Source organism: Crinia signifera, chromosome 8 (genome assembly GCF_055691185.1).
Source record: "Crinia signifera chromosome 8, ASM5569118v1, whole genome shotgun sequence".
NCBI lineage: Eukaryota > Metazoa > Chordata > Amphibia > Anura > Myobatrachidae > Crinia > Crinia signifera.
This window is the reverse complement of record NC_139224.1, coordinates 23,657,602-23,782,645: the sequence shown is the minus strand read 5'-3', so window position 1 is coordinate 23,782,645 and position 125,044 is coordinate 23,657,602. Positions and strand designations below refer to the sequence as shown.

The following is a 125,044-nucleotide window of genomic DNA, read 5'->3' as shown; positions in this document are numbered from 1 at the left end:
CCCAAACTGCAGGAGGCATCCTGAAATAACAGCAATCTCGCTGTCTACATTTAGTGTCCAGCAGAGGCAGAACTCTGGGAGGCAATGGAGTCATCTGCCGCTGGGCTCCTGCTCCCAAGGGGCACCTCTCCTCTCCTGCAAATTTGAATCAGTTAAATGAAACCCATTTATATCACTTCTGTGGCTGACTCCCCCTCCCAGCAGGACCATAGAAGTCACAGTTTCTTTATTTTTAAACATAATTTACATAACATACATACATACATACATACATACATATATATTTACTGTATGTAAGGTGCAGTGTGTGTGTGTGTGCCGGGGGGGGGCACCAATATTTAGCTTGCCTCTAGGCAACTGGGACGAACTTATGCCACTGGCAGGGCCGGCGCTACCCACTCAGCAGCTCCTGCAAAGCAGGGAGGTGCCATGCTGAAAAGGCGCTGTCTCCCTCCCTGCTCTGCTAAAGCTGCCTCAGCCCTCACTGTCACTGCCTCCTGCACGCCGCCCGCAGCACCTGTCCGGCAGTATAAAGAGCTGCTCCCTGCACCGCGCACACACTGTCCTTCTACGACCTGCCCCCTCTTCCGCACGGACACTTGCGCTGAGGCATGTAGCGCTGTCTATGAATACCTGGATGACATGTCATGTCTGGATCTGCCCACTACCCATTGCTCCCTGCGCCTGTCAGCTGTCAATCAAATGACGAACAATCAGCAGCGCCGCCTCCCCTTCCTTCCCTCTTCTCAGTGTGCTGTGCCAGTGCCACTGCCAGGCCTCAATACTCCGCCACCTCTATCTCCTCCCCTCTTCTTCCATCTCCTCCTTCTCTCCCCTCCTTTCCCCCTCAGTCACAAGAGGGGTGTAATGGCGTCCTCAGCCATTATATTAATTTAGACACTTTTTAAATAATGGGGTGGGTTATGTGGCTAAAGGTGGCCATACATGTTGCAATAGCAGCGTGTGATACGATGTGCACTCCTGCGGGCATCGCACAGTACAAAAAGTATGTGCTGCACCTGGGCACCTTTAGAACCTGCAACATTTTGCGGACACAGCACTGAGATGGTGTATGCATACATGTACATGCACCCGAGATCCTCCATAGCATCGCATGTTACATATGCTCCCACAATCGGGCTGCAGCTTGTTGCAATGGCAATGTGAAAGGGCGGAAAATGTATGGTTTGCAGGAGGGCGCCGGACACCCTAGCACCGGCCCTGGCCACTGGTGTCCAGCAATCTCACTGATTCACCTAAAACACATTGTGAAGCATGATATGTATGCAGCTGATATATACATTTAAATGGGATCATCAGTGCCATTTCCCTGCATTGGGTATAAGGCCCAATGATCCCTATGGGTACGGGCATTTTAAATAAGGTTTCTTGCGGCCACTTATATGACACAACTTGTAATACACAATACAAGCCCTGTATCGGTGTCTTTTCTTTACAGTAGGTCTTACTAAGTGCTCATGTACATGTGGATGTAAGTCATTATATGACGCTCCTCCCAGATGTAGTAGGACACGCCCACTGCGCTTCTAGGTGTCACCTTCACAATCTCTCTGACCCCTGACATACTTTTTTTAAAAGTGAGCAAGCATAGCCTAAAAAGTGCTGAATAATGCCAAAAGCATGAGGCAATAGCCAAAAACTTTACGTTGTAACTATTTAAACATTGACTGACGTCTTCTGCAATGTACTTTGATTTTGAGCTGTGACTGTTTTTACTTTGAGCTGTGACACTTTTTAGTGCCCAAATTCTCCACCTCACCCCCAGTCCCTATCTGCTCCTCCAGCCTTCACAGCTCCCTCTCTCCGTATCCAGCGAGTTTAAAACAGATCAGTGTCCCTGTAAAAATTGCTTTCACTTCTGTTATGACAACTTTTTTATTACACAAAGGAGTAATTTGGTCCATCTAGTGGCCTCTAGTGGTCATTGGCGGTACTTCACCTTACTGAGGTGAAGAGTAGTTAGCCTTTTATATATATATAGTTACACGGCTGCAACTTGTACGCATGTTCCCGTGAGGAAGAATGTGGTGCTAAGGGTGTGGATTTTAGGTACCTAGCAGCAATGTAATGTAACCCTAGGACAGACAATTCCTCCTGTATCATCTCACATGTAATTGGCAGGGCAATGAAACAGACCAGTTCCTTACATTTTCTTTCCTTTTATTATCAGGTCAAACCAAAAAAATTCAAAAACATTAATTGTAAACAGGTATTTTTTTTTTTATAACATGAACCTCCACCCGCTCGCCATGGCCCTCTTCACCCCAACCCAACTCTGCACCCCAAACCCTTCCCCAAACAAACTAATGTCTGACATCGTTCTCTGGTATAAGCAGTAATCTCTCCTGGGCGGGACACTCTTTACATCTTTCTTCATGATACACCGCCATTTACTGAGGTAAATCTATATCTGTCTATAAGTAGGACTAATGGTAACATCTCTGCACAGCAAAACCATTATTATTAGTATCCTTTTCATTGCTACATTGAGATACAAAAGTAAATATCACTTTAAGTTGGTCATGGAACAGTGCCACCTGGTGGCCAAACTGTCAATACAGAGGATAAAAAAAGCATCAGTGTTAGATTTATGACCTTGGGCCTTATTCTGATTGACTCGCAACCCTGCGAAATTTGCAGCCTTGCAAGTCCATCAGACTCCACCCTCCGCCTGCATCGGGTGATATCAGCTGCCCGCCCCCCGCATGTCCGTCACGGCCTCATTACCACGCCCATGGAACGCTGGGCGTTCCCATATGGTAATAAGGCAGCCCAGCGCCCTCCGCCCTTCACCACCTCCGCACGCCGCATAGGGTACGTGCACCCGGCGAACCAAAATTCCGCCGTAGGTGCACGCACCCTATGTCTGCACATGCGTAGAAACGCGAATGCAGGAGGATCGAAGCAATTAGAATAACCGCCCTTGTCCTTTCATATACTGATCATATACAGCCACAGTCCACAGACGTAAACATTAGATAAGAAAAGGTATAATTGCTGAATTATATGCCCATAAATATATTATTTACAATGCTACCCACTGGAAGTCACTAGTAACACACAAACAAAAAATAACACACAATTTCTATACATCTCTATCGCAGCTGCTATGGTTGGTACTGGGTCTCACCCAGCGAGGCGCCAGTACCTTGGAGGCTAATAGGGAGCACTTGCACCAGGCAACATGCCAGCAGGGAGCCTGGATTAAGCTTTAGGAAATTCTTACTGTAGATCTAATTTAAAACAAAAAAGACCACTATGAAGATAGCAGCGATCCCACCTTCCATTCTGGCCGATGCAGACATGTACAGTAGGGTCTGATTCGAAGCCTTTCGCAATGGCGATGCCCCTGGAGATGAACACTTTTTGCCACTGCGTGTGCACGAGAATCCCCTAAAACGGGATGTGCGTAAAATACCAGTACAGTCGGAATCTCGACAGTGGGATACTGATGGTCAGAATGCTGACACATCTCAGTGGTAAATAGTAGTACCAGGGTTGAGGTTGGCAGTTGGCACCAGGTGGAGGGTTAGGGCTAGGCTGCGGTGATTGGGTAGGTTAGCATTATGCTCTGTGTGTCGGGGGGGGGGGGGGGGGGGGAGACTTAGGCTGTGAGGGGGCTACATAAGGTTTTGGGTGTATCAGGGGGTTTGAGAAAGTCTGTGGGGGTGTGGGAGGGGTGGGGTTAGGATTAGGCTACAGAGGTGGGCAGTTAGGGCTAGGTTGCATGAAAAAGTAGGAAGCTGTGGGAGGAGGCGGTTAGAGTTAGGCTGTGGTGGTTAGGGTTAGGGGCCGTGGTAGGGGGACATTAGGGTTAGGCTGTAGTAGGAGGAGCTTTGAGTTAATCTTCAGGGATGTGGGAGGGGTGGGGTCAGGATTAGGCTGCGGGAGGGGCAGTTAGTGTAAGGCTGCAGGTGGAAATGGGTAGAGTTAGCTGTGGGAGGGAGAGATTAGGGTTAGGTTGTGAGGGTGGCCAGTTAGACTGCAGGAGGAGATGGGTAGAGTTATCTGTGGGAGGGAGGAGTTAGGGTTAGGATGTGGGGGTGTGGCAGTTAGGGTTAGGCTGTGGGAGGGGGACATTAGGGTTAGGCTGCAGTAGGGGAAGGTGAGGGTTACACTGGAGGAGGGGTGGGTTATGGTTAGGATTAGGGGTAGGAGTAGGGTAAAAATACTGGGAAGTGTCGGGATTCTGTCTGCCAGGATCCCGCTGTTAGTCTTCTGACTGTCGGGTTCTCAACTATATTTCATACCCAACCAACTTACAACTCTTAAGGAGTATGCCTGCATTACACGGAGTGTACACACAGGGGCACTGTTGCGATTGAGAAACACAGTATCAGAAATGTACTAGAAATGTGCCGGGAATTTCCAGGTGGGTGACTTCAGATGCACAAAAATGAGTAAGGTGAGTGAGTGTAGCAGGTGTGTCGCTGAAGGGTCTGCATACACAGGTGCTTACTCACTCACTCTGGCAGTCAAACTAAGAATCTGCACCTGTTGCAGAGCTGCTTCGAGATCTGATGGCGCAACTGATGGTGCATTTACAGACAGACCAAGCGATATTAGAAAATCTGGTCCTGCACAGTCTGATGCATGCTTGTGCGTCATGGTATGGTCTGATACCAGCATTAGCATACAGTCACAGACGTGACCGCAACAAAATATGCTACAGCAGTTGTAACCCAGATTAAGACCCTTGGCCCTGTAATGTGGCTCAGATTTGTTTCTTTCACCACTCAATAGAATGAACTATTTGGGTCTAGAACTATGCAATCATTAACTTCACATGTTGTATATCCGTTTAAGAGATTTTACAAAGAAAGATGATTTCTATATTAGTAGTAAAGTCTCATGTATCAATCTCCATAAACGTAATGCAGACTCTGCGTCTAGGCGCAAAATTCCCGACACTCTTCTCCCCACATCGCAAATGCTTTTTTGATCGATTCTGGGCTGACATCGTTGAAAATTTCTGGAAGATATAAAATACAGAGTTAGGGTGGAGAACGCAACATTCCATCTTCTAAGCTAGTGGTGGCCAATCCGGTCCTCGAGATCTACCAACAGTCCACGTCTGTCACAGCTGTAGTCATTACCAACTGTCACATCCCCCAGATCACCTAGCTGGTGCACAGCTGTAGCCAATACTAACTGTCACATTCCCCAGATCACCTAGCTGGTGCACAGCTGTAGCCAATACTGACTGTCACATTCCCCAGATCCCCTAGCTGGTGCACAGCTGTAGCCAATACTAACTGTCACATTCCCCAGATCACCTAGCTGGTGCACAGCTGTAGCCATTACTAACTGTCACATTCCCCAGATCACCTAGCTTGAACACAGCTGTAGCCAATACTAACTGTCACATTCCCCAGATCACCTAGCTGGTGCAAAGCTGTAGTCATTACTAACTGTCAAACTTCCCAGATCACCTAGCTGGTGCACAGATGTAGTCATTACTAACTGTCACATTCCCCAGATCACCTAGCTGGTGCACAGCTGTAGTCATTACTAACGGTCACATTTTCAAACCTGCTACATTCCTACTATAGATCCACAGGTTGTCTGAAATACAGTAACTGGTGGTAGATCTCAAAGACAGGTTTGGCTAACACCCTTTTAAGTGGTCATACATCGATATTGGATTGTCTAATAATCTATATAAAATTTGTAGCAGTCTCCTCTTTTCAGTATTTCAGCACACCGTACCTGCGGTTCCAAGCCCGGTGGGGAGAGGCAAGCGCATTTTGCCACCGCTGTGTTTAAGCCGTTCCCCCAATGCTTTCTTTATCAGCTGGAGAGTACAGTCTTGGTGCCAGACGGGGAGTTCTAAGGTTCTCATGCACTGCAGCGTCCGATTTTTCTCTTCCTCTGTGACCAGTCCTCTTTCATATGATACATATGTCATAAAGGCCATGTCAATGTTCACTGCCTCTCCATGCATAAGTGCCGGCAAAACTTTCTGTAATGTAAAATGCGACAACTTTGTTACTGAGTTCATTCAATAGGAATTGAATAATCTATCTATCTATCTATCTATCTATCTATCTGGTTTTAGGTTATCCGTACTGGTGATGTCATGGAAGATCCTTGTGAATTACGTCTTCTAAGAATTTTTTGAATTTACTTACCATTCTCCGAATTCTCTTTACTACTCTTATCAGTATTAACTCCTGTCTCCTATTAGCATGAATGTGGTGGTTCCGGGGACACAATCCCTGTGGTTCTATTACTTGTGAAGGAAATGTGTTCATTCTTAAAAAATAGATTTCCCCTTTGCCTTAATACTGAGTGTAGCATTATAACATTGCATCCTACGTACCATTTCGAGCTCGGGGCTTATAACATGACCATAGTCAACCAATCGGTCAAGGTTATCCTCCCACAGGTTTGGAGCAAGTTCCTCCAGCATGGTTTGGATAGCCAGTCTTGTGGTTGTCAGGGCGGCATCGCCGTGCCCGGATAGGCCATTTCTTGATTGAAACTTTGTATCTAAAAGATACTTTCCATGACTTTCCAAAACTTCAAACAGCCCTTTGTGCTTCATTAAAGCCATCTGAAAGATAAAATATTTTCATATTATTTGCATGGTGTTTTAACCCATGCAGTTGAGGGTGGGGCTGAATAATGTAATGCAATGGCTCATTCTGTAAGGGTGGGGCTGTCTAATGTAATGTAATGGCTCATTCTGTAAGGTTGGGGTTGACTAATGGAATGTCATGGCTCATTCTGTAAGGGTGGGGCTGTCTAATGTACTGTTATAGCTCATTCTGTAAGGGTGGGTCTGTCTAATGTAATGTAATTGTTCATTCTGTAAGGGTGGGGCTGCCTAATGTAATGGCTCATTCTGTAAGGTTGGGACTGTCTAATGTAATGTAATGGCTTATTCTGTAAGGTTGGAATGGACTAATGGAATGGAATGGCTCATTTTGTAAGGCTTGTGTTGTCTACTGTAATGTAATGGCTCATTCTGTTAGGATGGAACTGTCTAATGTAATGTAATTGCTCATTCTGTAGGGTTGAGACTGTCTAATGTAATGTATTGGCTCATTCTGTAAGGTTTGGACTGTCTAATGTAATGTAAAGTCTTATGTTGTTGAGGTGGCTCCCCATGGGTGTCGGTTGAGTGATCGACAGTTGGGATCCCGACAGTCATTTCTCTGACATCGGAATCCCAACTGTCAGTAGCCCGATAGTCGGTATCCTGATTTACACAGGCTATTATCCGTCTTGGGTGTCCACGACCCCCATAGAGGGAAAATAGAATAGGTGGCAAGTGCAACTCTCCACCGAGTCCGCAAGAGGCTTGAATGCTCTCGGCCCCTCTGTCAGTCTTATTTCTCAATTTCAAACTGTCTGTTCCTTCCTGACGTTCCTTTATAATCAACTGTAGCGCTGATTTCCTGCTCAGAAAGTCCTCAGGTCGTTGCTAGCAGAGCATTAAGGAGGGGAAACAGCACCTAGCTTCTAAAATCTATTATTGCAATCAAAATTATAAAAATTATTCCAACACATGGAAAAAAAAGATCTTAAATGAAGCTAATGAAAATAAATAGGTAAAATAAACAAAAAACCTTAATTACCACTAATGACCAACCGGGAGTCCAAAACCCTTCTGTGAAACTTGTACATAAATTAAGCAATGTAGTTTGTAGACCATAACTAAGACCATGGATATATACCATTACAGTACCTATTACAGTCTACGATCTTGTGTTTGTCTAATTTAAATTTGGAATCTACCCTTTAAAATATAATGCTTACTCTTGGGATAGATCTCAATGGCTGTATTTGGAGAAGAGGTTATATCTACTGAAATTGGGTTGAGTTGGGACATACCCTTTAACAAATTATAGTAACAGCGCTTCTTATCTATTTATGGCATTACCTTTAAAATTTCTCCAAGACCATTGGAAATCTGACGGCGTGGAATAGTCTGTATAAATGACCTGTCCAGAAATGTGGCCGTTGGCGGAGTGTAGCTTCCCAGCTTGTTTTTACAATTGCAAAAATTTACTCCATTCTTTGCTCCCACACTTGCATCCACGTAAGACAGGAGGGTTGTGGGGACGCGGATGTAGGGGGTACGGCGTCTGTAAAGAGAGGCAGCTAGACCGACAATGTCCAAACAAACTCCCCCTCCGATTGCTATGATCGGCTCCGTACGTCTGTCAAGGCCAAACTTGTGGACTTCCTCCAGTATATTCAGGACCAGCTGCATTGACTTGGTTTCCTCAGTGGTTTCAAGTGCAAGGATCTTATAAATGACCTGATTGGCCTCAAAATATTTTCTGACTTTAGAACCGTATAGTTTTTCAACTGTCATGTCCATCACAACAAAGCGCTTTTGGGTCTTCTTCTGGTAAATTTCCAACTCTTGGGGATCAGAAACATGGCCGTATAAAAGGGTCATGTTATTGGGCTCTAGAAGATTCTGACTTTCAACCACTTTGTAGCAGAAGTAAATTGGCGTTTTAATGGTCCATGAAACACCGGACTCTGAAACATTTTCAGTTCTGTTTAAGAAAACATATAAGACTATATGTTATACTGACATTTTACCTTGTTGGTTTTTATAACACAATAAACTGCATTACAAAAAATAACTTTATAATATAGAGCTTATTTTAATAGATTGAATGTTGGTAAGGTTGCGAGAAGAGACACTCACCACCCTTCTGATATTAGGAATTACCAGTCAGGCATATCCTTGGGCATTCACTAGGGTCCTGAGACTCTTTCCACTGATTGGTTAGATAGGTAGATTATCTGTTAGGATTGTTGAAGAGGGGCAGAAAAAAACCCATATGGAGTGGCCATGTTTCCTTTTATCTGTCTGGATCAATGGAATGAATGTCAGATGGAAAGGGCCCACACAGGTAGTATCAAGCGGTGACCAGCAGAAATCAGGTACACCTGTGCCACCTCCATCATGCACAATGGCTCGCACTGCAGCAACAGAGATGGGCCAGACCAGGAGAGAAGAACCCTACAGCACCAGCACAGACTTTGTATAGTGGGGTGGTGGTGAACTTGGCTTATGACTCGTAATCTATTATAAACATCATATCCTGAAACCATGGAGTGCAGATTGGATTGTTATTAGTGGACATTTGCAGCAACCATCATAGATGTGGACATTCTGTGGGTAACATATCTCCTTTTATATAGCACTTTGAGCCTAATGAAGGAAAGCGTCCAAAGGGCAGAACCTGGTCCGCAACCATGATGCTATTTAAGAAACTGAGCTTTAACATAAAAGTGCAGTCCAACAATGAGAATGGGTGTAGACCTCTCCAGTGGCAGAACTACTGAAAGAGCAGACTATGTGGCTACTTGGGTTATATTGTCCATCCGCTAAGGAGATCCTTGCTCTACACTTCTAAACCTGGTTCTTGGGCTGATGCATACAAAATGACGCTCCATTTGGTCTTCAGAGCTAAAGCCCAAAAGTGGTGCTCAGAAGAGTAGAGTAGAGTAGAGTAGAATGGGTGCTCACAGAGCAGATCACCAGGCTCCCACTTAAATTATGCCATGGGCATGGCAACTGAGAGTTAGATTCTTCCAGCCTTGTAAACACTAGGCCTGAGTAAAACTAGATATTGCTGACAATATGTCTATTAGGCCTACTTGGTCTACAATCTGAAGGAGGCCTTCCTGACTAAGGTCGTCATGTGCCCTACACACCTTGAACATGCCTACACTCGAGTTACTGGAGGGCAGGAGCACTGTTCAATGTTCTTTGGGGGCAGGGTAATCATGATGTGCTTCCTTGGAATTGTGTTATCTCAACCACTAGTCCCACCCATTTCACAGGGTTATAGAGTTTGACCAGCTCTGCCTGAAGTACACGTGGTTCTACATGTTCTAGGAGAGTTGGCAGTATGAATTTTCTGTTTTTGACTCTGGGGTCTATTCACAAAGCCTTGGGGAGAGATAAAGTTGACGGAGATAAAGTACCAAGCAGCTTGGTTGTTTTTTCAAACACAGCCTGTAACATGGCAGTTAGGACCTTGTATGCTGGTACTTTATCTCCAAACACTTTATCTCTCCCCAAAGCTGAGTACATAGGGAGATATTTTCCACCTGGCCACCGCTAGATGGTGCCCAATGGGGCAAATCACACATTATATCCTGCACCATTTCTTGAATACTTACCTTTCATGAGTCCTGTATTAGGTGTCAGCAACGTTGCACAATTCACCTGCAAAATGGTGCCGCAGCCATTTTCCCAGTGTAAGTGCAGTAGGAAAGTCACTTGGAAAATGGCCGCCTCCCCAATGGTAAAATGGCAGTGGCATCACTGGGAGGGTGCAGAGAGTGCGGGCCCATTGAGGAGTGACACTACAGGGCTGACTCTTGCTCTGTAACAGTAGTTGGGGGCTGCACTGCAACATTGGGTGCAGAATCCAGTTATTCTTCCTGTGTAGGAGCCGGAACTGCAGCCAAGGTACCTCTGCTCCGAATGCATCTCCCGGACCCTTGCAGTAATGAAACCTAGGGACCGGGCTGTGAGGCCACACCCTAAACCTGTGAACCTACACCATTTTTTCTGGTGCAGGGTAAATATGCCCAGGTGTCCTAACAGGTAGGGACGGTTCTGGTGCTAGGGTCTCCTAGGGACTCTAGTGCTAAGCAGCTACAGTGCAGCTGACCAGAGAGGAGGGGGTCCAGCTGGAAACTCTCTATGGGAAACCTCTCCACTTTATCTCTCTCAAAAGTTTGAAACATCTCCCCCATGGTTAGAAGAGGTTAATAAAGAAGATGATGAACTGGGGTTATCTGAGAGGTTAATGGTGGAGTGAAATTTATGACGAATGAGGAGTTGAATGAATTCTTGAGGATATGGCATAATGGTCATAAGCAAACGCAGAAGGGGGGGGGGGGGGGGTTCTGGTTGCCTGGAAACCCCCCTCCTCTTAGATTATTGCAACAATACAGTAGCTACCACATCATGCAGTGTAAGGGACAGAGCAGAACTGCTGCACATGCCCAGTGTACCAGCTTCTTCTACCACATTTACTGTATGTGTGGATCTGAGCCCTCAAACAGAACAATGGACCAGAGAGCAGCTGCCAGGAGGAAGAGACAGGAGCCTTACCATGAAGTGGGAGTGAGAAAGTGCAGTATTTGTTCTATTATGTTTATGTATTTAATTATTATATGTTTAACCTTTTCCTGACCACTAATGTTATTTATATGTTTGAAACAGCCTATACTATGGACCATCTGTACTGTTAAATATCAATACTGTATTCCATACAGTATCCAATGTATAAAAAGACCAATTTTTAGGGCTGTTACCGCTCCCCCGGACTCCCGGACTTACTCCAATGCGCTGCAGAGTGGGAGATTTTGGATTACATTTGGAAACCCTCCTTTAAAAATCCTACCTGTGCCACTAATGGTGATTGATTTATGGTGGAAAATGAAGGGTTAAAAGATGTATGTGCACCTTTCAAACATTTAAAACATGGTTACTTACACATTAATAAAATAAACGAGTCACGTTTTTTTCTTCAGGTATAGGAAGAACTGTAATTGTTCTGCTCCCCAATTCCCAACCCACCGGACGTCATTCTGTGTAGTGCGTCTACAGGGGAAGACGTGACGCATTGATCTGTGTGTAGGAAGAGCGCCCCTCACAGTGGGATGCTCCCACATAGACTGAATTCAGGGACTGGTTCAGATTTCCTGGCCTCTGCAGCATGATCTAACCAGACTTTCGGGATAGCCTGAGGGTTACTAGACATCTGAAGCACACGCAGATGATCAATGATGAATCCGAGGACGCAGCTGCGCATAACAGAAACCGTCAATCGACTTCTTAAAACTCCTGCGGATATTGCATATTTTAGCGCAGCCGCCGCTGCGCGCAAAGACAGCGGCTGCGCTAACTACATCCATCTCTGGGCCATTGCCGCACCCCAAGAAGGCGATCTGGAACTTGTAGTTCTACAACAAGCTCTTATTTTTAGCTGTGAGGCTTTTCTGAAACTAGTTTGAGCCAGACTAAGCCTTCATTTGCAGAGAGCTGTTGTAAACAAGTTAAATGTTTTTTTCGTTTTTGCAATATATGAAACTTTTACCCCATACAGTACATACAGTATATAGGAACATAGACGTTAACCGTCAGACACAATAATGCACTGTGCACCAGTGACTTAGGTCACTATACTTCTGCTAGTGAATGACTGGTGAGATCACTATAAGCAGCCCCATGGGGTATGAAGTACAGTACTTACAGTTTGGCCTGGGACACAATCACCTGGTCTTCTTGCCATGGTGGGCAGATGCCTTTGTCGCTTTCAACGCAACACCAAGTATCCTTTACTTGCATGAGCTGGTATTCTTTCTGTCCGTTCCGACTAGCTGGGGTGCCACCTTTAGTGGCACCTCTGACTGGGGTGACTGGGTAAAATTCGCCCGCTGGCATCTCTGCAGACTCTGTTTTGATATGTTTTTCTTCTGTTTTGATATCTATGATCCCCTACTAGGAAAATATGATCCGTCTTGCACAAAAGGACATGTTTTATAGTTTTGGGCAGCCAGTAGATACAGGAGGGATGGACCCAGACAAAGCATCAACGTGATTTTATAAAACCTGCGTTGTATAACCTCAGAAATGCCTGTACAGTATGTCAGGGGGCGGGGTGTTGGAACCTAGTGATTGTAATCAGAGTGACAGGTTGGGAAAGGCCTGTTGACATAATTGCTTATTTAACACGATGTTCTCGTGTGACAGAAGGTGGCTTCTGAGTTATACAATATGCATTACTTAAAAGTTAATTAAAATTTTTTGGAACACTCGTAAGTAGTAGAAAAAAAAACCTAGCTACCTTATATACAGTAAGTAGCAGTATATATTTTAAAAAGAGTAAAAAGATTACCCTATAAATTTCGTGTTTTACTCTCAGCATAGATTAGCAGAGTTTTAAGGAGGAGTAGTCCTGAGCGCAGATTCCTCCGCCCGGGATCCGCTCTCCTCTCTTGCGGCAGCCGCGTAGCACAGTGCTATAGGGTCTGGGCTATAGAGGGGTCAGACTCTAAAGGTGCCCATACACTGCTGCGATGTGTCGCAGCAGTGTACGGACACCCGATGCCCTACAATTTGTTGTAATGGATCGCATGCATCCCTGCTTCCCGCCAGTCTCGCCAGGAGCGAGGTCCCAGGATGGGTGGTCGGACGGCCAGCAGGTTCGACCACCTGCTCGGGTCCGATGCACACGGGACCGTGCATCGGACCCGACGGCATGTCAGGGACAGCCGATTTGGTCAGATTTAATGGACTGATTCTTTGAAATCGACCGAAATCGGACCAAATCGGCTCAGTGTATGGGGGGCCTTTACGTCCATGTGCAGATCTCCACTGCGCCATTTTTCCCAGCAACTTCCGCAGAGCTGCCAACGTCATCAGACCCCGGGGTGGGGGAGGAGTATTTAAAAAAGAGGGCCTTATTCAGATCTGCTTGCTAGGCAGCGTATATTAGCTGCCTAGCAAGTGGATAAATGGCACCCCCATGCCCGCCCCCCCCTACCCTCTCACTGTGAAGTGAACCCCCCAGCAAATGTGTGAAACTCGAAGAAGGCGTTCGCTCTGGGGGTTTGCACATGCGCAAATCCCTAACATCAAACAGGGGAGCGAATTCAGCTTGCAGCGGGCGGGTCTGAATCACCTTGAGTTGTATTTTTTATTTCCCTTTAAGTCTAATTAAATATACAATACGCAAGCATTCGATCGCTGTATGCATCCATATTGGTAGTGGTTTCCCACCATCGATGTGAAGCTTAACTGAATAGTTTAGTTTTTCTTTTTTCATCAAGGGCCCAGCACACGGAGCATAGGTCCACCCCCAACACCCGTGAAGCCACGCCCCTTATTTTGATTGGCCCACAGGCCAATCTTTCAAAGCAAATGGATGACCACTGATATGTAAAAACATTGATGGTCCATCGATCTATTGCATTCTTATACCCCATCGGTGGCCAGTTGCACTTTTGCCATCAATGGCAACCACGATGACCATCAGGTGTACTTAAGGGTTTAGCAGCAGTTATTAATCACTAGGTGATTCATCGCGCCCTACGGGCGCTCTTCACACCGTCGTAAGGGGCTGCGCCCCCTTAATTTGTGAACATATGTATTGTGAGAAATATGGTTAGAATTGTATGAAAGATGGCCTGTATTGCAACTTGAGTTATAGGTGAAATGTGTTAAATAGAGAGCATATGATGTGGAAGGGGGGTGTATTGTTTTGTTTAATTAAAAAGCGGTTACAGAGTAAGATGTACATTGATAGTGTGGATGTTACAGTGACATTTGTGGGTGTGGGGGGGCTGTGTGTGCATGTTGTTTAGGTGTGTGTGTGCAATAGTATAGTAGGGTGTTTCTGAGTCAGCGGCTCCCCACTGGCGGAGGTCACAACACAGGAAAACAGGAGGCTGGGTAGTGATAGGGGTGTGTGGGCATAAGGGGGACTAAAGAGGAGGGTGGGAGATACTGTGCAGCTTCTGCCAGTGGGTGAGGGTCCAGCGTGGCAGTACAGGAGTACAGGATGGTGGCCCTTAGTCAGTGTCTCCTCCTACTGGGTGGGAGTTCGGGTTCATGAGAGCAGGAGGCTGGGCTATGAGGCATGATAGGGGCATGTGGGCAAAACAGCGTCAGCGACTCCCCAGTGGTGGAAGTTACGGTTCAGGAGAGCAGGAAGCTGGGTAGTGATAGGGGTGTGTGAGTATACGGGGGACTAAAGAAGGGCTTAGGGGTGCCGTGAATTGCGGGAGGGGCGCGGGGGGTGCCGTGAATCAAGGGAGGGAGGGGGCGCAGGTGTCGGCGAATCGCGGGAGAGGGCGGGGGTCCGCAAAGCGTGGGAGGGGCGTGAATTGCGCGAGGGGGGGTTGCGAATCGCGGGAGGGGGGTGTGCGGGGGGTCCGTGAATTGCGGGCAGGGGGGGGCACGGGGCGCGATGAATCACCTAGTTGGTTATATATTCTTGTAGAAGGATGGTAGGATGTTGCTGTCATTCAGAATGCATTTACATAAACAGTAATAGTAGCAGTAAAAGGTCTGACTTAAAACACCTACAGTAAAACAGAACAGGTGTTATATATTATACAAAGAATTGGTTGATGGTTGACGTGCACATAGTTCATAGTTGTCACTGAAAAAAAATTGCTACAAGAAAAAATCAACACAGAAAGTTCAACACATGTAAATGTTGACATAAGTGTGGCACTTCATCGGTGTCCATGTCAACACATGAGAATGAATATGAAAACATAAAAAAAAAAATCTTTAAAAACTCATGTCAACCTTTTTCATTGTCGACCATAGCCGTGCCAGTGTTTTGCATGTGCCATTTAATCCTGGGGTTGCTGTGAATCACGCGCGGGGGTGGGGGGGGGATGGAGGAGGTGAGGGGTGTCCGCGAATCACGGGAGGAGGGGTCGTGGGTGGATGCCGTGAATTACGGGAGGGGGGGTCGCGGGGGGGGTGTGGGTGCCGCGAATCGTGGGATGGGGGGGCGCGGGGGGTTGCAGTGAATCGCGGGAGGGTGGGTCGCAGGGGCGGGGGGTTGCCGCAATGACAGGAGGGGGGGGGGGGTCAGGGGTGGGGGAATCGCGTTAGGGGGGGGTCGTGGGGGGCGGGGGGTTGGCGCGAATCGTGGGGGGGGGGGTCGTGGGGTGCCGCGAATTGCAGGAGGGGGTGTCACGGGGTGGGGCCGCGAAATGCGGGAGGGGGGTCGCGGGGGGTGCCGCGAATCGCCACAAGAAAAAATCAACACAGAAAGGTCAACAAATGTAAATGTTGACATAAGTGTGGCACTTCATTGGTGTCCATGTCGACACATGAGAATGAATATGAAAACATTGAAAAAGTGAAAAATAAATCTTGTCAACCTTTTTCATTGTCGACCATAGCCATGTCAGTGTTTTGCATGTGCCATTTAATCGTGGGGATGCCGTTAATGGGGGGGGGGGGGGAGGTGCATACCCAACATGACCCTCTCCAGGAGGGACACATTGCTCTGTTTCTGGACTTTCTTCTTAATTTATGGATTACCATCACCTGTGCTTAAACACCTTTCTTATCAATTACCCTGTTTAAAATGACAGGTGATGACAATCATAAATTAAGATGGAAGTCCACAAACAGAGCATTCTGTCCCTCCTGGAGAGGGTCATGTTGGGAGGTATGGAGGTGTGGGGCGCTCGCCTGGTGTGTCTGGTGAGTAGCTGTGTCTTTGCTGTGTAACATGGAGAGGCAGAGGGTGTCTGGCACTGTCTGTGGCCTCACTGGGCTGGTTCTCTGTCATGTGAGTCAGTCATGTGAGTCAGAGGCTCCACCCAGCGTTATAGCTCCAGACACACTTTGAGTGACAGATGTAGCCAAATATATAAGAGATTATCTTGTACATTTATCTCAGTGATTCACTGATTCATAGATGCTGCATTGAACCATGAAACCCCCTTTGACGGACCAATTTGTTTTTCAGCGATGGAGACAGCCTTGTCTCTGTCTTGGTACCAACCGCAGGATGCCTAAGATCAGAGTTATCTGGGCACTGCCTGAGCAGGTGTCAGCACTTACACGTCAGATGGCTTCCACCTGATGCAGAGTGCTGACAACTGAACCAGCAGTGGCCGTGCAGTGCGATGTGGTCGGTGGTCTGAGCCTCCACAGAGGGAGCGGGAGAGAAGGAGGTTCTGCACCGCATAGAGCCCATTACCTGGGTCACAGAGGATGTGCCCAGCCACTGTAGCAGCTAAGCCCAAAGGACAAAATGTATATTTATTAGTATACTATGTGTAAGTACATTATACAGAACTCAGGGGCAGATGTACGAAGCAGTGATAAGGGAGGAGAAGTGAGCCAGTGGAGAAGTGACCATGGCAACCAATCAGCACTGATGTAACATCTATAATTGGCATAACATAAAATTATACAGAGCAGCTGATTGGTTGCCCTGGGCCACCTCTCCTCTGGCTCACTTCTCTTCCCTTATCACTGCTGCATACATTTACCACTCAGGGTCTTCCAGCACCCAGAATATTTTCCACTTTATCAACAAAAGTTTGCAATAAGTGGGTCATCCGGCCAGGGGTCCCGAGTCCTTCCCACATCTCCAACAACTATCTCCAACCCAATGGAACATCTTCCAGCAGGCATGTCCAAACTGTGGCCCTCCAGCTGTTGTGAAACTACACGTACCAGCATGCCTTGCCATATTTTTAGCATTCCCTTAGAAAAAAATGTGGCAAGGCATGATGGGACTTGTAGTTTCACAACAACTGGAGGGTCATAGTTTGGACATGTCTGTTTACAGAATTGGTTTGAACAACCACATCACCTGAACTGAAAAATGGGCTTCCAGAACCAAGAGAATTAAGATTATTCATTAATTGCTCACATGGGGTTTATTTACTAAATTGGAGGTTCTATTGAAGAACCCCCCCCCCCCCCCCCCCCTTATAAATCATGTAAGAATGTTTCTGGGATATCAGTTGGTTGGGGTGGTAGAAGGTATAATATTTGACCTACGTCTCCACCTTTATAGTATGAACTGCTGGCTCCAAGAATGACACCAAGATTGCCAAGATTTCAAGTCTGTGCAGATCTTAGTGATGTAAGCGAAATAATTTAACCTCTAGGTATTTTATGTACATCAGATTCCAAGAAAGATTAAATGTTGCTTACAAATTATCCACCATAGCATTATCAGTGTAGCATTATGTGCATCTGATTAAGAGCAATGATTTCAAAGTTGGGTAGATGGCAACGCCAGAGGAACTGCGAGGTCAAGTTGGGAACACACAATAACAGCTAATTTAGTCACAGGCTTTTACTGTGCTGCACAGGTATAGGCCCCACAGTCCTCTACTGGTCCTCCTCTGCGTGTGTCAACATGATCGGCTTCCCTTTTTCTGTGACCACATAGCGCAGTTTATAAGCAACTAGTAAAAATCCCATCAAAATAACGGCTTCTGCAATATATGTTCACTTTGAGCTGTGACAGTTTTTACATACACTTTGAGCAGTGACAGTTTTTAGCCCACTAACTCTCCACCCACCCTCAATCCCTATCTGCTCCTACCTCCAATCTCTGTCTTCATAGCTCCCTCTTTCCATAAACAGCAAGTTTGATACAGATTATTATCCCTGCAAAAATTGCTTCCACTTTGTCATGACATATTTTAGCACGTAATGTAGCCCGTCGGGTGGCCTCTAGTGGCCGGTGACAGTATTTCACCTCATAGAGGTGAGGAGTAGTTAGCATTTTATATATAGATAGGCCAGTAAAGGAATTGTTAGTGATCTGAGGTTGATGTCTGCTTCAAGTCCAGCTCAGTTCACAAGCTGTCATCTGTCAACAGCATCATGCGCACTTGGCTGTCCAGCCTTCCTGGAAGACTTCTCCACCCATGTTTGCTTGTGGCTTGTTTGCTCCTCTCTGTCACCCTCTGTCTCTCTGTATCCTCTTTATTTTTATATATGTACATTTTTTTACCCATCTCAAACCCCCCATCATAATCGCATAATTATTATTTTTTATAGTATGGCACTTAGTGGGGTATTCAATCCGGGATCAATTCGGAACGTAATGACAGTCGAAATTCTGGGCCATTTTCGCTCCGCTCTACTACAAGTTGGAATTCAATGTTCAATGTTCCAGTGTCAGAAAGTGGGCGTGTCTGCGAAAACGGGTGCGACAATCCACAGCTGTTTCCTACAAAACAGATCTGATTTGTTTTAAAGTCGTAATCTGCCTTCAATACTGTCGGAAACAGCAGCATTGAATAGGCGGCGGACACTATTTCCGACAGGGGAATTGAATACCGCCCTTAACCCCTTCAGTGGTGGGGTTTTTTTTGGGAGCGCTCCCCACTGGGTAAGTTCTTTATGGGGAGCGCTCCCTTAAAAAAAAACACCACTGCCTCCCTGGGTCCGGGCAGCGCCGCTGAACTATCAATCAGCGGCTGCCCGGACCTGCGCACTCGCACCCTGTCCCTGACCCTGGCAGCTGGCTTGTCATAAGCCGGCGCCAGGGACTTCAATAGAAAAGGGGGGAGGAGCGGGGAGGAGGAGGCATGACGGAGGGGGAGGGAGCCGGGCAGCGCTAAAGCTGCTTAAGTTCAGTGATTGAACTCAGCCCGGCTCTAAACAGTGGCAATCCTGAGAATTTTGCGGGCTTGCCAGACTGGACACTGAGGTACAGCACGGAAAATTCTCGGGATTGCCATTGAAGGGGTTAAGGTGTGTACACACTAGATCATTGGATCCCAACCTCGGTCCTCAAGTACCCCCAACAGATCAAATTTTCCAGGTCACCCAACAGGGCACAGGTGCACTTATTACTCACTGACACAGGGCTGGATTATAATGGGGGCACAAGGGGTCAGTACGGTTGGCATGTATTTTTCAAAAGATATATATATATATTTTTTTTTACCTAAATGTTTCGTGCTTGGGAGTGGGGTAGTGCTGCAGCTTCACCTATCTGCCAATGTGACAATGATTAATGGTGCTGAGCATCAGGAGTGTGCAGTGCATTACTGAGAGTTGACTAAAGGCCCCCATACTCTAGCCGATTTTGGTCAGATTTCGGCCAGATCAGTCGGATCTGGCCGAAATCAGACCAAAGTTTTGATGTCCCCTCAGATCCGATGCGCGGTCCCGTGCGCATCAGATCTTCGTCAGGTGGTCGGACCTGCTGCACGTCCGACCACCCGACTTGGGACCTAGTGGGGCGGCGCGGCGGTGGAGGGAGCAGGGGGGGCTGGGGACGATGCGGGGGACACAGGCGGCATAGAGCCGGGCAGGGGGAGCCGGGAGCTGTCAGTACTGAACACTCAGCAATTGGCTGAGAGAGCGCTCAGCCAATCACAGGCTGCCCATTCATTGTATAGGCTTTTTTTTCTAGCACTGACAGCTCCCGGCTCCCTCTGCCCGGCTCTATGCTGCCTGTGTCCCCCGCAGCGTCCCCAGCCCCCCTGCTCCGACCAGCAGCCCTGCTCTGTAGCCCCTCCCCCCCCGGGTTTTTTACATGTGATAAATCGAGACGATTTATCACATGTAAAAAATGGCACATCAAGTGCCAATCTAATCAAGCTCCCCCGGGGAGCAGCCGGGGAAGCTCAGGGGGAAGTCGGGGGCGACTTGTCCTAAGGACAAGTCGCTCTAGTGTATGGGGGCCTTTAGTCCCATGACACTTTGCACCAGAGAGCAGAGGCTGAGACGTTTGTGCTGAGCTCTGATTGGTGGAGCTCATTACATGCTTGTCAGGTCCCATGGACAACAGCAGCGGCAGCCTAGTCATGGGAGGGTTTTTAATCAGAGGCAGCACTGGGGACTGTGAGGTCTCCTACAGAGTAAGGTGCAGAGGGACAAACACAGGCTTTTTATGTGGTATGTATGTATGTATATATGTATATATATATATATATATATATTTATATATCCCTGCAGTTACCCATTGACCAAGTTTATATTGCCTTTACTCTGTGTTTTCGGGCCCCCCGAAGGCTAAACCTGGCACTGCACTGACACATTTAAAAGATCCACAGCTGGAGCTAATTATTTGACTTGCAAATCTGTATGGAGACCTGGAAAACGTGAACCTTTGGGGGGTACTAGCGGACCAAGGTTGGGAACCACTAGATGATAAAAGTTAATGATTTGCATGCTAACGATTACATAACGATATTATCTAGTGTGTCTGTCTAGTGTGCACGCACACATTAATGACTTGTGAGTCATTAACGAAGTCTTCCATTGTCCTGCATGTACACACGAGATACAGTCGGATATCATTAATATCCACCCCCCACACACACAATATTACTTGTCGCTGCCGGCATTGGCAAATGTTGGTTCATACATCTTGAAGTGTTTACCCAGCTTTGGGCAATTAATAATCTATACTGCGTCATCTGTTTACATAATATATTAATGTGTCACCAGGTTATACAACATGCAGTAGCTCCGTTCCCAAACACCAGTTTACTGCTGTAAAATTATTAGCACCTCTAGTTACTGCATGAATTAATCCTCAGCACAAAGTATATGGCCTTACATGTGCAGCCCCTTATTTGTCCTCTCTGTGTATGTAATGCCTAGTGTATACAAAACACAAGGCTCATAAGGCACTCAGACACATTGTGATGTTGTTGGCTTATGTAACGCATCCAGTATTTTTACTTTCTATTGTTAGTTGCACAAAAAGGGCAAATTCCTTTGAACTTTCACATGCACCAATAGCGAGCAATAGGAAAGAGGAGGGGAGAGGCAGACAGCAGATAAGATATGTAATCTAAAATTGGGCAGGGCTTTCCATTGGCTTGTGTAACTCCCGGCTAGTAGTTACATAAACCAAATGAAGCTGACTCTGCAATTACACATGACTGAGCACTATATATATATATATTTAGGTAACACAGGGAGTCGGTGAGTTCAGTTCACTTTTCACAGTCACGTCCTCCCCTTTATCATCTACAACTAAAATACCTTTGAGGAACGTTTAAGTCATTTGCATTCTTTCTTTCAAAATTAAAGGTTTCTACTAGTCCGTGTGAGTTATTTAAGCAGGGAATCTCCATTTGGGGAGGAAGAACTGAGAGTTACTCTACCACTATGGAAAAATCTAAAGGTATGTACTTAGAAATGTTTTACACTGACATTGTACTTAGAAATGTTTTACACTGACAAGATTTCTAAACATACTGTACAACTGCATTGAAGAAGTAGAGCAGTGGTCAGGGAACTCGGTCCCCATTACCCCACGCAGGGCATGTTTTGCAGGTCTCCTCACAAAGTCAGAAGTGAAATAATTAACTCCACCTGCGGACCTTTTAAAATGTGTCTGTGAGTAATTAGTACACCTGTGCACCTGCTGGGTTACCAGCAAAACATGCACTGTGTGGGGTAATGAGGACCGAGTTCCCTGACCACTGAAGTAGAGGGTGTCTATCTAAGTAACACCAAATTATAAAAAAAATATTAAATGTCTGAGTTTTATGTCATTGATCTACTATATTACCATTAATTTATAATTATAATTTTTTTCATTATTATTATTATTAATAATATTATTATTATTTATTTGTATGGAGCCACAAGGGTTCAGCACAGCCTAGCAGAGTACATATACAAATCAGTAAAACAAGAAAACAATGATTTACAGCACAAGACAATATAGGACAAGTAGATGTTACTGTATATAAACAATCAGACTTTAATATTGTTGAAATTGAACTTATCCATATGATTTGTACAAAAAGATTTTTTTTGCAAAAATGAGCGATTTAGGTGTAAGAATACAAAGATTCATTGATAATTCTAGAAAGGATATTTGTAAACGTTCGTTAAAATATTTATTTAGGTGTTTTTCTTACATTGGAGGTCTTGTAATAACAGTGCATTTACTTCTGATGCATTTTGCCTTGAAAAACAGCAGCTAATCAGTGATGAGCTTTCATGTGGAGTGCAAGTTAGATATTAGTAGCAAGTGTATGATTGGTTGCTTAATTCAACTTTATTAAATGACCACTTTTGTTTTACAATCAAACACAAATTAATCTCGCAGGGAAGATACTGTAAGCTTCAATAGAGGGCGGTACAGTACTTGCTTTAAGCATTCAATGGTAATATACAGTACTGTACTTTGCTAATAAATATCTGTGCACAGCTAAAAAAAAAAAAATTATCTGGGATATTTACACATTTTTTTTCAGGATATGAGAGTTTTGAAAAAAAGACTCCATAGATCCACAAACAGTCCCTGGCATGTCCTGTTGCTTAAATGATGTAGTAGTGCTCCTCATAGTGACTATGGGGAGTCTGTATTATACAGACTCCCCATAGTCACTATGAGGAGCACTACTACATCACTATCAAATATTCTGAAGTGGACAAATAGATCATAGGATGTTTGCATCATTACCCCTGATAACAGAAGGCTCTGGTGAGCATGACAACCACACCCAAATCTTTCCAAAACCAAACCCACAATCATGCCAAGCCACACCCACACTCCCCATCAAGCCACGCCCTTTTAGGATCCCAGAAATGGGAGAGTGTGCAGTTTACAGACAGTGCTGGGTACACACTAGAATAACATGTTGTTGGACTGGTTTTACAACCAATTTTCCTTTAGTCCAGAACATATGCTATTGGGTGTATACACTTTGCGATCTCGCATACAGCCGAATGATATACAGTATCGTATTGTCTTGTTATAAACAGTACAGTGCATCGTTGCTTTTATACACACTACAATGATCACTGGCTAATTTTAGTAATGGTCTGTAGATTGACTGTGCTGTAAATTGGACCGACATATCCTCTGGTTGGCTGAAGACACCACCTGATCGGAACCAAGTTGCATAGTAGATCATCTGGTTGGCCGTGCAGTGCGGCTAACCAGAGAAGCCCATATAAGGGTCGTATGTGGGCTTCTCTGGTTAGCCGCACTGCACGGCCAACCAGACGATGATGGATGTCATTCCAATACGGCAAATTTTTCCCAGTATCGTTCAGGTGTACACCCAGCCTAACACAAATAAAGTAATGTACTAGTTCTGCAGATTTTATGGGTCTTAACCCTTTGAGTGCCAAGTGAATTTTGTCAAAATAGGTGTTAAAATTGGCAAGCAAACATTTTTATTCATTATAATGACCTGTAATGTTTACTTTATATAGGAAATATCATCTTTTATTACATAACATTTTTTATTTGAATTTATTTAACAAATGTGAGCGACGCCGGCATTGTTAGCGGATATTTTGAACAGAGTTGTTGGCGTCCAAAGAGTTACAGGCCCTTTTTTGTGCTGGCATCGCTATATGTAATGTGCGCGTACTCTAGAACAAGCAGATAATGTAACATTTGAATCTTTTCCTGCAGCGGCTTCCGTAGAACTTCTCTTAGATTATCTTTCAAAAATCACACATTTATGTAGCGGCGGCGGATTTCCTGAAGAGCTGCAGTGCTGCCTGGAAAGGGCCTCGTTTATAGCTCACGGGATGAAGCAGTGCGCAGTGACGGCAGACAGCGGAGCGCACTGCAGGTAATGTGACCTCATTGTATTCTATTACTACTGTGTAATGATAATGATGATTTTATAGGTATTAGTAGTCAAATGGAAATGTTTTGGGGGTGATGCTGAGCTGGGTGATATGCCACCCCCCAAAAAAGGATGAAGAACATAATAGGGGTTGTAACCTAAACCTTGGGGCCAGCCGGACACACTCAGTTTTTTGGGTACTCCTTTGCTCTCCCAGTAGTTAAGTGCTGGTCAGACATTGGACCATCTCCCATGTCTCTCCAGCCTCATCCTTGTCTGTGTCACTTCAGCACCATCCCCCTTCCCATGTCTCTTCAGACAATTGCTCATCTCCTTTGTGGTTTTTGAACCAGAGGCACAACATCATGGCGTCACATGTGCAGCACGGGGACAAAACAAACTTTACTACAGTATGCCAAGCTTCCTCTTTTACTGCCTGTTCCTGTGCCCTGCTAAATACAGAAGTGGCATAGACAAGGTGGGCACAAGAACTGGACTATTGAGATCCCTGATGGTCTGAGGGACCCCCAGAATCTCGAGCCTGGTTCAAGTGTCCCTCAGATGCACTAAGCTTTTTTTACACTGTAATATAAATATCAGTTTCAATTCAACACACCCAAACCTAACTCTTTCTATACATGTTACATCTGCCCCATCTGCAGTGCACATGGATTTGCCCATTTTAAGAACAAATTTGTACTGCGATCAGATCTGAATAAGGGCCAGTATATTCCGCACTATTTCTTGAATACTTACCTTTCATGAGTTGTGTATTAGGTGTCAGCAATGTTGCACAATTCACCTGCAAAATGGTGCTGTAGCCATTTTCCCAGTGCAAGTGCAATAGGAAAATCACTTGGAAAATGGCCGCCTCCCCTATGGCAAAATAGCCGTGGCACTGGGAGGGTGCAGAGAGTGTGGGCTCCACAGGGCTGACTCTTGCTCAGTAACTGGAGCTGGGGGCAATGCAAAGTTAGGTGCAGAATCCAGTTCCTCTTCCTGTATAGTAACCGGAACTGCAGCCAAGGTCCCTCCGGATGAATCTCATGGACCCCCGCAGTAATGAAACCTAGGGACCGGGCTGTGAGGCCACACCCTAATCCTGGCTGGTTGTTTATCACTCTCCGTTTTATCACTTTTGATGCTTAGTGCATCTGGCCCTTTAATTGAACTAAAAAACCAAACCTGTTATACAAGCAGGCAGTGGCGTAACTATACAGGGTGAAGGGAATGCAGCTGTTATGGCCCTGGAGGCTTTGGGCGGGCCACGAAGACAAGCCTACTGCACCCTTTTGAATTGTTAATTTTTTATGTATTTTTTTAATTGGTACTGCTGTGTGCCAGGTGCATTCTACTTATTGGGAAAAAGGAGTTTGCCGGGAGGCGGAGCCACCTTGAAGGTGCGCTTGGACCCGCTTCTTGAAGTGCGGCTTCAGCAGCGACGCCGGTGCTGCGTGGCTGATGGACGCGGACAAGGACTGTTTGTGCACAGTCCCAATGACAGTGACATCCCCTATCCCTTACCATCCGTCCATCCATCTGTCTGTCTGTCCATTCATGTACAGTATGCACCACATTGTGCTCTGTCTGTGCTGTATATGACTGTCTGTTCGTCTATGCCCACCCCTTGTCACCCTCGACCCATCGATGCACCCATGTGATGCTCTGCACCCATGTGGTGCTCTGTCTTTCCGTCTATGGGGTAATTATATGAAGCTTGGAGACGTTTTATCTATCCCCATAAACAGGGGTTAAAGTGAGGGGGGACGGGGTGGAACTGAGTACCACCACCTGTAAAGGTGAGGTGGAACATTTTAAACTCCACATTGGCCCTGCACAGTAATTCTCACAGAAAAGCATTCTAGTTTTCAGGGGATGCCAAAACCCTACCACTGGCCCTGTATCTGCCTAATGGGGAGAGGGGAGGGGGGTAAATAGGTGGCATAGAGAAATGAGTCCCCCCACCTCTGCATGACCACTTTAAGTCCTGCCCTTAAAGAACTTTTTATGTGCAAGGTGATAATGCTCCAGCCAATCAGCTCCAATATGTAAATTGCCAGTTAGAAGCTGATTGGCTGGTGGGATAGATACCACTTCTTCAACATACAGTACATTTACCCTTATGTTAACTTCCATCCACTTTTCCTTCCTCTATGAAATTAGGTGAACATGTCCATTACTTTTACTGTCATTCAGGGCCAGTGTAAGGCTTCTCAGCACCCTTGGCAAAACTTCAACCTACCCCCCCCTCCCTAAAAATGATATGGTCCTCCCAGCCCCCCAGGAAGGTGGACAAGTCCACTGCTTTCCCTGGAGGCCTTCTGCACCCTCCCCATTGCCACCCATAACAGAGTACCAGAAGGAGGGGGCAGCAGTGTAGGGAAGTATGTCTCAAGGGAAAGTATGGAGGTGAGGTCTTAGAGGTTCCACAGCCGCCACCTGCATTAAGTACAGCAAGGATCCTCATAGACATCCGTGATTTTTTTGATTTGCAGACTTGGTGGCGCCCCCCAGATCCCGGCACCCTAGGCAGATGCCTAAAGCTGCCTAATGGTAGAGCTGGCCCTATTGTCATTACCCTAACTGCAACCCCCTAGGGTTCTTATCCTTGGATAGTCATAAAGGGATAATAAAGGTACAAACAGTGGTATATATTGGTGAGATATACAGTATGCATGTGCCTTAATCAGATGCGATGAACAAAACACGCTTTAAGCAAATATATATAGTATATAAACAAGTCAATAATCCAAAAGGAAATAACAGGTCACACAGTATATACAGTACATTGGCCCTTATTCTGATCGGTGCGGATTTTTCCGCATGCGGTCGTACCGCCGATGGTTTTCGACTGCGCATGTGCAGAGGTCACTCTGCGCATGTGCAAGCGGTTTCGCCGTACGTATTCTTTAGACACCGCACAGGGGGCGGAGAGGGGCGTGAAGGGCTACTTAGCCTCATTACCCTATGCATACGCCCCGCGTTTCATGGGCGTTCCCATGCAAACGCAGGGCGTATGCATGGTAATGAAGCCGTGACGCATGTGTAGGGGGCGGGCATCTGACATCGCCGGATGTCAGCTGCCCGCCCCCATACATGATTTCATACGGACAAGTGTCCGTGTGGTCTAGGGTGGCGGGCGCTGGTGGAGCGTGCGGCCCTGCATTCGATGTTCGGCAACCATCGAATGCAGGGGCTGCTCCCAAGATGGAGGAGGCGTATCCCCGTCCACTTTCATGCGGACCGCCACATATCCGCGTACGGACGGAGGTGGCGATCCGTATGGAAGGCGGGGATTCGCCTGCACGGTCCTGGCCGCATATTTATGATCTGGCCGCACCGATCAGAATAAGGGCCATTGTGACCTAAAATGTATAGAACAAATCCACAAGGTTTGCTTGTCAGTCACAGTGTTTAGCCTGATAAACAGGCCCCATAGTAGCTAATTATATAGGATACACAGTCTGCATCGATTGCGCGGAAACATCACGCTTGCCCAGCACTGGAACAGACACTGTGTTCCGAGGAGGAGACTGATTTATATGCATCCTATGGTATATTTTATCATTTAACATATGCTTTTGGCAGGAATGACGCACACTTGTTAGAAGCGTACTGTAGCTCTAGAACACAGGAATTGGGGATTTATTTGATAGTTGTGCGGCAATATTGTCTTGAATGCTGCATATTGTACTCAGTGTGTTCAGTATACTGGCGCTGACACCCAAACTGCCGTCAGAAGACCGGTACCGGAACATCAAAGAGGTCAGGAATAACGGCATCTGGCATCCCAATTGGTGACTAAGGGCTAGATGCACTAAGCTTCAAAAGTGATAAAGTGGAGAGTGATAAACAACCAACCAATCAGCTCCTACCTGACATCTGTGACATGGCAGGTAGGAGCTGATTGGCTGGCTGTGTATCACTCTCCATTTTATCAATTTTGAAGCTTAGTGCATCTGGCCCTAAGTGCGGAGTGGTTGCAAGTGGGCAGGAAAAGGCAGGAAAAGGGCGGTTTAGGTTTAAGCACTTGGGGGGGGGGGGGGGGGACGTTGACTTATGGTTAGGCAGCAGGGATGGGAGGTTAGATTTAGGTATTAGTGGGGGACATTAGGTAAGGCTGCAGGGGAAAGGAGTACTGTAGTTAGGCTGGGGAGGTTAGGTTTAGGCTGCAGGGGTTAGGTACTAGTGGGGAGGCTTAGGTTAGGCTGCTACAAGGGAGAGTAATGCTGGGTAAACACCAGGATGACAAGGGTCCGATCCCATCAATATAGATCCAGTTCCGACCGATTGGATGTAGATTGTGTGGTGATTGGGCCCTTTTCTGTCCTGGTGTGGACCGACACCGATCCGATGCGCAGTCCCGTGGGTCGGTCGTTCTTCAGATCCTACCTGCTGCAGGTAGGATCTGAAGAATGACCATACGCCATCGGATCAGACCCGCTCACGGTGCACATCGTGAGCGGGTCGTGCCCCCCCGCATCATCGTGAGTGGGTCAGAAGAAACACTGACCACCCGCTCACAATGTGCATCGTGAGCGGGTCGTCCTGGTGTGTATCCCACATTAGTGTTAGGGAAGTAGATGGTTAGGACGCCTATGGAGCCCCTGTCGGGATTCTCCTTATCGGAATGCCGAGAATGGTCTTTTGACCGCTGCATCCTTACCACCGGGATAACGTATGTATTATTATTATCCTTTATTTATATGGCGCCACAAGGGTTCTGCAGCGTCTGACAATACATAGATGAGCAAAAAAATAACAAAAACAAGAAGATAGTGATTTACAGTACAAATGCAAATTAGGACAAGTACATGTTACTATAAGACAGTTGCAGCATCGGACACTGACGCTATTATAACTGGCAGAGATGTATTCTTAGAAAAGCACATGGGGAGAGAGGGCCCTGCTCGTTGGAGCTTACATTCTAATCCCCTTCCTTCCCCATCCTGCCTCTCCCTTCTGAAGGAGTTGCAACTAAATATGCAAGAAGCCGTCTCCTAGTGGGGGCACATTCTGTACCCCTATTGCCATAGCTTGGCATTACTTCTGGAAAGATTTAGGAGGAGATTTAGCAAAGCTTGGAGATATATAAAATGGGGAGAGGGAAAGAGAGCTAAAGTACCAAATACCAACCAGTACCAAATCAGCCAAATGCAGCTTGAAATATGGCAGTTGCAAGCTGATGGGTTGGTACTGGGGGAAATTTACTAAAGGAAATTTGTAAAAAATAGGTGTATTTGTATTTAGAAATACACTTATTTTTGACATTTACAATCCCGAAAATACGGCAATTCGTATTTGTATTGATAGCACATCAATACGAATACGAATTGCCGTATTTTCGGGATAGTAAATGTCAAAAATAAGTGTATTTCTAAATACAAATACACCTATTTTTTTACAAATTTCCTTTAGTAAATTTCCCCCTTTATCTCTCTCCACTTCATATCCGCTTTGATAAAGCTCCCCCTAAAAAATGGCTGACTGTCGCCTCTACGGTAATCTAGATAATCTTTCTCAGGAGCATACATTGCATATTGCATGGTCCCGATATATAATGACAGAAAATATTTATTCTTGTCTACTTCAGCAGCAGTGGGGGACCGATAACGACACCGAACACTACAGGTAAGTCTTCAGCGGATCAGCCCAGGGAAGACTAGGAAATTATGCAATTCTTTTTTTTTTTTTTTTTACAAATGTAGTTTTATTTATTCCTACAGTGACTCAAGTACATAAAATGCTTGTACAACTCACAAAGCCTAAAACGATCCTACAGCTGGCCAGTTCCTCCAGGGACAACATGAATGCTCTGCGTGACCTCCTTCCAGAAGATGGACAGATAGTGGTCTGTGTGTCCAGCTCTGAACAACAGGCTCCTTGTAAAGGCTCTTCGTGTGAGGATAAGATACGCAGGGAAGTCGGAATAACCGAGGACATACTGAAGGTACACTACAATTAATTTAGACCAAACCCTAAAATGTTGGTTAAATACTAAAATAGGCTGCCTCTCTTACATAATCCCCTGTTGGACAGGGGATGAAGACAACATAGAATACAGTTGTAAGATGGCGCCCCTTGTGGTGAACTTGTAATTAGATCAACAGAGCCTTAAGAGTTTACTTTTCTCAAAAGCATACAATAGAAGTCCATATATTTCAAATATTTATTAAATAGTCTCTCTCTCAAACATTGATAGTGGTATTCCAGACAATATTGATATTATTTCTGGTATTCAAACACTTGGAAATAGCAAACAGAAGAACCCAACGCGTTTTGTCCCTTCCCGGGACTTCATCAGGGGTTTGCAGTTGAAAAAAACTTTTTCTGGTGTATTATCACAGGGTAAGTGCAATCACAATGTGTTAGATACTGAATCTTCACATAAGCGGAGTACCTGGAGTGGAAAATGTTGAAGCTTAGTGCGTCTGGCCATAAGTGCGGAGCGGTTGCAGGTGGGCAGAAAAAGGGAGCTTTGAATATATAAGGTGGCCCTAATTCCGACAGAAACTCCGTACTTGTCCTATTCTTAGGATCAGTACTTAATCCTGTCTTAGATCGGCTATGGTCTTCTTTATGGCCTTATATGGTAAACTAAAGTCTTTTGCGTAATACAAGATTTGTAGACGTCAGTAGAGTATAATCATTCTTTCTCCAGTGCCATGCCTTTGCTTGGCTGAAGCTGTCTATGCAACGCCACAGTAGTATATGGATTTAGAGGCAATAAATCAGACCGAATTAACAGCCGTTAGGGATAAAATTGTAGGTGAACTGGTAAAATCTATACAGATCCAATAGGTTCAGATCCGATAGGTTCAGGAAGCCTTGTCTCCCTCTGGAGATATGCACATGTGTACAGCTCTGCAAGAATGTGCGGCAGGAAGAATGAGGGGTCTTATACTCTACTGACTTCTACAAATCTTGCCCATACCTTCCACACCTTGGAAAAAAAAACTATTCGGTTATGCTATGCCATTGATGGAGGGAAATCATCTGGTTCTTCCCCATCGATGACAAAAGTATTCAACATCGGGCATAAACCATTGATGGCTTCCCTACTTTATATAACAAGAACAGGTCCATGTGGGATTCTTTGTGATTAGCATGTGGCGATCTAACTACACCTATCATTGCAAGTACTGTCCTGCACCCCATAGAGCCTAGAAATGTCAGGGCCACTGTAACTGGCAGACCTGTGCGCAGATGGGCATTGTGGTGATGCTTGTAGGCCCATTGCTCCATTTTGAATATCATTAAATAACCTAATCTAAATTCTATCTATAACTAGATAGGTTCTGTTGCTTATCGTCCACTCGACTCAATAAGAAACACCCCAATTCCGCGGATGAGGCACCATGCTGAACCCATACAGTTACAGTTTGCATATCATTATTATTTATAAGGTGCCACAAGGGTTCCGCAGCGCCTAACAAAGGGAGTGATTAAACACCACTTATTAAGCAGTGGTCGTTCACTGCTTAGCGAGCCAGCCGCCCGACCAAATACCAAACCCCCTCCCCATTGCCGCCAGCATCGCCCGCAACCCCTCGGTAACATGTAAGGGGATGCAGTGGCAGATTATACACGGGGCAGTAGGGGCAGGGCAGATTATACAGCGGGGTCCATGCATAGCAGGGGAGTCAGCGGGGTCCCGGCGATGGATGGGAAATCAGCGGCGGGGTCCTTGAGGTAGATGGGAACTAGTAGCGTTACTAGTTCCCATCTGCCACAGGGACCCCGCCGCTGACTTCCCATCCACCACAGGGACCCCAGTGTTGCATGGACCCCGCCACCCAGATCCCCGCTCTGCCAGGTATCGGGTGAGGGGGGGACCTGTCTCCATCGGCATTGGCCCGCCTTTGTCCCAAAGGGAATGCCCATAAAACGCTGGGCAAGGCCCGTTCCCGCTGCTATACGCGTCTTTCCCTCCCCGCAACGAATGGCCGTTCATTGACAGGGTTTGCGCAGATATGCGCTTGTGCATATGCAAACCCCCCACCATCGGAACGGAGCCAAACTCCCCCCATTCAGAATGGTGTTGAATAACCCCCAAAAGTACATAAGTGAGCAAAACAAGAAAACAGTCTAGGTATAGATCAGTGAGCATGGAACTTAGGGGGTTATTTAGAGCTGAGCGATCTGAGTGGCCAATTATCGATCGACTGTGCAGGCGTAGAGATAGTACCACACATGTGCGAGGCCAAACAGCTATAAAATCCAGTGTAATTATTGATTGCCAGCCATTCACACCATTCGGTGTTTGTGGGTGTCACCCGGGCGTTTTCTGGGAGTGTCAGGGAAAACGCAGGCGCGGCCAGGCATTTTGAGGGAAGTCGTGTGACGTCAACTGCGGCCTTGCAGCCTGATTCTGTCACATAGGCGGAGTAGGTTCAGGGCTACGCACTGGGGAAATCATCAGATGGGGAGTGAGCTGCTTATGGAGTTGCAGCTAGTCGTTGCTCGGGGATAGTCTTGTACAGGGCGCGATTTCACTCTGACAGGGTGAAGACTATCTGATCACAGGGCTCTGCAAATTAGCGGAGCAACCATCAGGTCTGAATAACCCCCATAAACAAATTGCCACTTTAAAATGCTCAGAAGACATTAAGAGCCCTATTCAGACCTGTGCACAGGGCTGTGAATTCGCAGCCCTGTCAAAAGACCGTGCATGCACATGGTACACTGTGCGCGGAGTCCCCTTGCGAACAGACCATGCGAATGCTAGCTGCTCGCAAGGTGATTGACAGTGGCTGGGCATTTGGGGGCGTAATGCCAGAGTTTTCTGGGAGTGTCCTGGAAACCGCAGGCATTTCCCGGCCGGTGTATAGACTTATTCACTGCTGTGAGCAGGGTGCGGTAAGGGAGCTCGGCGGTGCGGCGCTTACCTGCTTGCTGTGCCCTGAATAGTCACACACGAAAGTGAGTTAATGAACCAACACTACAGGCATAAACAAGCACTTAATTTTGGGCCTTATTCTGGTTCATTCACTCGGATACGTGCACGCACCCTTGCAAATTACCCAAACCCCGCCTTGCGATTGGTTAGCCCGCACCACCCATTCAACACCGAATTTGTTCGTAAGGCTTGCGATCAGATGTTTTACATGAACACCCATTCGCTTGCCAGTGGGAACCTCCCCCATCATTCAATGGTCGCCGACCATCAAATGATGGCGAAGGCGCACGCATATGTAAGGGTGGCCCAGACCACTCGTACGTATGAGCGAAGAAATGCAGGGAATAGGATGGGCAGCTGTCCGCCCCCTGTACGTGCGTTACGACCGCATTACCATATGTACGCCCAGCATGTTCTTGGGAATGCCAATGAAATGCATATGCTAATGCCCCTGGCTAGCATCCCACGCCCCTCTCCACCCCCTGCTCACAAGGCTGGGAGCGTGTGCACTCGGCGACCAGACCTCTTGTTGAGTTTGCACGCACCCAGCGTATACACTTCCACTCCACTCATAAGTAATGTGATATTTCAATTTGAGATGAGGGGGTACTCATAAATGAAAAGCCTACGGGAGAGAGAAAAGTTTGGGACCCGCTGGTCTACTCTAGACAACTCTTTTGAACAGTGCATTTCTTGATGCACAAAAATGTCTCCTGTACAGTTTGCTCCTCTATCTCCTGCAGCAGAGGTAGCGCAGTATCTTCTGTACCCCCTTTTTTTTGCTCCTCTATCTCGTTTATGGGTTTTTTTTCCCCGAGAATGAAAAGCGTTAGATCTAGCACATTCCCAACAAAGTCAGAAAGGGCCTTCACAAAGTCAACAGCTCTGCATTCCGTGTTAAACTCCGGGATTAAATTATGCATGAAATTGTGATGTCTTCAGATTGCAGAATTGTTCCTTTTGATATGAAAGGTTAATTCAGAAAAAAAGGCCCAAATAGCTTCAGTTCGCTCTGAAAAGTTATTTTATTACCAAAAAACAAAAAACGAATCATTACTCTGCGCCATACTTTACTTCATTTGAAAAGGTATTTCAGGGAGATAGTGTCAGTAGCGCCTACTGTGTGAGCAGGGCATTAGGGGAACGTGTAGTGCTCTGCCTCAGCATTGCTTCAGATGTTGCCGACGCAGCACTACACGTTGCTGCAGGGAAATTCTTCATTATTAAAATGCCCGGTGTGCCGATCATGGAATCTGGATTTTTAAGTATGTTTAATATTAATGGCCCGGTAGTGGGAGAATCGGGACATTGCCACAATTTATCATTGATGTCTGAGCAGGGCAGCCGAGAGGAATGCCAAGTCCCAGTAACATTTTGGGGGTGTGGCCTACGTGTGGGAGGTGTGGCCAAAATGTTTAGAGGAGGGTGAAAGAAAACTAAAACTCTAATTTCAGATCAGCACACAGCTACAGCATGTGCTGTGCTGCTGACAGCAGGCTCAGCATAAGCTCACATGCTGTCAGTGAGATGCTCATGCTGAGCCTGCTGTCAGCACACCACATGCTGTAGTTGTGTGCTGCTGTTGCTGCCCGGGAAGGATGGAGCGGGAATAGAGGGGTCTGACCAGGCGGGGCCCCTCCAGCAAGCCTGGGCCCGGGTAATTAGTACCCCCCCCCCCCCTCGGCTGCCCTGTGTATGAGGACCATTAGATCTTGTCAACAAAACTAGTGATCCTTTTTAGGGCTTGTTCACTCATATACGGTAGGGGCCAGATGTATCAAGCTTCAAAAAGTGATAAAGTGGAGAGTGATGAACAACCAGCCAATCAGCTCCTACCTGTTTTTCAAACCCAGCCAGTAGCAGTTAGGAGCTGATTGGCTGGTTGTTTATCACTCTGCATTTTATCACTTTTTGTAGCTTGATAGATCTGGCCCTGTGTCTTCTACTCGACAGCGACAAGAAACTGCATCATTTCAGTCATTGGCTGCATTTCACCCATCACAAACACCCACCCACAGGCATCTTAGAAGAATAAATGGTATGCAGTCATCATGTTGACAGTCAGAATGTTGAAATGTTAAAAATGACGGCATACAACATTTTGACTCTGATATAATGCTGACATTTTCATTATTGGGGTCCGGCTGCAGTTAGGGCTAGATCAGGGTTTGGTTGCATTTAGGGCTAGATTAGGGTAAGGGTTGGGCTGCAGTTTGGTTTAGATCAGGGTTAGGTTGCAGTTGGAGTTAGATTAGAGTTACTGTAGGTTAAGGGCTAGGTTGCAGTTTGGGTTAGATCATGGGTAGGTTGCAGTTATGGTTAGATTGGGGTAGGGCTGCAGTTGGAGTTAGATTAGGGTTAGGTTGCAGTTAGAGTTAGTTAGAGTTAGGTTGCAGTTAGAGTTAGATTAAGTTTAGGGTAAGGGTTGGGCTTCAGTTAGGGTTAGATGAGGGTTAGAGTAAGGGTTGGGCTGCAGTTTGGGTTAGACCAGGGTTAGGTTGCAGTTAGTGTTTGATTAGGGTAAGGTTGCAGTTAGAGTTAGATTATGGCTAGGTTGCTGTTAGAGTTAGACTAGGGTTAGGGTTGGGCTGCAGTTTGGGTTAGATCAGGGTTGATTGCAGTTAGAGTTGGATTAGGGTAAGAGTTGGGCTGCAGTTTGGGTTAGATCAGCGTTAGGTTGCAGTTGGAGTAGGATTAGGGTTAGGTTGCAATTAGAGTTACTGTAGATTAGGGTTAGGATAAGGGCTAGGTTGCAGTTAGGGTCAGATTATGGTTAAGGTAAAAGTTGGGCTGCAGTTTGGGTTAGATCATGGTTAGGTTGCAGTTGGAGTTAGATTAGGGTTAGGTTGCAGTTAGATTTACAGTAGATTAGGGTTAGGATAAGGGTTAGGTTGCAGTTAGAGTTAGATTAGGGTTAGGTCAAGGGCTACCTTGCAGTTAGGGCTAGATTATGGTTAATGTAAGGGTTGGGCCGCAGTTTGGTTAGATTAGGGTAAGGTTGCAGTTAGGGTTAGATTAGTGTTAAAGGTTGGGCTGCAGTTTGGGATAGATCAGGGTTAAGTTACAGTTTGAGTTAGATTAGGGTAAGGATTATAGTTTGGGTTAGATCAGGGTTAGATTAAGGTTAGGGTTAGATTAAGGTTAGGGTAAGGCTTGGGCTTCAGTTAGGGTTAGATTAGGGTAAGGGTTAGGATGTCAAAATCTTAAACAGTTGCATCATTTGGGGAGTGCAGGAGGAGTTGAATGCATTCAGTTCCACCATCTGAGGTTGTGACACCAAAAGCAGGGCAGTGGGTAACCTACACAGTGCAGGGACTCTCCACAACATCTGGATGAGTGAAAATCGAGGGTATGCAGTGAGGTCACCCATCCTTCCACGTAACACCGCACCCCCTTTAAGCCTTGGAGGTGGGTGGAGATGGCCTAGTGGGGATGGAGGAGGTGGAGCAGCCGGAAAGGGATTATCTTCATCCCGAGACGCCATGGTAACCCAAGATGGTGGTTGCACTCAGGGCCGCCAAGAGGGGGGGGGGGGGGTGTGTGACCCTCCCATGCAGAAGTAGCACACACGTCTACAGCATGTGCTGTGCTGACAGCAGGCTCAGCATGAGCATCTCACTGATATCATGTGTGCTGCTGCTGAGGGGGTGACAACAATAACACCCCCCTCAACTTTAGAGTGTTATTTCACCCCTTACTTAACATTTCGGGGGTATGGCCTGGTCGCACTAGGTTCTGAGACCTATTCTGAATGTTGACATGCTGGCTGTATCCCATCTATAGGTATTCTTATATTTTGCATACACCACGCTCAGTTTGTAAAATTGCTGCCCATTTTAAGCATATGTAAATTTTATTCCATTGTATTATGCTTCCAGCGATGGCATCTTTATATCTCTAAATAAAAATAATTCTACAATATTTCCTATGAAGTATATTTAAAATGTACGTGTAATGAAGCTTTCGTCTTGCATCCAGGATGCGGTGTTTTCCCTCTGATTAGTCGTCTGTGCCAAAGTCCTTAACTAAAACCGCTCATCCGTCTCCAACAGGATAACGATGCAGAGCACATGAATCAATTGGAACGAATTGGAAGACTTTCTGCATTCAGTGTATATTAAATGATGGTGTCACTTTCCCTAATACCATTAGTTACATACCTTTTATACCCGTAATCATTCTTCCCATTAACGCTCTCTGGGGTATAAAATTGTCTCCTATTCTGTTGATCATGATTTGTCAGTTGAGATCAGTATCTACGCTGACGACAAGGGAACAGGCAAATCTCAGTATTTATCTCCTCATTCTATCTTCTTAAGGTGGCACTAACCACCCAGAAAGCACCGTCACGCCTGTGTTCCGATACACCATGATTATAAATGGCTCTCTTGTGCTGACCTATGTCATCGCTACAAAAGTAAATAAAGTAATTAAAAGTGTACGCACATTGCTGATAATAGTGAACTATAATAACATACAGGAAAGACAAAGTGTAAATATATATTTTTTTCTTCTTTGACACAAATAATGAAGCAGATAATGTTGTGTACGAGGCTAATGTAGCTTGTTTGTTAAGATTCTGGCTTTAAAACCATGTGATGCTCCCCCAGCGGTCACTACGCTAAATGACGGCCATTGCTGCCGTCCGGCTCAGCACCGCCGCCTGGATCTCCCCCCCTATGGCCGCCCGCCGCTAAAGACCCGCCGGCAGGGCCGCCGCCCGTCCTTCCTCCCCCCGCCGCACCTCCTTCAGCCCGCCGCCAGCCCAACCCCCCGCCTGTAAGTCCCCACGTATTAGCAGGGTGCCCGGCAATGGCTACGCTGACAACGCAGCCAAAGCTCCGTTATCAATGTAGCATAGCCGGGCGCCCGGCTAATACATAAGTACCCAGCCCCCCGGCAAGGGACCCTTCTTTGCTGCAGGTCCCTGCTCTATTGTTTAAAATGATTGGTCTAAAGCTCACAGCAACTTTGCATTTAAAGGTGAAGCAGTTAGCAACACACCTGCTTTAAAGCATCTAGGAGAACAGCTGACACAATCTATAATGAATAAGTTAAAACAAGGTGCATGAGAAAATGGTAACAATTTTGAGCAATAGAGTAGGGTCCCTTGACGGGGGCGGCAGGCTTAAATGCACTGTCTATGCATGAACTAAGGCCCTCATTCTGGTTGACTGGGTAAGCTGCGAAGCGCGCAGTTCACCGAGTCCCAGAGGGCCTACCCCGCCGCTCGCTGACTCGCCACCCCAGCATCACATGACAACCATGTGAGGGGATGTGTTAAGAAGACACGTCCACCCGCATGTCCCACTGGTGGAGAAATCATTTGATGGTCGCCAACGCAACGCAAATATAAGTCAGTGGAGACTGATTTTATCTGCGTCCTTCCGGCCGAAGACAGGGCGTCATGTGATGTCAGCTGTCCGCCCCCGGCTCCCATGACACACCGCCATTTCCATGAAGTACCTGTACATTCCCATGGGTGACCCCCCCCCCCACCGCACCACTCCGTGTGAACAGCTTGGCGACATTGTATATTGCCACTGCCATTCACACAGTGGACCTGCACATGCGCACAACAGACTGTGCTCATGCGCAGTCCCACCAATCATCGAAACGGGGATGAATTGAGCCCGTCCAAATGGACTAGAATGACTCCCTAAAACTCCACTGTTTATTATTGTTAGTTAATATAGTGAGTGCAGAGCCCCCGTGATTTCTCAGCGTTTTGGGTTTAATCACACCCTGTCTTCAGGATTTTTCTTTTTATGCCCTGATGACAGTTTTTGAGTAAACCCAAAATGTTGAAATTAATATATGTTGGTCTATCTATCTATCTATCTATCTATCTATCTATCTATCTATCTATCTATCTATCTATCTATCTATTGTTGAGCGAATACCCAAGTCCAAGCTGACTTTCTTTGGATGCTACGGTATGAGCGAGTTAATTACATTTTGCTCCAGTCATAAAGCTCCCGGCCATCATCTGACTGTGATATTTTATTAACCAGGTGAACACTCTCGGTCCTTTCCAATTACATGATTATGAGTCTGAAGTAATTATTTTCCCCGTTAATTAGCAACAATAAATAACCACTGCATCCCTGCTTCTCACCCCGGCGACCTTCTTTATCCTAAAGTTGACTTGGCTATTCCATAATTTAACGCCACTTTAGGCTAGCATGGGGGGGAGGGGGGGGACAATGTACGTTTTCCCTGAAGGAGATAGCTGTATTATTTTGTGCTTTGGTTCCGCTTGTAATCTATGCATTATAACAAGGCTGTTTCCATTTTCACACTTAATCAGGGTACATCTGTATTCCGCGTCTGTTTGTTGTCTCGTAGAAGTTAGCCGCTGCCGGCGAGCAATATGACATGGTGTTTATCGATGCTACAGCGAAGGATCCTATAAACTATTACAACCTGATTATGAGCAGCAATATGTTAAGGATGAACGGTGTGATTTGCGTACAGAATCTTCCGGCAAACGAGACAAGGAGCCAGAAGCACATCAATGATGAGATGGGATTTACGTCCAAGAAAATGACAGATGTAATTAATGCAGATGCCAGACTGGAGCAGGTTAGTGCTGTCAGCCAAGAACACAGAACGCTGCGCCTGTGTTGGTAGACGGCGTAATTGAACAAACAGAAGGAAATATTTAATTTTAACAATTCAGTTTAGAACGGATATTCAGCCTTTATTGCTTTTGGGTACTGAGAATATGGCAGGATATCCAATGTGAGGATTCAGCTCTGAAATCTCAGTGTTTTTGCTATTGTAATGAAATTTGCAATTATTTAGTTGTTTATTAGCAGGTTGGGACACGGTCACTAAGTGGCCCCAATGGGGTCGACATACATTAGGCTGACCACTGGTGGTCGACAGAGCTTATGTCGACACCTGAAATAGGCCGACACAGCTAAAATCGACAAGGTTGGAATGTTGACACAAGCATTCGGTCAACAATGGGAAGGTCGACAGTCAAAAGGTTGACATGAGTTTCTATGATCCAACTTGTGCCGGCGGGCGGTATTTACTACCCTAACATCTGTGTACCCAGAAGCCCCCACTGACAGAAGAGAGAAAGCAAGCAGGATATTTCAAAGCTCTGCCTCCTCATATCAATTTGCCTCAACCCACAGCCAATGTTATTTATGTAATTTTAGCAACGCCCAGTGGTGTACCTTGGTTTGGGGCGCCCCCCCTTCTAACGCCGCAGGCTTACCTGTCTGCGTCCCGGCTCCCCTCCTGGCTTCAATTAATAATTCTATGCAGACGGACCACGATAAAATGTCCGCCCCCATACCGCAGACAGTTTCAGAGAACTGTCTGCTTTATGGGGCGGCCATTTTATCGTGGTCCGTCTCCATAGAATTGATTGAAGCCAGGAGGGGAGCCGGGATGCGCAGACAGGTAAGCCTGCGGGGGATGGGGGGCGGGGGCATTACTATAGCACCGCAGCCCCCCGGCGCCCCAACATGCACAGCGCCCCCCTGCGACCGCCGGGGCTGCATTGCTATAGTTATGCCACTGGCAACGCCCATTCCCCATAGACTCGCGAATCATGGCAGTTTGCCTTTAGGAGGCAGAGTTTTGTTCCATGCCCTTATGATTTGAATACACTTTTGCTATTTTTTTGAGGCCACTTCCTGTCCTCATTTCTCTGCGGACAACCGTTGTATATCTATCTATCTATCTATCTATCTATCTATCTATTATTGTAAACTCCCCAGAAAGATCTTGCGTTTGCCCTTGATACAGAGAAGAGAAGTTAGTAGATTTACAATATGAAGGCGGGTAGTGCAGACAGAATGCTAGTGGGCGAGGTACATATATGCGGTAGGTGCTATAATGGTTGGAGGATGTCAGGGTGGCTCTAGCTTATTTTTTGCACCAAGATTTGGGATGGATTTACCTAAAGCTTCTAAAATGAAGAGGAAATGTAGAGGTATCACCCGGAACAGCCAATCAAAATCTAGCTGTCATTTATCCAGTACATTCTAGAAAATAATCGCTAGCTTCTCATTGGATGTTATGGTCAACTCTGGAATTTTAGTAAATCTACCTCTAATTATACATGAAAAACATGGCAGGGTGCTTCTATATCCTGTTCCTAACCCGTTGCCCCATTGCCCCAGAGAATTGTAGAAGAGGGGCTAGGTCAAGAGAAAAAATTAAATGAATGTCCTACGAATTAAAATATTTTGTTCAATATCTCAGCAGCTAAAAGCCTGATGGTCAGGACATTGACGGATGCATCCTATGTATTCAAATTCTGATGGATCGTGTTTAAGTATTTTAACCCTAACCTAACCCTTCCGCAGCTTAACCCTTATGCCCTCTCCTGCAGCCTAATCCCCTGCAGCCCAACCCTAACCCCCATAGCCTTAATAGCAACCAAACCCTAATCCCCCTAGTTCCTAAACGTAACCCCAGTATTTATCATTGGATCCATTGAGAGTCTCAATGAAGGGACACCGATGTAGATTGTCTGACTGCTGGGATTCTGGCTGCATCCCTATTAAATTGGCATTTAGGTTTACATGTACAGAAAGAATTTACCAATGCCAAGTTTGTCATAGACTGTACAGATGGAGCCGGCCTCATTCAGCGGGGGTCTGACGGTCGGATTGCCAACCGTCAGCCCCCGGAAGGAGACGCACGGATCTTCCTGTCGGTCCCCTCTGCCTCCCTGTCGCTGTCCGCCGGTCCCCATCGCCTTCCCGCACCCCCGTAACCCTGCCCATCTCCCTGAAGCGGAGACGGGCAGGGTTCCGTTCCCCGCCACTGGAAAACTGTGACGTGCATGCGTGTGAGACGCTCAGGCGTCCCAGTCAGATGGAACACCTCTCCATCGGCGATCGCCAGCGGGGACATTCTGGTTATCCCTGACGCTGGCTGAGAGGCGCTCCATCTGTACACTGGCAGGAACATGAAAAAAGTGTCTTTGTGCTACTGATGAAGATAAACCAATTGATCCCAAAGCTGGTCCTCGGGACACCCCAAGAGTTCAGGTTTTTAGGATATCCATTTTTAGACACAGGGGACTTCATTTGTTCCTCAGTTAGTTTTATTATACCATCTGTGCACAAGTAGGCGGGGCCCCGTTAAATGTAGCGGCATGGCCAATGTGGGGGAGAGGTGGCCAAGCTCTATTTAAAAAATTAATCTATCAAAAAATATACTTTATGCGCCATATATTGCACATTTTTTTTATATTTTATGCCAGACCACCAAACATGCCCAAAATCATGACATGTGGGTCTAAACTGACCATCAGAGATATCTAATAATAATTGTAATCCATTTGGATTTTCAATATTCCAAGAAGATTATAATTTGAGTAGGAACCGATTGTGTTCGTGGCTGGTCCTTATAATTACATTTGCTGGTGAGTTTTTCATAGTTGAGTTAATGATGATGATGATGTGTGTGCAAACAGTTATTTTTTTTGTTTGTCTTCCAAAGGTAGAATCGCCAATAGATTGGGGAGTGGTGATCGCAAAGCGAATATCTGTCTCTCATCTCTCCGAAACAACGGTAAGGTCACACTCAGATAGTCTAGAATAATGTTCCCTGGCTAAGAGAAACGTAGACTAGCAGTCACAGTAGTGTGAAAGGGGAAAATATATTATAATGATCTTCATCAAGCACGTCTGTGGAGTACTACAGTAGATGTAGTTCCTCCCAATGTCTATACTCATCGAATCACGGCATACTCTAGGGGCACACGAAGGCAGGATGTAGCTATATTATTAGGGACATTGCTCCCCTATACTATACTATACTATACGGGCACTATAGGGGCACATGAAGGCAGGATGTAGCTATATTATTAGGGACATTGCTCTCCTGTAGAGCGTGGCTACCCACCCATAGGAACTCACAATCACCACAACTCCTGCCATCTTTGCTTCCCATGCAGTGATGAAAGGCTTTCATACCCATCGTCCTTGTCAGACCGGGGCATAAAGAGCCCACCGGGGGGTATGTAACTGTTGTGGCCGATATGTATGAGGTGTGGCCAGCCACCAATCACTCATCCCTTTCCACCATCTATTAAAGAAACGTTACTTGTATACTATACAAGTGTGGGTGGTAGCCCACACTTGTATAGTGTGGAGAGCACAGCGAGCCACCGAGCCCGAAGCGCGGCAAGCCCCTCGCGGGCTTTTAGGTCTAGTGGCTTGCTGCGCTCGCCACACTATTTAAAATCAACTCCACGCGGACGTGGATAGTGGGGGTATGAAAAGGTCGGGAGGACGCGTAACGCATCCCCTTGCGGGGCTTTCTGCGCTCGCCACGCTTCGGATAGTGGATAGTGGGGGTGTGGTAGGGGTGTTTCAGGAACGCAATCACACCTGCCATATCATAATCTGAGCAATAGCTACTCAGAGACAGAAGTATCTCATTGCTGAAGCGTTGAGACGCTCCTGCGTCTCAAATAGATGGAGCGCCTCTCCGCCGGCACCAGAATGATCATCTCTCCGCCAGAAAGGGGATCATGCTGGCGCCGGTGGTGTGAGAGAGGCGCTGATTAGGCTTGCCAGGGACGCCGGGGACAGAGATGCCGTTCCCGGCAATAGTACGGTAGTTACTTGTGTAGTTTCATGGTGGCAGCCTATGCTGATAACGTAGCTTACGCTGCCGCCGTGAAACTACACAAGTAAGTCAGCCAGGGACGCTACTTCTGACTGAATACGCTAACTACGCTGGGCATGGGAACACTACGCTGATTCTGACAGGTATTCTACGCTGACGGTGTAAGCTGCCGCTGTGAAACTACACAAGTACCAGAGAAACAATGGGTTTATAGTATAGCATAGTCTGGAAGGGAGGGGAATGGACCCACAAGCAGTGGGGCCCACCAAAGATTTCTCCTGCCTACCTAGGGGTCGGTCTGGTAGGTATGTAAATCAGAAATTTTTTTAAAGCGGCAATCATTTACAAGGCAAAACCAGGTTGGTAAATGGTTGCCTCTGAGTAATCCCGAACCCCATAACACAGTGTTATCATCACTATGAGGCTCTGATTGGCTATTCTTATCAGCCAATGGTAGGGAGGTCATTTATGTATCACACACCACAAATCTCTCACTATGCTCGAATAAATGAATGGGAATATACCAATATGCAATATACTAAATCCCGTAACATTGCTAGCAAAACAAAATTAATTAAGTTATTGTGGTTTAAACAAATATTCTTATTATTTATGTACAATCCAGAAAGACATTTTGGCAGATAACGTGTTTGGGGGATATAAAGGACATTCTATAATTGACCGCTTGCGGTTGGATGACAAGGTCGCCTATGTGACAGGAGGAGGCCAGGGCATCGGAAGAGCATTTGCCCATGCTCTAGGAGAAGCTGGTGCCAAAGTCGCCATAATAGACATGGCGCTGGAAAGAGCCGAGGCGGTGTCACGGGAATTGCACATGAAAGGTATGTACTATCTTCTTCCGTGTGTAGTGGAGACAGGCATTTTTTAGGATGTTTCGAAGTGCTCCCAAATAATTCACCCCAAACCTGCAACATGACACAAGAAGAGCGCTCTTACCTAGTCTGCCAGTTACCACGCTAAGAAGACCTCATACTTCAGGCTGCCAATAAAATGCTTCCTATATTGTGTATAGGGGATGCAGTTGAAATCCCGGCGGTCGGAATCCCGGCGGTCAAAATCCCAACGCCGGAATCCCAACTGCCAATATCCCAACACTTTCTCCCTCCGTGGGTGTCCACGACCCCCATAGAGGGAGAATAAATTAGTGTACAGAGCGTAGCGAGGCACTGGGCCCGCTGCGTGGCGAGCGCAGCGAGCCTGCAAGGGGGGGCGGTCCACGTCCCCCCCTTGTCGGGATTTCAGCGGTCGGGATTCTGGCATCGGGATTTTGACCGACGGGATTCCGACCGCCGGGATTTCGTATCAATCCTGTGTATAGGTGACCCGGATATCAGCATCAGAACTTGGAGTGTAGAAATATATAAAGCTTCTATTGTAAGATTTACAATCAAGGCCCTCAAAAAGACATGTTCTGCTTTGGTCCAGCCAAGCCTCTGATTAATGCCCGCTAATAATTTCACAGTGGTTACAGCATTTAATATCTGCATAGTGAGGCAGGAAGCATGGAACACACCGGACAGGAAAAGGAAGTTTATTGGTTTTCAGAATGAACCAACTCATAGGTGCCGATTTTTGTTTTTGCTGGTGGGTGCTCAAGCTAAAAATAGTGGCTTCATGGGGTGGGTGTGGCCACAAAATAATACCAATTTATATTATGGAGCACAGTTGTCTCCAATATTCAAATTACGGCAACAGAGTTCCACATACATAAATGCCCCCACAGTGCAGGTACATAAATGCCCCCACAGTGCAGGTACATAAATGCCCCCACAGTGCAGGTACTCCATGGACAGAATACACTCTTCCCGGCATACTGTTTCCCAGGTGGCGGGTCCGGTGATGTGGGTGCTGCAGCCGCAAATTACCAAGTTAATATGGTGGCCCAGCAGCGGGACTCGGGCCCGTGGGTGCTCATCAATTTCCGTGGGTGCTCGGGCCCTTGAGCACCCACAGAATCGGCACCTATGAACCAACTCACTCTGGGCCAGATGTACTAAGCTCCAAAAGTCATAGGATGGAAAGTGATAAACAGCCAGCCAATCAGCTCCTACCTGCTATATCACAGACTGTGTTTGAAAAGTGTCAGGCAGGAGCTGATTGGTTGGTTGTTTATCACTCTGCTTTTTATCACTTTTGAAGCTTAGTGCATCCGGCCCTCTGTATTTCTCCCATACTTGCCAGCTTTAGAGTGTTCCCAAGGGATGGTCATTGATAGTTAGCAGTCATCAGTGGTTTGCTGGTGATGGTTTTGCAGCCAGTGGCCAAGGTGTAAGGTTTCTCTGCTGTTAATGGGGAGGTCTAATGGTGGAGTGGCAGTATCACACTACGCACACTTCACAGCATGTCACTATAGACCCGCCCCCCTTCTCTGATTTGCTGTGCCACTTTTCAGTTTTTTATCAATGGTTTCCATTAATGGAAAGTACATATTTGCCATCAATGAAGACCATCGATGGTTGACCCTTTGAAAGACAACTTTATTGGCCCATCTGGAAGAGTTCCCAGAATGGACATGGGGTGGGGCACTGTAAGGAGTGAAACCGGTACTTCTTCTCTTTGCATCACAGTGGTGGAATATCTATGTCTGCTCCATAACTGTCTGAGGGGGATATGCCACTGCAGCAAACACCCCCCACCCCACCACCACCACCACCTTCCCTCCAAATTCCTTTAGCTGTCATTATAAGAATGGGTATACATGTTTATGCAGATACATTATCACTATCAGATTGCTGTTGCTATTGCAATAAATTGGTGCTCAACTGGTATGTGGACATTTTGACATAGAGGTAACACATAGCTCAGTTTCTTTATAGATCGCTAAGCGATACAATAGTGAAAATGCAATCCAAATTCATTGAGTCGTTTTTGTGTGATGCCGGAACCAAGAGACAGACAGGCAAAAATTCAGACTTTTCCCCCCATCGTAATAGTTCATAAAAAGTTTCTAGAAGGTAAAATGTCTATGTACAGACACAGTTTTACTCTCTCTCTCTCTCTCTCTCTCTCTCTCTCTCTCTCTCTCTCTCTCTCTCTGAAGCTTTTCACAAACTTCAAAAATATGAATTGAATATTTTGCACTCAATACATTTTACAATTGTCATTAAACAATGTTTCTTATTTTAATAGTTGCTGATCTAAGCAACTTTCAGCAAAGCCCAGAGAGCCATTTGTGTGCTGAATACATGAGATGCGGCATCAAAATGGGATATTTTTAACAAATGCTGAGTAGGCCATCTAAAGGTTCTAGAAATAACCATTTGTAAAAAACATTTTGTTATTTTGGTGCAGCCTAACCCTAACCCTTCCTGCCCGCAGGCTAAGAATCCCCCCTCCCCCCCCCCCCACCGCCCACAGCCTAATTAAGCTACAGCCTAACCCTAATTTCCCCCTGATACTTAAGTTCTGTATGTCTACTGTTAGGATTCTGGCATTGGCATTCAGGGTGGTCTCAGGATTCTGGCACCATTCAATTGACTGGCGGCATCCTAAGCACCTGGATGCTAACTACTCCCCGAGAGACACATTTCGAAGGCAGGAACACTCTTACCAAGGTTTCTGAGACTTGTACACCATGTTGTTTGGAAGGCCGGTTTATATGAAATCTTAGACACGTACCTTATACTGCCCATTAATTCCTGGCAAAAGGGTACAGGAGGCTTCTTCCAAACTCTAGCACTCTGGTATTTAGCTGCACAAGAGATGTGCAGGACCAGTTTGTTGACCTGCCAAGGTATTTGGCAAACCGAGGAACACAAAAGCCGCAAGGCTGGAGAGGGAGGAGGATGAGAGGGTGCAAATAAGGTTACCAGCCCACTTTAAATTCCAATTATTCTATTTTTGTTGTGACACTGTCATTCAATTGAAGTGCTTGGCCATTCGTCCCTTACACAGTCTTCATTGGTCATTAGACAAATCTTATGTTTTGGCTATATATTATCTCGCTGATGAGGTCTTATCTACTGTTTCACATTTATTAGTTAGGTGTCACCTTTCTATATAATCTAAAATCCCCATGCCAATTGTAAAGTGAGCCTCCTACTTCTGAACACTATTAAGTTCCACGTCTTTCCTGTAGACAGGTGCAAATAAGAGTGGACCACATTTTTAAAAATGCAGCTAACAAGTGACCTTCAGTTCACAGGAATCCTATATTTTTATCACATACATTCAAATATTCAAGTTGCCTTTTTAGCTGCTGCCTGGCATTGAGTGCTATTCATATTACAGTCTACTAACATCCCTAAAATCTTTTTTTTTTATTTTTTTATTTAATTCCAGTAGATTGCAATTCATTATCTTTTTTTTAAAGCCATTTTCTGCCTTTTCTATTTTGTATCACTCTGTACTTCATCTATGGGTCAAAGTCCTGTGGTATAATAATAATAATAATAATAATAATAATAATAATAATAATAATAATTATAATGACAGTTATCATATGCAACTAGCTTTATCACTTACAGTGAGCTTTATCACTCCTTGATAAATTAACCCCTTTATTTGCTCGCAATTATGCAAACAGGCAAAAATGTATTAATGTATACACCCCCTCCTGTATCCTGTTTGGCCAATGCAATCTTCCCAGTGATATAACTTATACTTGCCTACTTATGATTTCACCTCTCCGGGAGAAGCCCGGAGAGGCAACACGTCAGGGGAGCGGGGCAAGGCTGACATCACTTGGCCCCGCTCCCCAATGCCGAAAACGCTGTGATTCGCAGGCCGCGGAGAGGGGGCAGGGCTTAAATGATGAGAAATGCCGCGATCGCATCATTTAAGCCCCACCCCCTCACCACGGACCCGCGATTTATGGTAATTAAACCAGCGGGCAAGGAGGGAGTGGGGGCTATCACTAGAAAGCAGGAGACTTGCCCACCTTCCCGGGAGGCCGGGAGAAGGACCCGGTTTTCGGGAGGCTCCCGGCCATTCCGGGAGCGTAGGCAAGCCTGATATAACCGCTTTCACTGTGTGGCACCGTTTTATCACTGGAGAGATGGCACTGCGGTAGGTAGAATTTAGGAATAAACTTAATTGCTGTGGCAGTGGTGACCTGCTGCGGGAGCATGGTGCCCGGACCCAAGGCGTTTAGTGTGCATCCTGCACCCTTTTAAAAATGCCTGTTGGGAACAGGGACCAGCTGGGGGTTGCATGCCCCATTCTACCTCTCTACGGGGAATATTTACTAAAATGGGAGTTCCATTCACATGGGATGTTGCTATGGGCAAACAATCTGAATCTACTTCTTATTTATTTAGAAGATAATAGAATCTGATTGGTTGCCTATACAACATCCCATGTGACATGGAACTCTCATCTTAGTAAATTTCTCCCTAAGTGTAGGGAATCGTAAGCATAATCTGCAGAGGTGACGACAATGGCAGTATAGCCCTCAGACAGTGTTCTCAGTTCGCGCAACATCTAGTTTTACCACCTCATCCCTTTAATTCTGGGCACATATTAATTACACAGGTTCTGTGGCTGGCCGACTTCAAAACTCCATTTCACTTGGTTTTAATCAGCCACAGAACCTGTGTAATTAATATGTGTACAGAATTAAATGGATGAGGTGGTAACCCTAGCAGCACCCAAGTCACACTGCGCATACGTCCTAATCTTTATCACTCTAAGATGCAGATCTAAATTGTGGTGAGATTCATTTTCATTGGGCATTGCCGGACGGTAGCAGGGAGTGGCTGGTCAGACGCGTGTGTGTTATAGGTTGTCACTACCAGCGGTTGTGGAACAAGACACAGTTGTGCTGACACAAAGGGATGTTCTGATGTCTATACGGCTGGTGTGGTCATTGATGTTATGACAGATGGCGTAAAGATGGTGCATCTTAGTAATATTACAGAACAGTGGGCATCTTACTCAGCTGAGAATCAGTTGTGGCATATCTGCGACCGATGCAGCCCTTTTTGTTCTAGGCCACAGGGACTCGCAAAAGCCGTTGGTGAGTGCAGCAATGCAAATACAGGCAGCTGCGGCATTTGCATCATTTCTTACGGTTGCTATGTATACATTTGCTGTGGTGGCATTAGCGTGTGTCTCTGACGCAGACTTTCTGTTGCAGATAATAGTTGGATTTCGCATTAATTGAGTTATAGTTGAAATAGTCTATGATGATCAAGTCATTGTGATATACGTATGGAGTATTTAGGTACCGTACACATAACCTTCAGAGGCACTCTTGTATTATATAGCTTTCTTTTGGACCTTCAACTTGGTGGGACTGCTATGCTATTACTGGTGCCTGTCCTTGACTTAAAGCTGAAATACTGCTTTCAAAAGATGAATATCTTGTAAAACTGTTTTGTACATATTTATATTACCTAGTTTGGGCTTTTAGCTGTATGTGAATGGATTTTTCTTAAAAAATTTCACAAAGCGGAACTTGAAATCCGCATTCTCTTTATTGAACACAAGGTGGCGCCAGATCACAACTAAATAATAGACTATTTCTTTTCCATTTTTTCCCGTTACTTGAAAATAAATATCAGCAAGTAAATATCACGTTTGTTTAAACATAAAGACAATTATACCGCACATATATATTTATACATTAATGTTAATTTCCTATTCTCATCCATTTTTCTAAACTTTTCAATTCACTTAATTTTATTCATTGAATTATTTTGCAGGCATAAAATCTGTTGCTATGGCAGCTGATATTAGCAAAGAAGAAGATGTAAAAAGAGTTGTGGACACGATTCTGGCTAATTGGGGGAGAATTGACATAGCATGTAATAATGCAGGAATTAATATGAATTCAGCAAGCGAAGCTACAACACTGGAAGAATGGGATAAAACGTTTAACGTGAACCTGCGTGGCCTGTTCATGTGCTGTCAGGTGCGTGGTGCACTACATCGTTTTTAAGATCTGCTGAGCTTATTAAGGATGGTTATATAATATCGCAGCGAGACCAAATTAAAATGTTTTACGAAATGTATCATTAAATATCTACTTATTTCAGGTTTTATTTTTCCATTGGTAGTAGAAATTATTTATATTTTCTTGACTGTGGCACAGTAAAGAACTAAAAGGTGTTACTAGTTGGTTAGCTAATTATGTATTAGGTTTAGTAAGTTGCGGGTCATTGATTACGAAATGCTGTACCTCCCACAAAGTTATGCACTCAGTGCAGTCATTGCCAGGAGAGGCTCCACCAAAGTACAAAAATTTAAATAGGGGAGCCGTACCAACTACCACCAACTGCCATTCCAAACTGACTCACTGGCAGTTGGTTTTCTCCCCTATTTGAATTGCTGCAGCCCATACTTGCCTACTTTTGTAAACTAGTATCAGGGAGATTTTAGTTGGTAGCTGAATTTTGCACAGTGCCCCATTGAGGGGGTGTGTCATGCTCCACCCAAAGGGCGTGTCTAGTTCCTATATGGAGAGATTGTGAAAAGAGCTTGTGAACCTGGCACCTAGAAGCGTGGGTGTGCACTGCAATATCTAAAAGAAGGAATCTTGTAAAATGACTTATATCCAAATATAGATGAGCCCCAAAGCAGTTACTAAGAGCTACTGTACTTGGTAAAGTGCTGGGAAATGGTGCTGACGATTCAATGTAAATGTATGTGGGTCTCATTCCTTTTTTCCCCAAAAAATGTAACAGTGTAATGTGGGCTGGGTGAAATGAGGGAGATTGGTAGACTAATGAGGGAGAGAGGGAAATTGCTGCTATTTCAGGGAGTCTCCAGCAGAATGCAGGAGGGGAGGTAACTATGATGTAATGGTGTAATGTGGGCTAGGTGACATGAGGGAGATTGCTAGACTAATGAGGGAGAGAGGGAGATTGCTGCTATGTCAGGGAGTCTCCTGCAGAATGCAGGAGGGGAGGTAACTATGATGTAACAGTGTAATGGGCTATGTGACATGAGGGAGATTGGTAGACTAATGAGGGAGAGATTGCTGCTATTCAGGGAGTCTCCTGCAGAATGCAGGAGGGGAGGTAACTATGATGTAATGGTGTAATGTGGGCTATGTGGCATGAGGGAGATTGCTAGGCTAATGAGGGAGAGATTGCTGATATTTCAGGGAGTCTCCAGCAGAATGCAGGAGGGGAGGTAACTATGATGTAATGGTGTAATGTGGGCTATGTGACATGAGGGAGATTGGTAGCCTAATGAGGGAGAGATTGCTGCTATTTCAGGGAGTCTCCTGCAGAATGCAGGAGGGTAGGCAACTATGCTGCAGCCCCACCTCTGGAGTTGCCAATGGTCATTACTAAGCCAGTCTGTGCTGTTAGGATGCTTATTTTCGGGGTTCATTAGTTCATACATCCAGCCTCAGTACAACAGGCAGTGCGAGATATCTGGTGCGAGTGAACCGCCAGATCCTGTGCAACTCTCTGCTAATGTGGTCAACATGCATCTTATACGCAACACACTAAGGCCCTTATTCTAGTTGATTCGGATGGATGCGTATTTCGGACAGGAACCGAGTGTTCTTAGCCCCACCTACCGTACGGATCGCTCTCGCCGTCCGAATGCGGTAAGACGCAGAGCGTACGGACCACGAGTGGATGTTTCATGTGAACACCTCCTCCATCTGTGGGAACCTCCCCCAGCCTCCGATGTTCGCCGACCATCAAATGATGGACCCTGAGCGGTCAGGCAGCACCGAGTGCTCCAGACCACTCGGACATTTTTCCGTATGAAAGCAGGGATATGGTTGGGCAGCTGACATCTGGCTGTGTCATATGTCCACCCCCCACACGTGCATCATGGCCTCATTACCATGTGTACGCAAACGTGGGACGCGGACACCTGTGAAGCCCGCGAGGGGACGAGTCTACCTGTAAAGGTATCCGCGGCCCCTCGCGGGGCTCGCTGCGCTCGCCACGCTTCGGGCTCGGTGGCTCGCTGCGCTCGCCACACTATTCTATTCTCACTCCACGCCCTAGTGGATAGTAGGGCATGAAAAGGTCGGAGGACGCGTAACGCCGCCCCTCGCGGGCTCGCTGCGCTCGCCACGCTTCGGGTTGGCGTGGATAGTGGGGTGGCGTTAAAAATTGGGGGGGACATTTAAGGGTTAATTGTGCCTATTTGGGCTCTGTGGCCCATTTAACATTGATTCCTATGGCCAAATCGGGTCCATTGAGGCATTTAACAGTAAAATCGCGGTCAATCAGCCTTTTTAACATTGTTCCCTATGGGAAAATCGCGGGCATCGCGGGCATCCCGATTTACCCGCGATGCCCGCGATGCCCGCGATTTTTACCCCCGACGCCCGCGATTTCAATCGCTGGCGCCCATCTAGGTAAAGAGTACCGAAAAATATGCCCAATGCTAGAAGATTCTCAGGCGACCTGACATGCTAAGAGGAACCGTTCAGCGTGACTGCTGCAGGATGTATAGGGGCACATCTGATGTCTCAGGGATGTACAATTTTTTAGTACCATGCTGATGGCATTGGATCTGTTTTGCAGTTGCCTAGCTGCATTACTCTGGGCAGGGGACCCTGGAATGCTAATCTGCAGGTGTTAGAATGGTGTTAGGTAGAGCATAGGATATTCACATACTCACAGGTCATTATAATATCATCCAACAGAACCAATAAATCCTCAACTGCGTAAAAAAATCCATGAAAAAATATATAACAACATATCAGACCTATATGAGGCTAAAAGAATATCTATTGGTTTGTTTTCTCAAAGCTTTCTGTATACAGCGTAATTGGCAGAAAGATGAATGGTTTGTAAAGTACTTTCAGTTAATGAATGCAGCGCTGATAACTGAACTCTTGAAGTATTATCTGGTTGGGTCCAGTTGGAAACAGTAACAGATCTGGAGTATTAATGGACTAATTCATTGGTTCTCTGATGCCAAGTAAATTAATATTTTAAATACCCTTTGAAGTGTGGCCTCTCAGTGCCATTGCCTAATCATTAATTAGGATTAACAAGTGAAACTGCTAATTAATTTGAAGATTTCTGTGTTTTTTTTTTACATTGATAAATATATGAAATTTGATTGGTTGAAAGAAAATTCTATGAGATTTGTTTTCATTTTTTTCCTCCGTTTCATATAAACTAAGGTGCCGTTTCCAGCTTTCGTTCCTTTTTTTTTTTTTTTGTAAGATAATTGATTTTAATTTTTTTTTATTTTGTAGGAGGGAATCATGTATTATTTTGTAATTCTTGTAACAAACCAACAAAAAGGGGTCACTGATCCTCTCTGTAATTCTCTTCGCAGGCTGCGGGCCGCGTAATGCTGAGTCAAGGATGCGGGAAGATAATTAACACGGCGTCTATGGCAAGTTTAATAGGTGAGTGATTAGAGTTGACAGTCGGGCTTTAGTATTCATAGTTTAATTAGTAATCATGCCATGTGATTTAATTAAGCATGTATTGGAAAGTAGTAATTCACTGACACTTTGTATCAGGTCAAAATATATATTAGCAAACAGTGATGGCTTCGGTAACCTGTCTGTGAGCGGCACACCTGCGCAGACTCGTGGAAAGATCTTATTAATATCGCCTCTTATTTACATAAATTAATACTTGCGGATTTGACAATCAAAATGTATTCATTTTGCTAAGTACTGTAGCTTTTAGAAGTCTTGGAGCCCTCATCAGAGGACTGTAATAGCATAAACAACACGCATGCATTCTAATCTACTGTGTGTTATTTGGTTAGAATCAAACACCTGTGACATCATCACAATAACGATGCAAGTGATGTCATTATGAATCTAACAAACCCCTTTATGAATGTTAGGGATATCACAGTTTGGGCGCAGTCAGGGCAGCCGAGGGGGGGGGGGGGGGTACTAATTACCCAGGCCCAGGCTTGCTGGAGGGGCCCCTCTGTCCCTCCCACAGCACACACTTCTACAGCATGTGCTCAGCCTGAGTGTCGCACTGACAGCGTCAGAGGTCATGCTGAGCCTGCTGTCAGCACAGCACATGCTGTATGTGTGTGCTGCTGCTGAGATCACAGTTTTTAGAGTTTTCTTTCACCCTCCTCTAAACATTTTGGGGGCGTGGTCTAAGTGCGGGAGGTGCCCACCCCCCACACTTAGGCGACACCCCCAAATTTTACTGGGACCCAGCATTCCTCTCGGCTGCCCTGTGCGCAGTATTTTATAACTCTACGTTACTTTTGTGATAACATTTAATTTGATAGAATATAGGTGTGGATCATTGGGTCGATAATAGTTATGTCAACAGTCAATAGGTAGAACCATGTCGTCGACATGCAAAAGATCGATAGGGCCCAATCTGGCCGATACTGTATATAAAGAACGATGTCGTTCACCGAGATACAGTATCGCATTGACTGTGCCGCACAGCCGATGGCAGATATATCTTAAGATATATCGGAGCATCTGGCTGTGCGTATGGGCATTCCGCTGACCACCTGTACACTTGATGCGTAGTAGGGGGGGGCCCTGTTGACGTCACAGCTGGGCAGGCAAATTCAAATGCCCGGCCAGATGGGTTTCCTGAAATCCACTATCAAGCAGTGGATCAGTAAGTGTGCAGACTTCCATTCCGTAGAACGGCAAAAGAGAAGCAGAACTTGAATATTTTTTTTTCAGTGAACGAACACACTTTGGGGCTGATTCAGTTCTGTTCATTGACTGTGCCGCACAGCCGAATTTGTCCCCCGTTCATCACATGACGTCAGCACACACCCAGAATTCGGTGATGTGTGGCCATAATAATGCTGCTTTCACATCGCAAAATGCAGGGTCGCATCGGGATTTTGAAACGACCCTGCATTTTGGGATGTTCATATCCCCTCAGCGAACCGGCATTATTGCTGGTTCGCTGACATCATCCGGGGGCGTGGTGGGGAGTCGGCGTGTCGGGGGGGGGGGGGGGGGGGGCAGAGAGGAGGCAGTGATTAGGGCTGGAGCAGCTCCAAGCATTGCCTCCTCCATAGTGTGAACGGGGGGGTCGACCCGTTTAACCCGTTCACACTGCACAGCAACACAGCAACGAACGGGTAAGAACCCTGCTTTTTTTACAGGTTCATATTGTGGTGTTGCTACCCGTTTGCAGGACCCTATAACCCCTTTCACATCGCAAGTGCCGGGTCAAACAGCAAAAAAACGGCTTGTTGCGATGTGAAAGGGGTATAAAAGTCGGACTTTTATTAGCGAACTGGTGTCTACCTGTTCACTAGGCTGCAAACATACAGTACGCAGCCTAGCGACCAGTCCCGAATCAGGCCCTTTGCTCACCTCTACCTGCGCTATATAAATCCTTACCGCTAGCTCATTATTTCCGAACACGTATTTCACAACTTATTTAACCTCTCAGTTCCGTAAGGTCATCAATTGTCATTTACACCCTTACAGACGCCCACGGCCCGCTCAATGACCGCTGGACCCACAAACCTGGCACTTTAAGCGAGAATAATATGCAATATTTGTCTAGTAACTTTCACTTCATTCCAGACTGTAACGCCAGTTGTTAAACCCCTTTATAGTTTGCCAACAGGTGCCTCGGCCGGTGCTGCTGTTTCAGCAGTGTCGTACGCGAGCCAATAAACCATTGTAACATATGGAGAAAAATCCCGACTGCTGAGCTAATCTGGAAGGCAGTTACTTTCTGGTGATCCGGGGCCCATGGAACAAAAATTGATCAATTACACAAATTAAGTAGAGCCCTTCAGGAATATATTTTATTGGTCTGGACATCTGCTTCAGCATTGTCCAAATCCAAAAATCAAACGGTACTGCGAGCTGCCAAGTTAGGCAAGAAAATCTAGTAGCAATAAAACTACAGCGCAAAACCACTAAGTTAATATTACATCCATCTGCTGAATGTTATATAAATACGCAGCCTTTTTTTATTTTTTATTTTCCTTGGGAATACCATTTATTTTTACAGTGCCCAGTATGACACTCGACAGCATTCTGTGCAGTTTATTACACAGCAACTATAAATGTTTCTTCAAAAAATGCATTTATAATTGTGTTACGAGTCCTTGGTTAAGTGTCGGTGCCACCTGTCCTGTTGATAATTGAAAACAGAATTTTATTCTTCCCCTTTTTTGGGGGGGGGGGGAGGGTTTAAATACTTGGGACAAAGATTGTAAAAAAAAAACGAGTCACGATTATAATATTTCGTTAAGCCCTTACCTAATGGCCTTATGATTTAAAGAGGGTTGCTTGTGAATTTATATGTGGAAATGATGAGGTATTTTAAAAGGTATTTAAAAAGGTAAATCGCACTTTAGGAATAATTAGAAGAAACACAATCAGCTATTGAGAATGAGCTGACCGGGTAGTTAAGGCCACAAAACATTGATCTTGAGAAACCTTCTTGTGGCCTTTTTTTGGTACTGAAATCTCATCTACGTAAATTGGCTGATTTATGGGACACATATTGCAGATCAATTTATGTAGCATTTATTTTACTCAAATTGGTGGTTAGGAATGGGCAAAACAACTCCGCACGTTTCACAGTGTTAGTATTTAGGGCCACAATTCAGGCGCCCTCACAGATCTCCAAACATCGCTACTCTGCGATGTCCGGGGATCTGCTTGAACATTAAAGTGCGATAGTTTAACTAGCGTCAGGGGGCAGTGTGGGGCGGCTACCGAGGGTTCGGGGGACAACGACCAAGTGTTTGTGGGAGCAGCCCGGACACCGCAGGTGTGTCCGAACCCCTCACGGGGAGAACCGTTGCATCCAGAAACATGGCTGACCTGCATCTGGCTTTGCAACTGGGCTGCACAGCCAGGGGGCAGCCGGTTCTGTACGAGCGCTTTGCTGTGTAGCTAAGTGCTCTTATTTTAGCGATGTGCCTGCAAACTTTTGCGGGCACATAAAAGGGCAGTATCAGGCTTGTGGGGCGGTCTTGCCCTTTGCTGGGCATCCACCAAGAAGAAGCCTTCGGGCAGGGGTGCACTACCCTCTGCTGGCAACCCAAACCCCCTCTGCACAACGGTCTAATGTCATGTGATTATTCAACAAATGAATCATATTCAATTGATAATTGGATTCAGTTATGGTGGGTACACACTGGACAACACATATCGTCTGTTCTGTCAAACGGGTGATATATCGTTTGCGGATCGGCGGGTGCGTACACACAAAATATCTGTGAGCGACGTCCTTTACATAGACGTATTTATTGGCCTTGCGGTACAGCCTATGATCGATATATTTGCAGATATATCAGTGAGACTCACTGTGTGTATGGGCGACTCACCAACCGCTTATACACTTGATGTAGGGACCCAATTTTGAATTGGGCGGGCAAATTGAAAGGCTTGCCCAGTTGTTATGGCAGTGCAGACACATCGAACGGCCGATCAATAAATATGTATGCTCACCAGAATTGGGTGCTTGGTCGGCAGATACTGTGTTCTGCAGACTGGTCAGGTCAATGTGCAGCCAGCCTTGGACTAGATACAATCAGGTCGGGTAGCTGCCCCGTTTAAACTAAACATCCCTAAGGTTGGCTAAAAAGTCACAACAAGCAGCACAGTATGCCACGACAACCCCCCCCCCCCCCCGCACTATGTGATCGGCACTGCAGCCCCGGTCAGCAGCCGCCACTAAGTCCTTGCCAGGGAACCTCAGAAAGAGCTTTCATTACCAAATGGGGAAAACTTGTAAACTTGGCCACCATTATGGGGGTACTGTCTGGAGAGAGTGGGGGGACCTGACTTTTGGCTCTTTCTGCCTATACTACCCTGCCCTGTGCCCCCGCTCCCTCCCCCACACCCACTTTCCCCTACAGCTGAGTGCCAGCTTAGTATGTGACCAGAAGCATATCGCCACAGTAGATACAGGTACTGTAGAAACCACCGCTGTGTATGATATGTACTGTACAGTATGCGGAGGAAGTTATGCCTGGGTGACATGTCCCTGTGTAATGTCCAAGACAAGAAAAACAGGTGTAAGATTTTGTAATGTAATAACAATTCCCACCAACGGAAACACATTCCTCCATGTTGCTATATACAGATGTTGTCATGCTCCTCTATCCGGTTTGCCCGCCATCCTGGCATCATTGTCAGGCCGTGAGAAATGTCCCGTTATGGCGCACTGAGGCGTTCTCTAGCAAAAGCACCTAATTACAATGCTTTCGCATGTCAAGATGTTAATAAAGACCAATTTCTTGACGTATACCGGGCGTTATATAATGGATCATTTGCTTGGTTGCCAGATCACGGCATCAGCAGAGCCTCGTACCCTGACCCTGGCCCTTTAAAAAAGAAAACAAAAAAAACCCCAACCTTTATACTGTATATCTTTTTCCCAGTAATTTTAATATTCACAAATTGAGTGCCGGGGCAATTGCGGATAAGTATTGTATCGCATGCTATTGTGTGGGTTTTTCTTGCACGCAGTCTTGTAAAAAGCCTTTTGGTCTTCAGTCTCTCTGTAAGAACGCCTTGCTCCTCTGGAGGCTTAAGACTTCATACTCTAAACCGTCTTTCACAATAACAATTTCTGTGATGGTTGAAACGAGCCCGGTGAAATACGGAATGAGTTTTCTGAGAGGAAGCTTACAAGGGAGCTCATGACCGTTCTGTGAATATGTTTAATAAAATGTGTGTTTAGAAGCTCACTGCCACAGGGAGAAGCTGGAAGGATGAATTTGCTATACAATCTTTCAACAACAAGAAAAAAGTCTTTTTGGCAAATCTTGTTACAAGAGCAGTAGATTATGGTCGTAGCGCGTCAAGTGCCAGGAGAGAACCGAGCACATGTTTAAGCAATAAATACAATAAAGGGACTAAAGCATCAAAAACGTCTTAATTGTGCCTAGCGCTGGGGAATGTATTTCAGCGGATAACAGCCACTGAATCAGGCTACGGTGGAATGTGCTCTATAAGATGGCTACAAATACGGGAAAAACTGCTGCCGCCGTTCTCACGAGCCCGGATAGATTGTAGGGCATAAGGCTAAAGGCTCTGGGGGCAATCAAGAAGTGTTGGGAGAAGAGGGAGACAAATTTGCGCATTGTTTTATGAGCATCCCCGTATAAACGCTGGCGTTCCCCTGCTGAGGCAGGTGTGTTGATGGCTGCTCGGACGGCTTACGTCATGCCACAGCGCACGCCCCGAATCCGGAGATTCTAGCGAACAGGTATGAATCAGGCCTCTAGGGCATCCAAAGACCTTCCAACAACTTATTAGGCTTTTTAAAAAAAAATCTGGAAGTTCCAAGCAGCTCTGGAATCTGTAGTGGTTATATGTGCCACTCCAGTGTAGGCCAAAGGTATGGAGCTCCAATAAAGGAAACCAGCGGAGACCAAAATAAGGCCCCAACGGTGCGGGTTGTGGACAATACACAGAAGGTGTGGCTATCACTTAATTGGAGCCAATCACCTCTCTTGTTATCATCACACCCATGTATGCCACATGCAGCAGGGTTTTGTTCGGATCAGTCATCTAGATATAAGGCAAAGTGGAGAAGGTGGTTAGGAGGCAGCTGTGCCAATTGTTGTATGTGGCATGTAGTGGTTGGGGTCCTGCGATCTTCTTGAAACTACATCATACCAATCTGACATGTCTGGCATATTTACTTGCACAGACGATTTCCAATGCCTACTTACCCTGTACAACCTTGGGGAGACATTCAGACCTTGGCCACAGTTGGCGACTATCCCTACTGTACAGTATGTAAATAATTTCTCTTTCCCCAGAACAGATTATTTGCGCGTTGGGGAAATAATGTTTTGTGTTGGTCACTGAGCCGCAGTACAACTGTTCCTTCTCTTGCAGTGCCTCATCCTCAGAAGCAGCTGGCGTATAACACCTCAAAGGCCGGAGTGGTGAAACTAACTCAAACTTTGGGAACAGAATGGATTGACAGAGGAGTGAGAGTCAACTGCATATCCCCGTAAGTGCATGCCAGTATGTCATCTGTTACCGACACCGGCAGAAACCGCCAATTAATATAACTGAATATGTTGAGATGATGCAACATGGGGTCAACATGAATCCTGTACCATTGTGGAGGCATGTCCAGGCCTGGCGGCAACATTCTACCGATACACATTTTAACGCTACCCCTGATTCACCTTTCCTGCAGCCTAAACCTAACTGTACCCATAACCAGCCTACCCGCTAACCTTTCCCCCTTCCCCTAGTATTAGTACTTACATACACTCACTGGCTGGTGAACCGCACTCTCCTTCATCTACCAGGTTGTATAACAGTGAGTACAGCTGTACAGTACTTGCTTTGTCTTCAAAAAAGTCACTCCAGATTTCTGGGCTATAGATTTCTGTTAAATTGTACTGGGCTGTTTGGCCCCAACAGGTCGGCCAGGCCCTGGTAAACTGGGGTGGGTGGGTGAGTTTGAATGTGTTCAGTTAATGATGGCGTGGCCCCCCCATGGGGTAAAAAACAAATGGAGAGAAATGACAGTCTGTTGCATCAGCTGTCTCCCTCCCCAGTGCAGCACACAGCACTGTGCAGCCCCATTTAGCAGACCCGGGCCAGGGTAAAATATACCCCCCCCCCCCCATCTTGACGCCACTGGTTTTACAGCATCTTCTGGTGTGAACATCCTAAAGCTTCCACTTTCCGTGGGAACATTCCCTTTTTTGGGGCCGTTCCCACGTCCCGCCCAGGGCCAGCAGTGTCCTGTGGCTGGGTGGGGTAGTTGGGAGTCCCTACTGCCACCCGCTGGGCAGCGGCAAAATGGGGCGAGTGATGCAGTTTGAAGGCCACGCCCCCTCACCGCGAGTCCACGCCATGTGCAAAAGTCTCTCTTCATCGTCATAGAAAGTTGGGATGTATATCCTAACATCCTGTACACATACTGTATATTAGCAACATGGATATAACACAACACGCAGCTTCGTACCTCCCAACTCTTTCAGATGGATGGATTTTAAAATAGACAGATATGACTAAAGGTGGCCATACACACGCAGATTTATCTGCAGATCTGTCTGGTTGGAACAAAAACATGGTTATGGATGAGAGCAAATGACAGTTGACCATGTGCATGGAAATGCTGGAAAACTGACAAACTGTCACTCATCCATAACCATGTTTTTGTTCCAACCAGCCAGATCTGAAGATAAATCTTACTAGTGTATGGGCACCTTTACATAACAGCAAATCTACACCCGCAGCTCTTGTGTTCTGTTCCTATTATAGTTGTCATAAACATTAGCAGCACCGTGACTTACACACTGTTGACAGAGGCAATATAATAATACAATTATCGCGCTCTAATTGGCTGTTTTTAGAAAGCTTGATAAGAAAACAGAGCTAATCTGCAGCAACATTCATTGCTGCCGCACGAACAGATATTTATTATTAATCCATTGTCATTGCCTTGTTGTGTGGGATCAAGGAAACACAATATAAATAGTTCCTGTTCCTCTAAACTTAGATAGATTAAAGCGATCGTGTGCCAATTCAAATCATGCTAATTGGTTTGTTTCAAGTCACAAATAAGCGGTCTCTGACATGTATAAATAAATCAGGTAACGATTCAGATGCCAATATTTGTTACCGACGGTTTAGTCTATGTACATAGGGTTAATATAAGGGATGAGAAGGGCTCTGGATTTCTGTAGTGAAGAATATGTAACTTTCAAAGTCAGACATTTACACCCGGCCAGTGTTCGAAGTAATTGATCACGCTTAATCAACCGTCACCGTTTACGGTCTGATAGTTCAAAGTAAAAGAACCTTTTCCATAGCAGACATGCTATATACTAGCTACAAAACTATCGATGGTGAAACATTTAAAAGAGATCTGTAAATATTTTAAAAGAAAATCCTCTCCTAATTGTATCGATCGACATCCACTTTAGTTCAGTTGGCTGATGCCTTGTGGCTGAAATACTGGATATCCAAAGCTGCCAACTGCAACTCATTGCAGTCACTGAATTGCTAGCTCAGTCGGGGAAACATTATGCAGTTTTGTTATTGACAGGGTAATAACGGAGATATATAATGATCCCTTGGTCATTGACTGATGGTTGCACCTTGGGTCCGATTCAGACCTCTTCGTACAGGTCCGAATTTGGCTGGCCCTGTCTTCGATGATGAGGGTTTGCGCATTGGCGCAAACCCATGCAGCAAACGCCTTCCGCAAATTTATCATTCGACAGTTGCTCGTTGCCTGATTGCCAGGCAGAGGGCCGTCCGGGTGGGAACCTTGTGTTTCATGGGCATGTCTCCCATAGAAATACTGAGCGGACCCCACCGAACACAGGCATGCCCCTGTCTGCTGGGGTAAGGGGGGTGGGGGGGTGGGTGTATGACATCACACAATGTCAGCGCCCACCCCCAATTCACAGAAGACTGTCGATTTCTGTGTGCGGGTGCATATGAGCGGATGTGTAAGAGTACGGGGATTTGAGTGAACGGGGTGGTAGTACGTTCGGTAGGGCGGCGTCAACCTGCTCACTATGCTGTGAATTTATGCAGTGTAGCGAGCAAGTGTGAATCGGGCCCTTCTTTGTTCCTATTGTTGGACAAACCTATGAATCTTGCACCGGTATAGAGCTAATGTACCCGTTATGTGTCTCCGTATTGCTCTTTAACGACACGGTATGTATCGCTAACGCATTTCGCCATGATGTTGGCTGGTTATTCACCTACTTAAAAATGCATTACGTTGCCTTTCTTACCCATCCAACAGGTGCTTATAATTTTGTAAGGTCTGTCCCATCTCCGACATCCACATTAGGTAAAAAGGTTTAATTGATACCAGTGTAGATTTTATATCATTAATTGGTGTGTTGCAGCTGTTCGCATAACCACCACCCCGACGAACGCCCGCCCCCTCCCGCCGCCGAATCTCCTCACTAACATCCAATGGGATGTGTACTTGAACACATCCCCTCGCATGCAGCCGAAGGGGAGATTAATCATTCGGTGGTCGCGGACCATCAAATTATTTTTCTACCCCTCGGAAATGAAAGTCAGTCAAAGTGGACTTTTATTTCTGCGGATGATAGCCGAATACAGGGTGGGCACTGATGTAATGCGATGTCAGCTGCCCTTCTTAAGGAAGCAACGCCATGCCTTTGTTCCTGCCCACCAAGCTGTTCACTCCTGGGCAGGGCCGGACTGGCCATCTGGCAAATGCCGATGGCCAAGTGGGCCGATTTGTACTTGCAAGGTGGAGGCTCCGCCTCCCAATCGGTGCACAGAGAGAACCGCTGGACTTGCGGCGGGTCCAGCTGCTCTATCTGTGCACCACTGAGGTCCAGGAGAGAGGGGGGCATTGCACACTGCTATTCCCCTCTCTCCTGCAAGCCGGGAGAGCCAGCGGGTGCATGTGTGCGCGCGCATGTGCGCGACAAAGGTCAAATGCCAGGGCCGATTCGGCAGCCCAGTCTGTCGCTGCTCCTGGGGTTTACACATGTACAAACCCCAAACATCAGGGAAGGGGCCAAATCGGCCCCTAAAAGTGAAAGGTTGTAGCGTTTTGGAGCTGTATCTACAATATAAAACATTTCGCTTGTAAAACTGTTCACCGGAACCAAACAATAAGGTACCATTGACTTTTAGATTCCAAAATGAATTCTCTCCTGAAATGATGATTAGCGAACAAAATAAATTCTCTCCGCTAGATAAATCCTGAGATATGAGTGAGAATCCTAATTACTAAATGTGCATCGCTCTCATTTTATTTTTTTTGTCTAGGAAAAGGTTTTCATTTTTTTTTTTTTTAATGAAATTCTGGTGTGGGAAATAAATCACTAATAGGCTGTTAGCGCACCATAGTCAATACTCCAGCACATTAGTATTTTGGCACTTGCTGTAGGTGATCTGGAAATAATTTAAATGAGTGTTGCCCGTGAAGATGCAAAATGGCACTTTTCCAAAGTCGAAAAAACACAACCAAGAAATGTCAGCACCGAGACAGCCTCTGAAGGGTTTTTGTGAAAGAACGTCAGACGTGTACACATACCAGAGCCTGTGATGCCGGCCCGGTGCTTTGTGCATATTACCGATTCCAGCCTTTGCAATGAACACTTTATTAAATACGCCTCCTGAGCTTACAGTCTATTTGCTGTTTTCAACGGTCTTTGTGACATTGCAACTTTTTCCCTAAAATGACATGATAAAGAAGATTAGCAGCCATTAGGGCAGAAGTGCTTGTCGACTTTGTACTGATCCGTTGAAATGATTTGCAGAGGAGGCCAAAAATCCTCACTGGCCTATTAAGTTCCAAATTGGTTTGCAAATGAAAATGAATGTAGATTTTACAGAATGACAATTGGGACAGTTCAAATTGATGGCGTGGCAAACTTCATCAGAGTCCAAAATTATAAAGGGGAGCAGTAGATTTTTTTGGCTTATGGAAAACAAGAGGTTGTCAGCTTTATATAGATAAATATTCAGGAGGTTCCATTCACAATACAGAATCTAAAGGATTACTAAAGGGTCATACACACGGGGAGATGTTGCTGAGCGATCTGCAAGGGGGCCAATGTTCTCCTGTGAGAACAATGACCCTGACTGGCGATCTGACTACATTTATCCTGTATTCAAGATATTAATCCCCATGGCGATAGCGATAAGCAGGGATGTGCATTGCTATTGCTATGGCCCCTACACACGGGCCCTTATTTAGATTAAAGATGTGCAGGTTCTGATTTACTCTGATTTACTCTGATTTCAAAGCAGGATCTTATTGGCTATCCCAAATCACATGACAGTTGTTGACAGTTGATAGCCAATAAGATCCTGCTTGTAAATCAAAGTAAATCAGAGCCTGCACATCTCTAATTCAGATGTGATCGCAGTACAAATTTGTTCTCAAAATGGGAAAAACCATGTGCACTGCAGATGGGGGTTCGGATCTGGAGTTAAAACACATACGATAAGGGTCAAAAGCGTGAGAAACAGGGCCATATCGTATGTGTATGGGTGTCTTTATTTTATTGACCATTTTAAATAATTTAAATAATTTTTAAAATCTTGTTTATACCACATTTATAGCTTTTATATATAGCAACAGCTATACCTTTAATCTAATAGCAATTATATTCATTACTGTACAAATGTCTAGTTCGCAAATGTTGGTGGTACAAATATTGCAAAGGAGGTTCTCACGTCAAAAAGGATTGAGAACTACTGATATTATTATTATTCTGGTTGACTCGCAAAGACAATGGCGGAAATTTATATCGTATTCGTATTCTTAAGACAAATGAATACGACTGCATACGGCTGTTTCAACCATATGCAAATTCGTGTTACGGAGGGTAATTTACAAAGCAGTCAAATACGACTGCTTTGTAAACCTCCAATGTTGTATTGATTCGTATTAGCGGCCGTATATAATACAAATTTGTATAGGCAGTCTGCGCGGATCAGTCAGATCCGTGCAGGCTGCAGTGTGTTAAATAAATAGAAAAATAAATAAATAAATAAAAAAAAACGGCGTGGCCACGTCCGTAAGAGCACCAGGCTGAAAGAGCCGGGGCTGGTAATAAAAAATCAGGAAACCTGGCAAATAGGGGTTCCCCGTTTTTTTAAAACCAGCCCCAGGTTTCAGGGCCGGGACTGGTTCCCAAAATACGGGGGACAATATGACTAGGGGTCCCCTGTATTTTAAGAACCAACCCCAGGCCCAACCAGCCAGCAGGGTAATGTCACAGCCGGAGGAAACTTATTATATAAGGTCCCGCGGCCAAAACATTCACCCTACCCACCAGTCAGCCTGGCCAGGGGCCCTGGGGGAGTGGGGACACCCCCCCCCCTACAGGACTTATCTGACCAGGCTGAAGCCTGGTGCTGTCCCCGGTGACCCTGGGCTGTGGTCACCGGGCTGATGGCTGTGTATAAAAAAAAGAATAAAATATTGTTTGATACTGTGGAACTATGAGTCCCAGCAAGCCTCCCCCGCATGCTGGGACTTGGAGAACCACATTAAAGGGCCCGCTGGCACTTGTAGTTCCACAGTATTAAAAACAGTAAAATAAACACACACACTGACACATGAAAAATAAAATTTTAATACATCCAAAGCCCTTTCATACTAATACTTACCTATCTTGAGCCCGTAGGTAGGTCCCTGGGTCCGAATACGAAAAATCTTATTTTTGGCATAGTAAATGCCAAAAATCCGAATATGCCCAATTTCATTTTTTGGTACTTGTTTCCTAGCACGGCCACAATCTTGTGGATCGTGTACCTTTAAGTTAAGGTACACGATCCACACGATGGACCCGATTTCCTTTGAAATCAGGTCCATTTTGCCGGCAAAGGTACAAAATCGGGGGCATCGCGTCGGTCGGGACCATTAACATTGGTCCCGACGCGACCGACGCGATGCCCCCGATTTCCCCATAGGCTTCAATGTTAAAATATTTTTTAACATTGAAATCGTGAGGATCGCATCGGTCTTGTGCCATTATAATGGCACAAGATGAGATGGACTTGATTAAGTCCATCTCACCTTTAAAAAAATGTGAAAAATGTGAAATGGGCCAATATGACCCATTTCACATTATAGATGTCCCCGTCGTCACCCCACGATAGACGCCAACCCGAAGCGTGGCGAGCGCAGCGAGCCTGCGAGGGGTGGCGGTGCGCGTCCTCCGACCTTTTCATTCCCCTACTATCCACGTCGGCGTGGAGTTGAGAATAGAATAGTGTGGCGAGCGCAGCGAGCCACCGAGTCCGAAGCGTGGCGAGCGGACGCGTATAACTTCACAGGTATACGCGTCCCCTCGCGGGGCTCGCTGCGCTTGCCACGCTTCGGGCTCCGTGGCTCGCTGCGCTCGCCACACTATTCTATTCTCAACTCCACGCCGACGTGGATAGTAGGGGAATGAAAAGGTCGGAGGACGCGCACCGCCGCCCCTCGCGGGCTCGCTGCGCTCGCCACGCTTCGGGTTGGCATCTATCGTGGGGTGGGGTTTATGTCGTTAAATTTGGGGGTCTAGGGAATATTTTACATTGAATCCAATGTAAAATCGGGTCCCAGGGACCCGATTTACATTTCATTCAATCAAAAATCGGGTCGAAAATCGGGTCGGTCGCGTCGATCGCATCGCATGCGACCAAATCGCATGCGATGCGATCGACCCGATTTTTCCGACACGACCACCCTGATGTAAATCGGGGTGGCCGTGCTAGGAAACAAGTACCCATTTTTTTTCCTATGAAAATACAATTTTTTTTCACGAATTCATCTTAGTAAATTTCCCCCAAATTCTTTTTCAAATGGACAAAACCATGTGCACTGCAGGTGGGGCAGATGTAACTTGTGCAGAGAGAGTTAGATTTGGGTGGGGTTTACTTCAAAATGAGATCTATATTGCAGTGTAAAAATAAAGCAGCCAGTATTTACCCTGCATAGAATCTAAATAACTCACCCAAATCTAATTCTCTCTGCACATGTTACATCTGCCCCCCCCCCCTGCAATGCACAGGGTTTTGTCTGTTTGAGAAGGAATTTGCCTTTATGAGTGAACCAGAATAAGGACCAGTGTGTGTACACCATTAAACAGTGTTCATTTGTTGTGTTTTTTTCTTTAGAGAAAATTTGCAATACAGTACAATACAGTAACAGGAATAGGATGCAATCAGGGCCGGATTAAAGGGGGGGACGGACAGGGGGTCAGTACCCCTAGGCCCCCCTCTATCTAGGGGCCCTCTGTGGTTGGCATTCCCCCCCCCAAAAAAAAAAAAACAGGTTCACCTATCTGCCAATGTGACAATGATTAATGGTGCTGAGCATCGGGAGCCAAGGCACACTGACTGCATAAATGTGCAGTGCATTACTGGGAGCTGACTAAGTCCCATGGGGCTTTGCACAAGAGGTCAGAGGCTGAGAGGCATGTGCTGAGCTCTGCTTGGTGGAGCTCATCATATGCTTCTCAGGCCCATGGAGGACAGCAGCAGCAGTGGCCTCGTCATAGGAGGGTTTATTAATTAGAGTAAGGTACATATATATATATATATATATATATGTGTGTGTGTGTGTGCATATATGTATTTATGTTTATGTTAAACCCCCCCCCCTGCAGTTACCCATTGACCCAGCTGCTTATACTGCCTTTACTCTGTGTTTTGACAGTGTAATATTCTCCCATGCAGTTTGCGGCCAGTAATGACAAGTGGGAGTGGGCCCCCCTGTCTAAAGTGACCCCAGGCCCCCAGAAGGATTAATCCGGCCCTGGATGCAATACTTATGTAGAAAATATTCTATTCATTTTTGTGTGGTTGTTTGTGTGGATGTTTCTAGACTGATAAAGGAGATCTGGAGTGTTGAGAAATAAACACTATGGACTATATAATAATAATAAATCAACTATAAAATGTAAATAATTTGTATTTGCAGGTAACATTTGCTGCGTAGCATTAAATTCCAGAGCACGGCTGAAACAGAATCAGCTGAAGATTGCCTTTATTACCTCTGATTCTGAGACGTGTATTATTTACAGGTGTTCTGATTGTGATCTCCTTAGCAACACTGATCAAGCAGTTTACCTGCATTAGTCCCCGGACAGTGTCAACACCACTTTAATATATAATATCCTCAAGACAAATCAGAGCATATTATCTAGTGTTGCTTGGCCAAAATGATGCATTATTCAGGGTTTATAAAGCAGCCACCAGCGTTAGCACTTCTGGATAGTTATGGAACTGGAGATGTTTTCCCAGCTTGTAAAACATTTCTGGCAGCAAAAAGGTTAAAGAAAGATGCTTCCACTGTACCGGCAACAGACGTTACCTTTTTTTTTAAGTATATTAAATCAACATTTATACCTATATAACCCATGCAGGATTTTTTCCCCTCTATTTATATTAATTAAAAACAGAATACCGTTCTCTACCCCTAAGGCTAATGTTACACAGGTGCTTTGTGCTCTTGTATAATGTTGCCTTATGAACTCGCCACTTACGTTATAAGCTGTACTTTTTCCCTGCATTTTGCAGACTTTAAGCCCCAAGCTCTTGTTACGAGAGCACTCATACTCTCAGATAAACGAGTGCGACTGGTCCGAACAGTGCACACCACAGTCCAGGAGTGTCAGTCATCATCTTGAGACCTCCTCCCAGCATGCCTCTGTCATTGTACCAAGGGCCTAGGGAGAGTACAATTATAGGGGGGCATAGGCCTGAGCATACTCGATTTCAAGCAATATTACATGTCTTGTAGAACTGCTCCACATCGAGTCAACAAAGAACTTCTAACTAATCTTTTATTTCACATTTTGTAGAAATTATTTACATCTCCAGTGGAGGGCTACCTATGCATGTTCTAGCAGGGGCAAACGCAGGATTTTCAGAAGGGGGTTTCCAGAGGGGCGGAGCAAAGCACGGAGATGGACACTTAGGTGACCCAGTATATGCCGGGTCAGTTAAAGTATTATAGATAGACCAAATGTATATAAATAATAATAATAATAAAAAAAATATATATATACATACAGGGGCGTCAACAGCAGTGTAGACCCCTGGGCATAGCAATGTATTGGAGCCCCTACCGATCCTCCAGCAGTAGGGGTGGGGGAAGTTTTGATGTCCCGCGGGTAGTTTTATCAACCGCTCAGCATGAAGGACCTGGATCAGTAATTTCCCCTAATTTTATTGGCAGAGTGTCTATAAGTACGTGCAGTGTGGTTGTCAGACCTCACACTTAGAAGATATAACCAAATGAAGGGTTTATTCAAGTGGCAGGCTTGTAGGTTACAACAGTACTTTAGTAGTTAACTTCAAGCGGTAATACAAACTGGTACATTGGGAACGACAGTCTCTGGTTGTTACTTAGCTGTAGCGTTTTGGCGCGTGCAGGGTCAATGACAGTTTGCTGGTTTACGCTGCGGTATCTCTCCCAGTCTCGCTGCTGCCAATGATGACTGATCTCCCTGTGCAAAAGGTCACGCTGGTAACGGGATTACAGCGGGGACTTGTTCCTATGCGCTCCGGTGCACGTGGAGCTACAAACAGCATGGACGGAGTCACATACGCTCTGAGGCACACACTACGCGGGGACTTCCTCACAGGAAAGGGAACGCTGCCAGCAGGGTCAGGGGTCTCTGCCCTGCTATTCGCTTAAGCGAGCTGTCACTCAGGGTGACGCCTAGCTGCGTTGGCTGCAAGGGGACAAGGCAGACTGTAAGCCTTACACTAAACAGTGTATGGAGACAGGCGCTGAGCGCTGCAATCTAACACTCCCCCTCGCTCAAGGCTGTCTTCGGCTACATAAAAGAACTTAATACAATTCTCTGTCCTTTTGTGATACCTGTAACCGAAAATATGGTTAGAGAGAAAAGACATTCAGAACATCAGAACTTCAAATCAACATTTTGAACTTAGACAAGTCCACAGTCCTTCACGAACTTAATAAGCAAGTTTGTCGACAGTCCTTTAGTAAGCATGTCAGCGACATTCTGTTCACTTGCAATGTATTCAACATCGATGGACTTGTTCTCCACTAGTTCTCTGATGAAGTGGTGTCTTATCGCGATGTGCTTCGACCTTCCATGGTGCTTGGTAGTACAGGAAAGATCTATTGCTCCCCTGTTGTCACATGCGATACTGATAGTCTCTTCTTCATAAAGTAGACCTAACTCACACAAAGTCTCTTTGATCCAGAGTGCTTCTTTTGATGTCTCTGTAAGAGCCATGTATTCGGCCTCAGTTGTTGAGAGAGCAACTGTTGGTTGTTTTCTACTCGCCCAACTAACTGCTGCTCCGGCCAGTGTGAACAGGTAACCGGTGTGGGAACGACGATCATCTTCATCTGCTCCCCAGTCGGCATCGCAGAAGACTTTCAAATTTGAATTGCTTGTCTTGGCGAATTTTAACTTCAAAGAACTTGTACCTTTTAGGTATCTCAGAATCCTCTTCACCGCAATCCAGTGTTGTCTTCCAGGATTTATTGCAAATTGGCTCACCCGACTGACTGCATGAGTGATGTCTGGACGGGTTCCAATACTTGCATACATAAGACTTCCAACCACGTTCTTGTAAGGAACATCTTGCATTTCCTCTGCTTCTTCTTGTGTGGTTGGTGACATACCTTTTGTAATCTTGATGCTTTTGTCAATTGGTGTATTCACTGACTTGGAGTCTGCCATCCCATACTTCAAGATTGTTGCCTCGATGTACATTTGTTGGTCGACTGTGACTGTTCCCTTTTGCAAGTTTTGAACAATTCTCATGCCCAACAGATGATTGGCTGGACCTAAGTCTTTCAACTTGAATCTCTGTTTCAGTTGATCTCTTACACTTGTGATGTGATCTTCGTGACCTGCTATAAGTATATCATCCACATAGACTGCTATGATGAACAACTTTTCTCCCAGAGTTTTGTGATAAAGGCAGTGGTCAGTCTCTGATCTAATAAAATTCATTTCAAGTAGTACTGTGTCCAATTTTATGTACCAGCAACGACCACTCTGCTTTAGGCCATATATGGATTTCTTCAGAAGACACACTTTTTCTGTCTGAAGTTCATTCTCATCATAATGATCTGGTGATTCCATATAGATTTCTTCAAGTAGCTCTCCATTTAGGAACGCTGAGTCGAAGTCTAGTTGGTATAGCAGTAAGTCTTGTAAGGTGGCGACTGCAATTACTAACCTGAGAGTGTTATACCTCGCAACAGGTGAGTATATCTCCCCATAGTCAATTCCGGATCTCTGTGTGTATCCCTTAGCAACAAGACGGGCTTTGTAACGGGCAACTTCTCCGTCTGAATTTAACTTCTTGCAGAAGGCCCACTTGTTCTTGACTGTCTTGCGGTTGCTTGGCCTATCTACTATGGTCCAAGTATCGTTCTCTCTCAGTGCTGATAGCTCTGTGTCTATTGCAGATTTCCATTTCGCCCAATCACTGCACGCTTTCGCTTCTTGAATACTCTGAGGTTCACTGAAAGCAATATTCGCATATTCTTCCTCATATCTCCTGGCTGGTATGCCCTTGTTTCTTCTTACAGAAGCTCTATTAGTTGGTTCGCTTCCTTCTTCAGTATTTTCTGTTGCAGGTATGCTCTCTATTTCACATACCTCTACTAGTGCTTGCTTTTCTTGCTCTTTTGCTTTTGTGGGTGATGCTGTCTCTTGAAATATCACATCTCTTGATTTTAGAAGACGTCTGTTCTCTGCATCCCAGAGCCTGTACCCTTTGCTCTCCTCACAATAGCCTAGCAATATGCACTGTCTTGATTTTGGGTCAAGTTTCTTCCTTTTCTCCTTTGGTATATGCGCATAAGCTCTGCTCCCAAAGACGCGGAGGTGACTGATGTCTGGCTTCTTCCCAGACCAGGCCTCTAAGGGGGTTTTTCCCTTCACGGCCACTGTAGGTGTTCTGTTTTTCAGGTATACTGCAGTAGATACAGCTTCTGCCCAAAAACTCTTCTCCAGGCCAGCATCGTTCACCATCGCTCGTGCTCTTTCAACGATTGTTCGGTTCGCCCTTTCACTTACGCCATTCTGTTCAGGCGTGTAGGCCATCGTCAGCTGATGCTTTATGCCATGTTTTCTGAGAAAGTCGGTTAGAACTTCATTTTCGTACTCTCCCCCATTGTCGGACCTCAGGACCTTTAGCTTTAGGCCCGTCTGAGTTTCCACTAGGTTCTTGTACTCCACAATTTTCTTGACCACCTCACTTTTCTTCCTTATGAAGTATACGTGTGTCATTCTTGTGGCGTCATCGATGAGAGTCATGAAGTATTTGTAACCACTGGTTGACTCCTCTTCCATTGGTCCGCACACATCTGTGTGCACCAGAGCTAATTGTGTTTCTGCTCTGCCTGCTGACTTGGGAAATGGGTTGCGGGTCTGCTTGCCTTTTATGCAACTCTCGCACACAGGTCTTCCGGTGTCCTTCACTGTGATTCCTGTTGCCATTCCATCAGCTAATTTCTGGACATTATCATATCCTAAGTGTCCCAAACGTCTGTGCCAGAGTTCCATCGACTCATTTTCAGCAGAGGCTGCCAAAGCTACACATTCCTCTGTGTCCAGGACGTATAGTTGGTTGCATCGGGTTGCTGAGGCAATTACAGTCCCTCTTTCATTATGCACCATACACTTGCCCTTTGCAAACTGGACTCTGTAGCCTTTTGCCTCGAGTACGCTGATAGCGATGAGGTTACTTCCCAATTCTGGTACATACAGGACGTCTTGGATATCTGTGACTACTGTCTGTCCCTCAATTCTTAGTCTCACTGTGATTGTCCCAACATTTGAAGCAGTAAGGACCTTTTCACCAATCCCGGTAACTGTTGTGGGGTTACACTGTGTTAAAGAATTGAACCACTCCTTGTTGCAGCTGAAGTGTCTAGAGGCTCCCGAGTCCATGTACCAGAGATCCCTCCTTGGCTTGTCTGTTACATTCAGTGCTGACTCGTTCTTCTTATCATGCCGCTTGTGCATGCCACTAGTGTTCTTCAGCCTGCATTCTGAAGCCTTGTGCCCTACTTTGTGGCACACATAACATTTGAATGTGCATTTCTTGGGTTTCGCACCCTTTGCTACTAAGGCAGAACCCTCAGCTATGGCATCCTTGTGGATTCTCTCTTGGAACTGTAGTAGTTTGGCTCTCACAACTTCAGTTGTAAGCTTGGTTTCATTTGACTCTAGTGCGACAACTAGGAAGTCAAATTCTTCTGTCAAGTTCTGCAGCATTACCATCGCCACTTCTTCCTCATCCACTTTTGCTCCTACACATGCCAATTGCTGAGCTATCGATAGTATCTTATCAATATAATCGTTCATGTCCTTGCATGCATTCAGCTTTGTTCCATACAGTGTGCGTCTCAGACTTATCCTTCTCATTAAGCCTTTATTCTCATAAGCACCTTGTAGAGTTGTCCACATGTCCTTAGCGGACTCCTTCCCACAGATAGTAGAATAAACATGCTGCTCCACAGCCAGGCCTATTGTGCCAATGGCCTTGTCTACCTCTTCTGGGTTTGGACTATCTCCTGGGGCTATTGTGACTTTCCATAGCTTCTCCCTCTTAAGCTGCATTTCCATAGCGAACTTCCATGTAGTATAATTCTCTGAGCCTTTGAGCTTTGGAAAGTTCATGCTATGCCCTGTACTGTGCATTCTCGTTAACTCTCCCACAAATGGCAATTTTGAAATAATTCCTTTGTGTTCTTTTATGTACTGCGCTAGCACTTTGTCTTCAGGGGGTTAATCTTCGCGCACGTGACGTGCTGGGCCCATAACCTATTGGCAGAGTGTCTATAAGTACGTGCAGTGTGGTTGTCAGACCTCACACTTAGAAGATATAACCAAATGAAGGGTTTATTCAAGTGGCAGGCTTGTAGGTTACAACAGTACTTTAGTAGTTAACTTCAAGCGGTAATACAAACTGGTACATTGGGAACGACAGTCTCTGGTTGTTACTTAGCTGTAGCGTTTTGGCGCGTGCAGGGTCAATGACAGTTTGCTGGTTTACGCTGCGGTATCTCTCCCAGTCTCGCTGCTGCCAATGATGACTGATCTCCCTGTGCAAAAGGTCACGCTGGTAACGGGATTACAGCGGGGACTTGTTCCTATGCGCTCCGGTGCACGTGGAGCTACAAACAGCATGGACGGAGTCACATACGCTCTGAGGCACACACTACGCGGGGACTTCCTCACAGGAAAGGGAACGCTGCCAGCAGGGTCAGGGGTCTCTGCCCTGCTATTCGCTTAAGCGAGCTGTCACTCAGGGTGACGCCTAGCTGCGTTGGCTGCAAGGGGACAAGGCAGACTGTAAGCCTTACACTAAACAGTGTATGGAGACAGGCGCTGAGCACTGCAATCTAACAAATTTTACCTTTACTGCACAGATGGTGGGAGATGAGGTGGGAGAAGGGGGCATTGGGCTGAATGAAGGGGCCCTGATACATAACTTCCAGGGTGGTAGAGGATGTTTAATACGCAGAGGAGGGGTGTATAGTGGAGTGGGCTTATTATTCATAATTTTCTGGTGGGAGGACAGCTTGCTTGACTGCAGATATCTCCAGTTCCCAGAAATAGATTTCTAGAGAATCCCACCTACCAAATGGTACTGGGGACTAGGGGATCAGAGTTCAGGAGGCAGAGCAATCTGCCAACGAATATATAAAACTACATACCAGGTGTGTGGAGCTGGAGCAGTAACCAGCTGCTGGAAAGCTGATATCACTGATTCTGGGATCACTAGAGACAAGCTTCTAGTGTCCGTCAAAGGGGAAGAGTCCCAGTTTTTGGAATTGACCCTCAGAACAACTCTAAATCGGACAGAACCTAAAATATCTGACTAAGAATAGCAATTAACAGGCTTGGATGGGGACCACTGCTTTGAAGTCAGATATCTCCGGTTCCCATGGGCCGATTTTTTTTATTCTTGTACCCATGGAAAGAGGGGACCCTCAGATTTCAGACTAGTGCCCTTAGAATCCTGGGGGGTTTTGTTTCTGGGTACTCAGAAACCCCCCCTGCATGCGCCACTGGCTAGACCCCTTAAGTGCATACGCAGAGTGGGTCTAGCATTGCTGAATGCAGTGCCCCCTGAGCTGCAACCTGCGGATCAGGGGGCACTGCGGCCTCGGTTTCCTGGGAGTGCGTCTTGGAACATAGACTTCTTGGCATTGGCTCTGAAACCGCAAGGGGCAGTCTTAGTAACTTAGGAGTTTCTCATGTCGCCGAAGGTCTCAGAGATGATCAGTTGCTGCATCTTAGGACACAGAACTTGCAATGCCTGCAGTTGGCGCCTCTGCTTAATTCTGCATTCGCATATCGTCCATCTAAATATACATCAGCTGCAAAGTGTACTGTGCCCATCCCTGAAAGGACTTTTGTGAGCCTGTGATCTGCCAAGTACACACTTTAACAATCCTTCCTACTCTAGATCAAAGCTTTCTTAAAGATCCCATGGACGGACAGTATTTATATATTATACGCCTGATGTCTGAAGTATCTATCTGTCTTTCTCTAATATTGTATCTTCAGGCTTACTCCTTAGCCGTCCACTTTGAATTTACCCCCCCCCCCCCCCCCTCTTCAACCCCTGTTTCCATCCCCTTTCTTGCTATAATTCTTCTGCTGGCAAACTTCACCAGTCATACCGCTTTTCCACTTTATTAAAATACCCTGTCCCCTCCCTTCCACACTCATAATTGCCCCTCCTAGTCCTGATCACATGCATGATGACCTAGATCAAGGACCAACTTTATAATATATATATATATATATATATATATATATAGTGCAAGAAGGTGCGGCACTCGCACGGCGAAAACAGCAATCAAATAATCACTCGGTAAACAAGTTTGCTGATCAACGTTTCAAATGTATTCCATTTGTCCTGTTTTCGCCGTGCGAGTGCCGCACCTTCTTGAACTATACTACTTCATTGTGAAGGCACCGTACGCAAGCTATTTGCAGTTACTGGGAGTGCCAAGCCCCTGCACAATATATATATCATTAAGAGTCTGATTACTTAAGTCAGAATTGCTGTATTAGTTGTTGCTATGCCTTCCAAGTGCTTTGTGGACTCTCCATCTCTCAGAAGCAGTTGCTGTGGGCCCCAGAGAGCTGGGCCTACATTTGAAGGAGAGGCCTGGACGCATTTACAAGTTATATTTAGCTGGTTCTTCTGATGCCACAGACACACAGACAATCAGAAAGAAGCTGGAGGGATTCTAATCTGCAGCTGTACACAGGCCATGGGGCCCAGAACAAGGGCGTTTCATTACCAAGTGTGTTTGGGCATGGGCTCATCCCCATTGTGGCCCTCTGTCTACGCAAAGGTTCGGCACTTTGAAACTACCCCCATCCCAAGCACCACATCTTGGTGCCCCTAGTAATGCAGATAAATAGGATGTTTTCAGCAGCACAGAGTATTTTAGTGATGTCACCTCCTCCTTGTCCATTTGAAGGCATCTGATATAGGTGACCTCTCTATGGCCAATATAAGCCTCTAAATATTAACAAAAGCCTCTCTATGGCCAATCCAAGCATCTAAAGTTTAACAAAAGCAGTGAGCCGCAATAGAAACCCATAGGATTGTATTGGAGAATGTCATCTGAAGATGGCGTTGCCATGAAGTCTTCTGTCTGGTAGGCAGTTTGAGTCAAATTGCTTTCATTGCGTTTTTCTGGTACACCGGTGCCTATCACCAGCCGTCTGGTGCTACTCTGCTTTGTCCTTACTGTTTTGTGTATTATGGGGGTGATTCACGTTGGATCGGTCCCCGGCGTATTCGCTCTGGGGACCGATGGTGCGGCTCTGCGCACGCCTATGGCGATTATATGCATGTGCAGGGCTGCTGTGCAAATGCCACACAACAGGAAAGTGTTGACTTACATTTACAGTTAACAAAAATTATTTATCTTTTTTTTTAAATATTTTTTTTTTTTTTTTTAAATAAAAAGATAATTATTCCCTTTCCTTGGTTTCAGCAGAGGATGGATGCTGTAAACCCAACGCACATAAATAAAACACTTTTACATATGCCATGTTCCTTCCATAATTAAATTGCATTAAAATCCACGGAAGGGAGAGAATACCCAGCCATAACCTTTAAGGACAGTACACCGATTCTCCCTGTAAACCGGATTGTATTTTCAAGGTGAATTTCGCCAGCTGCCACAAACCCAGAACAGAATTGCATCTCTGCCCCATTTAGGAGCACCGTTGCGTGGCAGTCGTTTTAATGAAAATGAAAACGACGACCTGGAAGAAAAAAAAAAGATGTTTTTTTTTTTCCCTCTCGTTCTGTCCCCCTTTTCTTAATATATTTGTTCATTTCATATTTGTCACCGGTTTGTTTGCTAATTTTCATTTGCAGGCGTCACTTCTCTCAGATAACTGGGTCCCTCAATGGACCACTGATTTCTTTGAAATGACAGGCTGTAAATATGCATAAAAAAACCATTGCAATTAACGCGTGTGTGGTTCAATGCTGCCTGATTTCATTGGCAAGTTTACCCACTGTGTTGATAAGCTGCATTATCTAGAAAATTGGCCGCTGAAAAACAGCACCTCTGATTGCCAGCGAAGGTTCCAGATAACAGGGCGCTGAAGGGAATTATAATTGAGGTTGAATACGTTAAGCAGGGTGTCACATACTCCTTAGAAGCGCTAATTTATCAGCATGTTGGAATTTTTATTAACATTTGGAAGGCGTCCTTGCCACACTAATGAACTACAATTGGCAGTTCAGATTTTAGTTACTGTCATGTAGAAGAAGTTAAATGTAATTTCTTCGTCAGCAGAGTTATGTAAATGTATTTGTTCTGGGGCTAAAGAAATTACACATTGCACATAACACACATATGATTGGGACGAGCAATATCGACAATCACTGTCAGTAACGTTCAGGCAAGCCGGAAGAAATTGAAGTGTTTTTTGAGTTTATTGTGTCCAGTTCTCATTTGTACATTTTAATGGGAAATCATTGTTTTAATTGAGGTTGTCAAGTCTGCAGGGGTTGGGGGCTTACTGACGTGATGTGACTCCCTGTGGCCGTGACGAGGCTGGAACTTGATTAAACACAATGTTTCTGTTGCTTTGGGACAGGGGAACTCTGCTGTTTTTTAGTCATTTGGCCAAATTTATTGTACATGGCTGGATTTAAGCTCCCTACTCTTCAATTGGCAATAACGACGCCTCAAAGCTCTCTTAGCAGTATGTGTAGAACATCTTTGGAACTGTAGAAGGACGTCAAGTGTTGAGGAAACAAATGACATTATGATTACAATCAATGGTGTGTAGGGCAGAAATATTTCCACTTTAGTGCACAAAAACATTGTAAAGATTGCTGCAAGTATCGTAACTACTGGATAAGACTCACTCTTTTTTTGGCGGGGGGGGGGGGATTTGAAACATCTTACAGACTCAGCGTTTCTTGAGAAGTTCTATTGGAGGGCAGGAGGTGGCGCTGTCTCTTAAGTTGTTACAGATGTCGTTTCTCTCTGTGGTTATAGTGTATTGTCTTTGAGAAAATGTCTTGTTAGGCCTCCCTGTAGTGTGAGGTAATAAAATTTGCCTGGACTTTTCCACAGTCTTTCCCTGCGTATTTGACGTTACATGCACTGTGGTCCAATTCACTTTACGTCCCTGTTAGTTAATATATGTGCAAATATTTCCACATTTTAATTGCTAATATTTTATTTTGCAGGGGGATTGTAGATACCCCACTCATCCATTCAGAAGCATTAAAGCCGCTGGTGACGCGGTGGTTATCGGAAATTCCCGCTGGAAGGTTGGCCGAAGTGACGGATCTGCAGGCCGCTGTGGTGTTTTTGGCATCAGATGCTTCGAACTATATGACAGGACACAATTTAGTTATTGACGGAGGCCAGAGTCTCTGGTAGCAGGTAGCAGCCGGTGGACAGTGGCAGCCTGCAGATAATCACTCCATTGCATGAACATCATTGACTGCATACAAACATGAATTAGGCCCAAAGGTTGGAAGATTTTTAGGATCGATGCTAATGAGATATGTGTAGAAAAAGCATTTATGTGCATTTGCGCACACTGTATAGATGTGTAATAAATAATGAGGAAGTGGGAAACATGAAAACTACAGGAACCAAAGGGCCTGGAGGCAAAGATAACGTTTCTGCAGTTGGATAATGTTACCGCGCTTGTGGCAGAGTCTCACTTTGAATGTGCTGCCATGGTAACGCAATGGGAGTCATAGTAAGTATTTTGACGCAGAGTTATTGACAAGCAGTGGCAGTTTGTCGGACATGGCAGGGGTGGCAACTGAAACGCAGACATGTCACAACCGCTTTAGAGGCGCTTCACTCCTAGAGACATTTTACACCGTGGTTCTGTTCCTGACATCTTGCGGCAGACTCAGTTGCTCCACGACTGGGACCAATGTTCATCGATGCTGCGTCTTCACGTGCAAGCGATGATCCTGAGAAACCAGGTGGTGGGAGTCTCGGTACAATCCCCCGCATCTGTGACATTTGCATAGCACAAAGACGCAGTAGTGACGGGCATTGCGTCTAAATCAGGCCTAAATACCTTTATAGGCGAAAAGCAGAAGAAAAATTCGGTGGTAAATATTACATTACAGAAACTGGGGCTGCGTCAGATGCAGCCGCTAATACAGGTGCGATCACTCGTATGGCTCTCAACTAATAACCCACTGGTGCCTTCATATAACCGCCTGACTACTGTATGTACCAGAGAGCAAACATCGCTAACATCAATGCAGAACCGGGCAGCAATTCTGAGTGAATCTGACATGTGGGTAACTCTCATACTGGCAGGAAGATCGCAACGGCTCATCTAGGCACACCCGTGAAACTGTGTTCCAATGGTACTGAAATGCACAGATTCGCCTAACCACCCCCTGCTACACTGCCCCCCAAATACTTGGAACCTGTCACTTATTTTGCAAATGATTCCTTTGTACGAGCAACATTGCAAATCAGCCGCTACGCACATGCACAATGGCTAACATTTTCACCATGCACAATACTGTATGCTATCACTGGCTACTTTACTACTTAAGGCCCCCACACACTATGCGATTTGAGCCTGATTTCACCCGAGTCCGGTGGATCGGGCAAAGAAATTCGATGAAATCAGACATCTGATCTGATGCGCGGTCCTGTGTGCATCAGCTCGTAGCCGGACAGTGTCTAGGTCGACAGTGAAATCATAAAAAACGCATGTCGACCCTTTTCCATTAAAAAAATTATGATTATGTGTTGACCTTCTGCTCCGTGACCAATAGTGGTCGACATTTTGACTGTCAACCTAATGATCCACAGCCATAGAAAAGGAGTTTCAGAAACCGCGCTGCTGGGAGATGAGTCTCATTGGACTTGCGTTAGCTGATAACATTAATAAAGGAGATTTGGTGCTTACCTGCACACTAAGGACCTTATTCTGATCTGTACTCAGCCAGCGTTTGTTTGCACGGGGGGCCGATGTTTGGCGTATGCGCAGCCGCATTTCTGCACATGTGCGAATAGCTTGTTCGCTGGGTGCACACACCCAAGGCTGTGGCAGGGGGGGCGTGGAAAGGCGGGTAGTCGTGTCCATGGAAACGTCGCGTTCCCATGTTAATGCTGGGCATTCCCATGGTAATTGGGCCGTGACGTGGGTGCCAGGGGTGGGTAGCTGACATCACCTGAGAGTCACTTCGATAAGCGTGCACGTTCCACATCATTCAATAATCGGCGACCATCGAATGATGGGAAACAGCGCTCAGTACCCAATCTCCAGTATTATATTACTCATTCTGTACTAGGACATCACACTAGAGATAGGGCTAATTCACACGCTCCGGCTCCTGCCAGGCAGCGAAACCCCGCACGGCCAAGAAGCCGTGCCGCACTCAGAAGTTTTCAATGGTAGGGATGGCCACAGCCCAGCAGCCGTCCCTTCCAGTGGTGGGATTCGGCTGCAACCGGGCGGCCAGGCCGTGGCCATTATTAACTACTGTGTGCGGCACAGCATTTGGCCGTTTCACCGTCCGGCAGGAGCCGGAGCGTGTGAAATAGCCCATAGGGTATTGGGCGCTGTTTCCCATCTAAACCAGTTCTAACATTAAATAATGCAGCAACTTGCAGTCAATGTATTTTATGGCAAGCGTAGGTGAAATGTCAGCACCTAGCCACTGGCAGAAGACAGTATCGGGATGATAAAGTAGATAATATGATATACAGGTAAGGCCGGATTAAGGGCCTCACGGGCCTGGAGCGGAACATGTTCAAGGGCCTTTTAGGAGAAGTGGAGACAGTGAGGCCAATGCCATGTAGAACCCATACACTATAACCCCCAATGTCGCCCTAATTATCTAACGTGTGTGGGACGCTGTGATCCTGTCATTTTGTGGATTTATAACTTTACTATATTTTTTTTGTACAGAATTTATTGACTGTTGTCAATGTGGAACTTTGTTGATATCTTGGTTCCATCTGGTGATTACTTAGATTGTGACTTTATATTCGTGATATCAATTGTAGAAGCTTCAATAAAGGAAATTGTAAATAAAAAAAAGGAATGTAATTCTGGGCCTTATTCTAGTTCACTCTTTCTGACAAATTCTTTCTTAGATGGACAAAACCATGTGCACTGCAGGTGGGGCAGATGTTACTTGTGCAGAGAGAATTAGATTGGGTGGGGTTTTACTTCAAAGTGAGATCTAGATTGCAGTGTAAAAATAAAGCAGTCATTATTTTCCCTGCACAGAAACAAAATAACTCACCAAAATCTAATTCTCTCTGCACATTTTACATCTGCCCTCCTGCAGTGCACATGGGCCCTTATTCTGATCGGTGCGGCCGGATCCGAATATGCGGCCAGGACCGTGCGTGCGAAACCCCGCCTTCCATACGGATCGCCAACTCCGTCCGTACGCGGTATGAAGCTGTCCGAATGGACCGCACGTGTATTTTTCATGGAATACGCCTCCTCCATCTAAGGGAACCTCCCCCATCATTCGATGGTGGCAGACCATCGAATGCAGGACCGAGTGCTCCACCAGCTCCCGCAACCTCAGACCACACGGACATTTCTCCGTGCAAAAGCAGGGATCTGGGCGGGCAGCTGACATCCGGCGATGTCATATGTCCGCCCCCTACACGTGCGTCACGGCCGCATTACCATACGTACGCCCAGCGTTTGCATGGGAACGCCCATGAAACGCGGGGCGTACGCATATGGTAATGAGCCCAAATAGCCCTTCACACCCCTCTCCACCCCCTGGTCGGAGTGTTCACATTTCATGCAGGATTTGGCCGTACGCCCCGCTCGCACATGCGCAGAGACGCCTCTGCACATGCGCAGACACAAAACATCGGCGGCACGAACGCACGCGGATATTACCGCACCAACCAGAATAAGGGCCATGGTTTTGTCCATCTAAGAAGGATTTTGTCAGAAAGAGTGAACTCGAATAAGGCCCTCTATTATTTGTTAATGATTTATGGCCGACCATGTGACCAGCTGGTGATATCATGCTGTAATAATGATGGACCTGTTTTTGTGTGGAGGCCTGGAGCTGCAGCTCTACACACCCCATTGTTATTCTGGCCACAGACAGCATGGAGGGAGCCCGGCAGTGTCCCCCTGCTTTGCTGAGCTCCGCCCATGCCTAGTATCCATTTCCTTTCACACAGTCTGTGAACACGTTAATTATAATCTGCTCAATCTTCCCAAATAAATGTTACATAAATCTGTAGAATGCTGATAAATAAGCATGTATTAATAACTAGGTTCTCTGCATGTGTCTCCTTTATAAAGGGGCTATACTGGCCTACAGACTCCAGGCAGTCAGTCAGGGATAGCTCTCTGGCACAGCTACACAGTGTGTAAGGTGATTGTGACATCATAATAAGGTGATTGTGACATCATAGTGACATCACAATCATTGGAACCATGGAACCCTGTGAGTGTTCCACTGCCAGTCATTGCTCACTTAACCTTCGGTTAGTTCAGCAGCTTTTCGTTCTCTGTTACTTATTGTTCAGTTGAACCGCGATTTATTCCAGGACCATGAGTTCCTGCATTATTATTATATTGATATTCCTCCTGGTACCTGGGGAGCTCTATGCCAGGCCTCTCCCAGCAGGACGGACACAAGACCCAACGGACGAAGCCGCCGTGGAACCACTTAATGAGAAGACTCATGAACATCAGGGACTTCATCATGGAGGCCATCAGATTCGGCATTATGTGCGCCACCAGGAACATCACCATGGGCGCCATCAGATTCGGCATTATGTGCGCCACCATGAACATCACCATGGGCGCCATCCAGAGAGACATCATGGGCGTTATCAGGAGCATCATCACGGGCGCCTCCAAGAACAGCATGAGGTACGCCCCAAGGAACAGCGCCAGACACGTGGAATTGTCCAGAACTTTGTGTATGGATTGCTGAAGTGGCTCCTGATTTCCGGGGCAGTCTACATTATATTTATTTGCCTGAGCATCTACTGCGGCTACAAGTTCCTGCACAGGTACGGGGATCAAATACCAGCCGGCATGTTTTAAGGATGAATGTAAGACACTCCTGCGTCCACCTGCGGCTCGTCCATCTGCCAGATACATCAGCGAAGGGTCAACATCAGAGCGTCTGCTTCTCCAAGCAAGACTCCACCAAGCAGCATCATCTGACTGCAGCATCCCAGCATCGCCCATGATACATCTCAGCGGTGCCTCTCACCTCACTGCCCCAGCAGCACCTCAGCAGTGCCTCAGTGATGTCTCTCATGTTACTGTATCTCGCTGCCCTGGCATCATATTAGCAGTGCCTCCTGTCACATTGCTCCTGCAGCATCTCACATCGCTGCCCACAGGAGACTGATCGGCATCTGCAAACTCACATTTACCAAAATAAAATGGTTTATAGATACAGTAAGAGCAATAATGTGTGTGTGTGGTTTTATTCATTGATGTGCTACAATGTATTTAGTGTTGTCTATTTATGCAGCTATGGTTATATACCCTTTACTTATCCTCTATTGCAGGCATTCCCAACCACGGTCCTCAAGGCACACCAACAGTGCAGGTTTTAGTGATATCCAGGCTTTAGCACAGATGGTTTAATCAGAATCCCTCAGATACTAATTAAGTCACCTGTGCTCAAGGACCGTGGTTGAGAATGCTTGCTCTATTGTAATCAACTGTACACATGCAGAGAATTGTGCTAAGCAATTTTGCTTAAGCAAAAAAAGGCTGGGTATTGTTTCAGAATGAGAGATTGCGATCAGTATCTATCATTCTGTACACACAGAAAGATCTGCAGTCATTTGCTAAGCAATCTGACTAGATTTTGGCTGCATGCACTGACTTAGTTAGCAAGAGATATTTAGGGCAGATTTATTAAGCTTGGTGAAGTGATAAACTGTCTGGTTTTTATCACCGGGCAATCAGCTCCTACCTGTGAAGGTACAGGCTTGGTTTGAAAAATGACAGGAAGGAACCGATTGGCCGGTGATAAAAACCAGACACTTTGGGGGTTATTCTAGTTCATTCTTTCTGACAAAATCCTTCTTAGATGGACAAAACCATGTGCACTGCGGGTGGGGCAGATGTAACTTGTGCAGAGAGAATTAGATTTGGGTGGGGTTTTTCTTCAAAGTGAGATCTATATTGCAGTGTAAAATAAAGCAGTCAGTATTTTCCCTGCACAGAAACAAAATAACTCACCCAAATCTAATTCTATCTGCACATGTTACATCTGCCCCCCTGCAGTGCACATGGTTTTGTCCATCTAAGAAGGATTTTGTCAGAAAGAATGAACTAGAATAAGGCCCTTTATCACTTCACCGAGCTTAATAAATCTACCCCTTAATCTCTTGGAGCATACACACGGAGAGATCTGTGCTTACTTTCTAAGCAATCTAGTCATATTGCTTAGAAAATAGCACAAATTTGCTCTGTGTGTATGCTCCTTTAGTCACTGTTCTGCTTATTGGTTTGTGTACTTTGTTTTTGGGCGCTGCAGATCCCCTGTGGCAACTTATAAATAAAGGATAATAATAATAATAATTCATGAAATACTATATATTTGCCATTATCCAGGATGTACCCAGGTTGGTGCAATAATGGGGGTGTTAGGATGTGAGACAGTGGCCCTTATTCAGATCTGATTGCAGTACAAATTTGTTTGGAAAATGGGCAAAACCATGTGCACTGCAGGTGGGGCAGATGTAACATGTATAGAGAGAGTTAGATTTGTGTGAGTTATTTTGTATCTGTGCAGGGTAAATACTAGCTGCATTATTTTTACACTGCAATTTAGATTTCAGTGTCAACACACCCCACCCAAATGTAACTCTCGCTACACGTTACATCTGCCCCACCTGCAGTGCACATGTTGTTGCCCATTTTCCAAACAAATTTGTACTGCAATCAGATCTAAACAAGGGCCAGTAGGTGGTGGTGTGGGTGTGGGTGTGATGTCATCGGCTTTCCAGACCACCCATTTTCGCTTATTTAGTGGGAGGTGGCGGACAGCTCTGGGAGACTTGCCCACTCTTCCATGTGGCCGGGAGCATCGCCCTGTTCTGGGGATCCTCTTGGCTGTTCCGGGAGAGTGGGCGAGTGTATGATGGGCTCTGTCACACGGCTCTGGTGCACACTCACTGCTACATAGAAAGGACCAAAGTGAGTTATGTTGGGGAACCTGCATGCAGCATGGGAAGGGTGTATAATTACATATGGCTTCACACAAGGGCGTAACTACCATAGGTGCATAGGGGGTTGTTGCTATGGGGCCCAGAGCTGAAGGGGGCCCATCTTTACCGTCTAAGTAATATGTTTTACATACATTTATCACCAGTTCCTAAATAGGGGGCCCTTACAAACTTTTGCTTTGGGGCCTACAAAATCTAGTTACGCCCCTGGCTTTACAATGAGGTTACAACACTCCAGAGGCATAGCATATTCCAAAACTTCAAACACATCCCGAGCCTGTTGCCCAGCCACTAAGTGGCATTGGGACCCTGACTCTCTGCTCAGAACAGACATTTATCAGAAAGCCACCAGTGTTTATTAGCCAAACCATGATTCTTAGGGAAACCATGACTGGATCTAATCAGATCTGCTGCTGCTGCTCCACATCAACTTCCTGTGGAACTGTGCTGTCCCGGACACTTGTTTTAGATTTGTTAGGGATTATATACACATGGAAGATGCAGTGGCGTAACAAAAACTTTTGTGCCCCCCCCCCCCCGCCGGGACAATTTCGCCCCCCCCCCCCCAGTTAAAATCAAGACCCCCCCGAGGAGCTGGCAGGGGGGTCCGTGCGGCGCAGTGGTACCTGCAGTCAGGGAGAGCCTGGAGGTCCCTGCGGCGCTGAGTATGACATTGCCCGGGTCCTGGCAGTGAAGTGGAAACAACGCGCTATCTCCGCTGCCCGGCGTCGCGGGAAGTGATTCTAACTTTGAAAACACTGGACGCACACTGATTGGCTGAGATTCAGCCATTCAGCATGTGCCCAGTGTTTTCAAAGTCAAAAGCGCTTCCCGCGCCGTCGCACGGCGGTAGCGCGTTATTTCCACTTCACTGCAGGGACCCGGGCAATGTCATACTCTCCAGAGTCCAGCCTCTTCCTGACCGCAGGTAGTGGTACCCCCGTGCCGCACGGACCCCCCTGCCAGCTCCCCACTGCACCCACAAGGAGAGGGGAGCTGGGGGAGAAACAATAGCGCCCGCAGACCCCCTGCGCCTCCCAGCCACCGCGGGGTCTGTGGTCCTATAGTTACGCCACTGGGAAGATGCATAAGACTCCATTTCATATATTACAAATGAAGTACATGGGGTAAAATATGTCCTTTTTTACACTAGCATGTGTATGTAGGGAATGCATTATGTAGGGAAGATTATTTTTTATCTCATCATACAAATACTATATTCCCCAGCTTTCACAGACATAGGCAAATCACACCTGCAGGAGTAAATGTCATCGCCTGCGAGTATGCTCCAGTATTTTAAAGGGGCAATCATTTAAACGTGAAACCAGGTTGGGTTACAGACAGGTAGTAAAGTGTTTTATTCTCTGAATCCACCTCCTCTATGCTGCATTTACAGGATGGAGTCCACACAATGCTCACGCAGTCCCAGGTCCTCTTCTCCACCTGTGTGGCATCTCTTGGTATACTAATACCTTCATTTGTTTTTTAATCATTTCTGTGCGAGTGATACCCGAAGTTACTGATACTCTCCAGAACTGTGTTGGCTGAGAGGCAGTGTAAAAATAAAGCAGTCATTATTTTCCCTGCACAGAAACAAAATAACTCACCAAAATCTAATTCTCTCTGCACATTTTACATCTGCCCCCCTGCAGTGCACATGGGCCCTTATTCTGATCGGTGCGGCCGGATCCGAATATGCGGCCAGGACCGTGCGTGCGAAACCCCGCCTTCCATACGGATCGCCAACTTCGTCCGTACGCGGTATGAAGCTGTCCGAACGGACCGCACGTGTATTTTTCATGGAATACGCCTCCTCCATCTAAGGGAACCTCCCCCATCATTCGATGGTGGCAGACCATCGAATGCAGGACCGAGTGCTCCACCAGCTCCCGCAACCTCAGACCACACGGACATTTCTCCGTGCAAAAGCAGGGATCTGGGCGGGCAGCTGACATCCGGCGATGTCATATGTCCGCCCCCTACACGTGCGTCACGGCCGCATTACCATACGTACGCCCAGCGTTTGCATGGGACCGCCCATGAAACGCGGGGCGTACGCATATGGTAATGAGCCCAAATAGCCCTTCACACCCCTCTCCACCCGCTGGTCGGAGTGTTCACATTTCATGCAGGATTTGGCCGTACGCCCCGCTCGCACATGCGCAGAGACGCCTCTGCACATGCGCAGACACAAAACATCGGCGGCACGAACGCACGCGGATATTACCGCACCAACCAGAATAAGGGCCATGGTTTTGTCCATCTAAGAAGGATTTTGTCAGAAAGAGTGAACTCGAATAAGGCCCTCTATTATTTGTTAATGATTTATGGCCGACCATGTGACCAGCTGGTGATATCATGCTGTAATAATGATGGACCTGTTTTTGTGTGGAGGCCTGGAGCTGCAGCTCTACACACCCCATTGTTATTCTGGCCACAGACAGCATGGAGGGAGCCCGGCAGTGTCCCCCTGCTTTGCTGAGCTCCGCCCATGCCTAGTATCCAATTCCTTTCACACAGTCTGTGAACACGTTAATTATAATCTGCTCAATCTTCCCAAATAAATGTTACATAAATCTGTAGAATGCTGATAAATAAGCATGTATTAATAAGTAGGTTCTCTGCATGTGTCTCCTTTATAAAGGGGCTATACTGGCCTACAGACTCCAGGCAGTCAGTTAGGGATAGCTCTCTGGCACAGCTACACAGTGTGTAAGGTGATTGTGACATCATAATAAGGTGATTGTGACATCATAGTGACATCACAATCATTGGAACCATGGAACCCTGTGAGTGTTCCACTGCCAGTCATTGCTCACTTACCCTTCGGTTAGTTCAGCAGCTTTTCGTTCTCTGTTACTTATTGTTCAGTTGAACCGCGATTTATTCCAGGACCATGAGTTCCTGCATTATTATTATATTGATATTCCTCCTGGTACCTGGGGAGCTCTATGCCAGGCCTCTCCCAGCAGGACGGACACAAGACCCAACGGACGAAGCCGCCGTGGAACCACTTAATGAGAAGACTCATGAACATCAGGGACTTCATCATGGAGGCCATCAGATTCGGCATTATGTGCGCCACCAGGAACATCACCATGGGCGCCATCAGATTCGGCATTATGTGCGCCACCATGAACATCACCATGGGCGCCATCCAGAGAGACATCATGGGCGTTATCAGGAGCATCATCACGGGCGCCTCCAAGAACAGCATGAGGTACGCCCCAAGGAACAGCGCCAGACACGTGGAATTGTCCAGAACTTTGTGTATGGATTGCTGAAGTGGCTCCTGATTTCCGGGGCAGTCTACATTATATTTATTTGCCTGAGCATCTACTGCGGCTACAAGTTCCTGCACAGGTACGGGGATCAAATACCAGCCGGCATGTTTTAAGGATGAATGTAAGACACTCCTGCGTCCACCTGCGGCTCGTCCATCTGCCAGATACATCAGCGAAGGGTCAACATCAGAGCGTCTGCTTCTCCAAGCAAGACTCCACCAAGCAGCATCATCTGACTGCAGCATCCCAGCATCGCCCATGATACATCTCAGCGGTGCCTCTCACCTCACTGCCCCAGCAGCACCTCAGCAGTGCCTCAGTGATGTCTCTCATGTTACTGTATCTCGCTGCCCTGGCGTCATATTAGCAGTGCCTCCCGTCACATTGCTCCTGCAGCATCTCACATCGCTGCCCACAGGAGACTGATCGGCATCTGCAAACTCACATTTACCAAAATAAAATGGTTTATAGATACAGTAAGAGCAATAATGTGTGTGTGTGGTTTTATTCATTGATGTGCTACAATGTATTTAGTGTTGTCTATTTATGCAGCTATGGTTATATACCCTTTACTTATCCTCTATTGCAGGCATTCCCAACCACGGTCCTCAAGGCACACCAACAGTGCAGGTTTTAGTGATATCCAGGCTTTAGCACAGATGGTTTAATCAGAATCCCTCAGATACTAATTAAGTCACCTGTGCTCAAGGACCGTGGTTGAGAATGCTTGCTCTATTGTAATCAACTGTACACATGCAGAGAATTGTGCTAAGCAATTTTGCTTAAGCAAAAAAAGGCTGGGTATTGTTTCAGAATGAGAGATTGCGATCAGTATCTATCATTCTGTACACACAGAAAGATCTGCAGTCATTTGCTAAGCAATCTGACTAGATTTTGGCTGCATGCACTGACTTAGTTAGCAAGAGATATTTAGGGCAGATTTATTAAGCTTGGTGAAGTGATAAACTGTCTGGTTTTTATCACCGGGCAATCAGCTCCTACCTGTGAAGGTACAGGCTTGGTTTGAAAAATGACAGGAAGGAACCGATTGGCCGGTGATAAAAACCAGACACTTTGGGGGTTATTCTAGTTCATTCTTTCTGACAAAATCCTTCTTAGATGGACAAAACCATGTGCACTGCGGGTGGGGCAGATGTAACTTGTGCAGAGAGAATTAGATTTGGGTGGGGTTTTTCTTCAAAGTGAGATCTATATTGCAGTGTAAAATAAAGCAGTCAGTATTTTCCCTGCACAGAAACAAAATAACTCACCCAAATCTAATTCTATCTGCACATGTTACATCTGCCCCCCTGCAGTGCACATGGTTTTGTCCATCTAAGAAGGATTTTGTCAGAAAGAATGAACTAGAATAAGGCCCTTTATCACTTCACCAAGCTTAATAAATCTACCCCTTAATCTCTTGGAGCATACACACGGAGAGATCTGTGCTTACTTTCTAAGCAATCTAGTCATATTGCTTAGAAAATAGCACACATTTGCTCTGTGTGTATGCTCCTTTAGTCACTGTTCTGCTTATTGGTTTGTGTACTTTGTTTTTGGGCGCTGCAGATCCCCTGTGGCAACTTATAAATAAAGGATAATAATAATAATAATTCATGAAATACTATATATTTGCCATTATCCAGGATGTACCCAGGTTGGCGCAATAATGGGGGTGTTAGGATGTGAGACAGTGGCCCTTATTCAGATCTGATTGCAGTACAAATTTGTTTGGAAAATGGGCAAAACCATGTGCACTGCAGGTGGGGCAGATGTAACATGTATAGAGAGAGTTAGATTTGTGTGAGTTATTTTGTATCTGTGCAGGGTAAATACTAGCTGCATTATTTTTACACTGCAATTTAGATTTCAGTGTCAACACACCCCACCCAAATGTAACTCTCGCTACACGTTACATCTGCCCCACCTGCAGTGCACATGTTGTTGCCCATTTTCCAAACAAATTTGTACTGCAATCAGATCTAAACAAGGGCCAGTAGGTGGTGGTGTGGGTGTGGGTGTGGGTGTGATGTCATCGGCTTTCCAGACCACCCATTTTCGCTTATTTAGTGGGAGGTGGCGGACAGCTCTGGGAGACTTGCCCACTCTTCCATGTGGCCGGGAGCATCGCCCTGTTCTGGGGATCCTCTTGGCTGTTCCGGGAGAGTGGGCGAGTGTATGATGGGCTCTGTCACACGGCTCTGGTGCACACTCACTGCTACATAGAAAGGACCAAAGTGAGTTATGTTGGGGAACCTGCATGCAGCATGGGAAGGGTGTATAATTACATATGGCTTCACACAAGGGCGTAACTACCATAGGTGCATAGGGGGTTGTTGCTATGGGGCCCAGAGCTGAAGGGGGCCCATCTTTACCGTCTAAGTAATATGTTTTACATACATTTATCACCAGTTCCTAAATAGGGGGCCCTTACAAACTTTTGCTTTGGGGCCTACAAAATCTAGTTACGCCCCTGGCTTTACAATGAGGTTACAACACTCCAGAGGCATAGCATATTCCAAAACTTCAAACACATCCCGAGCCTGTTGCCCAGCCACTAAGTGGCATTGGGACCCTGACTCTCTGCTCAGAACAGACATTTATCAGAAAGCCACCAGTGTTTATTAGCCAAACCATGATTCTTAGGGAAACCATGACTGGATCTAATCAGATCTGCTGCTGCTGCTCCACATCAACTTCCTGTGGAACTGTGCTGTCCCGGACACTTGTTTTAGATTTGTTAGGGATTATATACACATGGAAGATGCAGTGGCGTAACAAAAACTTTTGTGCCCCCCCCCCCCCCCCGCCGGGACAATTTCGCCCCCCCCCCCCCCAGTTAAAATCAAGACCCCCCCGAGGAGCTGGCAGGGGGGTCCGTGCGGCGCAGGGGTACCTGCAGTCAGGGAGAGCCTGGAGGTCCCTGCGGCGCTGAGTATGACATTGCCCGGGTCCTGGCAGTGAAGTGGAAACAACGCGCTATCTCCGCTGCCCGGCGTCGCGGGAAGTGATTCTAACTTTGAAAACACTGGACGCACACTGATTGGCTGAGATTCAGCCATTCAGCATGTGCCCAGTGTTTTCAAAGTCAAAAGCGCTTCCCGCGCCGTCGCACGGCGGTAGCGCGTTATTTCCACTTCACTGCAGGGACCCGGGCAATGTCATACTCTCCAGAGTCCAGCCTCTTCCTGACCGCAGGTAGTGGTACCCCCGTGCCGCACGGACCCCCCTGCCAGCTCCCCACTGCACCCACAAGGAGGGGGGAGCTGGGGGAGAAACAATAGCGCCCGCAGACCCCCTGCGCCTCCCAGCCACCGCGGGGTCTGTGGTCCTATAGTTACGCCACTGGGAAGATGCATAAGACTCCATTTCATATATTACAAATTAAGTACATGGGGTAAAATATGTCCTTTTTTACACTAGCATGTGTATGTAGGGAATGCATTATGTAGGGAAGATTATTTTTTATCTCATCATACAAATACTATATTCCCCAGCTTTCACAGACATAGGCAAATCACACCTGCAGGAGTAAATGTCATCGCCTGCGAGTATGCTCCAGTATTTTAAAGGGGCAATCATTTAAACGTGAAACCAGGTTGGGTTACAGACAGGTAGTAAAGTGTTTTATTCTCTGAATCCACCTCCTCTATGCTGCATTTACAGGATGGAGTCCACACAATGCTCACGCAGTCCCAGGTCCTCTTCTCCACCTGTGTGGCATCTCTTGGTATACTAATACCTTCATTTGTTTTTTAATCATTTCTGTGCGAGTGATACCCGAAGTTACTGATACTCTCCAGAACTGTGTTGGCTGAGAGGCAGTGTAAAAATAAAGCAGTCATTATTTTCCCTGCACAGAAACAAAATAACTCACCAAAATCTAATTCTCTCTGCACATTTTACATCTGCCCCCCTGCAGTGCACATGGGCCCTTATTCTGATCGGTGCGGCCGGATCCGAATATGCGGCCAGGACCGTGCGTGCGAAACCCCGCCTTCCATACGGATCGCCAACTTCGTCCGTACGCGGTATGAAGCTGTCCGAACGGACCGCACGTGTATTTTTCATGGAATACGCCTCCTCCATCTAAGGGAACCTCCCCCATCATTCGATGGTGGCAGACCATCGAATGCAGGACCGAGTGCTCCACCAGCTCCCGCAACCTCAGACCACACGGACATTTCTCCGTGCAAAAGCAGGGATCTGGGCGGGCAGCTGACATCCGGCGATGTCATATGTCCGCCCCCTACACGTGCGTCACGGCCGCATTACCATACGTACGCCCAGCGTTTGCATGGGAACACCCATGAAACGCGGGGCGTACGCATATGGTAATGAGCCCAAATAGCCCTTCACACCCCTCTCCACCCCCTGGTCGGAGTGTTCACATTTCATGCAGGATTTGGCCGTACGCCCCGCTCGCACATGCGCAGAGACGCCTCTGCACATGCGCAGACACAAAACATCGGCGGCACGAACGCACGCGGATATTACCGCACCAACCAGAATAAGGGCCATGGTTTTGTCCATCTAAGAAGGATTTTGTCAGAAAGAGTGAACTCGAATAAGGCCCTCTATTATTTGTTAATGATTTATGGCCGACCATGTGACCAGCTGGTGATATCATGCTGTAATAATGATGGACCTGTTTTTGTGTGGAGGCCTGGAGCTGCAGCTCTACACACCCCATTGTTATTCTGGCCACAGACAGCATGGAGGGAGCCCGGCAGTGTCCCCCTGCTTTGCTGAGCTCCGCCCATGCCTAGTATCCATTTCCTTTCACACAGTCTGTGAACACGTTAATTATAATCTGCTCAATCTTCCCAAATAAATGTTACATAAATCTGTAGAATGCTGATAAATAAGCATGTATTAATAACTAGGTTCTCTGCATGTGTCTCCTTTATAAAGGGGCTATACTGGCCTACAGACTCCAGGCAGTCAGTCAGGGATAGCTCTCTGGCACAGCTACACAGTGTGTAAGGTGATTGTGACATCATAATAAGGTGATTGTGACATCATAATAAGGTGATTGTGACATCATAGTGACATCACAATCATTAGAACCATGGAACCCTGTGAGTGTTCCACTGCCAGTCATTGCTCACTTAACCTTCGGTTAGTTCAGCAGCTTTTCGTTCTCTGTTACTTATTGTTCAGTTGAACCGCGATTTATTCCAGGACCATGAGTTCCTGCATTATTATTATATTGATATTCCTCCTGGTACCTGGGGAGCTCTATGCCAGGCCTCTCCCAGCAGGACGGACACAAGACCCAACGGACGAAGCCGCCGTGGAACCACTTAATGAGAAGACTCATGAACATCAGGGACTTCATCATGGAGGCCATCAGATTCGGCATTATGTGCGCCACCAGGAACATCACCATGGGCGCCATCAGATTCGGCATTATGTGCGCCACCATGAACATCACCATGGGCGCCATCCAGAGAGACATCATGGGCGTTATCAGGAGCATCATCACGGGCGCCTCCAAGAACAGCATGAGGTACGCCCCAAGGAACAGCGCCAGACACGTGGAATTGTCCAGAACTTTGTGTATGGATTGCTGAAGTGGCTCCTGATTTCCGGGGCAGTCTACATTATATTTATTTGCCTGAGCATCTACTGCGGCTACAAGTTCCTGCACAGGTACGGGGATCAAATACCAGCCGGCATGTTTTAAGGATGAATGTAAGACACTCCTGCGTCCACCTGCGGCTCGTCCATCTGCCAGATACATCAGCGAAGGGTCAACATCAGAGCGTCTGCTTCTCCAAGCAAGACTCCACCAAGCAGCATCATCTGACTGCAGCATCCCAGCATCGCCCATGATACATCTCAGCGGTGCCTCTCACCTCAGCAGTGCCTCAGTGATGTCTCTCATGTTACTGTATCTCGCTGCCCTGGCGTCATATTAGCAGTGCCTCCCGTCACATTGCTCCTGCAGCATCTCACATCGCTGCCCACAGGAGACTGATCGGCATCTGCAAACTCACATTTACCAAAATAAAATGGTTTATAGATACAGTAAGAGCAATAATGTGTGTGTGTGGTTTTATTCATTGATGTGCTACAATGTATTTAGTGTTGTCTATTTATGCAGCTATGGTTATATACCCTTTACTTATCCTCTATTGCAGGCATTCCCAACCACGGTCCTCAAGGCACACCAACAGTGCAGGTTTTAGTGATATCCAGGCTTTAGCACAGATGGTTTAATCAGAATCCCTCAGATACTAATTAAGTCACCTGTGCTCAAGGACCGTGGTTGAGAATGCTTGCTCTATTGTAATCAACTGTACACATGCAGAGAATTGTGCTAAGCAATTTTGCTTAAGCAAAAAAAGGCTGGGTATTGTTTCAGAATGAGAGATTGCGATCAGTATCTATCATTCTGTACACACAGAAAGATCTGCAGTCATTTGCTAAGCAATCTGACTAGATTTTGGCTGCATGCACTGACTTAGTTAGCAAGAGATATTTAGGGCAGATTTATTAAGCTTGGTGAAGTGATAAACTGTCTGGTTTTTATCACCGGGCAATCAGCTCCTACCTGTGAAGGTACAGGCTTGGTTTGAAAAATGACAGGAAGGAACCGATTGGCCGGTGATAAAAACCAGACACTTTATCACTTCACCGAGCTTAATAAATCTACCCCTTAATCTCTTGGAGCATACACACGGAGAGATCTGTGCTTACTTTCTAAGCAATCTAGTCATATTGCTTAGAAAATAGCACAAATTTGCTCTGTGTGTATGCTCCTTTAGTCACTGTTCTGCTTATTGGTTTGTGTACTTTGTTTTTGGGCGCTGCAGATCCCCTGTGGCAACTTATAAATAAAGGATAATAATAATAATAATTCATGAAATACTATATATTTGCCATTATCCAGGATGTACCCAGGTTGGCGCAATAATGGGGGTGTTAGGATGTGAGACAGTGGCCCTTATTCAGATCTGATTGCAGTACAAATTTGTTTGGAAAATGGGCAAAACCATGTGCACTGCAGGTGGGGCAGATGTAACATGTATAGAGAGAGTTAGATTTGTGTGAGTTATTTTGTATCTGTGCAGGGTAAATACTAGCTGCATTATTTTTACACTGCAATTTAGATTTCAGTGTCAACACACCCCACCCAAATGTAACTCTCGCTACACGTTACATCTGCCCCACCTGCAGTGCACATGTTGTTGCCCATTTTCCAAACAAATTTGTACTGCAATCAGATCTAAACAAGGGCCAGTAGGTGGTGGTGTGGGTGTGGGTGTGATGTCATCGGCTTTCCAGACCACCCATTTTCGCTTATTTAGTGGGAGGTGGCGGACAGCTCTGGGAGACTTGCCCACTCTTCCATGTGGCCGGGAGCATCGCCCTGTTCTGGGGAATCTCTTGGCTGTTCCGGGAGAGTGGGCGAGTGTATGATGGGCTCTGTCACACGGCTCTGGTGCACACTCACTGCTACATAGAAAGGACCAAAGTGAGTTATGTTGGGGAACCTGCATGCAGCATGGGAAGGGTGTATAATTACATATGGCTTCACACAAGGGCGTAACTACCATAGGTGCATAGGGGGTTGTTGCTATGGGGCCCAGAGCTGAAGGGGGCCCATCTTTACCGTCTAAGTAATATGTTTTACATACATTTATCACCAGTTCCTAAATAGGGGGCCCTTACAAACTTTTGCTTTGGGGCCTACAAAATCTAGTTACGCCCCTGGCTTTACAATGAGGTTACAACACTCCAGAGGCATAGCATATTCCAAAACTTCAAACACATCCCGAGCCTGTTGCCCAGCCACTAAGTGGCATTGGGACCCTGACTCTCTGCTCAGAACAGACATTTATCAGAAAGCCACCAGTGTTTATTAGCCAAACCATGATTCTTAGGGAAACCATGACTGGAACTAATCAGATCTGCTGCTGCTGCTCCACATCAACTTCCTGTGGAACTGTGCTGTCCCGGACACTTGTTTTAGATTTGTTAGGGATTATATACACATGGAAGATGCAGTGGCGTAACAAAAACTTTTGTGCCCCCCCCCCCCCCGCCGGGACAATTTCGCCCCCCCCCCCCCCCAGTTAAAATCAAGACCCCCCCGAGGAGCTGGCAGGGGGGTCCGTGCGGCGCAGGGGTACCTGCAGTCAGGGAGAGCCTGGAGGTCCCTGCGGCGCTGAGTATGACATTGCCCGGGTCCTGGCAGTGAAGTGGAAACAACGCGCTATCTCCGCTGCCCGGCGTCGCGGGAAGTGATTCTAACTTTGAAAACACTGGACGCACACTGATTGGCTGAGATTCAGCCATTCAGCATGTGCCCAGTGTTTTCAAAGTCAAAAGCGCTTCCCGCGCCGTCGCATGGCGGTAGCGCGTTATTTCCACTTCACTGCAGGGACCCGGGCAATGTCATACTCTCCAGAGTCCAGCCTCTTCCTGACCGCAGGTAGTGGTACCCCCGTGCCGCACGGACCCCCCTGCCAGCTCCCCACTGCACCCACAAGGAGAGGGGAGCTGGGGGAGAAACAATAGCGCCCGCAGACCCCCTGCGCCTCCCAGCCACCGCGGGGTCTGTGGTCCTATAGTTACGCCACTGGGAAGATGCATAAGACTCCATTTCATATATTACAAATTAAGTACATGGGGTAAAATATGTCCTTTTTTACACTAGCATGTGTATGTAGGGAATGCATTATGTAGGGAAGATTATTTTTTATCTCATCATACAAATACTATATTCCCCAGCTTTCACAGACATAGGCAAATCACACCTGCAGGAGTAAATGTCATCGCCTGCGAGTATGCTCCAGGTTGGGTTACAGACAGGTAGTAAAGTGTTTTATTCTCTGAATCCACCTCCTCTATGCTGCATTTACAGGATGGAGTCCACACAATGCTCACGCAGTCCCAGGTCCTCTTCTCCACCTGTGTGGCATCTCTTGGTATACTAATACCTTCATTTGTTTTTTAATCATTTCTGTGCGAGTGATACCCGAAGTTACTGATACTCTCCAGAACTGTGTTGGCTGAGAGGCAGTGTAAAAATAAAGCAGTCATTATTTTCCCTGCACAGAAACAAAATAACTCACCAAAATCTAATTCTCTCTGCACATTTTACATCTGCCCCCCTGCAGTGCACATGGGCCCTTATTCTGATCGGTGCGGCCGGATCCGAATATGCGGCCAGGACCGTGCGTGCGAAACCCCGCCTTCCATATGGATCGCCAACTTCGTCCGTACGCGGTATGAAGCTGTCCGAACGGACCGCACGTGTATTTTTCATGGAATACGCCTCCTCCATCTAAGGGAACCTCCCCCATCATTCGATGGTGGCAGACCATCGAATGCAGGACCGAGTGCTCCACCAGCTCCCGCAACCTCAGACCACACGGACATTTCTCCGTGCAAAAGCAGGGATCTGGGCGGGCAGCTGACATCCGGCGATGTCATATGTCCGCCCCCTACACGTGCGTCACGGCCGCATTACCATACGTACGCCCAGCGTTTGCATGGGAACGCCCATGAAACGCGGGGCGTACGCATATGGTAATGAGCCCAAATAGCCCTTCACACCCCTCTCCACCCCCTGGTCGGAGTGTTCACATTTCATGCAGGATTTGGCCGTACGCCCCGCTCGCACATGCGCAGAGACGCCTCTGCACATGCGCAGACACAAAACATCGGCGGCACGAACGCACGCGGATATTACCGCACCAACCAGAATAAGGGCCATGGTTTTGTCCATCTAAGAAGGATTTTGTCAGAAAGAGTGAACTCGAATAAGGCCCTCTATTATTTGTTAATGATTTATGGCCGACCATGTGACCAGCTGGTGATATCATGCTGTAATAATGATGGACCTGTTTTTGTGTGGAGGCCTGGAGCTGCAGCTCTACACACCCCATTGTTATTCTGGCCACAGACAGCATGGAGGGAGCCCGGCAGTGTCCCCCTGCTTTGCTGAGCTCCGCCCATGCCTAGTATCCATTTCCTTTCACACAGTCTGTGAACACGTTAATTATAATCTGCTCAATCTTCCCAAATAAATGTTACATAAATCTGTAGAATGCTGATAAATAAGCATGTATTAATAACTAGGTTCTCTGCATGTGTCTCCTTTATAAAGGGGCTATACTGGCCTACAGACTCCAGGCAGTCAGTCAGGGATAGCTCTCTGGCACAGCTACACAGTGTGTAAGGTGATTGTGACATCATAATAAGGTGATTGTGACATCATAGTGACATCACAATCATTGGAACCATGGAACCCTGTGAGTGTTCCACTGCCAGTCATTGCTCACTTAACCTTCGGTTAGTTCAGCAGCTTTTCGTTCTCTGTTACTTATTGTTCAGTTGAACCGCGATTTATTCCAGGACCATGAGTTCCTGCATTATTATTATATTGATATTCCTCCTGGTACCTGGGGAGCTCTATGCCAGGCCTCTCCCAGCAGGACGGACACAAGACCCAACGGACGAAGCCGCCGTGGAACCACTTAATGAGAAGACTCATGAACATCAGGGACTTCATCATGGAGGCCATCAGATTCGGCATTATGTGCGCCACCAGGAACATCACCATGGGCGCCATCAGATTCGGCATTATGTGCGCCACCATGAACATCACCATGGGCGCCATCCAGAGAGACATCATGGGCGTTATCAGGAGCATCATCACGGGCGCCTCCAAGAACAGCATGAGGTACGCCCCAAGGAACAGCGCCAGACACGTGGAATTGTCCAGAACTTTGTGTATGGATTGCTGAAGTGGCTCCTGATTTCCGGGGCAGTCTACATTATATTTATTTGCCTGAGCATCTACTGCGGCTACAAGTTCCTGCACAGGTACGGGGATCAAATACCAGCCGGCATGTTTTAAGGATGAATGTAAGACACTCCTGCGTCCACCTGCGGCTCGTCCATCTGCCAGATACATCAGCGAAGGGTCAACATCAGAGCGTCTGCTTCTCCAAGCAAGACTCCACCAAGCAGCATCATCTGACTGCAGCATCCCAGCATCGCCCATGATACATCTCAGCGGTGCCTCTCACCTCACTGCCCCAGCAGCACCTCAGCAGTGCCTCAGTGATGTCTCTCATGTTACTGTATCTCGCTGCCCTGGCGTCATATTAGCAGTGCCTCCCGTCACATTGCTCCTGCAGCATCTCACATCGCTGCCCACAGGAGACTGATCGGCATCTGCAAACTCACATTTACCAAAATAAAATGGTTTATAGATACAGTAAGAGCAATAATGTGTGTGTGTGGTTTTATTCATTGATGTGCTACAATGTATTTAGTGTTGTCTATTTATGCAGCTATGGTTATATACCCTTTACTTATCCTCTATTGCAGGCATTCCCAACCACGGTCCTCAAGGCACACCAACAGTGCAGGTTTTAGTGATATCCAGGCTTTAGCACAGATGGTTTAATCAGAATCCCTCAGATACTAATTAAGTCACCTGTGCTCAAGGACCGTGGTTGAGAATGCTTGCTCTATTGTAATCAACTGTACACATGCAGAGAATTGTGCTAAGCAATTTTGCTTAAGCAAAAAAAGGCTGGGTATTGTTTCAGAATGAGAGATTGCGATCAGTATCTATCATTCTGTACACACAGAAAGATCTGCAGTCATTTGCTAAGCAATCTGACTAGATTTTGGCTGCATGCACTGACTTAGTTAGCAAGAGATATTTAGGGCAGATTTATTAAGCTTGGTGAAGTGATAAACTGTCTGGTTTTTATCACCGGGCAATCAGCTCCTACCTGTGAAGGTACAGGCTTGGTTTGAAAAATGACAGGAAGGAACCGATTGGCCGGTGATAAAAACCAGACACTTTATCACTTCACCGAGCTTAATAAATCTACCCCTTAATCTCTTGGAGCATACACACGGAGAGATCTGTGCTTACTTTCTAAGCAATCTAGTCATATTGCTTAGAAAATAGCACAAATTTGCTCTGTGTGTATGCTCCTTTAGTCACTGTTCTGCTTATTGGTTTGTGTACTTTGTTTTTGGGCGCTGCAGATCCCCTGTGGCAACTTATAAATAAAGGATAATAATAATAATAATTCATGAAATACTATATATTTGCCATTATCCAGGATGTACCCAGGTTGGCGCAATAATGGGGGTGTTAGGATGTGAGACAGTGGCCCTTATTCAGATCTGATTGCAGTACAAATTTGTTTGGAAAATGGGCAAAACCATGTGCACTGCAGGTGGGGCAGATGTAACATGTATAGAGAGAGTTAGATTTGTGTGAGTTATTTTGTATCTGTGCAGGGTAAATACTAGCTGCATTATTTTTACACTGCAATTTAGATTTCAGTGTCAACACACCCCACCCAAATGTAACTCTCGCTACACGTTACATCTGCCCCACCTGCAGTGCACATGTTGTTGCCCATTTTCCAAACAAATTTGTACTGCAATCAGATCTAAACAAGGGCCAGTAGGTGGTGGTGTGGGTGTGGGTGTGATGTCATCGGCTTTCCAGACCACCCATTTTCGCTTATTTAGTGGGAGGTGGCGGACAGCTCTGGGAGACTTGCCCACTCTTCCATGTGGCCGGGAGCATCGCCCTGTTCTGGGGATCCTCTTGGCTGTTCCGGGAGAGTGGGCGAGTGTATGATGGGCTCTGTCACACGGCTCTGGTGCACACTCACTGCTACATAGAAAGGACCAAAGTGAGTTATGTTGGGGAACCTGCATGCAGCATGGGAAGGGTGTATAATTACATATGGCTTCACACAAGGGCGTAACTACCATAGGTGCATAGGGGGTTGTTGCTATGGGGCCCAGAGCTGAAGGGGGCCCATCTTTACCGTCTAAGTAATATGTTTTACATACATTTATCACCAGTTCCTAAATAGGGGGCCCTTACAAACTTTTGCTTTGGGGCCTACAAAATCTAGTTACGCCCCTGGCTTTACAATGAGGTTACAACACTCCAGAGGCATAGCATATTCCAAAACTTCAAACACATCCCGAGCCTGTTGCCCAGCCACTAAGTGGCATTGGGACCCTGACTCTCTGCTCAGAACAGACATTTATCAGAAAGCCACCAGTGTTTATTAGCCAAACCATGATTCTTAGGGAAACCATGACTGGAACTAATCAGATCTGCTGCTGCTGCTCCACATCAACTTCCTGTGGAACTGTGCTGTCCCGGACACTTGTTTTAGATTTGTTAGGGATTATATACACATGGAAGATGCAGTGGCGTAACAAAAACTTTTGTGCCCCCCCCCCCCCCGCCGGGACAATTTCGCCCCCCCCCCCCAGTTAAAATCAAGACCCCCCCGAGGAGCTGGCAGGGGGGTCCGTGCGGCGCAGGGGTACCTGCAGTCAGGGAGAGCCTGGAGGTCCCTGCGGCGCTGAGTATGACATTGCCCGGGTCCTGGCAGTGAAGTGGAAACAACGCGCTATCTCCGCTGCCCGGCGTCGCGGGAAGTGATTCTAACTTTGAAAACACTGGACGCACACTGATTGGCTGAGATTCAGCCATTCAGCATGTGCCCAGTGTTTTCAAAGTCAAAAGCGCTTCCCGCGCCGTCGCACGGCGGTAGCGCGTTATTTCCACTTCACTGCAGGGACCCGGGCAATGTCATACTCTCCAGAGTCCAGCCTCTTCCTGACCGCAGGTAGTGGTACCCCCGTGCCGCACGGACCCCCCTGCCAGCTCCCCACTGCACCCACAAGGAGGGGGGAGCTGGGGGAGAAACAATAGCGCCCGCAGACCCCCTGCGCCTCCCAGCCACCGCGGGGTCTGTGGTCCTATAGTTACGCCACTGGGAAGATGCATAAGACTCCATTTCATATATTACAAATTAAGTACATGGGGTAAAATATGTCCTTTTTTACACTAGCATGTGTATGTAGGGAATGCATTATGTAGGGAAGATTATTTTTTATCTCATCATACAAATACTATATTCCCCAGCTTTCACAGACATAGGCAAATCACACCTGCAGGAGTAAATGTCATCGCCTGCGAGTATGCTCCAGGTTGGGTTACAGACAGGTAGTAAAGTGTTTTATTCTCTGAATCCACCTCCTCTATGCTGCATTTACAGGATGGAGTCCACACAATGCTCACGCAGTCCCAGGTCCTCTTCTCCACCTGTGTGGCATCTCTTGGTATACTAATACCTTCATTTGTTTTTTAATCATTTCTGTGCGAGTGATACCCGAAGTTACTGATACTCTCCAGAACTGTGTTGGCTGAGAGGCAGTGTAAAAATAAAGCAGTCATTATTTTCCCTGCACAGAAACAAAATAACTCACCAAAATCTAATTCTCTCTGCACATTTTACATCTGCCCCCCTGCAGTGCACATGGGCCCTTATTCTGATCGGTGCGGCCGGATCCGAATATGCGGCCAGGACCGTGCGTGCGAAACCCCGCCTTCCATACGGATCGCCAACTTCGTCCGTACGCGGTATGAAGCTGTCCGAACGGACCGCACGTGTATTTTTCATGGAATACGCCTCCTCCATCTAAGGGAACCTCCCCCATCATTTGATGGTGGCAGACCATCGAATGCAGGACCGAGTGCTCCACCAGCTCCCGCAACCTCAGACCACACGGACATTTCTCCGTGCAAAAGCAGGGATCTGGGCGGGCAGCTGACATCCGGCGATGTCATATGTCCGCCCCCTACACGTGCGTCACGGCCGCATTACCATACGTACGCCCAGCGTTTGCATGGGAACGCCCATGAAACGCGGGGCGTACGCATATGGTAATGAGCCCAAATAGCCCTTCACACCCCTCTCCACCCCCTGGTCGGAGTGTTCACATTTCATGCAGGATTTGGCCGTACGCCCCGCTCGCACATGCGCAGAGACGCCTCTGCACATGCGCAGACACAAAACATCGGCGGCACGAACGCACGCGGATATTACCGCACCAACCAGAATAAGGGCCATGGTTTTGTCCATCTAAGAAGGATTTTGTCAGAAAGAGTGAACTCGAATAAGGCCCTCTATTATTTGTTAATGATTTATGGCCGACCATGTGACCAGCTGGTGATATCATGCTGTAATAATGATGGACCTGTTTTTGTGTGGAGGCCTGGAGCTGCAGCTCTACACACCCCATTGTTATTCTGGCCACAGACAGCATGGAGGGAGCCCGGCAGTGTCCCCCTGCTTTGCTGAGCTCCGCCCATGCCTAGTATCCATTTCCTTTCACACAGTCTGTGAACACGTTAATTATAATCTGCTCAATCTTCCCAAATAAATGTTACATAAATCTGTAGAATGCTGATAAATAAGCATGTATTAATAACTAGGTTCTCTGCATGTGTCTCCTTTATAAAGGGGCTATACTGGCCTACAGACTCCAGGCAGTCAGTCAGGGATAGCTCTCTGGCACAGCTACACAGTGTGTAAGGTGATTGTGACATCATAATAAGGTGATTGTGACATCATAGTGACATCACAATCATTGGAACCATGGAACCCTGTGAGTGTTCCACTGCCAGTCATTGCTCACTTAACCTTCGGTTAGTTCAGCAGCTTTTCGTTCTCTGTTACTTATTGTTCAGTTGAACCGCGATTTATTCCAGGACCATGAGTTCCTGCATTATTATTATATTGATATTCCTCCTGGTACCTGGGGAGCTCTATGCCAGGCCTCTCCCAGCAGGACGGACACAAGACCCAACGGACGAAGCCGCCGTGGAACCACTTAATGAGAAGACTCATGAACATCAGGGACTTCATCATGGAGGCCATCAGATTCGGCATTATGTGCGCCACCAGGAACATCACCATGGGCGCCATCAGATTCGGCATTATGTGCGCCACCATGAACATCACCATGGGCGCCATCCAGAGAGACATCATGGGCGTTATCAGGAGCATCATCACGGGCGCCTCCAAGAACAGCATGAGGTACGCCCCAAGGAACAGCGCCAGACACGTGGAATTGTCCAGAACTTTGTGTATGGATTGCTGAAGTGGCTCCTGATTTCCGGGGCAGTCTACATTATATTTATTTGCCTGAGCATCTACTGCGGCTACAAGTTCCTGCACAGGTACGGGGATCAAATACCAGCCGGCATGTTTTAAGGATGAATGTAAGACACTCCTGCGTCCACCTGCGGCTCGTCCATCTGCCAGATACATCAGCGAAGGGTCAACATCAGAGCGTCTGCTTCTCCAAGCAAGACTCCACCAAGCAGCATCATCTGACTGCAGCATCCCAGCATCGCCCATGATACATCTCAGCGGTGCCTCTCACCTCACTGCCCCAGCAGCACCTCAGCAGTGCCTCAGTGATGTCTCTCATGTTACTGTATCTCGCTGCCCTGGCGTCATATTAGCAGTGCCTCCCGTCACATTGCTCCTGCAGCATCTCACATCGCTGCCCACAGGAGACTGATCGGCATCTGCAAACTCACATTTACCAAAATAAAATGGTTTATAGATACAGTAAGAGCAATAATGTGTGTGTGTGGTTTTATTCATTGATGTGCTACAATGTATTTAGTGTTGTCTATTTATGCAGCTATGGTTATATACCCTTTACTTATCCTCTATTGCAGGCATTCCCAACCACGGTCCTCAAGGCACACCAACAGTGCAGGTTTTAGTGATATCCAGGCTTTAGCACAGATGGTTTAATCAGAATCCCTCAGATACTAATTAAGTCACCTGTGCTCAAGGACCGTGGTTGAGAATGCTTGCTCTATTGTAATCAACTGTACACATGCAGAGAATTGTGCTAAGCAATTTTGCTTAAGCAAAAAAAGGCTGGGTATTGTTTCAGAATGAGAGATTGCGATCAGTATCTATCATTCTGTACACACAGAAAGATCTGCAGTCATTTGCTAAGCAATCTGACTAGATTTTGGCTGCATGCACTGACTTAGTTAGCAAGAGATATTTAGGGCAGATTTATTAAGCTTGGTGAAGTGATAAACTGTCTGGTTTTTATCACCGGGCAATCAGCTCCTACCTGTGAAGGTACAGGCTTGGTTTGAAAAATGACAGGAAGGAACCGATTGGCCGGTGATAAAAACCAGACACTTTGGGGGTTATTCTAGTTCATTCTTTCTGACAAAATCCTTCTTAGATGGACAAAACCATGTGCACTGCGGGTGGGGCAGATGTAACTTGTGCAGAGAGAATTAGATTTGGGTGGGGTTTTTCTTCAAAGTGAGATCTATATTGCAGTGTAAAATAAAGCAGTCAGTATTTTCCCTGCACAGAAACAAAATAACTCACCCAAATCTAATTCTATCTGCACATGTTACATCTGCCCCCCTGCAGTGCACATGGTTTTGTCCATCTAAGAAGGATTTTGTCAGAAAGAATGAACTAGAATAAGGCCCTTTATCACTTCACCGAGCTTAATAAATCTACCCCTTAATCTCTTGGAGCATACACACGGAGAGATCTGTGCTTACTTTCTAAGCAATCTAGTCATATTGCTTAGAAAATAGCACAAATTTGCTCTGTGTGTATGCTCCTTTAGTCACTGTTCTGCTTATTGGTTTGTGTACTTTGTTTTTGGGCGCTGCAGATCCCCTGTGGCAACTTATAAATAAAGGATAATAATAATAATAATTCATGAAATACTATATATTTGCCATTATCCAGGATGTACCCAGGTTGGCGCAATAATGGGGGTGTTAGGATGTGAGACAGTGGCCCTTATTCAGATCTGATTGCAGTACAAATTTGTTTGGAAAATGGGCAAAACCATGTGCACTGCAGGTGGGGCAGATGTAACATGTATAGAGAGAGTTAGATTTGTGTGAGTTATTTTGTATCTGTGCAGGGTAAATACTAGCTGCATTATTTTTACACTGCAATTTAGATTTCAGTGTCAACACACCCCACCCAAATGTAACTCTCGCTACACGTTACATCTGCCCCACCTGCAGTGCACATGTTGTTGCCCATTTTCCAAACAAATTTGTACTGCAATCAGATCTAAACAAGGGCCAGTAGGTGGTGGTGTGGGTGTGGGTGTGATGTCATCGGCTTTCCAGACCACCCATTTTCGCTTATTTAGTGGGAGGTGGCGGACAGCTCTGGGAGACTTGCCCACTCTTCCATGTGGCCGGGAGCATCGCCCTGTTCTGGGGATCCTCTTGGCTGTTCCGGGAGAGTGGGCGAGTGTATGATGGGCTCTGTCACACGGCTCTGGTGCACACTCACTGCTACATAGAAAGGACCAAAGTGAGTTATGTTGGGGAACCTGCATGCAGCATGGGGAGGGTGTATAATTACATATGGCTTCACACAAGGGCGTAACTACCATAGGTGCATAGGGGGTTGTTGCTATGGGGCCCAGAGCTGAAGGGGGCCCATCTTTACCGTCTAAGTAATATGTTTTACATACATTTATCACCAGTTCCTAAATAGGGGGCCCTTACAAACTTTTGCTTTGGGGCCTACAAAATCTAGTTACGCCCCTGGCTTTACAATGAGGTTACAACACTCCAGAGGCATAGCATATTCCAAAACTTCAAACACATCCCGAGCCTGTTGCCCAGCCACTAAGTGGCATTGGGACCCTGACTCTCTGCTCAGAACAGACATTTATCAGAAAGCCACCAGTGTTTATTAGCCAAACCATGATTCTTAGGGAAACCATGACTGGATCTAATCAGATCTGCTGCTGCTGCTCCACATCAACTTCCTGTGGAACTGTGCTGTCCCGGACACTTGTTTTAGATTTGTTAGGGATTATATACACATGGAAGATGCAGTGGCGTAACAAAAACTTTTGTGCCCCCCCCCCGCCGGGACAATTTCGCCCCCCCCCCCAGTTAAAATCAAGACCCCCCCGAGGAGCTGGCAGGGGGGTCCGTGCGGCGCAGGGGTACCTGCAGTCAGGGAGAGCCTGGAGGTCCCTGCGGCGCTGAGTATGACATTGCCCGGGTCCTGGCAGTGAAGTGGAAACAACGCGCTATCTCCGCTGCCCGGCGTCGCGGGAAGTGATTCTAACTTTGAAAACACTGGACGCACACTGATTGGCTGAGATTCAGCCATTCAGCATGTGCCCAGTGTTTTCAAAGTCGAAAGCGCTTCCCGCGCCGTCGCACGGCGGTAGCGCGTTATTTCCACTTCACTGCAGGGACCCGGGCAATGTCATACTCTCCAGAGTCCAGCCTCTTCCTGACCGCAGGTAGTGGTACCCCCGTGCCGCACGGACCCCCCTGCCAGCTCCCCACTGCACCCACAAGGAGGGGGGAGCTGGGGGAGAAACAATAGCGCCCACAGACCCCCTGCGCCTCCCAGCCACCGCGGGGTCTGTGGTCCTATAGTTACGCCACTGGGAAGATGCATAAGACTCCATTTCATATATTACAAATTAAGTACATGGGGTAAAATATGTCCTTTTTTACACTAGCATGTGTATGTAGGGAATGCATTATGTAGGGAAGATTATTTTTTATCTCATCATACAAATACTATATTCCCCAGCTTTCACAGACATAGGCAAATCACACCTGCAGGAGTAAATGTCATCGCCTGCGAGTATGCTCCAGTATTTTAAAGGGGCAATCATTTAAACGTGAAACCAGGTTGGGTTACAGACAGGTAGTAAAGTGTTTTATTCTCTGAATCCACCTCCTCTATGCTGCATTTACAGGATGGAGTCCACACAATGCTCACGCAGTCCCAGGTCCTCTTCTCCACCTGTGTGGCATCTCTTGGTATACTAATACCTTCATTTGTTTTTTAATCATTTCTGTGCGAGTGATACCCGAAGTTACTGATACTCTCCAGAACTGTGTTGGCTGAGAGGCAGTGTAAAAATAAAGCAGTCATTATTTTCCCTGCACAGAAACAAAATAACTCACCAAAATCTAATTCTCTCTGCACATTTTACATCTGCCCCCCTGCAGTGCACATGGGCCCTTATTCTGATCGGTGCGGCCGGATCCGAATATGCGGCCAGGACCGTGCGTGCGAAACCCCGCCTTCCATACGGATCGCCAACTTCGTCCGTACGCGGTATGAAGCTGTCCGAACGGACCGCACGTGTATTTTTCATGGAATACGCCTCCTCCATCTAAGGGAACCTCCCCCATCATTCGATGGTGGCAGACCATCGAATGCAGGACCGAGTGCTCCACCAGCTCCCGCAACCTCAGACCGCACGGACATTTCTCCGTGCAAAAGCAGGGATCTGGGCGGGCAGCTGACATCCGGCGATGTCATATGTCCGCCCCCTACACGTGCGTCACGGCCGCATTACCATACGTACGCCCAGCGTTTGCATGGGAACGCCCATGAAACGCGGGGCGTACGCATATGGTAATGAGCCCAAATAGCCCTTCACACCCCTCTCCACCCCCTGGTCGGAGTGTTCACATTTCATGCAGGATTTGGCCGTACGCCCCGCTCGCACATGCGCAGAGACGCCTCTGCACATGCGCAGACACAAAACATCGGCGGCACGAACGCACGCGGATATTACCGCACCAACCAGAATAAGGGCCATGGTTTTGTCCATCTAAGAAGGATTTTGTCAGAAAGAGTGAACTCGAATAAGGCCCTCTATTATTTGTTAATGATTTATGGCCGACCATGTGACCAGCTGGTGATATCATGCTGTAATAATGATGGACCTGTTTTTGTGTGGAGGCCTGGAGCTGCAGCTCTACACACCCCATTGTTATTCTGGCCACAGACAGCATGGAGGGAGCCCGGCAGTGTCCCCCTGCTTTGCTGAGCTCCGCCCATGCCTAGTATCCATTTCCTTTCACACAGTCTGTGAACACGTTAATTATAATCTGCTCAATCTTCCCAAATAAATGTTACATAAATCTGTAGAATGCTGATAAATAAGCATGTATTAATAACTAGGTTCTCTGCATGTGTCTCCTTTATAAAGGGGCTATACTGGCCTACAGACTCCAGGCAGTCAGTCAGGGATAGCTCTCTGGCACAGCTACACAGTGTGTAAGGTGATTGTGACATCATAATAAGGTGATTGTGACATCATAGTGACATCACAATCATTGGAACCATGGAACCCTGTGAGTGTTCCACTGCCAGTCATTGCTCACTTAACCTTCGGTTAGTTCAGCAGCTTTTCGTTCTCTGTTACTTATTGTTCAGTTGAACCGCGATTTATTCCAGGACCATGAGTTCCTGCATTATTATTATATTGATATTCCTCCTGGTACCTGGGGAGCTCTATGCCAGGCCTCTCCCAGCAGGACGGACACAAGACCCAACGGACGAAGCCGCCGTGGAACCACTTAATGAGAAGACTCATGAACATCAGGGACTTCATCATGGAGGCCATCAGATTCGGCATTATGTGCGCCACCAGGAACATCACCATGGGCGCCATCAGATTCGGCATTATGTGCGCCACCATGAACATCACCATGGGCGCCATCCAGAGAGACATCATGGGCGTTATCAGGAGCATCATCACGGGCGCCTCCAAGAACAGCATGAGGTACGCCCCAAGGAACAGCGCCAGACACGTGGAATTGTCCAGAACTTTGTGTATGGATTGCTGAAGTGGCTCCTGATTTCCGGGGCAGTCTACATTATATTTATTTGCCTGAGCATCTACTGCGGCTACAAGTTCCTGCACAGGTACGGGGATCAAATACCAGCCGGCATGTTTTAAGGATGAGTGTAAGACACTCCTGCGTCCACCTGCGGCTCGTCCATCTGCCAGATACATCAGCGAAGGGTCAACATCAGAGCGTCTGCTTCTCCAAGCAAGACTCCACCAAGCAGCATCATCTGACTGCAGCATCCCAGCATCGCCCATGATACATCTCAGCGGTGCCTCTCACCTCACTGCCCCAGCAGCACCTCAGCAGTGCCTCAGTGATGTCTCTCATGTTACTGTATCTCGCTGCCCTGGCGTCATATTAGCAGTGCCTCCCGTCACATTGCTCCTGCAGCATCTCACATCGCTGCCCACAGGAGACTGATCGGCATCTGCAAACTCACATTTACCAAAATAAAATGGTTTATAGATACAGTAAGAGCAATAATGTGTGTGTGTGGTTTTATTCATTGATGTGCTACAATGTATTTAGTGTTGTCTATTTATGCAGCTATGGTTATATACCCTTTACTTATCCTCTATTGCAGGCATTCCCAACCACGGTCCTCAAGGCACACCAACAGTGCAGGTTTTAGTGATATCCAGGCTTTAGCACAGATGGTTTAATCAGAATCCCTCAGATACTAATTAAGTCACCTGTGCTCAAGGACCGTGGTTGAGAATGCTTGCTCTATTGTAATCAACTGTACACATGCAGAGAATTGTGCTAAGCAATTTTGCTTAAGCAAAAAAAGGCTGGGTATTGTTTCAGAATGAGAGATTGCGATCAGTATCTATCATTCTGTACACACAGAAAGATCTGCAGTCATTTGCTAAGCAATCTGACTAGATTTTGGCTGCATGCACTGACTTAGTTAGCAAGAGATATTTAGGGCAGATTTATTAAGCTTGGTGAAGTGATAAACTGTCTGGTTTTTATCACCGGGCAATCAGCTCCTACCTGTGAAGGTACAGGCTTGGTTTGAAAAATGACAGGAAGGAACCGATTGGCCGGTGATAAAAACCAGACACTTTGGGGGTTATTCTAGTTCATTCTTTCTGACAAAATCCTTCTTAGATGGACAAAACCATGTGCACTGCGGGTGGGGCAGATGTAACTTGTGCAGAGAGAATTAGATTTGGGTGGGGTTTTTCTTCAAAGTGAGATCTATATTGCAGTGTAAAATAAAGCAGTCAGTATTTTCCCTGCACAGAAACAAAATAACTCACCCAAATCTAATTCTATCTGCACATGTTACATCTGCCCCCCTGCAGTGCACATGGTTTTGTCCATCTAAGAAGGATTTTGTCAGAAAGAATGAACTAGAATAAGGCCCTTTATCACTTCACCGAGCTTAATAAATCTACCCCTTAATCTCTTGGAGCATACACACGGAGAGATCTGTGCTTACTTTCTAAGCAATCTAGTCATATTGCTTAGAAAATAGCACAAATTTGCTCTGTGTGTATGCTCCTTTAGTCACTGTTCTGCTTATTGGTTTGTGTACTTTGTTTTTGGGCGCTGCAGATCCCCTGTGGCAACTTATAAATAAAGGATAATAATAATAATAATTCATGAAATACTATATATTTGCCATTATCCAGGATGTACCCAGGTTGGCGCAATAATGGGGGTGTTAGGATGTGAGACAGTGGCCCTTATTCAGATCTGATTGCAGTACAAATTTGTTTGGAAAATGGGCAAAACCATGTGCACTGCAGGTGGGGCAGATGTAACATGTATAGAGAGAGTTAGATTTGTGTGAGTTATTTTGTATCTGTGCAGGGTAAATACTAGCTGCATTATTTTTACACTGCAATTTAGATTTCAGTGTCAACACACCCCACCCAAATGTAACTCTCGCTACACGTTACATCTGCCCCACCTGCAGTGCACATGTTGTTGCCCATTTTCCAAACAAATTTGTACTGCAATCAGATCTAAACAAGGGCCAGTAGGTGGTGGTGTGGGTGTGGGTGTGATGTCATCGGCTTTCCAGACCACCCATTTTCGCTTATTTAGTGGGAGGTGGCGGACAGCTCTGGGAGACTTGCCCACTCTTCCATGTGGCCGGGAGCATCGCCCTGTTCTGGGGATCCTCTTGGCTGTTCCGGGAGAGTGGGCGAGTGTATGATGGGCTCTGTCACACGGCTCTGGTGCACACTCACTGCTACATAGAAAGGACCAAAGTGAGTTATGTTGGGGAACCTGCATGCAGCATGGGAAGGGTGTATAATTACATATGGCTTCACACAAGGGCGTAACTACCATAGGTGCATAGCGGGTTGTTGCTATGGGGCCCAGAGCTGAAGGGGGCCCATCTTTACCGTCTAAGTAATATGTTTTACATACATTTATCACCAGTTCCTAAATAGGGGGCCCTTACAAACTTTTGCTTTGGGGCCTACAAAATCTAGTTACGCCCCTGGCTTTACAATGAGGTTACAACACTCCAGAGGCATAGCATATTCCAAAACTTCAAACACATCCCGAGCCTGTTGCCCAGCCACTAAGTGGCATTGGGACCCTGACTCTCTGCTCAGAACAGACATTTATCAGAAAGCCACCAGTGTTTATTAGCCAAACCATGATTCTTAGGGAAACCATGACTGGATCTAATCAGATCTGCTGCTGCTGCTCCACATCAACTTCCTGTGGAACTGTGCTGTCCCGGACACTTGTTTTAGATTTGTTAGGGATTATATACACATGGAAGATGCAGTGGCGTAACAAAAACTTTTGTGCCCCCCCCCCCGCCGGGACAATTTCGCCCCCCCCCCCCCCCCAGTTAAAATCAAGACCCCCCCGAGGAGCTGGCAGGGGGGTCCGTGCGGCGCAGGGGTACCTGCAGTCAGGGAGAGCCTGGAGGTCCCTGCGGCGCTGAGTATGACATTGCCCGGGTCCTGGCAGTGAAGTGGAAACAACGCGCTATCTCCACTGCCCGGCGTCGCGGGAAGTGATTCTAACTTTGAAAACACTGGACGCACACTGATTGGCTGAGATTCAGCCATTCAGCATGTGCCCAGTGTTTTCAAAGTCAAAAGCGCTTCCCGCGCCGTCGCACGGCGGTAGCGCGTTATTTCCACTTCACTGCAGGGACCCGGGCAATGTCATACTCTCCAGAGTCCAGCCTCTTCCTGACCGCAGGTAGTGGTACCCCCGTGCCGCACGGACCCCCCTGCCAGCTCCCCACTGCACCCACACGGAGGGGGGAGCTGGGGGAGAAACAATAGCGCCCGCAGACCCCCTGCGCCTCCCAGCCACCGCGGGGTCTGTGGTCCTATAGTTACGCCACTGGGAAGATGCATAAGACTCCATTTCATATATTACAAATTAAGTACATGGGGTAAAATATGTCCTTTTTTACACTAGCATGTGTATGTAGGGAATGCATTATGTAGGGAAGATTATTTTTTATCTCATCATACAAATACTATATTCCCCAGCTTTCACAGACATAGGCAAATCACACCTGCAGGAGTAAATGTCATCGCCTGCGAGTATGCTCCAGTATTTTAAAGGGGCAATCATTTAAACGTGAAACCAGGTTGGGTTACAGACAGGTAGTAAAGTGTTTTATTCTCTGAATCCACCTCCTCTATGCTGCATTTACAGGATGGAGTCCACACAATGCTCAGTCCCAGGTCCTCTTCTCCACCTGTGTGGCATCTCTTGGTATACTAATACCTTCATTTGTTTTTTAATCATTTCTGTGCGAGTGATACCCGAAGTTACTGATACTCTCCAGAACTGTGTTGGCTGAGAGGCAGTGTAAAAATAAAGCAGTCATTATTTTCCCTGCACAGAAACAAAATAACTCACCAAAATCTAATTCTCTCTGCACATTTTACATCTGCCCCCCTGCAGTGCACATGGGCCCTTATTCTGATCGGTGCGGCCGGATCCGAATATGCGGCCAGGACCGTGCGTGCGAAACCCCGCCTTCCATACGGATCGCCAACTTCGTCCGTACGCGGTATGAAGCTGTCCGAACGGACCGCACGTGTATTTTTCATGGAATACGCCTCCTCCATCTAAGGGAACCTCCCCCATCATTCGATGGTGGCAGACCATCGAATGCAGGACCGAGTGCTCCACCAGCTCCCGCAACCTCAGACCACACGGACATTTCTCCGTGCAAAAGCAGGGATCTGGGCGGGCAGCTGACATCCGGCGATGTCATATGTCCGCCCCCTACACGTGCGTCACGGCCGCATTACCATACGTACGCCCAGCGTTTGCATGGGAACGCCCATGAAACGCGGGGCGTACGCATATGGTAATGAGCCCAAATAGCCCTTCACACCCCTCTCCACCCCCTGGTCGGAGTGTTCACATTTCATGCAGGATTTGGCCGTACGCCCCGCTCGCACATGCGCAGAGACGCCTCTGCACATGCGCAGACACAAAACATCGGCGGCACGAACGCACGCGGATATTACCGCACCAACCAGAATAAGGGCCATGGTTTTGTCCATCTAAGAAGGATTTTGTCAGAAAGAGTGAACTCGAATAAGGCCCTCTATTATTTGTTAATGATTTATGGCCGACCATGTGACCAGCTGGTGATATCATGCTGTAATAATGATGGACCTGTTTTTGTGTGGAGGCCTGGAGCTGCAGCTCTACACACCCCATTGTTATTCTGGCCACAGACAGCATGGAGGGAGCCCGGCAGTGTCCCCCTGCTTTGCTGAGCTCCGCCCATGCCTAGTATCCATTTCCTTTCACACAGTCTGTGAACACGTTAATTATAATCTGCTCAATCTTCCCAAATAAATGTTACATAAATCTGTAGAATGCTGATAAATAAGCATGTATTAATAACTAGGTTCTCTGCATGTGTCTCCTTTATAAAGGGGCTATACTGGCCTACAGACTCCAGGCAGTCAGTCAGGGATAGCTCTCTGGCACAGCTACACAGTGTGTAAGGTGATTGTGACATCATAATAAGGTGATTGTGACATCATAGTGACATCACAATCATTGGAACCATGGAACCCTGTGAGTGTTCCACTGCCAGTCATTGCTCACTTAACCTTCGGTTAGTTCAGCAGCTTTTCGTTCTCTGTTACTTATTGTTCAGTTGAACCGCGATTTATTCCAGGACCATGAGTTCCTGCATTATTATTATATTGATATTCCTCCTGGTACCTGGGGAGCTCTATGCCAGGCCTCTCCCAGCAGGACGGACACAAGACCCAACGGACGAAGCCGCCGTGGAACCACTTAATGAGAAGACTCATGAACATCAGGGACTTCATCATGGAGGCCATCAGATTCGGCATTATGTGCGCCACCAGGAACATCACCATGGGCGCCATCAGATTCGGCATTATGTGCGCCACCATGAACATCACCATGGGCGCCATCCAGAGAGACATCATGGGCGTTATCAGGAGCATCATCACGGGCGCCTCCAAGAACAGCATGAGGTACGCCCCAAGGAACAGCGCCAGACACGTGGAATTGTCCAGAACTTTGTGTATGGATTGCTGAAGTGGCTCCTGATTTCCGGGGCAGTCTACATTATATTTATTTGCCTGAGCATCTACTGCGGCTACAAGTTCCTGCACAGGTACGGGGATCAAATACCAGCCGGCATGTTTTAAGGATGAATGTAAGACACTCCTGCGTCCACCTGCGGCTCGTCCATCTGCCAGATACATCAGCGAAGGGTCAACATCAGAGCGTCTGCTTCTCCAAGCAAGACTCCACCAAGCAGCATCATCTGACTGCAGCATCCCAGCATCGCCCATGATACATCTCAGCGGTGCCTCTCACCTCACTGCCCCAGCAGCACCTCAGCAGTGCCTCAGTGATGTCTCTCATGTTACTGTATCTCGCTGCCCTGGCGTCATATTAGCAGTGCCTCCCGTCACATTGCTCCTGCAGCATCTCACATCGCTGCCCACAGGAGACTGATCGGCATCTGCAAACTCACATTTACCAAAATAAAATGGTTTATAGATACAGTAAGAGCAATAATGTGTGTGTGTGGTTTTATTCATTGATGTGCTACAATGTATTTAGTGTTGTCTATTTATGCAGCTATGGTTATATACTGATAAACCAGATATTTATCTGATAAGATTAGATATGATAAATAACCCAAACCAAATTTATTTACTTTATTACCTTTAAATATAACGGCAACGCTGAAATGATTGCACACCCACACAACCTTGTTATAAAAGGTATGACAATGCTTTACTTAAAGAATAGCTTCATTACAGATATTTGCAAATGCAGACTAACACAAGAAACATAAAATTGATTAGCTAATACTTAAACAGTAATTCTAAATCAAATCAAAATGGACACCTTTCAAGGACAGTGATCAGCCATGATTAAACCTCCTTCATAGTTACCTCCAGCCCCCTGTGCTTCCTTGTTCTTTCTCAACTGCCTTCTCCCTCCTTCTATCACTCTGATATTTAAACCTTTATCACATTAATTAATTAATTACTCATAAGCATTGAGTCTTATTGGAAAGCTCTGCTTTCAATCATGATGTCATAATTAACCCAACACCCAACTTCAGTGGCCTTGTGGGTCTACGCATGTGTGGCCTTGTTCCAATCTTATTCAGTTTGTGGAGACTAGATTCCTGTCCTTGCTACATTATACTGTCAACATCACATTCTTAAGCTTCTAAAACCAAAAACAATATTCTATAAGAAATCACTTTTACAGCTCTGTTCTGAATGATCAGCCATTTTAATAATATTATTATGCAAGTCATGCCTAACAAAATGGCTGCTGCTTCTAACATACAGTATTATAACTGTTTAGCGCAAAGGGAAGGCCTCATACGCAGTGAATAGTACAGTGTGCAACAAGCTAAAATCATCTGCAGCAATAATAGCGGCAGTCAGGAAAACAGAATATAATAAAAGCATAGATTTATTGATTAGTTGATTTTCTGTATTATCAGTCCATCCTAAACTTTTTTCATATCTCCGAAAAAAAGTTCATATCTCTCGTACTGTGCATCATTTGTTTCTCTCTTAATACATCGGAAAACCTGCTTGAAACATTTCACTAGTATACAGAAAAATCAATAATATTATCTTGGCAAAAACATCAAACTTCTTAAAGCATATATAACATTGATTTATGCGAACCAGTTATTGGGGTTCAACCAAATAAACCAACTGTAGGGAATCACATCACTCACACCTGTTCAATAAACTAATTTTTTTCAACCCAAATAATTTAATTCAACTTTCCTTTTAACGTCACCATCAGTTTTGTACCATATTTTAATTATATTCAGAAATTCAAATACAATTTTATAAACTTGGGATAATGTAAATAAGTGTGTTTCTTTAATATACCATGTGTTACTTTCAAATCTTCATGTTGAATCACCACTGTATTAATTAGTAAAAGTAAATTTTATTACAATAGATCTTGTTTGTAACCATTTAGAAACCTTAAGTTTGTAAATATAATATAATCCTTGTGGTACTGTCCATAGCTTATGAGACAGTATGTTTGAGAAAACATCATAAGAAACAATTCAATGAGTACCCTTTTTATCTAGATGTTATACTAGCACACCCAACTCTGTCACATGATAACTACATGTTTTGTTGTACTCCAAAATATCTCCTGTTATTACACTCTTTACCAATTTTAAACCTAGGGAGAGTCAGTAACCTTATAAGATTCACTTGTGTAAATCCTACATAAAAAATGAAGTGTTGTTTGATTTGACTGCAAATATAAGTAGCCATTAACCCAACATTACCGGAGTGATACCGTAGATGACAATATAACCAACAATCAGTTTACCTTATTGTTCTTTTTATCAGCTCATGATGAGCGTCTTAAAGAAGAAATGTCAGTTTGCATATAGATATTATATTTGCACCATTGTTACCATCCTTACTTAGAATGCCTCTTCTTTACTCATACCTTAACTATATGTATTCTATCAATGGTTCTGGTGTGGGCGTTCTCAGTTACTTTTATGTTATTACTAATATATTTATTTTAAACCTTCTAATTAGTTTAACATATTGGCCATCAGTATTTTTTTTACCATCCTCTGATGCATACCGAAACCTGGGAGCATCAGTAGTATGATGTATATGTGTGTCTGTTATGATTAGTACTATACTTGTGGGATTAAAATTAAAAGCAGAAGTAGAATACACCACCATGACTCCAGTAATACCTCTTTGATAACTATACACACTGTCCTTGCCAGCAACCAATCCCTGGTAACCCTCATTCACTATAAAAAGATGAAAACTTAAAAAAACAAAAATGACTTCTTCAGTTAGTTAGTGTATGGGAAACTTGGTCACTCATGGGGATCATTGTTTTACACCTTGTCCACAACCCGCAGGGACACCACTAAGGGTATCCCCCGATTCCGTGGACCTCTTCTTGCCCACAACCCGCAGGGACACCACTAAGGATGCCCCCCGATTCCGTGGATCTTGTCTTGGTCTGTGTGGGGGCCCTGGGCAGGCCCATCATCAAATAAGTTTATTAAGTTAGAATCACAGTCACAATATTTATCTGCATCAGTTTTTTATTTCTTTCAACTGATATCACCACCAGGTCGGAAACCTTCTTGCAGTGAGACGCATTAATTCAATTGGTTTGTTTCACAGGGACGGGTCTTGCCTTTGATCTATGAGACATTTAATTGTAAGAATTTTCTCACCATTGCATAGTCTCCAGGCTGGACCTTATAACAACATCCCTTCATAAGCTTGTTTGCTTTTCTGGCAAAGTATTTAGATGATGTGAGAATTAGAGTGACAAGTCTGCTGCTGGATGTTGAATAGGGATTGATGGTCTCCCAAAAAAATGTATATATCAATTAAAATAATGATCTTATAAGGGGACAGGTTCAGTGGCTGCTGAGGAGTAGTGTGAATGTCATACAAAACCGAAGACAAAACTTCAAGTCAACTCATGGTAATTTCCACACCCACCCTAAATAATGTGTTCTCAATGTGCATGTGTTAACATGTTCAATTTTGACTAAAACCTTTTAGTGAATGGTGAGTGCAACCAACCTTCAATAACCATACATTGATTTATTCCTTAGAATACCTTTCCTGTCAAATACCTCTATGATTTTTTTTTTTTTTTTTTTTTTTTTTAATACCATATACCTTATGGGATAACATATCTGAACACAAACTTCTCAAAAATGTCTTTGCTGTAAAGGATGCTGTACATGGGACAGCTGGGATGTTCCTTATAATCAAGATAACATATCAGATACCATTTAAATATAATGACAATTTTATATGCATGTAAATTCAATACATTTATTTTTAACCTTAGGAATGGACCAGTGGTAGGAGAAATGTTTGATGGTTCTATAGGAATAATTTTCCTGAGTTCATTCTTCTGCAGATGCGTTTGGGCCTCTGCATAAGATGAAATCAACATACATGCCCTCTCTCTCCTTACATGGGTCATCCCATGGGCAGCTTCCGCATATGCCAGGAGGAGGGGTTTGGGGAGCTACTGATCTGCCCCCACCATCTTTACATAGGCCATTAGCCTTTTGACTGTATCCATTCATCATCCATTGGCACATTCCTTTTAAATACACAACTCTTGATGTTTTATGAGCTTCTGCTGGTCAATTGTAAAAACATTAAATTGTATAGTGGTGTGATTCACAACAGTGGCCATCTTATTTTTGTTACCAAGTGCAACAAGATCACTTTATAACACGTGAGCTTGACACTTAACAACTACTGCCTTTGCAGGGAGTTGCACAGCCTCAATGAGCTCCTTTACTTGCTGTGATATTAGCGTATTATATCATAGCAAAATCACGATGGAAAATGAGGATCTCTAAATCCAATACTACCGCATATCCCGTATATGGCCATCCTGAGTCTCCTTGTTGGTGACAACTACAATCTTTGTAGATGGTAGTGGCGTGTCAGAGATATCAGGTCTAATTGGAGAAATTTTGCTTTAAATATTCCTCACAATCATGTTCTAAATCCTGCCTCTCATCCATCCTCTGGGACTCCCGGGTCCCACCAGGTAGCAGGATTTAGCGTACCACACCTGACAATGGTCAGGTCATGTGGCGCTGGGAGCAAAAGTTCCCAACGAGAGAACCATGCACTGGAAATGTGTCTTGTCCGTGAAGAGTTCATTAGAAAAGATGTAGCATTAGAGACACATAGTGTGCGGTGTTCTGTAATTTCTATACAAAGGCTGCAGCAGCCGCCACAGTCCTTAAACATGTTGGTAAAGCAGATGCCACTCGGTCAAGTGTGCAACTGTAACACCTGATGGGTCTATGTGAACCCCAATGTATATGTGTTCAAACTCCCAAGGCCTCTGCTTGTTGTTCATTACAGTAAAGACAGGTATATGATAAATCTGATATATTCAGTGCTGTGGTTTCTGTCAGTGCGTGTCTCAGAGCCTCAAATGAAGCAATGATGTCAGTATATTGTACTTTGCCAGCTCTGTGTCAGTTAGATTCAGTAGTAGTAATAGAAAAGGTGTCAGTAAGAGAATCCTGTAAAGAATTTAAACACATCATTAGATCATAAGCATATTGAATCAGCAATGTGGTAGGAATCATGCAACTCATTGTGGGACATAGTGGGACTGTCCATAAAACTTTGGCTTAATTAAGTCCACGTATATTGGACTGTGCTGTAAATAAATGTAGTAAGTCCTGACTATTTGCTATTTGATTGTAAGAGATATGCAGATCATAAATCAATGATTAGAGGACGGTAATACTTCCATAACTGTAAAGTGAATTGATTTACACTAAAAAAATAATAAGAATAATCACATTGGGCAGATAACCTGCAATAACGGAGTGTTGCAACTACTATGGGTATTAGATAATATGCTTTGTTGTAAAATCGGAAAAAAAACTATTTCTTGTGGTCCATAGATGTTCAGAAACTTGTGACAGGATGAGTAATGAAAAACTCATCAAAATCCTCTAACCCCGTGAGGGTCCTCATATCGGTTAGTGCCTTCTGACAGCAGTCTCTCATGAATTCCTGTTAATAATACACAATTTCTTCCAAACCACTCTGAGAAAAAAACAATCATTAAATCATTACAAATATTTGAGAGAATATCATGATTAGTTGTGCAGCAAATGCGATTTACTAGTAGCAGAACCCAGTAGTGCTGCACCTAATTGTGACCTCCATTCCTTATTTGTGGGCTCATATGCATGACCAATGGATCTAGTAAAGTGGCAACATGCAATCAGATAAATCAGTAAGCATAAAAATGCAACTCAATATGCATCTTATAATAATCACTATAAAATCTGCATTTTTCAATAAGGGCTTTGATAAGGATTCTGCAGCATTACCTGCAGACTCAATATTTTTTCTAAATAATTTCTAGTGGCTCAGTAATAATAATAATAATATTTTTTTAAAACACTTGCTTTTTCTGTGCAAAATGAAATGCATCAATTTGTAAATTAATCTTTTCTCTGGAATGGTCACACCTCTATTGGCTGGGATTTAATTAAAATAAAACAAGCAAAAGCAATAGCAATATTAAGCTCAGACATCATATTAGCATTTGTCATTTGGAAAAAAAAAAATGGCAGTTTTTAAACAGATGTTGACAAAACAACATTATCACTTGAGGGAAGCAATGGGGAGGGGGCTGGAGGTCATCCTTGGGTATGGCTGATCACTGTCCCATACAAACATTGCAATAACTTTAATCTATTCATTGTGCCTTTTCAAAAGGGTAAACAATATCTTCAATTCTAAGAACTTTCAACACATAATTGTTTATATGTCCTTGTTATGGAAAACAGTTCTGTAACACTCCTTGGATATTTCACATCATTTAGGAATAAAACTTTACTCTCTTATCAATCTCATTAACCATTTAATCTCCTACAGAGTTATTTCTGATGTTACTCTCACCTCATCACTGAAAAAAAACTTCTTCCCTTCTGCTTTTTCAAAAATAAACAAAAAAATTCAAAATTATTCTTTTTTTCCCCATTTTTTTATTTTTCTCCCTAAGGCTCTAAAAGACATATCACCTCTCCTCACTTCTCACTGAACAGAATTAACCCCTCAGTGGGACAGTACAATCTTTCCAAACATATGTGGGTTAGTGGGATATACTATCTCCATTCTTGAAGCTTTCACCACCTGTCACCAGACCATTGCGCGTTCACTCTCATCAAATAATCATTACCTCACAGGTGCATCATCATCGTCAATTCCAACTAACTATGACCAGCATAGTATTTTCTATTCCTTCTCACTTGCTCACACTAGTCACATACTCAGAGTACTTTCTGTGATCCCATACAAATGCTTAAAAAGGTGTTACCTCTTTCAAAGACAAAAATGTAAATAAAATAAATGAAAAATGTCCCCAAAAAACCTAACCTAGCGTTATATGTCACCCAAATGTTATCATACCTACGCTGCGTTATGTGTCGCCCAATGTTATCACACCTACGCTTTCCACGCTGCGTTATGTGTCACCCAATGTTATCACACCTACGCTTCCACGTGTCCCACCCCCACCCTGTCTTCTTTTATTATGTTTCCCCATATATTCTACCTTGTACGTAGGTGGCAGATACCCCCTGTGAATCTCGCTACCGGTCAGCACTCTTCACAGGAAAAAAATCAACTCATCAAATCAGAAATTTTTTTTTATGCAATATGTCATTCTTTGTTACCATATCTGCACATTGTCTAAGTGATCATTACACGATTAGATCACTATCTCCCCTGGTTATCTAGCTAACTGTGGCCACAGTATTAACCCCTTAAGATACTCTATAAATTTAGTACCCTCCCCTTTCAAAACAAACAAAATTAAATTAACACAAATCAAAAACAAAACAAAAATTGGCTTAAAGAAAACCCCACAGCCTTGAGTCAGTTATCACTGATTACCTTCCATTCATAAGAATAAAAATAAAACCCAGGACTTATCTGCGCATTACTCAAGGTATATCTGATTCAATATATGTATCCAGATTAAGCACATAAGCAATAGAAATTGGCAACAGAAAACATGGTCTAATATATCAATATGAACCTTTAAGAATAGATGTTATATTGGACTTATATCTCATCGATATATATATCACTTTTCTTATCCAAAATGTATTACTCATTAAATGAAAAAAAACATTGAATTCACATGATCATTTCCTGTTTCTTTACCTAACATGGACAACTCCTTATCTCGCATTACATCAACTGAATCCATCACTTTAGAGTTTCCAACTCACAGCTGCTTTGTTTAATAATAAACCAAAAAAAATTAAATCAAAAACCCATAGCAGAAAAACATCAGTCCTACATTATGGACTTCATCTCCGCAAGACAGGAGACCAAAAAAACTTTACAATGAGATAAACTCGATCTTTCTTTGTTATAAACAATATTCCAATTAACTTTATTTATTCTGGTGGTAAAAATGAACTGTTACTTGGCTTACAATATTAGCGTCTACTCCTTTAAACTCTGTATTTTAACGGACCTCTGTCTATGGATATAAAGAAATTAACTCAAACTGTTATTGTAATCCGACTGCTTGCTAGCTCTAACAATGC

The 125,044-nt window shown here is 45.8% G+C and overlaps 2 protein-coding genes across 3 annotated transcripts; one reads left to right on the top strand and one right to left on the bottom strand.

Moving 5' to 3' along the window:
- Positions 1–4,092: 4,092 nt before the first annotated feature.
- Positions 4,093–12,558, bottom strand: LOC146026958 (2-epi-5-epi-valiolone synthase-like). The gene is made up of 5 exons (XM_083157989.1): positions 12,267–12,558; positions 7,910–8,537; positions 6,344–6,577; positions 5,731–5,983; positions 4,093–4,993 (listed from the first exon to the last, which is right to left on the bottom strand). The coding sequence occupies exons 1-5, from the start codon at positions 12,455–12,457 to the stop codon at positions 4,911–4,913; spliced, it is 1,389 nt and encodes a 462-aa protein (XP_083014115.1). The 5' UTR covers positions 12,458–12,558; the 3' UTR covers positions 4,093–4,910.
- An 8,823-nt stretch (positions 12,559–21,381) lies between these two features.
- On the top strand, positions 21,382–83,863 carry LOC146025869 (uncharacterized). Of its 2 annotated transcripts, none has more exons than XM_083155995.1 (12): positions 21,382–21,463; positions 21,572–21,665; positions 23,922–24,084; positions 29,678–29,712; positions 29,808–30,031; positions 39,329–39,565; positions 42,455–42,526; positions 44,214–44,430; positions 50,254–50,462; positions 53,816–53,888; positions 60,318–60,435; positions 79,641–83,863. In XM_083155995.1, exons 2-12 carry the CDS (start codon positions 21,650–21,652, stop codon positions 79,834–79,836), a joined length of 1,560 nt encoding a protein of 519 aa, XP_083012121.1. In that variant the 5' UTR covers positions 21,382–21,463; positions 21,572–21,649; the 3' UTR covers positions 79,837–83,863. The 2 variants fall into 2 exon arrangements, with proteins under 2 accessions (XP_083012121.1, XP_083012120.1); XM_083155994.1 differs by having other exon boundaries at positions 29,675–29,712.
- The last annotated feature ends 41,181 nt before the right edge of the window (positions 83,864–125,044 follow it).

Excerpts from the sequence above, each read along its gene's own strand:
- LOC146025869 (XM_083155994.1), top strand. Across the intron at positions 29,713-29,807 it reads AACGACACCGAACACTACAG|TGACTCAAGTACATAAAATG; the intron begins GTAAGTCTTCAG and ends TTATTCCTACAG. Across the intron at positions 50,463-53,815 it reads GCCTGTTCATGTGCTGTCAG|GCTGCGGGCCGCGTAATGCT; the intron begins GTGCGTGGTGCA and ends TTCTCTTCGCAG.
- LOC146026958 (XM_083157989.1), bottom strand. The coding sequence starts at position 12,457 with ATGCCAGCGGGCGAATTTTACCCAGTCACCCCAGTCAGAGGTGCCACT. Across the intron at positions 6,578-7,909 it reads GTCTTGGAGAAATTTTAAAG|ATGGCTTTAATGAAGCACAA; the intron begins GTAATGCCATAA and ends TTTATCTTTCAG. Across the intron at positions 5,984-6,343 it reads TAAGCCCCGAGCTCGAAATG|AAAGTTTTGCCGGCACTTAT; the intron begins GTACGTAGGATG and ends TTTACATTACAG.